Source organism: Balaenoptera ricei, chromosome 10 (genome assembly GCF_028023285.1).
Source record: "Balaenoptera ricei isolate mBalRic1 chromosome 10, mBalRic1.hap2, whole genome shotgun sequence".
Classification (NCBI taxonomy): Eukaryota; Metazoa; Chordata; class Mammalia; order Artiodactyla; family Balaenopteridae; genus Balaenoptera; species Balaenoptera ricei.
The window spans coordinates 48,158,136-48,269,599 of NC_082648.1; the positions used below are offsets into that span (position 1 = coordinate 48,158,136).

At 51.4% G+C, this 111,464-nt stretch overlaps 10 protein-coding genes across 28 annotated transcripts; 4 read left to right on the forward strand and 6 right to left on the reverse strand.

Annotated features, from left to right (window-relative positions):
* Positions 1 to 7,199: 7,199 nt before the first annotated feature.
* AGAP2 (ArfGAP with GTPase domain, ankyrin repeat and PH domain 2) lies at positions 7,200 to 19,231 on the reverse strand. The gene is made up of 18 exons (XM_059934669.1): positions 17,999 to 19,231; positions 16,269 to 16,327; positions 15,550 to 15,637; positions 15,278 to 15,363; positions 14,983 to 15,130; positions 13,878 to 14,012; positions 13,436 to 13,545; positions 12,848 to 13,006; positions 12,600 to 12,686; positions 12,412 to 12,516; positions 11,812 to 11,974; positions 11,509 to 11,628; positions 10,646 to 10,774; positions 9,257 to 9,405; positions 9,065 to 9,155; positions 8,726 to 8,948; positions 8,343 to 8,598; positions 7,200 to 8,163 (listed from the first exon to the last, which is right to left on the reverse strand). Exons 1-18 carry the CDS (start codon positions 19,167 to 19,169, stop codon positions 7,921 to 7,923), a joined length of 3,522 nt encoding a protein of 1,173 aa, XP_059790652.1. The 5' UTR covers positions 19,170 to 19,231; the 3' UTR covers positions 7,200 to 7,920.
* Positions 19,232 to 25,649: 6,418 nt separating this feature from the next.
* TSPAN31 (tetraspanin 31) lies at positions 25,650 to 29,197 on the forward strand. Its single transcript, XM_059936330.1, has 6 exons — positions 25,650 to 25,856; positions 26,408 to 26,575; positions 26,845 to 26,925; positions 27,252 to 27,383; positions 27,703 to 27,816; positions 27,917 to 29,197. Exons 1-6 carry the CDS (start codon positions 25,794 to 25,796, stop codon positions 27,989 to 27,991), a joined length of 633 nt encoding a protein of 210 aa, XP_059792313.1. The 5' UTR covers positions 25,650 to 25,793; the 3' UTR covers positions 27,992 to 29,197.
* CDK4 (cyclin dependent kinase 4) lies at positions 28,636 to 31,590 on the reverse strand. Of its 3 annotated transcripts, none has more exons than XM_059936329.1 (8): positions 31,400 to 31,590; positions 30,719 to 30,973; positions 30,421 to 30,556; positions 30,140 to 30,307; positions 29,866 to 29,975; positions 29,554 to 29,604; positions 29,278 to 29,413; positions 28,636 to 29,044 (listed from the first exon to the last, which is right to left on the reverse strand). In XM_059936329.1, the coding sequence occupies exons 2-8, from the start codon at positions 30,934 to 30,936 to the stop codon at positions 28,952 to 28,954; spliced, it is 912 nt and encodes a 303-aa protein (XP_059792312.1). In that variant the 5' UTR covers positions 30,937 to 30,973; positions 31,400 to 31,590; the 3' UTR covers positions 28,636 to 28,951. The 3 variants fall into 3 exon arrangements, with proteins under 3 accessions (XP_059792312.1, XP_059792311.1, XP_059792310.1); XM_059936328.1 differs by having other exon boundaries at positions 30,719 to 31,013; XM_059936327.1 differs by having other exon boundaries at positions 30,719 to 30,955; positions 31,400 to 31,588.
* Positions 31,591 to 34,550: 2,960 nt separating this feature from the next.
* MARCHF9 (membrane associated ring-CH-type finger 9) lies at positions 34,551 to 38,181 on the forward strand. Its single transcript, XM_059936331.1, has 4 exons — positions 34,551 to 35,026; positions 36,100 to 36,255; positions 36,881 to 37,073; positions 37,325 to 38,181. Exons 1-4 carry the CDS (start codon positions 34,664 to 34,666, stop codon positions 37,657 to 37,659), a joined length of 1,047 nt encoding a protein of 348 aa, XP_059792314.1. The 5' UTR covers positions 34,551 to 34,663; the 3' UTR covers positions 37,660 to 38,181.
* Positions 38,182 to 41,393: 3,212 nt separating this feature from the next.
* On the reverse strand, positions 41,394 to 46,937 carry LOC132373348 (25-hydroxyvitamin D-1 alpha hydroxylase, mitochondrial). 5 transcript variants are annotated; one of them, XM_059936332.1, is made up of 9 exons: positions 45,819 to 46,937; positions 45,010 to 45,200; positions 44,305 to 44,507; positions 44,023 to 44,223; positions 43,771 to 43,943; positions 43,391 to 43,563; positions 43,107 to 43,185; positions 42,633 to 42,830; positions 41,394 to 42,304 (listed from the first exon to the last, which is right to left on the reverse strand). In XM_059936332.1, the coding sequence occupies exons 1-9, from the start codon at positions 46,011 to 46,013 to the stop codon at positions 42,191 to 42,193; spliced, it is 1,527 nt and encodes a 508-aa protein (XP_059792315.1). In that variant the 5' UTR covers positions 46,014 to 46,937; the 3' UTR covers positions 41,394 to 42,190. The 5 variants fall into 5 exon arrangements, with proteins under 5 accessions (XP_059792315.1, XP_059792318.1, XP_059792319.1 ...); XM_059936336.1 differs by having other exon boundaries at positions 42,221 to 42,304; positions 42,633 to 42,684; XM_059936335.1 differs by lacking the exon at positions 42,633 to 42,830.
* An 85-nt stretch (positions 46,938 to 47,022) lies between these two features.
* Positions 47,023 to 50,983, reverse strand: METTL1 (methyltransferase 1, tRNA methylguanosine). Of its 3 annotated transcripts, none has more exons than XM_059936340.1 (6): positions 50,618 to 50,983; positions 49,438 to 49,601; positions 48,316 to 48,500; positions 48,110 to 48,223; positions 47,851 to 47,952; positions 47,023 to 47,698 (listed from the first exon to the last, which is right to left on the reverse strand). In XM_059936340.1, the coding sequence occupies exons 1-6, from the start codon at positions 50,731 to 50,733 to the stop codon at positions 47,579 to 47,581; spliced, it is 801 nt and encodes a 266-aa protein (XP_059792323.1). In that variant the 5' UTR covers positions 50,734 to 50,983; the 3' UTR covers positions 47,023 to 47,578. The 3 variants fall into 3 exon arrangements, with proteins under 3 accessions (XP_059792323.1, XP_059792321.1, XP_059792322.1); XM_059936338.1 differs by having other exon boundaries at positions 48,110 to 48,181; positions 50,618 to 50,812; XM_059936339.1 differs by lacking the exon at positions 47,851 to 47,952 and having other exon boundaries at positions 50,618 to 50,812.
* EEF1AKMT3 (EEF1A lysine methyltransferase 3) lies at positions 49,580 to 58,407 on the forward strand. Its single transcript, XM_059936341.1, has 4 exons — positions 49,580 to 49,634; positions 50,352 to 51,513; positions 51,629 to 51,740; positions 56,567 to 58,407. Exons 2-4 carry the CDS (start codon positions 51,337 to 51,339, stop codon positions 56,956 to 56,958), a joined length of 681 nt encoding a protein of 226 aa, XP_059792324.1. The 5' UTR covers positions 49,580 to 49,634; positions 50,352 to 51,336; the 3' UTR covers positions 56,959 to 58,407.
* Positions 58,408 to 58,651: 244 nt separating this feature from the next.
* On the forward strand, positions 58,652 to 86,465 carry TSFM (Ts translation elongation factor, mitochondrial). 3 transcript variants are annotated; one of them, XM_059936355.1, is made up of 6 exons: positions 58,652 to 58,785; positions 59,009 to 59,182; positions 59,812 to 59,940; positions 60,700 to 60,822; positions 64,680 to 64,767; positions 86,428 to 86,465. In XM_059936355.1, exons 1-6 carry the CDS (start codon positions 58,687 to 58,689, stop codon positions 86,448 to 86,450), a joined length of 636 nt encoding a protein of 211 aa, XP_059792338.1. In that variant the 5' UTR covers positions 58,652 to 58,686; the 3' UTR covers positions 86,451 to 86,465. The 3 variants fall into 3 exon arrangements, with proteins under 3 accessions (XP_059792338.1, XP_059792336.1, XP_059792335.1); XM_059936353.1 differs by lacking the exon at positions 86,428 to 86,465 and adding an exon at positions 73,198 to 73,400; XM_059936352.1 differs by lacking the exon at positions 86,428 to 86,465 and adding an exon at positions 66,866 to 67,456.
* AVIL (advillin) lies at positions 68,125 to 87,352 on the reverse strand. 9 transcript variants are annotated; one of them, XM_059936349.1, is made up of 20 exons: positions 85,195 to 87,352; positions 84,173 to 84,257; positions 82,742 to 82,816; positions 81,828 to 82,024; positions 80,302 to 80,410; positions 80,101 to 80,211; positions 79,633 to 79,835; positions 79,120 to 79,198; positions 78,510 to 78,608; positions 77,669 to 77,822; positions 77,466 to 77,566; positions 76,847 to 76,984; positions 76,584 to 76,742; positions 75,614 to 75,793; positions 73,770 to 73,915; positions 73,515 to 73,659; positions 71,854 to 72,042; positions 71,160 to 71,228; positions 70,118 to 70,234; positions 68,135 to 68,699 (listed from the first exon to the last, which is right to left on the reverse strand). In XM_059936349.1, exons 2-20 carry the CDS (start codon positions 84,236 to 84,238, stop codon positions 68,586 to 68,588), a joined length of 2,451 nt encoding a protein of 816 aa, XP_059792332.1. In that variant the 5' UTR covers positions 84,239 to 84,257; positions 85,195 to 87,352; the 3' UTR covers positions 68,135 to 68,585. The 9 variants fall into 9 exon arrangements, with proteins under 9 accessions (XP_059792331.1, XP_059792330.1, XP_059792327.1 ...); XM_059936348.1 differs by lacking the exon at positions 85,195 to 87,352 and having other exon boundaries at positions 68,125 to 68,699; positions 83,040 to 85,063; XM_059936347.1 differs by lacking the exon at positions 85,195 to 87,352 and having other exon boundaries at positions 68,125 to 68,699; positions 71,854 to 72,057; positions 83,040 to 85,063.
* An 84-nt stretch (positions 87,353 to 87,436) lies between these two features.
* CTDSP2 (CTD small phosphatase 2) lies at positions 87,437 to 110,629 on the reverse strand. Its single transcript, XM_059936356.1, has 8 exons — positions 110,204 to 110,629; positions 96,534 to 96,682; positions 94,911 to 94,949; positions 94,376 to 94,477; positions 93,724 to 93,780; positions 91,679 to 91,771; positions 91,370 to 91,555; positions 87,437 to 91,165 (listed from the first exon to the last, which is right to left on the reverse strand). The coding sequence occupies exons 1-8, from the start codon at positions 110,265 to 110,267 to the stop codon at positions 91,040 to 91,042; spliced, it is 816 nt and encodes a 271-aa protein (XP_059792339.1). The 5' UTR covers positions 110,268 to 110,629; the 3' UTR covers positions 87,437 to 91,039.
* Between the last annotated feature and the right edge of the window lie 835 nt (positions 110,630 to 111,464).

The following is a 111,464-nucleotide window of genomic DNA, read 5'->3' on the forward strand; positions in this document are numbered from 1 at the left end:
TTCCCCGATCCATTTGTGTATCTTGAGGGGAGGGACCTACGACACTGTCTCAAGTGCAGCTACAGTCAGAATGCTGGATTCAAATCCTCACCCCTCCACTTACTATTAGTAGGGCCTTGAACAAGTTGTTTTAACTTTTCCAGTGCTGTATCCTCATGGGTAAACTGGATAACTGTACTGGCCTTGGGTGGTTGTGAGGATTGAATGAGATAGAGGGTGTGTTGTACTCTTAGCACAGTACCTGGCCCACAGGAGGTGTTCAATAACATAATAAACCAGCTGCTGAGTCCTGAAGAGACTAGATGATGGTACTTGGAGGCAAGAGTCATAGAAGGAATACCAAAAGCTGATCAGAAGCTATTTAGAATGGGAGAGTGGGGACAGGCTGGGGCAGGAGGGTTACCTTTGATTTGATAGGGGTAGAATCTTATCATCAGAAAATGGAGTTCTACAGTTAGACTTAATTGATATCTTCAGGCCACTACATCCAAAAAATAAAAATAAAAACAAAAAACAATACACATTCTTTTTAAGTGCACTTGGAACATTCTCTAGGATAGACCACATACTAGAACACAAAATAAGCCTCAGCAAATTTAAGAGGAAAGAAATTATTTCAAGTATCTTTTCTGACTACAATGGCATGAAACTAGAAATCAACCACAGAGAGAGAAACAAGAAAAAAACAATTACATGGAGATTAAACAACATGCTACTAAAAAAACCAATGGGTCAATGATGAAATCAAAGAGGAAATTAAAAAATACCTTGAGACAAATGACAGTGAAGACACAACCATACAAAATCTATGGGGTGCAGCAAAAGCAGTCCTTAGAGGGAAGTTCACAACTATACAGGCCTTCCTCAAAAAATAAGAAAAATCTCAAATAATCAACCTAACCTACCATTAAAAGAATTAGAAAAAGAAAGACAAACAAAACCTAAAGTCAGCAGAAGGAAGGAAATAATAAAGATCAGAGAGTAAATAAAATAGAAATTTAAAAAACAATAGGAAAAGTCAATAAAACCAAGAGCTAGTTCTTTGAAAGGGTAAACAAAATCAACAAACTTCTGGCCAGGCTCACTAAGAAAACAGAGAGGACCCAAACAAAATAAGAAATGAAAGATGAGAAATAACCAATACTGGGCTTCCCTGGTGGCACAGTGGTTGAGAATCTGCCTGCTAATGCAGGGGACACGGGTTCGAGCCCTGGTCTGGGAAGATCTCACATGCCGCGGAGCAACTAAGCCCGTGAGCCACAACTACTGAGCCTGCGCATCTGGAGCCTGTGCTCTGCAACGGGAGAGGCCGAGACAGTGAGAGGCCCGCGCACCGCGATGAAGAGTGGCCCCTGCTCGCCGCAACTGGAGAAAGCCCTCGCACAGAAACGAAGACCCAACACAGCCAAAAATAAATAAATAAATCTATAAAAAAAAAAAAAAGAAAGAAACAAACACCATAAAAGAATACTATAGGGCTTCCCTGGTGGCACAGTGGTTAAGAATCCGCCTGCCAAGGCAGGGGACACGGGTTCAAGCCCTGGTCCGGGAAGATCCCACATGCCACGGAGCAACAAAGCCCGTGTGCCACAACTCCTGAGCCTGCACTCTAGAGTCCGTGAGCCACAGCTACTAAGCCCATGTGGCACAACTACTGAAGCCCACGCGCCTAGAGCCCGTGCTCTGCAGCAAGAGAAGCCACCACAATGAGAAGCCCACGCACTGCAACGAAGAGTAGCCCCCACTCGCCGCAACTAAAGAAAGCCTGCACACAGGAACAAAGACCCAATGCAGCCAAAAATTAAATAAATAAATAAATATTTAAAAAAAAAAAGAATACTATAAACAATTATATACCAACAAATTGGACAACCTAGATGGAAGGACAAATTTCTAGAAACATACATCCACCAAAACTGAATCAAAAAGAAATAGATAATTTGAACAAACCAATCCCTAAGTGAAACAGAATCTGTAATTAAAAAAACAAAACAAACAAAACAAAGCAAAACAAAACCAGCCCCCTTCAAACAAAAGTCCATGACCAGATGGCTTCACTGGGGGAATTCTACACAAGAAGAACTTATACTGATCCTTCTCAAACTCTTCCAAAAGATTGAAGAGGAGGAAACAGTCCCAAAGTCATTCTATGAAGCCTCTACCACCCTGATACCAAAACCAAGGACACTACAAAAAAAGAAAATTACAGGCCAATATCTTTGATGAACATATAAGCTAAAATTCTCAACAAAGTATTAGCAAACCGAATCCAACAACACATAAAAAAGATCACGCACCATAATCAAGTTGGATTCATCCCAGGGTCACAAGGATGGTTCAACATACACAATCAATGTGATACACCACATCAACAAAAGAAAAGACAAAAACCACATGATCATCTCAATAGATGCAGAAAAAGCATCTGATAAAATTCAACATCCATTCATGATAAAAACCCTTACCACAGTAGGTATAGAGGGAACATATCTCAACATAATAAAAGCCATTTATGACAAATCCACAGCCAACATAATACTCAATGGTGAAAAGCTGAAACCCTTCCTGTTAAAATGTGGAAGACGACAAGGATGCCCACGCTCACCACTTCTATAGTATTGGAGGTCCTAGCCACAGCAATCAGACAAGGAAAAGAAATAAAAGGTATCCAAATTAGAAGGAAAGAGGTAAAACTCATTTATGCAGATTACATTATATTATATATAGAAAACTCTAAAGACCCCATACAAAAACTACTAGAACTGATAAACGAATTCAGCAAGGTAGTAGGACACAAGATTAACATACAGAAATCTGTTGCATTTCTTTACACTAACAATGAAATATCAGAAAGGGAAAGTAAAAAACCAATCCCTTTTAAAATCATATCAAAAAAAAAAACAACTTAGGAATAAACCTGACCAAGAAGGTGAAAGACTTACATGCTGAGCACTATAAAACATTGATAAAGGAAAGTGAAGATGATTCAAAGAAATAGAAATATAGCTCAAGCTCTTGGATTGGAAGAATTAATAGTGTTAAAATGGCCATACTACCAAATCAATCTACAGATTTAATGCAATCCCTATCAAATTACCCATGACATTTTTCACAGAACTGAAACAAATAATCCTAAAATGTATATGGAACCATAAGAGAGTTGCCAAAGCAATCCTGAGGAAAAGGAACAAATCTGGAGGCATAAACCTACCAAACTTCAGACAATACTACAAAGCTACAGTAATCAAAACAGCATGGTACTGGCACAAAAATAGACATATGCATCAATGGAACAGAACAGAGAGCCCAGAAATAAACCCATACACCTATGGTCAATTAATCTTTGACAAAGGAGGCAAGAATATACAATGGAGAAAAGACAGTCTCTTCAGAAGTGGTGTTAGGAAAGCTGGACAGCTGCATGTAAATCAATGAAGTTAGAACACTCCCTCATGCCATACACAAAAATAAACTCAAAATGTCTTAAAGACTTAAATATAAGACATTACACCATAAAACTCCTAGAAGAGAACACAGGCAAAACATTCTCTGACATAAACCATAGCAATGTTTTCTTAGGTTATTCTCCCAAGGCAATAGAAATAAAAGCAAAAGTAAAACAAACAGGACCTAATCAAACTTTGCACAGCAAAGGAAACCATAAACAAAACGAAGAGACAACCTATGGACCGGGAGAAAATATTTGCAAATGAGGCGACTGACAAGGGCTTAATTTCCAAAATATACAAACAGCTCATACAGCTCAATAACAACAACAACAAAAAAAAAACCCAAATCAAAAAATGGGCAGAAGACTTAAATAAACATTTCTCCAAAGAAGACATACATATGGCCAATAGGCATATGAAAAGATGCTCAACATTGTTAATTATTAGAGAAATGCAAATCAAAACTACAGTAAGGTATCACCTCACACCGGTCAGAATGGTCATCATTAAAACAAGTCTACAAATAATAAATGCTGGAGAGGGTGTGGAGAAAAGGCAACCATTCTATACTGTTGGTGGGAATGTATCTTGGGGCAGCCAGTATGGAAAACAGTATGGAGGTTCCTTAAAAAACTAAAAATAGAGTTGCCATGTGATACAGCATTCACACTCCTGAGCATATATCCAGAGAAAACTCTAATTCCAAAAGATACATGTACCCCAATGTTCATTGCAGCACTATTTACAATACCCAAGACATGGAAGCAACCTAAATGTCCATCGACAGATAGATGGATAAAGAAGATGTGGGATATATACATATATATATATGTATATATATATCTCAGAAAGAGAAAGAAAAATATTATATGATATCACTTATGTATCTAAAATGTGATACAAATGAACTTATTTACAAAACAGAAACAGACTCATAGACATAGAAAACAAACTTATGGTTAAAGGAGAAAGTGGGTGGGGGAGGGATAAATTAGGAGTTTGGGATTAGCAGACACAAACCACTATAAATAAAATAAACAAGGTCCTACTGTATAGCACAGGGAACTAACTATATTCAATATCCTGTAATAAACTATAATGGAAAAGAATACAAAAAAGAATATATATATATGTAACTGAATCACTTTGCTGTTTACCAGAAACTAACACAACACTGTAAATCAACTGTACTTCAATGGAAAATAAAGATAAATAAATAAAAAAGAAAATAGAGTTCTAGAGACCTCGCTAGATTTAATCATTGTACTTTCAATAATAAATTCCTTTTTACTTTCCTTTGGCTTCTGGTAAAACTCCCAGCTGTGCTAAGGCACACAAGAGGAGGGGAGCAGGGTGTCTGGCAGATGGTAACCAGGAGGGGGTGAGGAAGAGGGGATGGCGAATGGCAGCAGGAATCCAGGTGAGGACACCAAGGGGAGCTGGGAAGATGGCGTGGATGTTAAGGGGCAGCAGCTCCCCTTCAGCTCCCAGGGAGTCCCCTTCTAGAGTCCTATTCTGCTACAGTCTGGAGGGCTCAGTGTTCTGTCACCCCACCCATGACCACCCTTTACATTTCCCACAGGCCAAGATGCAGCCCATGACAAAAAGGAGCCAGTGGAGTACTTAGTGTGGGGATTTGATGTGGGGTGCTGATACCTTGACCAACTTTCTCTGGTAGGAACTGAAAGGAACTTCCCGCTGGCCTGTGGTTCCCTGAGGTCATTTCATTCTCTCCAGGGTCCTTGTTTCCTCCCCATAGTCTCTCACACTCTTGAGCTTCTGAGGAAGGGAGTGAGCTTTTGCCACCAAGAAGGAAAGTGGGGATGGAGTGGGGGAGTCCAGGGTCTCTGATGAAAGAGGGGAAGGGTGGCTGGGTCTTCCAGTTGAGTCTTCTTTGCTCCTTGCCTCTCTTCCTCTTGTTTTGCCTTCCCAGACCACATGCCTGCATCTGCACCTGTTACTGCACCTGCAACCCTGAATCCACCTTTTCCTGGGTCAGGGTGCTGTGCTAGGTGGTCACCCAGCCTAGGGCCTTATAGAACCCGGGCCTCCCATGTGAGTGGGATCTGGGCCTGTTCCTGCAACCAGCTCAGTGGTGCACCTGCAACTGAATGTCCCTCGTGGGGATGAGGGGTGCAGAGGGCCAGAACCAACCCTACTGGAGGACGCTGGGCCACAGACTGGTTTGTCAAGGTAGCTGACAACACGTGTGTGGCTTTGCCCAGCCCGCGCAGGCTGCTGACCCACCGACGCCCGCCACCGCCCTCCCCCGCCGGTCCCTCTACCAGGTCAAACGCTTTCAGCTGCACACAAGGAACAGCAGGACTGGCTATGTGCTGAACCACGAGATGCTGCTGCTCTTGGCGGCTGCGCTGGCCTCAGGCTGCTGTGTCCTTGCAGTCCTGTGCATGACATGGGGGTGAGCAAATGTCTGCCTCAGCTGAACATGGAGTTTGTGACACCAGGGACATCTGTGATTGGGAGACCTTCCATCCCTTCCCTCCCTGCCAGGAGAGGGACCCCTACAATAAAGCTCTACTTCTGGTACCAGGTGCTCAAAGTGGGTAGGCTGGCCTGGGGCAGTCCTCCAGGACTGATGCTGGAGCCCCTACCAGGTGCCCTCTGAACAGATATTGTTCAGATTACAAATAAACAGATGCCACCAAGGTTACCTGCCCAAGATCACCTAACTATGAAGTGGAGGTACTGGTGTCAAATTCAGATCTGACTCCAAAGTTCCTGCTCTTAACCAAAGCTACTCTATTTTCTCACCCCTCCAAGCAGCCCCCCTCCCCTGTCCTCTTCTCTAAGCTCCACACCCCAACTCCTTCCCAAAACAGGAGTCATCTTGGGAGTTAGTGACTCCTCTGCTCCCTGGGTCCCCACTGTTGCCCTGACCTGCCTGTCTCCTTCCACTACATGAACCTGGAACTGTTGTACATGATGGAGCATCTGACCTACTGCCTCCGTGCCCTTGGATACTGCCCTGCCACCAGCCCCAGGAGGAGGCACCCTCCCTGGCCCTCTCCCACCTCCAATTCCCCACCTTGACCAAGGCCATTCCCTGACCCAACTCTTCAAGAACAGACCAGCAGCTCACCCCCTAGACAAAATCACTTCCTCTTTAATTGCTGTTGAAGAAGATTCACACCACCTGCCTTGGAGGAGATGAGGCGGGGGTATTCCCCCCCTGCCCCCGCCCCTCTCCTCTCCCCAGTTACCTGGTCCTTTGCAAAATATTTTAGCCAGGAAAAAAAAATACCGGAAACCACTGACACAGACGGCCCAAGGGCTGGGTTGACTGAGGGAGGCGGGGCTGGGCCAGGTAAATTCACCCCAGCACCCCCTTTCTGGGGATGAGACAGGGGGCCTGGAGACCCTCCCAGCCATCTCACATCCTCTTAACCCTGGCTGGGAGGGATCCTGGGGTTGAGGGCTGGGTCTGGAGCTGCTCCAGTGGAAGGGAGGGGCTGGACAGAAAGAACAGTGGGGGAGGGGTCCCATTGCAGGGGTGCCGCCTACCCCAGATCACCACGGGCGCTGCACAGTCACAGGTACGCAGTCACGGTCACAGACACTCACAACCCGAGAGCACCCCACCCCACCCCACCCTCTGCCCACCCTTGGCTTCCCCTACCCTGAAACGCCCTCCCCAAGCCCTGCCCGCCCCCGCCCCCTTGTTGGGGAACAAAGCAATAAATTACAAGGCCCCTCCCAAGTCCCCCTTAGCCCGCTCCTGCTCCATCCCTTCTCCCTCCCGAGATAGTAGTGAGGAGGGACCCAGGCTTTAGGCTCCCCCGACCCTCTAGCTTCCATCCATGGGTGGATGTGGGGGGAACGTCCTGATTTCCACTCCTCATGGTCCCTTTCACGGAAAGGGTTGCGGACCCCCTACCCCCATGGGCAGCAGGGGTCCTGCCCCTCGCTGCCCTTCCCCCTTCACTGGGCAGTGAGATTAGCATGGAAGGAGTAGGGTCCCCCTTATTGGCCCCAAGTCCCAGGGCTAGCCCCCCCACTTACTAACCCCTCCCTGTGGCGTGGCGTCGCCCCAGGAGCCAGCCTGGGTAAGTGCTCGCGCGCCGTGGGACTGTCGAGCACAGGCAGGACTGGGTCTTTTCCCCCACCCCTAGGGGGCGCGAGTGGGCACATCCAAACGGCCAGGAGCAGGGACCGCGACGGGGGCGTCCCCTCCCGCAAACACCCAGAGGGTAGACCCAGAGCAATCCGAGTGTGCAAACAGTGGAGAGGGGGCGTGTCAAGATGGGGTCTCCATGCCTCGCTGGGGAGAGGGAGGTGAGTTTGTGTCTTCTGGGAGGCGTGGGGGCTGTGCCCTCTTGGGGGGGGTTAAGAAGTGCTCCCATGGGACGGGGTGCGGATTGGAGAGGTGAGTGGGTGCATCTGTCCAGCGGTCCACCCAGTGTGGTCGTGCCCGGCCCGTGGGGGGGTAGGGGGTGTCTCTCCGGCGGCGCAACTATACCAGCGCGACGGGGACGTCGGCTCGGCCCACGCTGGCGGCGCTGCTCCGGCGGCGGGGGCTGGGCGTGGCGGTAATGCTGGGGGTGGTGGCCGCGCTGGGGGTGGTGGCTGTGCTGCCGCCCTCACCCGGGCAGCCGTGCTGGAGAAGGATGTCGGCGCACAGCTGGCTGCCAGCCTGGCGGGCGTAGAACAGCGCCGTGCGGCCCTGCGCGTCGCGGGCGGACACGTCGGCGCCGTACTAAAGGGCGGAGACGGCCGCGTTACGGAGCGTCCCCGGGGCCAATCCCCGCCTGCCGGCTCCCCGGGATCGCCACGCCCACTTCCAGGGTCCCTTTGGGGCCCTCGGGCTCTCCCGCGCCTGGCTGTTTGCCAGACGGAGCCCTCAGAGACCCCTTTACCATCTCCCCGCTCACGTACCCATAGCAGCAGTTGCGTGATGACGACGTGGGCGAGCTCGGCCGCCAGGTGAAGTGGGGAGCGAAGCTGCGGGTCCTCTGGGCTGGTGTCGAGCGGCCCGTGTCGCGCATGGGCCAGAAGCAGGAGAACGGCGGCCACGTCCTGGGCCTGCACCGCGGCCCACAGCTGGCAGCCCAGCGGATCCTCGGAAGTGCCCAGCGGCGCCAGGAACAGCAGCTGCTCGTACTTGGCGCGAATCCATGACTCACGCTCCTCCCTGCAGGACCAGGGATCAACGGGAAGGGCTCTAGGGACCCCGCATCCAGGACCTCTGCTCCCTACCCAGGGGACCCTCTCGGGAGCCGCACACCCTAAGTCTCCCCTACCCCTCTCTGCACGCGTACCGCGAAGAGTCCCGCGTGGGTTTGGCACGGCCCCGCGTGTCACTCTCCCACACGCGATTGGCCATGTCGTTGCCAATGGCTGTCAGCACCAGGGTCAGCTCCCGCGGCCAGTCGTCCAAGTCGAGCGAGCGAACGCGGGACAGGTGTGTGCCCAGGTTCCGGTGAATGCCAGAACACTCGATGCAGATGAGTGCGCCCAAGTTCAAGCTGGCCCACGTGGGGTCTGGGGACGGAATGCAGGGGTCAGCTCCTGGCCGAGCAGCACGGGCACACCAGCATTCATCAATTCCAGCGAACTACACTCCCTCCCAGGTCCCTCCACTGCTCCCTTGCGCTCACTGGGGGCCCCGCAGTCCACGCAGATAGAGTTCCCCTTGGCGTTCCGGATCGCCTGGATGGCCACGGCTTCGCTTTGGCTATCTGTGCGCAACTGCAGGGAGGGTTGGGGTTAGTACTGACTCTCCCTCTGAGCCCTTATCCGGACTCCTCAGACACTCACCTCTCCTCTCCGCCCGACCCCCGACCCATTACCTTGACCTTGCTGCTCTCACAGCATTGCAGACTGGCTAGGATCTGACTTTCGATGGCCTGAACCCAGGCGTCCCGCTCCTCAAAACTGGCTGCCTCAAAGTGCCACGTCTGACCAGTGCTGGACACGATCAGGAACTCGAAGTTTTCCTCTGGGTGGGGGGATGGGATGGGGTCATGAGGGACAGAATTCAAACAGGAGCTGCCTTCCCCAAACCCTTCCTCCCTGATATCCATCCCAAGGCCCTGGGAGTGGGGCAGAGTCGTTGGGGAAGCAGAGGGTGGGGGAGAGCAGGAAGCCCGAGCACATGCAGGGGAAGGCAGGGGCACCCCCGCCCCTCTGCACCCCAGCTGAGCACCCCACCCAGCTCCCCGCTTGTTACCTGCTTTATAAATATTTCTTAAACTACCAAAGGATTTTAGTTTCCACATTTTGCGCTTGGCTGGTTTCCCGAAGCGAAGGAGATAGAGACAGAATGAAGAGCAGAAGAGAGAAAGAGACGAATAAAGGAGAAAAAGAGAGGCAGACGGAGAGATGGAGAGAGAGATAGTGACAGACAGTTCCAGAGACAAAGCAGGACAGACAGATGGGGAGAGAAAGCAGAACTAAAGTCAGTGGCCCCGGAGCAGAGTAGAGCGGAAGCCAAGAGCCATGAGAGTAGGCAGATCTGGAACCCGGGTCTGAGCACCCGGCAGAGAGCAGGGGCTGTGGGGATTGGTTGTCATGACCAGTGAGGAGCCGGGTCTCTGGGAGGAGAAGGGATGGCCAGGATCTGAGTGAACACGGGGAAAGGGGACAGGTGTTCACACGCCTGGGGTTCAGGAGGAGTCTCAAGGATCTGGGGGGAGTCACTAGGGGCAGGAATGGGAATCACTGTAGTCAAAGGCTGTTGGGGGAGCTTGGCAATCACAGGGAAGTTATTGAGAACAGGAGCTGGGTGGTCAGAGCCCAGGAGCTGAGGAGTCGTGGGGGACATAGAGGTCAGGGGCTGAGTCCCTGGGGGTCCGTGGGGGACATAGAGGTCAGGGGCCGAGTCCCTGGGGGTCATGGGGCCTTCTGGGTGCAGGGGCTGGGGTGATAAGCAGAGCTGAGGGCAGGAACAGGAATTAGAGGGTCATTAGGAGAGGGAGCAGGAGCTACAGACTTGGGGGGGGTCACTGAGAACAGGGGCTGGGGACTACTGGGGTAAAAGGCATTGGCTGGGGAATGGGAGGAAGGACAGGGGCTGAGGGGCATCCATCCATTTTTCACTAAATAATTGTGCAGAGTGGTAATGATAGTCAAGCACTCAGCTCAGGCACTTTTCCTCCTTCTGCAGGAGTGAGGTCAGGGATTTGGAGTTTGGGGGTGAGGGTCCAGGGTGGGAGTAGAACTGCCCACCAGGGCCTCACCTTCAGCCTGCCCAGCCGAGCCTTCAGTTTTAGATGGTGTTGTCAACTTTTTCCTCCTCTGCTTCTTCACCATGGGAGAAGGAGGGGGTTCCCGACTCAGGGGGCTCAGGTCTCCAGATGGGGTACAGTCTTGGGGAGGGGGACACAGCTGCCTCAGCTGCCCCCTCCATAGATTTCCTGATTTCTCCATAGCCTGTCTCCCCTGAACTAGATTTGGCATTTTAGGGTCCCCCTCCTCAGCCAACCCTCTCTAGGAGGTCCCCCTTGATCATTCCTGGGGAGGAGGGCAGATGAGTGGTTTAAGAGTCAGACCTGTACTCAGATCCTGGCTCTGCCACTTACTGGCCTTGAGACCTTGAGCAAGTCACTTAATCTTCTGAGCCTCAGTTTCTTCATCCCTAAAATGGGGATAATAATCTTGACCCGACAAAGTTGTTGTGAGGACCATTTGTTACAATGTTACTTGCTATTTTTAAAAAATACATATTTCCAAACATTCCAGACATTGATGGCTGGCTATGTGCTGCACAATGTTCTCAGTATAAGCCTCAAAGCAACCGTCTGAGGTAGAAACTATTATCTCCCTCTTATGGATGAAGAAACTGAGGTGTGGAGAGGTCAAGTAACTTGCCCAAGTGGCAAGCCAGGATTCAAGTTCAAGTTCAGGCAGCTTAGCTCTAGAACCCAGTTGTCTTCGCCATTATGCTAAACACAGTATGACTGAGCTGGGTGCCTGGGCACCCAGTTGATGCTCAAGGTGTCCACTCATGCATTCAGCCTCCAAGCTCCCACCCCAATTTCATTTCCCACTGCATCCCATCTGGATCTGGAAGACAGTGGATGGAGGGTGAGTCCTCACTGACCAGTGCTGAGGGCTCGGGCCAAATTCCGGTCTGGCTTCAGCAGGTGCTTAGATGTCTGGTCTGGTGGTGGCTGCAGGGAACTGGGGCTGGGGCTTGGGCTTGGGGTAGGAGTGGTGGCTTCTGTCAGAAGGGGAAGAAGATAAATCCTCAGTGAGCTACTCAGTCTCTGGGCCCCATTCCTTACATGGTCCCTCTTCATCACCCACCTTCCCGCTTAACCAGTCCCATTCCCCTCTTCCCTACTACCCCTCCTTTCCCTAGCCCTGGCCCCTCTCCTGCCCCTTTGTCATCAGTCCCACTCACCAGGGCCTTCCCCCATCTGGACAGTGCTCATGTCCTTCACCAGCCCATTGATGCTGGCTGAGGGGCCAAAAGCAGAGATGGCCCGTGGCGGCCGCTTGCCGGGGACTTTGACTGTTGTTCGTAGCAAGTCCATCTCCTTGCCATGGGTACTGTGGATGTAATCCTGCAGCAGTATAGGGGTTGGGAGTATAGGGAAGGTTGGGGTCCTCAGTGGTGCTGGGAAGCAGCCAATAGTATCAGCTAGAGAAGGGGTGGAGAGGGGGCTCTAGGAGCGGACTGGGTTGGGATGAGTTCTAGGGGATGAGCCCAACAGACTGGGCCCAGCACTGTCTCCTCCAGAAAGCATCCCCGAATGGCAGGCCAGGTGGAGGTCCTTCCTCCATTTTCTCCCACTAGACTGCAAGTCCTAGGGAGATGTATTTACATTTCCATCTCCTGCATGGGCACATGGTAGGTGCCTAACAGATGTTTGCTAAACTGAAAAGAATAGGACTAGCGCTTCCCAGAACCGATGTTGGTGTTTGTCAGAGGCACAGACTGGGAGAGCTAGAAGTGCATCCAAGGCCAGCCAGTGTGGCCCAGCCAGTCTCTGGCACTCACATTAATGCTGGGATGGTAGAGCAGGAAGCCATTACTGGACAGGGTCACATATTTCTTCTTCCATTCTTTGTTCAAGGAGTTGCCACTTCGCTTTAGTAGGAAGCTCTGGAGAACGGAAAGAGGCATATGGGAGAAAACCAATTAAGACCACCTACCCCCAGCCTGCCCCCAGTCCCTGGACCACCCACCTGTTTGATGGGGATGGCTCGCCCACTCCCCGTCGTCTCTCCCCGACTGTCCAAGCTCCGCTTCTCAGAGTCACTGCCCCGACGATTCTGGAATGGTTATTGACATCAGTTAGAGGGTGGATAGAGGGATATGCTAACGGAAGGACAGGGAAGACAGATGAAGGAGGGCCCAACAGACAGGTCTAGGGATGAGGGAAGATGGGCAGGTAACAGAGGACAAGATGATAGGAGGTTAGAATGTCCAATACCGCAAAAAGGCTGGTCCTGCGCTTGGCTGCCCGGTGCAGGGACCCTGGGGTGCTCAATCCAGCCACGGCAGCTGCCTCAGCTCGGAGCTCCCGGTGACCAACATTGGGTGAGGATGGGAGGGAAGAAGAGTAATCGCTAGTGTGGCCCCCGTTACTAGCCTGCAGGCAGATGGAGGGGTCAGAACAGCTGAGATGCCCCCACCCCACCAAGCTACAGTTACATCTAGTTCTGAGGAATTTGAGATATTCCTTCATCTCATCACCATTTATTTGTATTGTCATTAATAATAAAACTCCTCACTAGCATTGTCACGGTGCTTTAGATTTTGCAAAGGTTGACTTCACAAGTATTATGCCATACAATTTTCCTGACAACCTTAGGACCTTTAGGTGAGTTGCTCAAGGACACTGCAAATGGTGTTTCAAACCTGGTTGATTTCCAGTCCAATGCACTTTCTACAAATGGTATCACTGCCATTTCCATCTGCCCCCCGCGACCTCCTTGGGTTCTCTGTACCTGTCCTTGGATCACCAGCCCTTCCTCTGATTCCTACCAGCCCCTCTGTGGACCCTGAAACCCCAACTCACCTGCCCAGCTACAGGAGTGGAAGCAGCTGAGTGGCTTGGGGAGCTGGGCAGGGACTTGCAGGCAGCCAGAAGCTGTTGCTGTTTGCGCAAGGTCACCACCTTCTGGGCCACTGAGGGGAGGGGGAGGAGAAGGAGGAATGAGCAGGGCAGATACCCAAGACCATCCTTCGTTGCCCAGCTTTGAGAACTCCCCAGGAGATAACATAGGCCCCAACTTCCTTGTCACTGTGGCCTTCATGCCACCTGTAGCCTAGCCAGCTCCTCCTGCCCAGAAGGACCTGTGGCTATGAAGCAAACCTTCTCTGACCTCCCTGGTCCCTCCTCCCTCCTACGCAGGTAAATTTCCTGTCACTCACAGAGAGAGGCCTGGATGTGTGACCTCTAAGAACATCCTAGTCCCCAGCTCCCTGATTCCCACATATGTGGGGATCACCACACTCACCCTCTTGGAAGACCCGGTCCACATTGAGCCCATAGGTTGCACAAGTCTCATAGTAGCTGCAGCGCTTCATATCGGCACACAGAGCCCTGGCACGAGCATCGCCCACAACCCGAGGGGAGGAAGCACTGATCCGGTCTAAGGGGACAAGAAAGGGGGAGAACTGGATGAGGGGGCCCCATCCCCACTTTGCTGCTTTCCTTTCTCTTGGGCTCTAGTCCTAGACTGGGACCACTAGGACAGGGTATGAGAGAATATCCCTCCTATGACCCAGTGCAATGGGAGCATATAAGCCTTTTGTGAATGCTGGGCCCAGCTCACATGCCCAGCTGCAGCATGAGTAGGGTGGGTTAGCTCTGTGTGAGTGTCTTCAAAGAATACTCCAGAGGTGAATGGAACATCCTGATAAGGTCTGAAATGGCTGAGACTCATGAGTGACAGTCACCCAGCCCTGCAAATTCAGTGAACCCTGAGCTGAGTGGGAGGACACCTGGCATATGAGCTAGGAAGAGGTTGAATGTCCACGGATAACAGGTGGACTGTTCATCTGCAGCAAGAAAGCAGGAGGCAAGCGACAGGTGGAAGCAGCCACCTGCAAGATAGGCATCCAGATAGAAAGTCCTGCCGGCTTTATACAGGTGGGTACTGGAGAAGCTTTCCCTGGCTCTGCTGGAAAAGATGGCCTGGTGGCCCTCTCTGTGTTTTCTCCATCATTTCATGTGTGTCTTCTCTTTGTTTTTAGATAAGTTCCTTTGAAAAGTGTCAGCCTGACCCAGCCGTAGCAAGGGGAAGATGCAGAAGGCTTTCTAGCCACACTAGGGCCTGAGATTTTCTGTATTTACCATGGTGGCGGCATCAGGAAATGGCAGCGTGAGAAACACAAGGTAGGTGACATCTCAGAGGAATGAGGACTGCCACTGTAGCTGTCCCTTCCATCCTGGAGAGTCCTCTTTTCTCTCTCAGACCTTGGTAAGTTTGTGTTTGGTTTAATGACTCTCTTATTTGGAGACCAAGCTTATTTGAAGACACATTACCAAGCTCTCACCTATGTTGGGTGATACCCAGTAGGAATTCCCCTGAAAGCAGCACTTCCCCAGCCCCTCCTTACCTTGTGTCCCCACCAATGCCAGGGCCAGGCCTCCTCGTCCCTCCCCCCGAAGGGAGCTCAGCTGCCCATGAAGACGGCTCACGGCCTGGAAACTGTTCTCATCCTCCAGGCTGAAGACGAAGATCACAGCATCTGCCCAGCCTGAGAACTTGCGGAGCGTGAGGGAGCAAATGGATGGTCAGACAGGTCCAGTCCTCTGGATGCTATTCCCAAGGAGACCTGGGAAACCAGAGCCCTCTCCTTTGGCTAGTGCTGACCCCAGCCCGCCTGCCTACCCCATCATCTCATCCCTCACCTTGGTATCAGGTGCCCCAGCTTCCTCTCGGATCAACACCAGATGAGTCTGTCCATCCACCAACATTTCTTTCTTGTGCTGCTCACCTGTCCAGAAGAGTTGGATGTGGTAGGAGGTCAGAGGTCATAGTCACAAAACCTCCCCATTCTCCTTGTACTTTAGCTATTCTGGCCTCATCCTTCCCTCTGGTCTCCATACCTGCATAGTCATTGATCACACTGCCTGGATCCCTGACCCCAATCCTTAGCTTACTATGGCTCCTGAGAACTCACTCTCTGTCTTCTCCAGCACCTGGTATGAACCGGTCAGGAATCGGTGGATGAGCGATGACTTCCCACTCCGGGCATCACCCAGCACACCCTGAGGACAAGGTTGTAGAACAGAGATTGCAGGAATTAAGAGGAAGGAGGATAATTGAGTCTGGACACTCCAGAGAACTCAGAGGGACTGGCAGTGTTAAATCATCCAAGCAGGGTCCTACAGGGCCTGGCTGACAGTCAGTCAGGAGACAGCATTTGGGAGGATCAGGCCATGCGTGTGGTAAGAAGTGATCTCAAGCTGGAAGTGTACAACAAGCTGAAGAATGTCAACAACTCAGTACCCTTTTTTTTTTTTTTTGGTGTTGTGTTGTTTAGGAAACATACTAGTTGCATGTCTGGTGGGGGGCATGTCACAGCACTAGGCACTAGTTGGAAAATTTTACCCAATTCTAGGCAACAGAACATGAACGGCTAGAGGGGAGATGTCAGAAATGAGAAGCCTGGAAGAGGACCATGGACAAGCAGGAAGAAGGGAGACTATAGAAGAAAAGGTTGTGCGGATGTATCAAGTCCCAGGAAGGTGCCATGAAGGTAGAATCTCTGGAGAACTGTAAAACTGTTCCCCATTCTCACAGAGAGGGAAGGGAAGAGGTGAAGGAGAGAGAGTTGAGAGTTCAGTGGGCGGGGGGGCGGGTCAATCTTCATACAGACAAGGGGACTGGGTTACCTACCAGGCGCAGTTCAGGAATGGAGCGGCTCAAAGTCCATTCCTGGCTATTGACCACAGCTTCTGTAACGGAAAAGGAGTTGTAAGAGGGGATGCTCCAGGCCAAGGAGGGCTCCCAACCCTCAGCTAGCCCTCCTCCTTTTGTAGCTGCCCAGCCTGGGCTGGAGAGCTGTGTGGAAAGGCTAGGTTTGAGAGTGGTCCCCAGTCCTCCCGTCCTAGCCGCTCTCCCCACAGCTGTTGCTGCCGCTCAGTGGTTGCTTAGCAACGGAGCCAGCAAGACAAAAATACTTCAGTTGGCATCTCCCTTAAAGCACATCCCCAAACGTAGGTCCCTGCTCCAGACCGAGGGACCAAGGCTCTGACAGTGGCGGGTTCTTCCCTCTCGAAGGAGAAAAGGTGTCCTCCCTACCGGCCTGACAGATTCTCAGGGCAGATCTCAGGAAGAGGGGCTGGGACATAGAAGGGAGTGGGTCTTCCTCAATCTCCATTTCACAGGACAGAAACTGAGGTGAGGATATTCTTCCCCCTTTTCAAGGTCAACGGCACGGTGGCCCTGACCCCTCCCCACAGCCCAAGGAATGGAGCTTGGATTTTTCTATACCTCCCTCTCCCATACCCTTCCCACAAGCACCCTCCAAAAGAACGGTGGGGAAGGGCTCCACTCCCTGGCCGAGAGAAGCCACAGGCCTGGGGAGGGATGGGGGGCACGGGGGAGGGAAGGATGCTCCTTCCTCCCGCCGGGTCCAGCCCCCGCGCCTGACACTAGCCGGACGTTCCCGGGGCGCCGCAGCTGCGGCGGGAACTCTGGGATCCGGAGCCATCTGCTCCCACCCGCACCAGAGCCAAACCCCGGGGGCCGCCCGCGCTCTCGGACCCGCCTCCTCTCCCGGGAGTGTGAGCTGAACCAAGACTCCCTCGCCTCTCTCTTCCAGAAAATAAATAAATAAAGACACCCCCCTCCCCGCCAAAAGACACTACTTTCTCCGCACCCTCTCCCAAGTCTCCAGGGGGTAAGAATTGCCTTTGCAGCAGTTCCACCCCCCTGAGTCACTCCTGGTCGGTCCCCTGCAGGTTTCAATGCTGCTCGGGGGCCAGGGTGGGCGGTGGGGGAAGTGAGGCTTCCTATCCGCCCCCTCTCCCTTCACACTCAAGTATTCAGCACGTTCCAGCCCCCACGTACTCCCGTACTGCCCAATCGGCCTTCACTGCCTGGAAAGAAACCCACTGCCTCCCTGCTGCCTCACTAGCCTGCTCTCAGCCCAGGAAAAGACCTGTCCCTGGCGAGGAGCTGCCTGCAAGGTCACTCTCATGCCACCTACCCCAAGTGCTCAGGCGAAACTGAGGCTTCCTCATCCCTTTCACCTTCAGTGTTCCTCTGGGCAAAGCAAAGCCCAGTTTCCATCTCCCAGAGTCCAGCTGAGGCTGGAAGTGGGGTCTGGGGCTTCTCTGGGAGCAATTTCCTACAGCCACGCTGACCAAGGGCATTATTTTCCCAGAAAGCTCTGAGGCTTTCTGAGTCCCTCTGAAATCAAGTCCTCTCTCATGTCCCACAATGCCTACTCACCCAGGACCTCTTATCCTTTGCCCCAGTCCTTGGCAGAGAATTGAGCCTGGTTCATCCACCCACCCAAGAAAGAAGCTTCTCTAAGTCAGTCCTGCACACCGCTCCCCCACCCCAAGCTGAGCATTTCAGGTGCCCTCCCCTCCCTGTTCTCAGGCCCTGGTCCTACTCACTAGGGGAAGCGCGGAGCTCTGCACCCAGCAGCTCCCTAGACCCGCTGCCAGAAGACAGGACCGGGGGTCCGGGAGGAGGTCCGGAGCCAGGAGGCCCCCCTGTGCTCTTGGTAAAGATGCCGCTGATAAACTTGAGCATCTTGCGATCTCGAGTGGATGCTCGGCCCCCCTCCCGGCCCCGTTTCAGCCCCGGAGCTGGAGGCTCCAGAGTGATTGGAGGTGCAGGCCCAGTGGGCAGCGCGGAGGCGGCGGTGACAGCAGCGGCTGGAGCCAGGGTTGCTGGGACGGTTAGCGGAGGCGGAGAGCCAGCAGGGGGTCCCGGGTGCAAGTCACTGTTGTCCAAGGTCTTACTCTTGCCTTTCCGAGGGGACAACTTCCCTCGGGCTCCGGGCCCAGCCCCGACCCCACCGGCGGTCGTGGCTGCCGCTCCCCCTCCCCCGGCGGCGGCGACGGTGACAGCAGCAGCAGCGGCAGAAGCTCCAGTCCCGGTGCTGCTCTTTGACCCCTTGACCCTGGGCTTGCCCTCGCTTTCGGGCCATGACAGGCGGCTACCGGCGCCCTTGCCCCCGCCGGCTTTGGCGCCACTGGTGGTCACGGTCTTGCAAGGCTTGGGAGCCGGCGGAGGAGGCGCCACCTTGAGCCTCCGGCTGCCGGTGCCGGGGTGCGGGGAGGAAGAACCGGGGACGCCGCCGCCCGCCCGGCCTTCGGGTTCCGGACCCCCCCAGCTCGGGCTGCTGAGCAGGGGGCGCCGGGAGGAGGTGGGGGCGCCCCCGGGCTTGGGGTCGGGACTCAACCCCCCGGAGAGTGGGGGCCCGGGAGGGGCGGCCCAGAGGGAGAGGCGGCGGCCGGGAGCCGGGGAGACGGGGCGGGCCGGACTGGCCGGAGCCGGGGACAGGGCGGGGGGCTCGGCGCCCCCGGCGCCCGCGCTGCTCGTGCTGATCCACAGCGCATCCTGCCGGTGGAAGAGACGCTCGTGCCGCTTCTTGCCCGGCTCCTCCGCGCCTCGGGGGCTACCAGGATCCCCGGTCTCAGTACCTCTGGTCCCCGGGGCACCAGCTGCGGCCGCAGACGGAGAAGGCGGCGGCGGAGGCACCGACTCGAGCTTGACCAGGGTCAGCGAGATGAGGTAGGTCGTTGTCCGGCGCTGAAGCGCGCCCGCGCCCCGGCTCATGGGGCCCCGAGACCCCCGAGCTGGGGAGGGGAGGGACTCCCCCGGACTGCCTCAGGGGGGCCCGGCCATGGGGCCGCCCTGCTCGCTGCCCCCAGCCCCCGGACCCCGCTGAGCCCCCGGCCCGGCTCCGCTGTCGCCGCCGCCGCCGCCGCCTCCGCTTGCGCCCCCCTCCCATCACACGGGGCGCCCCCTCCCCATGCTCCCCGCCCTGCCCCCCCACCCCTTTGGAGCCCCGGGACCTTGGTGCTGCTCCAGGGAGGCGCGCCGGACCCCGCACCCCGGCCTGGGTGGCGGCGCTGAGATGGGCGGGGGAGGGCGGGGAAGACTGTAGAGGGGCAAAGAGGGGAGAGGGAGGAAAAGGGGGCAGAAAAGAGGAACCCGAGGCTAGGGAGAAGAACCGGTGCGGGGGAGGCGGGGGGGATGGGGACTCAAGGGGCAGGGGCCGCGGATGGGGGGTCGGAGAGGGGGTCTTAAGGAGGGTGGGAAGCTAATGGGGCTGGTCGTGCGGGGGATTCGCAGGGGCGCGGGGAGGATGCTGGGGATGGAGATACAGGCGCCGGCGGGGGAGGAAGGAGGGAAGCCGGAGGGGGTGGGCACCCACGGGTCTGGGGTCTAGGAGAGGAGGGGCGTGAGATCCGGGCGCAGGGTCTGGGGGGCTCGCCGGGGCTCGGCTTGGTCCGGATGCGCGCTGTGTCCGGGCGCTCCCCTCACAGTGAGGAGGAGGCGGCCCCCGGCCCCCCCTCCCCACTCTATCTCCCCCCGCACCTTCTCTCCCCCAGCACGGCTGTCTGCGAAGGCGGTGCAAAATCCAGGACTGGATTTCCCTCCCAAATCCTGGGCTGGATTTCCTGGAACTTGGACTCACCTACTCCAACACTCCAGCACCCTCCCCTAGCACACCCCGGTCAGGGAGCGCTACTGTTGGGTGTGACATTTAGGCGCGAGAGTAAAGATCGGTGTATGGGTGGACGATCCTCGGAGAAAACGGAGCAAATGCGGGTTCACTGCCAACTCTAGGGAAGCTGATGTGGGAAAGTGGGGAGCCCTGAAATCCCTTTCCCAGGACCCCTTGTTTCCCCCAGGTACTTGCACGAGTCCCTTTCCCCATGACCCAGCCCCCTCGCCCCCCCCCCAACCCTCCATACGCGGTGCATTGACTGGGCCGTACTTGAGCCTAACTGTCCCAAAGTGAACTTGGAAAGTGTTCCCTGGGGATGGGGACAAACATGGAACTTAGCAGGGTGGGTGGAAGGAGGGGGTGCCTCAGGAGGGGAAAGATCTGCGGAGTCGAGGAACACAGGCCGAAAAGTGAGTCAAAAGACTCCAGCTCGGGGTGGAAGGAGAAGGAATACGTCTACAGACTGACACCACCCCCCATACCAAAATTCATCTGGTCTCCATAGCAACCGTAGCTCCAAGAGTGCCTCAGAAACAGCGGGGATAAGCAGAGAGGAGGATCGGTGTGTATGGTGGGCGGGGGCACCCGCCAGGGGATTTGGGGTTAATGGAGGCACCACCTTCACACCTGGTTACCCACGTGTGGGGTATTTAGCGCCCTGAATATAAAGACCGCCCTCAGCTGAGGCAGAGGGTACAGGCCTCTTCTGGGTTTCCATTCAATCTCCTGAGGTTTTCGGGGTGGGGCTTTTTTAGAAGGTTAAAGAGGAGACAGACAGAAAGAATGGAAAACGTCTGCTCTGTGTCTTCCACCCCTTTAGGGACCCTGGAGTTGAAGGCTTACTGTCCTCCAGCCCAGGGAGAAGGTTGAAGGGGGTAGGCCGATGGGGGACAGAGGCTGAGACCGGGCGTCGAGGGAGGCCTCCTCTCAGCCTTGGAGACCCCTCCCTGGGACTCGGGGAGTCTCAGCGTTCCCCTAATTTGGCGTCCCACCCTCCTGACGCAGCGGAGACTATAATAAGTGCTGCCGTGGGCGGCTCTCGGAGGCTGAAGCCAGCGGCATGCTCGGCCTGGTAGGGGGTAAGGGTAGGGGGGCAGTACCAGGTTGCTGGGTGCCCCCCAGAACAGAAGACCCTTCAGCAGCCTTTTCTGAAAGAGAAGGTGAAGATTTGCTGATTCTGGCTTAATTCTCCTTCCTTCCTTTGGTGGCCTCAGTTTTCCTTTAAGTTCAATGGGAACAGAATACTGACTCTTAGAGTGGAACAAAAATCACTTATGAAGAGTGGTCTTCTCAGAGAGTTCAGCCTCCACCCCTCCTCACTCCCTCCTCTCCAGAGCTAAACTGAGTTCCTCTACCTGCCTAAACCTCTTTTCTCCCCCACCCTTTTCTTTTCTTACTGGCGTGGAGCTTGGAGTTCCTCCCGAGGAGGCTCCATGGGGCCACTCCCTCCTAGGTCTGCCTTTCCAACAGCTGTAGGGAAGGTATCAGCTGTAGTTCTTGGCAAATGGTGGGGGACAGGAGGTGAGAGGGGCACTACTGGAAGAAAGGCAATGGGAAGGGAATCACTGTTCCCTTAGGAACCTGAACCAAACTGGTTCTTCCCCAAGTTATGCTCTGATGGCCTCTACTAGCAGAGGGGTCTGGCAGGAGGTATCCTTGATGGAAAGAACAGTATCTTGCCCATCCCCCCACCCCAACTCCCAGGTAAGCAGCTAAGAATGGAGAGGCTGGAAGAGACCAGGATATGATGGAGGATGTGCTTCTCCCAGACACCTTTCATGAGCAAAGTAGCCGGCTTTTATTGGCTCTTTGCAGCTTCGGGGCAAATTAGATGACACCGGCCCAGAGGTGACCTCCAGTTCCACCAGTTCCTTAGTGGTGGAGCCTTGTGGAGAAAGAGAAGCTGTTCCTGCCAGGGCCCCACCACAGGATTGAAGGCTGGGGTGGGCAGGAGGATGTGGCGGATGGTGTTGCCATGGCAGCACTTCCTCCCTGTGTTGTCATCACTTGCTCTAATGGCACTGAGGACGTAGGGCGGAAGGTGTGTGTGGGGGGGGCAGACAGGAACGGGAGCATGGGGAGGAGAGGGGACCAAGGAGAGTCCTGGGAACTTCCTTGCACTTCGGCTGTGCAGAGCATGTTGTGTGAGCGTTAGTGTGTGTCTGGGAGCCTGAGATACTCTGCGTGGTGTATTTCAATCTGTTGTGGTGTGTGTGTGTGTGTGTGTGTGTGTGTTCTCTCTACAGCTGGAGAACAAGAGGTCACTGATCCATCATGGGTCCTGGGAATGACCACATTATCCAGTCCCAGAACCTCCTGCCCCAAACTGCTTCCTGCCCCGGACTCCCCAGGCAGGGTCCAAGTCTACCATGGGTCTGTCACGGCCTGTCTTCCCCATGCTCACCCACTTCTCCATTGCCAAGGTCAGCTCAGCAGTGACCTGTATTTTGATCCCCTGGGAGAAGGATCAGAGTTGGGGAAAGAGGAAGAATGATACCTCCCATGTCTTTTTCCATTCTTTCTAAATGTATTCTTCCCCCCAAGTCCCAGCTCCATCTTGGGGACTAGAAAGTGGCTGATTGGGAAATGCTGTATGATCCAGCAAGCCCTTATATGCCCCTGCTCGTCCCCAATACACCCAAGTTGGGAGCTAATCCTTCTCTTACCTCGTACGCGGTCCACTGAGGCCTGAATGCTGTCCCGAAGTTCAGGGTCGCTCACCCTCTCTGCCAGCTTCCTGAGGCGGCTTAGAGCCTGCCTGGCCACCTCATGTCGTCTGACTTCTGCTCTCACTGTAGCTACAGCCAACTGCCTCTGGACATTCATGTTGCCCAGATCTGTCTTGCTGGGCTAACAGCAACCTCTGGCCCTGAAGCCCATAGCCCCGCAGCCCCCAAACCCCAGAAGGCCCCTTCTGCTGTGCCCCAGAACTCCCCTCCCCTGCCTGCCCTTCCGTCTGTCGACTTCACTTCCTGACTGGTGAGTTTCAAACCCACAGCCTGGGTCGGCACTACCTCCTACACCACCCACCCCCTCTAGCGTTGGCCTATCAGCTCTGCCAGCCAGTCCCTGCTACGATTCCCCAGCCGGGTGGATGGAGAGACCTTAACAAGCATCCCAGGGCCTCCTGTGGGAGGTGGCTAATTAAGATGGGTGTTGGTGCTGGGAGAATGTGGCACACCAGGTCCCAGGTGCAATCCCAAACTCTTTTTTTTTTTTTTTTTTAATTATTAGCACCTTTAATTATTATTTATTTTATTTTATTTTGGCTGTGTTGGGTCTTCGTTTCCGTGCGAGGGCTTCCTCTAGTTGCGGCAAGCGGGGGCCACTCTTCATCGCGGTGCGCGGGCCTCTCACTATCATGACCTCTCTTGTTGCGGAGCAAAGGCTCCTTACGCGCAGGCTCAGTAGTTGTGGCTCACGGGCCTAGTTGCTCCGCGGCATGTGGGATCTTCCCAGACCAGGGCTCGAACCCGTGTCCACTGCATTAGCAGGCAGATTCTCAACCACTGCACCACCAGGGAAGCCCAACAATCCCAAACTCTTGATGACCTACAGGTTTGTGTTCAGTCTCAAACTCTCACAGGAATCCATACACACCCGGTCTGGCACCTTTAATGCCCTGCATTCCAGCTCACAGTTGTACTCCCCGCCTACTCCGCACATCCGAAGAGTTCACATACTTACATCTTGCAGTGTACATCTTGCAGACCTTAGTCGGCTACCCCACTGCAACCACCTCCTGCTTTAAAGGGCCAAGTTGGTACAGGGAGAACAGGTTATGGAGGACAGTAACCTATAACCAGACAAAACCACCAGGCTCCATGTTCAATTAGTTTCATAATAATTAACTCATCTATAACACTTAATAGTTTACAACACACTTTCACACATGTAGACTTCACGACAGGCCCAAGGGGTAGGATTTTTATCCCTATTCTACAGAAAAGGAAACTGAAGCTCAGAGAGGCCAGTAAGAGGCGACACAAGGATACCGATCTAGGTCTTCTGATTATAGTTCTGATACCCTTTGCACTACACCACCCAACTAAGATGCTTGCCAACCAGTTCCCCTTATCCCTAATACCACTGTCTTGCCCTTGATTTAGGACCTGAAAGAGAAGAGGCTGGATGAGGAATTGAAGGACAGAATGAGGATGCAGGGGTGGGTGAGGGGGGAAATAGTGGATAGTTTGGTGTAATCATTTTGTTTCAGGACTCAAACCTTTCCGGCCCTGCCAAATGCCTCTTCTCCTGCTTATCTAACTGATACTAATTTGTGAAGGATAGGGGATGTTAATATATTAATGTGTAGCTGGAGATAAGAATTAGGGTTAGGATTACCCACGGGAAACTGTAAAATAGCCTGAACAATAATAACTAACAATGAGTGTTTACTATGTGCCAGGTACTGTTCTAAGCATTCTATATACATATATTAACTCATTCAATTTTCACAACAACCCAAGAGGTAGGTGTTTTGTTATTTATCCCCATTTTACAGATGAGGAAACAGGCACGGGCCAAAGTTTAAGTAACTGGCCAAGGTTACACAGCTAGTAAGTTGCAAAGTTGGAACCCATGCAGTCTGACTCTAGCGGTAAGATGATGCCACTTAACGCAGTCATAGAATCTAAGTACGCACAAATGTAAATCATTCTGTGGGTTTGAAGGGAGGTTTTTCATTTGTGTTCCTACTATGACTGCCTCTTTCTCTTGGGGGAAAGAGGAACTATGCCCTTTCCCATCCCCACGAAGAAGGCCGTGTGTCAAAGCACTTATTTAATAATAAACAAATATTGATCAACCACTATGGCCGCGCCTAGTGAAAATGTGAAGACCCCTCCTTCCCCTCATATTTATGCATATTCCAGACCCCTCCCTTTGTCATTTTTTTTTTTTTTTTTACGCGCCCAGGATCAGGCATGTACTCTGGACTCCAGCACACTCATGTCTGTACCTGTGGCTTTGTCACATACAGGAATGCGCCGGCCCGAGGCTGCTGTTTTTCAAATTGAATTTCTAGCATGTTCACACCCCGTTAGGAGGGGATATGGAAGAGACTATGTGTACCAGTGGACGCACTTGCAAACATGTGAGTATTTGCTAGGTGTCGCTGTGCCCAACCCGGGGCCTCTGTAGCCGGGGTAAATAGCTCAGTATTTTGCTTCTCTGGGTGTTCCAGAGTGTGATGCAATAGCAGCGAACAAGGGCGTCATCATGAGGTCACTGCAAGACAAGGGGAAAGGGGCGGGAGGGCGCTCCCTTGAGGGGAGGAGCCCTTTCACCCGGCCCTCGAAGCGGCACCTTCTCTCTCTTCACCAGAGTTTCTCTAGAGCCTCCTCCCTCGGATAAGACCTCTTCCAGCTGCCACCACAGAAAGCTCTGTTTTCAATCCGGGGTTTTGAAGTTTAGGCTCTGGTCACTATGAGAATCTCTGGAAGCCCTGCCCCCAGTTTTAAGTTTCATCCAATAAAGAACCTAAAGGAGGGGCCGGCAGGCGGTTCAGTGACGCAATGCAGATTGATTGGCATTCAGGCCATCGACGTCCTGGATTAGCCCCGAGTTTCGCCAATCCAAAGGCAGGGGTGGGACGGTGCAGGCGCAGAGGATTGGGTTTGGCTGGACTCGATTTAAAGAGACAGAAGCTGTCGGGGTCCAAGAAGACGGTACCCAAGACCCTCCCCCAAGTCCTTGGGCCCACTTGGGTCCCCAAAGCTGGGGATATGGTTTGCGGAGGCTTTGCCTGCTCCAAGAATGCGCTGTGCGCGCTCAACGTAGTGTACATGGTGAGGTTTTGGAGGTGGGGGAAGCTTCAGGGCGGAAAAGCGAGCAGGGAGAATCTCTAGGGTACTTCCGATGGGGAGAGGGGTGTACTGGGGATTCCGGGAAGATTCCCGGGAACTTCCGGCGAAGAGGGAATTCCTCGGGACTTCCGTGGGATGAGGGGAGACTTCCGGTGATCAGAGGGTTTGTCTGGGGGTGGGGGTAATGAACTGAAGGCTGTGGGCATAAAGGCCCAGCCCTCCCTCTTGTGAACTTAAGTTTCTCCCCAATAGAAGTGATGGATGAAGCTAAATGTTCCATTTTATATTCATAGACTCTACTATCCCTGCCACCTCCCACCCCTGTCCCAGCCATTCTGACCTCTGATGGGAGGAACGCCCAGGGATGCTTCTGGTCCTGATAGTAGCACCTCCTCTCCCTCGTTCACACAAAACTCAGTTCTCCTTTTTTGTCCAACCCCCGGGCCCCGCCCCCCCCACCTCCCCCCGCCATGGCCTTTGGCTGTGGTGCACACTAGAATTCTTTGAGATGTATCCTGCTCTGTTTCCCATAGCTGGTAGGCTTGTTGCTCATTGGAGTGGCTGCTTGGGCTAAGGGCCTGGGTCTGGTGTCCAGCATCCACATCATCGGAGGAGTCATTGCTGTGGGAGTCTTCCTTCTTCTCATCGCGGTGGCTGGACTGGTGGGTGCTGTCAACCACCACCAAGTACTGCTGTTCTTTGTATCCTGACCTGAAGTGATGGGGGCACTGGGGCTCCTGGGAGGGCCGAGTCAGCTAGGATGTTAGTGACAAGGGTAGGAGACCTCAGGGATCTTGGGGATATGTCTCCTTGCCCTCCCTTATACCATACTCTATGAAACAGAAGCTGATGATTTTATTGTTTTCAACTGACATAATTTTATAAGTTCTATGACTAGATCAGATGGTTATTATAGGTGGAACATAAGAGTCTAGGACTTTTTGTTTTTTTCCATAACTCTTCCTCTCAGTACATGATCATCCTTGGTTTGGTCTTCGTTTTCCAGTTTGGAATCTCTTGCTCATGTCTGGCTATTAACCTAAGCAAACAGGTAAGAGGGTGCCCTTTCAAGTACTTGATATTTTCCCCCCTCTAACCTCTAACTAACTCCTTACTCTCAGTCTGGCCCCAAAGGTCATTCTTAGGTCCACTACTTCCAGAATCTTGAGCCATTTGCTTCCTCTGGGATGTCTGGCTAATTGTCCATGAGGATGATCCAGAGAAGTGGATAGTTATCATTGTGTCTGCACCTTTGCTTCTGAAGGATGTTAACTCCCTTCACTCGAACAGGGAAACGGAGGCACTTGAACTGGGATCAGGATGTAGGGGATTCTTAAGGTTAGCAGCAAATAATTTCCTTCTGCCTATACCCTCCAGACAGATGTCATCAATGCTTCTTGGTGGGTGATGAGCAACAAGACCCGGGATGAACTGGAAAGAAGTTTTGATTGCTGTGGCTTGTTCAACCTCACAACCCTGGACCAACAAGATTATGCTTTCTGCACTGCAGTGAGTTGGTGTGGGAAAGGGTGCAGGGTGCCGGGGCGGGAATGGTCGGACACTGGGTAAGGCCAATGCCCCAATTGGCAGATTTGAGTTTGAATGTGATTGCCTTTCTCTAGTAGCTCACTTGTATTGGGGCTGTGTGCTGGTGGGAGTGGCGGGGTGGATACAGAGACTAGAGAATTAGCCAAGTGAGATTCCAGTCTGTAGGGTACTGATGAGGAATTGGAAGATAATTTCTAGGGTCATTCACCATAGATATTAGGATAGAGCACTGTAGCAATTCTGCATCCTCCAAACACACATACGTGTGTTTTATCCTCAGATCTGCAAGAGCCGGAGCCCCACATGCCAGATGTGTGGAGAAAAGCTTCTTAAGCATTCAGATGAAGCCCTGAAAATCCTGGGGGGTGTTGGACTCTTCTTTAGCTTTACAGAGGTAACATTCTCTAGTTCCCTTATGTCCTTTCTCTACACCCCTAAGTCTTAGCCCCAGAGATTCAGAATTGGTGCTTATCTCTTTCCCTTTGCTTCTACAGATCCTTGGTGTTTGGCTAGCAATGAGATTTCGGAATCAGAAGGATCCTCGAGCCAACCCCAGTGCCTTTCTATGAGACTTTGGATCCTTCTGACTTCTCTCCTGCTGTCTGCTCTCTCTAAGCTTTTTCTTCCTTCCTTAGGGAAAACCTGGGGTCTATAACCCTTTTTGTTTGAGAAAAAGGAAAGGCCCTTTGCCATGCTCCCTAAAGATGATTGAATAGCTAGGCTTTATGCCTTGACATGTTTTGTTGGGAGCAAGATTATAAGGAATAAAGAAAAACCTTCCTTCCTCTCTCCCTAAGTGGATATGGGAAGCTCCTGGCAGTGCATGAAATGGGATGGGGGTCAGAGTCATTCCTGGCTGTTTCCCCTCTTCTCCCTCTTCCACATACTAGACCATCTCAACACATCTTTGCTCCAAGAGTAAATCAGGGACAGATCCAGAGAGAAAACCAAGAACTCTTGTAATAAGCCGGACTCGGTTTGGGGAAGTTCAGTGAATACAAAAATAAAAACCATTCAAACTCCATAATCAAAGAAGCAACGTAAGTGCCTTTTCTTCTCTTTAGTTAGTTGAGGGGCTCCACTGACTATGTAGGCCCTGTGACCTAAGGAGAATGTGCAGGGAAGTTCCATCTTCCAAATGGTTTTTTCAAATCCCCAAACGGCAAAGCCAACCAGAGAAAGAAACATTAAAAAAAAAAAAAAAAAGACCAGATTTCTTTGTTTTGTTGTTTTTCCTGTATAAAAAAGGATCCCAATATCAAGGTATAGGGAAGGGGAAGAACAAGGGACATACCCCTTGGTGTAAGGACACAGAGGGGGCAAGAGAAGGATAAGCCTCAAAAGGAGGGGTGGGAGGGGAATGTCATTAAGGCAGCAAAATATTCTCTATAAAAAGTTGGAGTCGTCTCCATAGCCTCAGAGATGAAGGCAGAGATCACCTTCTTAGTGGGGGGCTCTCCACTCAAATGTTCAAAGGAAGGGAAATGTTGGCTTCTCTTCTCCTGGTTCTGTTGCAACCATTCCATGGCTCACTCTGGGTTACCTTCTGCCTTATGTAGATAAGAGTGCTGCAGGGCTCGGAAGGCAGAGATTCGCTTGTGTGGGTTAAAAGTCAGCATCTCCTGAGAAGGGAGGCAAAGGTCAGAAAACCATGAAAGAAGATTTCTGCTCACCCCCAACAATACCTGGGATGGGCCATTTTCTATATCCGTCTTTGTGGACAGCCATTCAAAGCAGCAATAAAAACTAGCCCATCCACCAACAAGTCTCAGTAACCACAATGTGTTTGGGTCCCTTTTATCCTGCTCCATTTTCCACCCCAATCTCACCCCATGCCCACGCCCAAGCCTAGTACCAGCAGCAGCTGTGCTCCAGACTCTTCCATCTCAGGTACCACCGACTGCACGGGGCGGGGCCCTCTGGGGGAAAAGGCTCCTCGGGGTAGAGACACATCTCGGGGCCAGTCATCCTCTGGAGGCAGTCCGATCAGGCTATGGGGAACAGGAGAATTCTGGTCAGGAGGGCCCTTCTCCAGCCCCCATCTCCAGGGGCAGAGCCAGTTGCCATTCAGGGCTCAGCAGAAAGAGAAGGACTCAGAATGGAAAACTCTTCCCCTCTGCAGGTCACTTACTCAAAGATTTTGCCTAACTGGTCAGCTTCAGAGTTTCCACAGAAGAGAGGCCTAAGGTGAAAAGAGACATTCATTTAGGTAGCAGTCATTTTCAAAGATATGGTAGTAGAATGACTACTACTTAGTGGCTCAAAACACAGGGTATGGAGAATGAAGGGCTACGAAATTCCTAATTCCACGACATTTCAGAGCTGCTGGTTACGGACAAGGTGGCCAGTAGAATTCGAGTGGAAGAGCGGGCAGGGTATGGATGTGGTTTATGAATATGAAATTTGGGAAATTCAAGATGTTCAGGATACTTGGGCCCCATACTTTCGACGAAACATCTCTGCGAAGATACAGCCAACACTCCACATGTCCACAGGTGTTGCATATGTAGACTGCAAAAGAACTTCTGGAGCACGGTACCAGAGTGTAACAACCTAACGGGAATAAGAAGAGTGGATGAGGGCCCTACGAATTACCCTGAAGCACAACTGCTTCACTAAAATCAAGGATGTGAAAAACACATGCCTTCTCAACTGCTATGGGCAGTCACTCTCCTCCCCCAGCCAGAACCCATTTTGGCTACCATCATTCTACTGACCACAGGTGTAAGTGCCATCTGGTAGCTGTAGATTCTGGCCAGGCCAAAGTCAGCCAGCTTGACTGTCCCACCACTTGTCACCAGAATGTTCTCTGGCTTCAGGTCTCGATGAACGATGCAGTTGGCATGAAGGAAATCTAGGCCTCTTAGAAACTGGCGCATCAGATCCTGGTTTGGAAGGGGGAGGTACAGAGAAACTGGGAACTAGGCACCATACCTGAAATCACAACAGATGCTACTACAAAGGTCCCAATCTACCTCTCAGTGTCTGCCCACCTTACCTTGATGGTCTCCACTGGCAAGCCTGGCGGGGGTGCCTTGTCCAGATATGTCCTTAGGTCTTGGTCCACATGCTCAAACACCAGGGTCACTTTGGTCTCCCGGTCAGTTCGGGCTGTGGCACAGACGTCCATCAGCCTGGCCGGAACAAATGGTAACTCACTGAGCAATCATCTTTGACCCAACATGGCCTCCTCTATTCCCTCAGGTCCCCACTTCTCTCCTGACCACCACTCCACACCTATAAGTTAGGTTGTCTTTTCCCTTTTACTACCCACTCCCAACCCTCCATCTTCTCACCGCACAACATTGGGATGCTCAAAAGCCTCCAGCCGCCGCAGTAAAGCCACCTCACGAACTGTGCTGATGGGCAGGCCCCCTCCAGCACCTCCTCCATTGGGGACTCTTACGCTCTTGAGGGCCACAAAGTGGCCACTGTGGGGATCACGGGCCTTATACACCGTCCCATAGGCACCAACACCAATCTCAGCCACTGGCTCATATCGAGGGGTAGCCATTCTCAGACCAGAGGAGACCCTACAATCACAGAGACTCCTACCACCGAAATTCCTTCCACAGTTCGGATGGTATGAGCCTGCAGCAACAAAGTGACTCCCACAAAAGACATCACAAAGACAACACCAACAGCATCCCGTCCCTTTCCCAAACTTCCATGATGCCGACTCCCAGGTAACACAATGACCCTAACCCCAACCCCTCCAGCCGCGTGAGCTCCTAGAATAAAAAAATGCATTTTCCTTTGGGGCGATCGAACCCCGCACAAGGGAAATGCCACACGACACACTCCCTACATCGAAGACCCTACACCCAGTCCCTGAAATTGCACCTTCCTAAGGCCACAAAGGAACATATCACACCCTGCCCCACTTCCCGCCCTCGAGCGACCCTTCCATAACCAACCCGCGTAGGAAGCCGTGGAGGGCGAGTATGGTCCCCATTCCTGGAAAGGGCTACACTTACCTCACCCCGTGTCTGGAGCTGCGGGGGCGGCCCGTTATCGGGGCCCCGGAGCCGGTTCCTGCGGCGCCATACACTCGAGCTCGGTCCGGGACAGCTGGACGCTACGGGCCCGACCATAGACACAGGCCGCAGGCTAGAGCGGCCCCCTTTACCCCCACCCTCACCATGTGACCAGCTGCCAAAGAGGCGCGCGGAAATCGAGGGGGCGGGGCGAACGCCGGACGTTCGGAGCACGTGACCACACTACTCAGGCGCAGAGGGGCAGCCGGGAGCGGCTTTGAACGAGAAGGGGGCGGGGAGGGGAAAGGGGCGGAGGGGCGATGGCAACCACGTGATCTGTTGCTATCACACGTGACCGCTTGACATTGCTTGGAGAAGCAGAGGTGTGGTTACGCAGCAGGGCACGTGACTGGCTGCCGTAACTCCGGCTCGGGGGTGGGGCGGGAGAAGAGAGAGGGTGGAGTCCAATGCGATGCCATGGCAACCGGGGCCACCCAGGATTCCCAACACTGGGCTGGAAGCCGAGCCTGAGTGCATCTCCAGTCTCACTACCCGTCTCTCACTCTCTCTCCTTGCGGGGAGGTGGATCGGGGGACGGGAGGTGGTACGGTCGTCTTTCTGCTCCACCGCTATCGGAAAAATATATTCTCATTTGTGTCTTTGTTTCACTTATTCAACAAATTTTTACTGAGTGCTTGCTTCCTGTATTTATGTGGGGGTTTTGTTTGTGTCCTTTAAACTAGTGATAAGGCCATCTGTGAAGATATAGCCACATATTTTATATGTGGTCATATAAAATAGGGAGTAGACAGTACCCATATGAGGGCAAAACTAGGATTAAAGGACTGATGGAAGGCAGATTAATACAATAATCCAACAGGAAGAGTGGCAAGGTAATGCCCTTCCCTCTTCCCAACTTTCACCTCTTCCTGGGAGTGTTAAGGCAGAGACCAGATACCTTCTGGCAGAGAAGTTATTGATGAGCCAGAAACAGGAATACTTGAACTTTAAGGTTCTTTTCTGCAGTAAGATGCTATGACATATGTGTGTATGTGTATATATATGTGTATGATACTATATACAGCACATATAGATGGGTAGATATAGGAGTGAGCATGTGCAAGGAAGTTACCACCACGCTGCATGAAAATGACTGTGCCCTTCTGCAAAACCTTGTGACTCCTTATATGGGGTCATTGTGTTTCCCTTTTTTCCCCTATTGCAAGCTTTCTTAGCCCTTGCCCCTCCTCAGAACAGACTTTTCCTAAATAGACTCTGTTCACAGACATCTAGGTAGACAACAGGCAAGCTTCTCTGACTTCCCTTGTCTTACTGGCTCCAACTTCTTTATCTCCCAACCCTTTGGGGGAATGGGAATAAGGGAAGGAAGGAATCAGCGTCTCATTTATGATAAACTGTCTAAAATCTGAAACCATTCTATTACTCTATTTGCTCTCCTTGTGCCCTAACTTCTATTCTCCTTAACCATCTGCCTGAGGATGTAAGCGTTCAGGCTTGAGATTAATATAAACCATGCTCCAGGGCAAAATGGAAGACATGTCAGTATAGATTCCCCCTCTTTGCATTCTGCTTGTTGTAGTTCTGGGCCCTTGCTGGCAAAGGCAACTGGGACACCAGTAAGAAAAATCTCAAGGTCCTAACTGGCTAAGGGGCTTGTGAGGAGTATGTTTCATTGGCTGTTTTGCTAGGATTGGTTGGTCTGTAAACCTTCTGGAAGGCTAAGTGTCTCTGAGTGTGTCAAACTTCCATCCTACACCAGCAGGGTCCACTTTAGCCTCACCCTCCACTCACTGTTTTTAAAATAGAAGTCATCCTCTATGTTGGCTTGGGTTCCAGCCCCTTTTTCGGATTCATTCATCCACCATCCAAAATATTTGAATGCTTCATAAGAGCATTACTCTCCTCAATCACTTTCTATTGAGGATCCTTAGTTTGACAGTCTGTTCCTGATTACATACCCTCCCTTCTCCTGTTAATTACTCTTTTACTAATTAGTTTTTTCCATTGTGTTTGACCCATTGAGCTCCCCTGGAATTCCTTTTCTCTAAGCACTGAAAAGGAGAGGAGAGGGAGGATGTAAGTGTAAGGCAGAAATAATGTGATGAGGGGGTACAACTGGTTCTCAGGGTCAAGACCCCCATAAGAGCAAAGAGCTAAGCATGTGCGTGTGTTACGTATTGTTCACTTCAGTTGCAGTGGTGGTGGGTCAGGAGAATACCAGGAAAGACACTCATCCCTTTAGCACTCCAGTCTCCCTTGCTCACTCACCTCCCTCACACATTACAATTACACACTTCTGTTTCTCATACAATCCAATTCGATCCCTTACACACTCATCTCTTTTCCATAGTCACACACCGTGCACACGTTTCAGTCTTTTGTGTAAAAGTGTTTATTGCTTGAGTCCATCTCTTGCTCACTCACCTCGGACAGTTGCATAGCTTGCTTTCTTTGCACACTCCCATTTTGCACAAGCCTCTCCCTCCCTGGTGCACCTGCGTCTTTGACCACTCACCTTCCATCCTCACCCGCTCACCCCCCCAACACACACACTCCCATTCACACACCTATTCTACCCGTGCGCACACCCCCTTTCCTTGGCCACTCCCCTCCCTCCACCCTCCCCCGGGCTCGCACACTCGCCCCCGCCTCTGGGGACACCTGCTCGTGCCGGGCAGGGCGGGGATGCGCAGCCGCGGCCACTTCTCCTCCTCTCCCCTTCCCCGCCCCGCCCCTCCCTCCATCCCTCACCGGCTCCCCGGCTCCCGCCCCGCCCGCCCGCCGCTCCGGGGGGGTCTCCGCCGCCGCCGCCGCCGGAAGGAGCCGCCATTTGCCACCGCCGAGCGCACGGGCCGAGCCGGAGCCGCGAGCCGGAGCGGGACTGGGGCCAGGAGGACGGCGATGGGGGGCGGCCCCGCCGCAGGAGGACCGGGGCGCGTAACCCCGGGAGCCCGGCCCGCCCCGGACCCGGACCCGCGGGGCGCGACACCCTGAGCCCCCCTCCCCGCCCACTGCCCTGGCCATGGCTGCCCGCCCCGCCGCCCCCGGGCCGCCAGCCCTCTCGGCCCCGCAAGCCCCGCAACCCCGGCTGTGGCAGCAGTGAACGGCTCTCGCAGGCCCCGAAGACCCCAGCCGGGCTCGGCTCTCCAGCGCGCGCCCCCTTCCCGGCCTTGTCCTCTCCCTTCCCCCAGCCGCCCGAGAGCCCCCCTTGCACGCCGCCCCCCGCCCCCCGGCGCCCGGACGATGCTCAAGTCTCGGCTCCGCATGTTCCTGAACGAGCTGAAGCTGCTGGTGCTGACGGGCGGGGGGCGGCCCCGGGCCGAGCCGCAGCCCCGGGGGGGCGGGGGAGGCGGCTGCGGCTGGGCGCCCTTCGCCGGCTGCTCGACCCGGGACGGCGACGGAGACGAAGAGGAGTACTACGGGTCCCAGCCGAGGGCCCGGGGCCTGGCCGGCGACAAGGAGCCGCGGGCCGGACTCCCGCCGCCGCCCGCGCCGCCGCCGCCGCCGCCGCCCCCGGGCGCGCTGGACGCCCTGTCGCTCAGCAGCAGCCTGGACAGCGGGCTCCGAACCCCCCAGTGCCGAATCTGCTTCCAGGGCCCGGAGCAGGTAAGGCCCGGTCATCCGGCGGGGCGGGGAGGGGTGGGGCGCGCACCTGGGGCGCCCGGGGAGACCGGGAACAGGGGGCGGGGCCTGAGGAAGCTGGGCGGGACCCAGCGCCCAGGGTGGAAGTGGAGTGAGGTTGGGGGGCTTGGCTGGAGACTCCGGGAGCGCAGATATGGCGTGGAGGGGGATCAGGGGTCCCCAGGAAGGGGTGGGGCTTTCTCCTGGGAGGGCTCAAAATCTCTCTCTCCCCTTAACCGAGACACCCTTTCTCGCCCACTTCTCTCACCCCAGGGTCTCTGTAGGCCGAGGGGGCCTATCCTCTGGGAGGTAGGCAGAGAGGAGAATGCTTCTTGAAGGGAGGGGCCCAGCCGGTGCCCTTGCCTTCCTCAGTAGTTCTCTACGTGGGGCACTTTTCTTCACTTCCCATTCCACAACTTTCCTTCTCATTCCAAAGAATATCCTCTGTTTAAATGTTATGGACAAAGTTGTCCCGGAATAGTATGGGGGGGGGGTGTCTCTATGTCGTGAGAAATTGCTCTTTGATTAAAGGGGAACACCCTCCACTCACACCCTTAGGATTTCCCCCTTTTTGATACGTGGAAACTGAGGACTGTAACCTATCCCAGTCTGCACCACATCTGTGAAATACTTTACAGTGATGGGGAGTGGGTTAGGAAGGCATGGCTCAGAAGCTCTGACCCTCCCTTCCTGTCTCTCCAGATCCTAAGTGGCAGCCTTCCATTTGGGAACCCTTAAAGAGCACCCTCCTCAAACTCTGGAAACAGAGAAGACCCAATATTCACCGGCCAACCCTCCCCCGGCCCCCCAGTCCCTTTCCATGTCTCTTCTATTGGGCCAGGGAAGTTTACCTTGAGCTCTAATTTTTTTTCTTTTAGGCTGCAGCCTTAGCTTCTTGCCCTGTTTTGGGTGAAAAGCCTGATTTATTTTTTTTATTTTTTATTTTTTTTAAGGTGGGAGACTGACTGACCTGGAGAGGAGGTTTTCCTCTCCTGTAGTGGAGAGGACTGGGGTCGGGTGGCGATAGCTGACAGGAACCCTCCTCACTCTTCCTCCAGGGGGAGCTCCTGAGCCCCTGCCGCTGCGACGGCTCCGTGCGCTGCACGCACCAGCCCTGCCTCATCCGCTGGATCAGCGAGCGGGGCTCCTGGAGCTGTGAGCTCTGCTACTTCAAGTACCAGGTCCTGGCGATCAGCACCAAGAATCCCTTGCAGGTGAGGTGCAAGGGGAGAACTCTGAGACTGGGGCAAGGGCCTTTCAGCAATTAGAATCAGGGACCCTCCAGGGAGCCTATTTAAGCATTTACTCTTGCTTTCAAAGTCACCCTCCTTACCATTGCCATAATTTAGTGTCTGTCTGTAAATCCTCCCTTCCTTCATTTACTCACAAAGACATTTATTGGGTGCCACCTGTGTTCCAGGCCCTGGGACAACAAAAGAGGAAAAGATGGTAGTGCTGCTGCTACTGCTGGTAGCAAACATGTAGAGTTTTCTATGTATCAAGTTCTTGGTGTGTATTAACTCTTTTAATCTTCATAATAATCCTAATAGTTATGTTACTTAGCCAGTAAGTAATGGACTAAGGATTTGGAATTCAAACCTAGATGGTCTGGCTTCAGAGCATCTGCCTGATCATGCCTTTCTAAAATAAGACAGAAAATGATCTCAAACAATGTGAGAGATGCCACATTCTAGATGTGATCAAGGCACAGAGAAGCAGATTGTTAATCCTGCCTGAAGGGTTTCGGGAAGGCTCCTGGTGCATCCTCCTATTCAGGGCCACCCTAATCTGGTCCTCTGTCTCTTTCTGTGACTTTTTGGAGCCTTTTCTCCCACACAGTGGCAGGCCATCTCCCTGACGGTCATTGAGAAGGTCCAGATTGCAGCCATAGTTCTGGGCTCACTCTTCCTTGTCGCCAGCATCTCCTGGCTCATCTGGTCCTCACTCAGCCCTTCAGCCAAGTGGCAACGGCAAGATCTGCTCTTTCAGATCTGCTACGGCATGTACGGCTTCATGGATGTCGTCTGCATAGGTGAGGATACCTCTCTCTCTCTCACCTGCTCAGCATCTTCCTCCAACTCACACACTTAATTTTCCCTGCCCATTCCCTCAGTTTCATGGCCACATTTTCTACCATTGGGGGCCTTTAGGGCTATCTCCCTTCCCTGCTTCTCCAGGCCCTTTGCAAACCCTATCTCCTCCCCCTGGAGAAATGCTTGCTTAAGTACCTCTGGCCTAGGTCTGGGCAGCAGTTCACCCTGGATTTCTTATCCTCTTGCTCAGGCCTCATCGTCCATGAAGGCTCCTCTGTCTACCGTATCTTCAAGCGCTGGCAGGCAGTAAACCAGCAGTGGAAGGTCCTGAATTACGACAAGACCAAGGACATAGGAGGAGATGCAGGGGGAGGGACGGCAGGGAAGCCGGGCCCCAGGACCTCACGGACGGGCCCCCCGACCGGGGCCACCAGCCGCCCCCTGGCCGCCCAGCGCATGCGGACGCTCTTGCCTCAGCGCTGTGGTTACACAATCCTGCATCTACTTGGACAGCTGCGGCCACCAGATCCCCGTTCCAGTTCCCATTCTGGCCGCGAGGTTGTCATGAGGGTCACCACAGTCTGAACTAAACTCCAGGAGTGGGGATCTTGAATCAGTGCATCAGCCAGAGATAAGCTGTCATGGCTGCTGGAGGTACCACCTGGACAAGGTGTTTGGGGCACACTGCCCCACCACTGAGGATCTCTGTGGGCAGCCTCAAGCTGGAGACATTGTCTGGCCTCTACTGCCCACTGGGTAGAGATGCCTGGATGACATTCCAGCCCCCACTGACAGCTCCTCACACTCATCTTGCGGCAGCCAGTGGGCAGGTGGGGAGAGCATCTTTTCTTCCCTAGAGAACCGTCCTTACCTCAGCTCCTAGGGCCTCCAGCCCCCCAGCTCCACTATGGTGACTTGGTGAAGGGGGACCAATGCCAGAAGAAAGGGGCTGTAGACGCCCCCCAATCCCCACCCCATGGCCACAGGGCAGCTGGCAATAAGACTAGTATACATTGACCTCCCATTCCCTGCATGAGGGTGGGGGTACTTCCCCCTGCTCCTCCCCCCATTGCATGGGGGGAGGGCATAAAGAATCATTTATATGCACGTGGAGACTCCTTTCTCATCTGGGGCTTTTCTGGAGGGTTGGGAGGTGTGGGCAGGTTTCTCTGCAGAGGCTGCAAATCCCAAATGCAGCAGTGGATTCTGAGTTGGAGGTGTAACTCCCACTTGGTGGTGAATAATTCACATTGGCTGCTAGGTGGCAGTGCTCAGAAGTATCTAAGGGGTGGACCTGACACCTGCGTGTTGTGTGATTTAGAAAAAAATCTCTCCACGTGGTTTTCCTGTCTACCTCATAGGGTTGGATTGAGGATAAATGAGGGATAGGTTGAATGCCATTGCAAAGAAAATCAGTGATGGCATAAAAAGATCTCTAGACTAGTTGATGGTCCATTTATTTCAAACAATAGCTGGTTAACAAATTCCAAAATGTTTTTCATCTGGAGTTGCACAGAGCCTTGGAAATTTGTGTTAAGTGTTATAATAGATATGGAAAATATGAGGGGAAATAGACACTGCACATGTGAAGGATAGTGGTTATTTGCAAGAATGAGAGCTCCTCCAGCTCCCTAAACATTGGGGAATGGGGAAGCCTGGAGCAATCCTTCTAGTTCTGGGGATCTTGTGGGTTCTATTAATCCCTACCAGGTAATGTGCTCACCCAGAGAAGTGGTATGAAGTGAATTTGGACTCGTTTGGAGTGAGACAGACAGAATTTCTCAGAGTTATGAGTCTCCAACCCCAGTTTAAGCTACTGCTATGGCAATTCAGGGTCACAGGTCTGATCCTGCTGTGCCCCAGCTAGTGATATTAACTGGAAGATCTTGTGCTTGGAGCCAGCAGCATAGAGGGCTGTTGTTTATAGAGAAGAGGTTTGGGACGGACTGGTTAAATGTCAGCCTAAAGCCTGGTCCCTTTCTCTTGAGGCCTTGGGGCTGTGTATTATATGAATGATGTTGTCTTTTACGTGAACTATTCATCAGCAATTAAAATAATTACTTCATAACATTGCTTAAGTCAGATCCAGAGGCCTTTCCTATTATTGGTCCTTCTCTCAGGGAAGATTCTGCTCTGCCTTCTCCCTGGAAATGTTTTGGGGACAGTGCTTCTCTATTAAAGGTCACATATCCTTGCCCAGGAAATAGTCTTCCCCATCCCTCTCCAAAGGGGGTCTTGGTCGCTGTCCGCGGTGCTGGCACCCAGACTCGCCTGGGAATATAGGAACCAAAGCTGTACTTGGGTTTGAGTTACCTGGAAGTGTTGAAGTGCATCACCTCCAAACTTGGAAGGGATCAAAGTGGAGAGAGGACTGAGGCTGAGCCTCCCATTTTTCCAGTGGGAAATCGTTTCCCAGAGAGATAACCTTCCACATTCCCCACCTGGGGAGACAGAAGGGCCAGACTTCACTGATTTGCCTTTCACAGAATAGCTGGTGGAGACCAAAAGGGAGACAGTAAATCCAAGTGACTCTTAGTTCTTATCCTGGCAGACAGGGCTCAGGTAGCTATGACACAGATGAGGCTTGTGCCAAGCCTGGGCTGTCCCCCACAATGGCCGCACATGGAGGCTCAGACATACCCAAGAGCACAGGCACACTTACAAACACACCGCCTCTGTTTCCACCCTGCGTCCTAAAATGAGGCCCGGTGAGACAGTATGTTCCCCTCCCCTTCAGGACCATTGGAGGTCTTGGTATGGAAGTTGGGACCAGCGATCTGTAGGGTCCTCTTTCTTTCCCTTATTCCACCTTTAAGAGATTCTTGTCCAGGAGAGGGGTCATAAGAACTGCTGCCCTCCTCAAGTGAGCCGTCCTATTTTCCCATGAGGAGTGTGGGTGTGCAAAATCTTCCCCAGTGATTCCAGAGGAAAGGGTCTGAGAGGAAGCTGGGCGTTACTTCCCCTCCAAGCTCAAAACTGCTAAAAATCAGGTCACTTAGGTTCAAGTTGAGCTTAGTGATAGGGAATGGGGGAGGAGACTGAGAACCCAGTAGAGAAGGAGCTGAGAGGAGGGGCAATAAGAGCACACAAACCTTGGTCTCTGCACAGGGCCTTGGGTATACACTGCCCCTCTGTAGGTCTTACATAAATAGATAGCTCCCAGAAGGCCAGTGGCTGACGGAGTTTCTGCAGTCAGGGAGCCATGTCTAGGGCAGGGGCTGAGGTGGTGAGAGGAGGGGGAAGTGTGAAGTGAAATCTCTGTCTCCATCTGCTAATTGGAATGGAGGGGAGCAGGAGGAAGGGGAACAAGTCCTGACATGGGGAGGGTAAGCTAGGCTACAGAAGGAGCTGCAGGGAATGTGCTGAGAGATGTATTTGGATGGAAGCTAATCTATATACGTTACAAGGGGAGAACGGAGCCCAGCCACTGGGGGGCCAGAGAATGCTGACTCAGGGAAACGGGCTCCTGCTGCCCACCCCTCTTCTCTTGCCTTGGTGCCCTAGGGCTTCTGGCCACCTCCACACTTGGCTTTCATCCTGTCTGTCTGACTTCACTTCTCTGTCTGTATCCCTGTCTTTCTCTGAAGGAAATTGCCTTGGAGCACCTTCTCCAGGCAGGACAGAGTGTCCATGCTAGGGTGTCCTTTGGTCCTGGCACTCCAGGTTCCAAAAGCACTCTTCTACCAAAGAGTCAGCCGTCTCTGGCCATCTCGGCAAGTCCCTATCCACCCTTTTAACAGCCTAGCCCTTGAAGCTACTTTTCACCACCACCCCCTTAATCTCTTACAGGGAGCCAGACTTGGCTGTTCCCACTACAGATAGAAATGTGTCTGGCAAAACTGACCAAACATAAAGAATAATTTAATAATTAGTCCTCTTTATGTACCTGTGATAGTCCCCCAAATTTTTATAAAATCTTGTCCTCAATGATCTTCTCTATATTTTGGAGATAATTAAATGTAGAATCACAAGTGAATAGTAAGTTCTGTGGTTTGTCTTTAAGTTAAGAAAATAAAAAATTAAAGAAAATTGCTAAATTACTTAGACCACAGTTCTGTAATTTAAATCACTGCCTCTATCTGTGATGGCCGTAATTATTAAAAGTATCTTCATTAATTAAAAAAAAAGAAAAAAGAAAAGAAATGTGTCTGGGTTTGTGATGCAAACCATTCTCCCAGGTGTCTAGACCTCCCACCTAGGTCCTGTTATGGGGTCACTCCCAGGACCTGAGAAACCAAAGTGGAGGGTTTGTGTGATGGTCTTGCCTCCAGGTCTTATAGGAAGTGAGAGTGGAAAATAAGTCAGTCAAAAGTCAAGGATGGAACATTGAAAAATTTTTTTAATTTAAAAACTGAATATTTAAAAACTTCAATATATAAAAGGAAGGGTTGGGCAGGGACAGGTCCAAAGATATCTCTGCCTGTGACCTAAGTGGTGGGACAAGCCAAACCTAATAGTGACCAGAGAGCCAAGGAGAGTTTTTTAAAAATCATACACCAGGTGAGGATAGACTCACCTTCCTAGGGGCAAAATGAGGAAGGAGCAGGGTAGACAGAGCCTGGTAAGCTGCTTATCCCTTCTGCCACATTGTCCAAATACAATCTGAGAATCGATATGGTGTCACCCAGTCAGGGATAGGCCCTGGCAGGGTGTTTAAAGACAGAATAAGACCTCATCCTTCCTCTCAAAGAGCTCACATGCAAGGAGAGAGGATCAACCAGGTGCAGACCAGATGCACAGTTACTTAGCTCATGCCATGATAAGTGCTTAGCCAGCAGCAAGAGTGAATACTGTGAAGCCCCAAAAGGCCAGTGGTCGAATTCTTCCTCAGGCCATCCAGCATTATTAGTTAAAATCAGAGTTGGCCCTTGAAGGATGCATATGATTTGACCAGAAGGGCTAAGCAGGCAAATGGACCATGGTTTTCTCAGGGCTTGCTGGGTCAGGCCAAGTGCATATTTCACACCTCGATCAGGGCTGCTTCAAGCACTTTGCTATGGTCTTTGTAACCCGTTTGGTCAGATAGGCCACAGGGGAATACACATATCTTGGTCTTATGCCTGATAAACCCCTATGATGAGAGAAACGGTGATGGTGACAGTGTGCTTCCACAGGACTATCTGTCCACAAACTGTAGGTTGATGCTTCTCTCAGGTACCAGGACAGTCCGGGTCATGGGTCTGACTGGGGCAGCACCTGGCTCAGGCTGCACCTCAAAGTGGATCAAGATCTGGAAAGGGAGGAGGAAGGCTATCACTATGGGAGGGGTCTACAACGGTGGGCTTGATTGGTAATGGGCATTATTAGTGTTAGGATGGTCAGTGTTGGAATGGCACCTGTGTCGGGTAGGGGATGTCTTAGTTAATGACGGTAAGAGATTATCGTAGGGAAAAAGATAGTCCAAATACCCTCGCTCACCCTCCAGGCCTATGATGGGATTGACATATTTCAGAGGATTAGGTCTCCCAAGTCTTATATATTTTCCTATGCCTATCAGGAGAAGAGCTCATGGCTTTAGAGCTCCGGTCTGGGGAAGGTAGAAGATCTAGATCACTCACCTGGGCCAAAGCCATTTGCAGCTCAAGCTCTGCCAGGCGTCTCCCCATGCAGCTGCGCTTGCCAAAGCCAAAGGGGAGAGATGCAAATGGGTGGGTGGCTGGACCATCCCCTAGCCATCGAGCTGGACGAAAAGAATTTGGCTCTGGGAACTGGGCGGGATCCCTTGAAGTGGCATAGTGACACAGAGTGACCAGAGTCTGGTGAGGGAGGCACACAAACTTGTCAATTTGGGCCCAGGAACGCCAGGAGGGAAGTAGAGAACAGGATCTATGGACTGGGACGAAGGCAGGCTCTGGTTGGTTGCGATGTGGAAGTTTTCTGGGGCTACTTTTCTCTACTGCCCCATTATATCCTAGAGAGGCATTGAGGCCAAGGAGAGGGTTTGAAGGGCTTATTGGGAGTATCTGAGAACAGGAACAGTCCCAAGGTAGTAAGGGATGGCTTAGCAAAAGGGGCCCATAGGCTCTACTCACATTTTTGGGGATAATATAGTCACCCACACAAATGTCTTTGTCTGGGACACGGGAATTTCCAGGTACCACAGGGTACAGTCTGGATTGCAGGGCACAAAAGGGAGACAACAAGATGAAGCTGGGGGCTGTAGCCTCCCTCTCATGCCCCCCCCAACTTCCAAACCCATTCTTGGCCAGGCGTAAAGTACCATTTTCCTCTGATCTCTCTCCCTGCTCCCGTCCGCTAGCTGCTTCCCCAGCCCTTCCCCAGCATCTTCTCTAGCTCTCCTCTTCTGCCCCCTCACCTTAACACTTCCCTGATCACAGCCTTCAGCAGGGGCACCTGCGACAGAGCAGTGGCTGAGGGGTGGGCACTGGAGCCGGGGCCCAAGGCAGCTGTGATCTCAGAACGGAGTGCCGTCTGGACTTCGGGGTGCCGGGAGAGTTCATACAGAGCCCAGGAGAGCGTGTTGGACACCTGAGGGGACAGGTGAGAGCGTCAGAGGGGTTGAGAGTGGGGACCCAGCATAAGGGGCAGAATATGAGGCAGTCAGGAACCCAGGAGGTGCTAAGCCAAACTGGCCTAGGGGACCATAATGGATCCCCTGCAGCAGGAAAATGGCCCCTGAGATTGAGGAGGTTAAGCTGCGGAAGTGGGACTCCCAACATGGAGGGAGAACCTCACCGTGTCCACTCCAGCCAGTAGCAGCTCCGTCACATTCCCTAGGATGGACGGGGCAGGCAACTCTTCCCGGAACAGGAAGTAGGTCAGGTGCGCCCCAAATCCCGTGTCCTCCTCAGAGTTTCCCTGGCTCCTCATGGCTACCTCGGCCTCTCGCCGCTCCACGTGCTGCTGGGCTGCGGGCACAGGGGACAGGGACGCCTCACTACCGCTGAACACCTCTGTGCTCCCCCGCTCCGACTTCATTTGCCTTACCAAATGCAAACATCTGGTCCCAGTCTCGGCAGAGGCGGCCCCAGGGTCCGGGCACTAGGCGGTGCAGCCAACTGGGCATCGCCATGGTCAACAGTGTGGACACAAACACCGATCTCACCGCGCGGATGAAGGTCTCTGTGTCTGGTGGCACTTCGGCCTCCAGGCAGCCGAGGCGGGAACCCAGCAGCACCGCAGCGATGCCTGGCCGGGAGGGGGCGCTGTCAGGGCACCGGGAGACCCGGACCAGGTGCCTCCTACACTTGCCCCTGTCTAGGGACTCACCTTCTAGTCCAAACTTGTAAAACTCTCCTGCCACGTCTCGAACCAGGGCGGGCGGCCCAGCGCCCAGTCCCCGCTGGCGCCGCAGTCGCCGCACAAGGTCACCGACCACGTCGTGCAGGGTCCCGGCATAGCGGGCGGCCGCTTGAGGCCGGAGGAGGAGCGGGGCCAGGAGGCTCCGGAGCCTCTGCCATTCTTCGCCTTCCCTGCGGGGGTGTGGAGAAGGGGCGCATCAGGGCAGACGGTGGTGTGTAGAGGCGGCCCGACGGGGCTGGTTGCGCTGGAGAAGGAGTGTGTTGGGCTGGGGTGGCCAGGAGAGGGATTGCGTCTGTTCCCTTGGGGGTACAGAAACCTGCCCCTGCCTGCACCCGCTTTCCATCCCCCCTCCTCGTTACTCATTTCCTGCCCCGGAGGGGCCTGGGTTCCTGGGTAAGCTGAGTCACAGAATCTTACTTTACATCTAGATCCTGGTGCCTCAGCCCCTTCCGTGAGTTCCCAGGATTCTGGCTTCAAAAGAAAAAGAGCGGAAAGGGAGGCGAGAGCCGGGCTCTACCTGAGCTTGGGCGAAACAGACTGGGGTGGAAACCTCGATTTGCCAGAAGGTTCGGGGAAACGACCGACCTCCCTCCACATCCCCATACTGCCTCCAGACCGGCCACAAAAGAGGAACGCAGCTGGGCGTCGGGGCTTTGGGGCCAGAGGACTCACGCCGTGAGCAGTCCGCAAGCCCGCTGGCGGCGGCGACGGTGCTCCGCCCAGGGTGAGAAGCTGCAGCGTTCGGGCCGGGGTCCCTCCTGTCGTAGCAGCTGCTCGACGAGTGTAGGGGTCGCCACGTACACAGTGCGCACCGTCCCGAAGCTGGCCAACCACACCGGCCCAAAGCGCGCGGCGCCCTGCACCTGGGAGAACAGGAGCAGCGGACACTGGAGACCCGGGCCGGCAACTGCCACCTCGGCTCGTGCCAAAGCCAAGGGCGTTGTTTGGGGTTTGAAAGAGGGAGCTTCTGCTCCCAAGCAGTGTAAGGCTCTGATGCTGCAAACCCCTCCTCCTCTTTCCCTCACTTCCCATCCCTAGGAAGTTTGAGTGTGATTGACAAAGCCGGGGGGGGGGGGCGGGGACGGGGGACTTGGTGCAAAGCTGACATTCAGGACTTCTCTTTGGTCACCTGGGCGGAGAAACCCCTAAAGGTTCCTCACGTGGACTGTCCATCTCAGGACGAGCCTCCACTGAATGTACAGGAGCGCACTAACTTTAAGCCAAACGTGCCTCCCGCGCACTTGTCCTGGATCTACCGAGTCTCCAGAATTCTGCGCGGCGAGAAGGCGCTTTCTGAACGCGCTCCTCTGCTGGTGTTGGGACAGACTCCGCCCCTGGCGAACCACCGACCCCAGTCCCAACTTGTCTTTTCCATAATTCATGGGCATCTGTTCTCACTGGCCCTCCCTCCTACGTTCTGCACTAGGGTGTTGTTAAAGCCAACCTCCCCAGCTTCCAGTCCCGAGAACGGTTCCCTCTACCTGAAGCTCGTGTAGCCGTGACAGTCCCCCCTTGCAGAAAAGTTCAGCAAGGAAGCCGGGCGTGGAGGGGCCTGGGATGTCCGCCAAGCCCCGGGGCGCTGAGTCCGAGCCTCTGGAGCCCAGTGAGGCGCCCAGGTCAGGAGGGCAGCGGACGCGATGGAACACTCTGGAAGCGAGCTTGAGGGTCTGGGTCATGGTCTGGCTGGGGAACCCGCGAAAGCGTGCTTCTCCGGAGCATCTTGCCCCAGCCCCTATTTAACTCTTGGGCGCGATAGTGGCAACGCCCCCTCTTCAAGCTCCTCAGCCAATCCCCTCTCAGGAATGGTCTGTGCTGGGGATTAGCACCCAGGAAGAGTAGGCGGGGCCGGAGCTGCCACAGAGGCTCCCTTGGATCTCATGCTGCAATGACCCTCTTGGGAGGGGAGGCTTCTCCTTCTGGGCTGGTGCCCTAGTCCAGCAGCCTAAAGATCTCTTCCTCGGAAAGGCTATTTGGTGAGGCTTAGGTGACCAAGATACAGACTGGGTCCCTGGTATTCCCATCACTTCCTCAGGGAGCTAGGCCCACTGGGGCCCATCCTCAGGAATTCCCCATCCTCCAGCTCCTCCGGGAAGGGAAGCAGGGAAGAGGCACAGCTGTAGCTGTCCTCAGATTCCAGGCTCATCGGGATGCACCTTTTTGGTATGTGAGCACAATTTTCCTGCATTACTACATCTCCCACTCCCCCTGTACCTGACACTGGGCAGATAGCAGGTGGGTTAATGGGTTAAGATGGTTCCAGGAGCCTTCATCTTTATTCCTTGGGAAGGGGGGTTGGTCTTTTCCGTCAACAAGCCCTGTCCTTCCAGCCATGGTAATTTGGGGCTTGAGGAGCAGAAATGAAGGAACTTTTTGCAAATTATAAAAGTTGAGAGATTTATCTGGGCTCCTGGACAGAGCAAGGGCTAAGCGAGTGCTCTGAATCTCCAGCTGACTCAATCCCCTTTGTGGGGCTTTCTAGTCAGCAGCCCCTTTCCACTTTTAGCCTCAGAATCCTCCCCAGTTCACCTGTCTGCTCCTCACTCCCGCGCCCCCGGCCCTGGCATGCTCTGTGTCAGCAAGTCAGCTCTGAAGTTCTGGAATCAAAGCAAAGGTCAACATGAAGGAGAGGGTCTCCACCACCACACCCTCCCAGGATCTCCAGAGACAGCAACAATAAACGGAACACAGATTCCACAGGTCAAGTCTTAGGCAGGGAGAGGACAGGAGTGATACACACTCTAGCCTTTCCTGAGAAACAGCAGCATGGGATGTGCACACAAACACATGTTACCCCCTGAACTGCAAAGTAAACACGAGTGGGCAGGTGATTTGAGCTTAGCAGGCAGTTTAGATGGACAGTGGAGAACTGCGTTCCTCACTCCAGCTGAGGAGAAATCCCAGGAGAAGGGACTGCTAAGGGAGAGCAAGACTCCACTCCCTTCCAAAGATCCCTTCTGGTCCAAGGCCTTTTGACCTTCCCAGTCAGCTGCTTTTGCTTTCTGCTGCCACTGGAAGGGTAAGAAGGTGAGAGGAGTCAGGGATGGTCATGAACTCCAGGGTTCTGCCCTGGGCAGTTCCTCAACTTCTTTGAGAGTCTGTTGCTGCTCAGCCCTAGCAGGCTCAGCTGGGAAGGTCCAAGGGCCCAGTCTTCTTTCCAGTCCCTGGAAGATGGGGTCCAACTAGGGCAAAGTCAGCAAAGGCAAAGTCAGTGATCAGGAAGGGTAGGATTGGGGGTCACGGCCTAGAGGGTGGGATCCTGTATTCTTCGGAAGATGGCTGGGAAATTCTTTCCTCCATTGCGTAGAACTTTCTTTCCCTCCTCGGTCGAGGTGCCCAGATGTCCCACAATGGGATCTTCACTCTGGGAGAAGGAAGGGTTCAATAAGTCCTTGCCCTGGTCCCAAGACACCCATCCCATCCTCCTGGCATTAAGCTAGATTCAAAGAATACAGAACCACTCTGGAAAGGACCTTTCCAGAAATCTTTGCAATTTCCCTTAGGCCCCCTACTTACCAGCTCCTCCAGAGGCACACGCTCAAACAGGGGGTGCCCTTCAAAATGGGTGCACATCCAGTCATGTAGCTCCAGCACATCAGTTATGGTATATACCAGCCCCTGCGCAGGCGAAGTCACCTTAGATAGGGGGCTGCATGCAACTGAGCAGCAGGATCACGGGGGTGGTGGTGAGTCCTAAATGCACCCCCACTGAATTCTTAGTGGAAGGTCCCTTATTAGGCCCCTGACCCCATCCTCCCTCCCACTCTCGACTCACCCCAACTCTCAGCACGTAGGCATATTCTGCCAGCAGTGTGGGACTGATGATTCGCCACTTGTGCTTTGTCCGCTTGAAATGTGGGTCAGGGAAGAGGAAGAACATCTTTGTCAGCTGTGAGACAGACGTGTACCAACAGGGTTGTGAGAGCCTGGCCTCCATGCCCCACCTGCTTACCAGCCTAACCCATGGGTGCCCCTCCCCACCTGGCCCTTGCGGAAGAAGTTAGGAAGGTGTTTCATGGCATTGCTACGGAGACAGGCGATGTTCTGGAAACCACCTCCAGGAGCCGCTCGTAGGGCCCGAATCCGGTCTTGCACATAATCTGAGACTTTCACCCGGATCTCCAGACCCAGAATCAGCGTGTCTGGGAACAGCGGTGACAGTTCCACTGGACACAGAAATAGGAATGGAATCATCAACCTCATACTTGCAGGATATACAAAGGAGTCAACACAGGAAAGGAAGCCTCAATCTGCAATTACCAAAATCAGTAATGACAAGTGTGGCAAGAGAGCTACCTGTATGGATGGCTCTGTGCTGGAGGAGTGGGCTGGGGGAGACCCAAAAAAAGTCACCAGGACTGGAAGTGGGAGGGCCTGGGAATACATGTATCTTTGCATGTGCTTTAAAGTCTTCACAGTGTTTTCACACATTGTCTCATTTAATCCTCATTACATTCTGTGGTAAACTGCAAAGATGAGAAAACTGAGGGTCAGAAACGCCCGAAGTCACAGAGCTAAGAAGAGGTAGAATCAGAACTTGAACCATGGTTTTCCGCCACCAAGTACCATGCGCTTCCTCTCTGTCATGCTGCTATTTCTATGGAAGATCTAAAAACAGAGAAGTTGGTCCAGCATGTATGGCTGGGACAATACAGACAACACAAGAGAAATTCGAAAATATGAGCATGGAGAAGGAATGAGTTCTGGTGAGGAAGGGGGGAGGGGGAGGGGTGGTGGTGGAATCCCTGAGAAAGACAGTTCAGGATCACTAGCCACAGCGACTAATCTCTGACGCTTGTGCTGACCAGCTCACTGACCCGGCACCTGGCAGGTGAAATAGCTCACGTAGGGACTGGGGCCAGGGGCAGGGCCAGACAAGACAATCCAATTTCTAAGAGGCTTTGAGGCAGCCCCCTCCCTTCTCCAGGGCAAAGGCCACAGACCCAGAGTGGAGGGAAAGTGGAGGTTCTCCACACTGATGTCACAGCACCAATGTCTGGTCCGAAGGGGAAAGGCCAACTATGCCCCCGCCCCCAAACCTGCTGAGTTGGCAGAACCTAGCCGTTGCCTCTCCTTGCCCCAGAGAAAGGGCCAGGGTGTTACCTAACAGGCCGCCATAGCCACAGCCTATGTCGGCAAACTCCACTTGGGCTTCAGCTCTCTTTTCTTTCTTATCCTTTGGGTCATCGTGGCTCTGATTTTGAGTCAGTGGAGCAAAGAACTCTGGGTATAGCTCAGACCAATCCATGTCCTCTGGCTTCACAGGGCTATTGGAGAGAAGACGTGAGAAACATGAGAAGGTTGGTCATACCATTGCAGAAGCAGTACTGTGTGTGTGGGTGGATGGGTGAGGGTGGGAGATGGATGAGAGGAGGGTTTCTCAAAAATTCTGTAAGAGCGGGCCCTTTGGCCTCTAGGAAGCACAGTGGAAACCACCCTTAACCCCCCAGTGTGAATCATAGGCCTATCATGAGGCCCATGATTGCTGATGTGCCTGTCTCCATTTCCAGGGTTGATGTGACCCTGGCTGGGCAGCTCTCCTTTCTGGGGCTCAAGTTTCCCTTGTCCCAGAGATTGGCTGCCTAAGGCATAGGGACTTTGCTTTGTTGAAGTTCCTTGCGGGAAGAGGATGGAGTAAGGTGTGGGCAGGATTGTGTATAAGTTTGTCTTCTTTTAAAATTAATTTTTATTGGAGTATAGTTGATTTACAATGTTGTGTTAGTTTCTGCTGTACAGCAAAGTGAATCAGTTATACATATACATATATCCACTGTTTTTTAGATTCTTTCCCCATATAGGTCATTACAGAGTATTGAGTAGAGTTCCCTGTGCTATACAGTAGGTTTTTATTAGTTACCTACTTTATATATATAGTAGTGTATATGTCAATCCTAATCTCCCAATTAATCCCTCCCCCCAAATGTCTTTTTTTAAATCCCACAGATGAAACTGAAAGATGGAAACGACATTCGGCCTCCATTACTCTAGTCTCAGTAACAATTTCTTTCTCTTCCCAGACTTGCAACCCTACCCAGCCTTCGGCCAGAACGCCACGCCCCCTCCCAACCCGCCAACTCCGCCCTCTGCCCAATCTCCCCAACCCGCCAACTCCGCCCTCTGCCCAATCTCCCCGACCCACCCTCCGCAAACTGACGTCACCCAGCTGATCCTCCCGAGCCTACTCTAAACCCTCCAACCGTCCCAGCACAATCGCTTTTCCGGGCTACTCTGAGAATTCTGTCCTCCCCTCCCTCCCCCGCTCGCCCCTGCCCTGCTCACTCACTAGCGCAGCGTATGGTCCGCCATGGGGTTGGAGTGAGCCCGCTGCCGATAGTAGCGCTTCTGAGGCTGAGGGGCCTCGGCTCCTGCTGCGGCGTCCCCAGTCTCCGTTCCCGCCATGATCCCCAGCCCGGGTTTAACCACCGAACCCACGTGGAGACCGAGGCTCAAGGCGCACGAGAATGACGCACGAAGGCACGTAGTGAGCAGAGCCCACCCCTTAAAGCCCCAGGAGTGAATTCTGCCGGGCTGGGCAGGGAGGACCGCAGAGGGGCCGCGCGGGAGGGCGCCTCCGCGCCGCTGGTCTTTAACTGGGCTGGCAAGGCCAGACCCGCACCCAGCCTCTTTCCTTAGCCTGCTTCTGTTTGGTCTGGGTTACCACCCCGGTTGCAGGCCCCCGTGCACCCCGCAGGTGAGAGGGGTCCAGGGACCCCGCTTCCTACGGTGAATTAATCCTCCCTCCTCTCCCCTTCTCCCGCTCTCCGAGCAGTCGACCGGGTCTGACCCCCGTGGTCCGGCGTGAGTCCCATCGTGTGTGCGCTGGGGACCGGAGCTACGGAGGCAGCTCCTCATTCCACCTCCAGGAAGTCAAACTGGAGGAAGGAGGGCAAACTCGGGGAGGCGGGGCTCGGTGCCACTGGGCAGCCGAGACGGCCCGCGGTCCTCAACCCCCACGATCCGGGATCCGAGCACTGGCCGGCGTCCGGGCACTCTCGCGGCCAGATGGCGGACCCCCGCCCAGATCCTGAATCAGAGCCTGAATCCGTGTTCCCACGGGAGGTCGGACTCTTCGCCGACTCTTACTCGGAGAAGAGCCGGTTCTACTTCTGTGGGCACGTGCTGAGCATCACGGAGAACTTCGGGTCCCGCCTCGGGGTGGCAGCGCACGTGTGGGACGCGGTGAGGAGTGAGCGGCTTTGGGCTAGGGTCCGCGGAAGGTCAGACCCCGGACTCTCGCTTTCCCATATGGAGCATCCCTGCTACAGTCTTATCTTTTCTCTCTTTTCTCCCATAGGCTCTAAGCCTGTGCAACTATTTCGAGAGTCAGAATGTGGATTTCCGAGGCAAGAAAGTGATCGAACTGGGCGCTGGGACGGGCATCGTGGGTATCTTGGCAGCGCTGCAGGGTGCGTGAGCTTTGCGGTGGGAGGGAGTTGGGGGGAGGACGAGGATATGGAGAAGTTGTCACTTCCTGGGTTCTTGGGAGAGGGGAGTGGTTTGGAACCAGCCTAGTCCCTTCTTTCTAACAAACTTTTGTGTGTGTGTGTGCCCCTACTTGCTCCTGTGTGCCAGACAGCGCTGATTGGCTGTCAGAGCACCCAAGGTGGTTGATTTGGGGGCAAGGAATAAAAATCGGGCAGGCCTTAGTAGAAGGAGTTTTTCCTACCTTTTTGCTCTTTGTGATTTCATGGAGATTTACAAGGAAAAATCTCCTTTGCTTTATATATGGTCTTCTGTCAAAATGCATAAAAGGGTGTATCCTGTAGGGGGAGCAATCTGCAGGTATTAAACCTCATGAGTAATTTATGACTTCATTGTGAATATATTTTTGATTCTTTAGGTTTTCATTGCTTGGGAGGAACAAGCTTATGAGTTTCTGAGGGTCAGGGTGTGCTTTGTGGGAAGTGGGGTAGGAATTAGGCACTGCAGACTTGGGAAAGGAAAAGGTAAGGAAAATATTCCTCCATTTTTGTCAAGAACCAAAAACTACAAAGGAAACGGTTTCTTAGTTTATAATCTAATGGGCAGGCAAAACTTCACACCAAAAACATTCCTTTAAAAACATTTATGATGTCATCTCCCTAGGAATGCAAATTAACATGTCCTTGTTCATAGGGACATAACAGAAAACACATTCAGGGAAGTCTTCCCAGAGGCAGGCATTCTTCTTTTCATCCAACCAACAGGTATTTGGAGTCCTCTATGTGCCAAGAATCGTGCTAGGTATTGGGATACAACAATGAGTAAGACAGATTTCCTCTCCCCAAGGAGTTTATGGTCTAGCGGTGAAGATGGGGGAAGATGTTACTAGATGAGAACTATGGCAAGGTATGTGCAGAGCAGTGGACATGCTCTGGCCATGTCTCCCTTGACTCTCTGGGAACCCATCAGGGAGAAGCTCTGTCAGATGAGGAGTATGAACATAGCAGGCTCAGAAAGAACCGAGGGAGTGTCAACAGCAGCTTTCCATGAAGGAATGGGTGGATGAGAAGTGGGCAGCTATGCTAAAATGGGAGAAAAATGGGTGTAATATGGATGGAAACATCTTTCACTTGCTCCCAGACTGGCTTCTCCTTCTTTTGCTCCCTATTCTGCTTCCGAGTCGGAAATCTGGGTGTCATTCTCATCTGTTGCCCTCTCCCCTCTCATCCTGGCAATCAGTGAGTCCTTTGGGTCATATGAACTTAATACTTCCCCAGTTGTCTATTCCTCTTCCCTCCATCTCTAGCTCAGGCCACTGCCATCTTTTCCCTGGATTTTCACAAGTGTCTTCGAGCTTCCCTATGGGGAAGTTTGGCTTGCCCAAACTAGATCTTGTGCTCTTCCGCCACCAAACCTGTTTCTCCCTCAGCCTTCCCCATCTCAGTGAATCAAATTACCATCCACCCAGTGGGAAATCTAGACCCACAATTGACACGTCCCTTTTTCTCACCCCCAACTCCATTATCCAAGTCCGACGGATTTATCTCCTAAAACTCTCTTGAATCTCCTGTTTCTCCATCCACACTGATGGCTCCCCAGTCCTTGTCACCATCACTTGCCTAGAAGGCTACAATTAGTCAAAATGGTCTTCCTGCTTCTACCCCTTGCCCACACCTAGACCTCTGCCCATTCCACCCGGCTGGCAGAGTGATCTTTCAGCATCTCTTCCCCATCTTTCAGTGGCTTCTTGTTGCTTTCAGGATAGAACTAACCCCTTTGGCATGGCCTCCAAGGCCCTGCGTCTCCCTCTAGCCTCTTTCTGTGCCTCTCCCTCTCCCTCTTGTATTCCTTGTGCTACCTAGTGCCCTCCTATCAGTTCCTCAAGCCTATCTCGATGTCCCCTTCCTTGGAGCCTTCCCACTGGCTGTACTCTTATGTCTGGAACCCTTGTACCACCTGGTTAATGCATATGCCTTCTTCAGCGCTCAGCTCAAACGTCACTACCAAGGGAAAACCTCCTGGACACTCCCACCCCTAGGCCCTCCTAGTATAATACACACAACTGTGCTGACTGGTTTTATTTTATTTATTTATTTTGGCTGCTCCTCGCAGCATGCAAGATCTTAGTTCCCCAATCCGTGCCCCCTGCGGTGGAAGCACAGAGTCCTAACCACTGGACCGCCAGGGAAGTCCCTGGTTTCATTTTAAATTTGTTGTCACTATCCTCAGATGCATCCTTAAGCGCTGCCCAGCTAGCCTCTTACCCTTCCCTCACCCACTTATTCTTCTGCTCTCCTAAACATCTTGTTTCTTATCTTTTTGCCCTTCAAACTTCCAAATGTCTCCTCAGCTGATGACTTTGTTTCCTAGCTCTTCTGATCGCTTCTGTTTTCTCATAGAAAATATCCACATTTTCTTATCACAGCATCTCTTCCCCCAGCTGTGTCTGTGTCTGTCTGCACTGCCTTCTCTCCTGTTACCATGGCAGACGTGCTGTGCTCCTAGTTAAGGTCAAGTGTGTGTCATGAGACCCCAAACCTTCTCATCTACCTAAAGACACTGTTCCTGCAAACACCCTGCTCCCCCACCTCTCCTGCATTATCCGTTTTCCCTTCTCTCTGGATCATTCCATATGTGTGTTTGTGTGTATTATGCACATAAATATGCTGTAATTTCTCCTATCAGAAAAAAACTCTTGGTTCTACACATCCCTCCAGTTACCACTGCATTTCTCTGCTCTGCTTTATGACAAAACTCAAAAAAGTTAATGCTCATTGTCGTTCCTCTCTTCCTATTGTTTCCTCAATTCCATTCTAGATTCTACCCCCCTCCCCAGCCCATCCTGCCCCCTCCACTCCAGTTGCTCCAGAAAGGTTGTGAGCTTCACTTCTGACTCCATGTTGTTAAGTACAAGAGTCAGTTATGAGCCCACCTTACTGGACTTGGCAGTGTTTGTCTCTCCCTCCTCCTTGGAAGACACTTCCTTTGGCTTCCAGGGCACCACACTTCTGGGTTCTACCCACCTCACTGGCATTTGTTCCATTCTCCTTTGTTGGTTCCTGTTCTTCTTCACAACTGAAAGTCTGAGCACGCCAGGGTTCAGGAGCAGTCCTTTGACCCCTCCCCTTTTCTGTCTACACTCACTCCCAAGCAGTTCCATCACCTCGTGGCTTTAAATGCCCTTTCCATGCTGATGACTCTATGACCCTCCCATTTATATCTCCAGATTTGTTTGTATAATCAGCTACCTACTCGATATCTTCCTGTGGTTGTCTGATGTACATCTCAAGCTCAATGTGCCCAGAAATGCACTCATGATCTTCCTGTCCATACCTGCTCCTTCTGCAGCCTTCCTCACCTAAATAAATGACAACTTAGTCTTCTAGTTGGTCAGGCCAAATATCTTGGAGCCATCCTCAACCCCCCGCTCCCAATATTTCGTATCTAATCTGTCAGCAAACCCTATTGAGTCTACCTTCAAAATATATTCAGGATCTGACCACTTTCCTAGACATTGCTGCCCTGCCTAGAATCTGGCCCCTACTATTATTTCTCTCACTTACTCTGCTCCAGCTACTGGCCTTCCTGCTGGTCCTTAGACTTGCCAGGCACACTCCTGCCTCACGGTCTTTACACTTGCTAGTCCCTCATTTGGTACATCTTAACCTGAGAGACCCACAGAGTTTGCTCCATCACTTCCTTCAGGTCTTTACTCAAACATAATCTGCTCCATGAGGCTTTCCCTAACTACCCAATTTAAAATGACATTCCTGCCCTGTCCCTCAAGCATTTCTTATCCTCCTTCCCTGCTTAATGCTTCAGCATAGCATTTATTACCATCTGACTTACAGTGTGTTTTGTTTGTTTCATTTTGTTTGTTGTTGTAGGTCTCTTGCCACTAGACTATAAGCCCCAGGAGCAGAGGGATTTTGTCTGATTGGTTCACTGCTGTATTCTCAGCACCTGGCATATAGGCACATAATGAATATTAATGAATGAATTCTGAGTATTTTCTCTTTCTGTAATAATCACCATGATCGTGATTAAATAGTTTTGCATTACCTCATTTGTCTCTACCTCTATAACAAAACTCAAGAAAGGCCAAGGTTTTGTTTTACTCACTCCTGTACCCCCAGAACTTAGTAGATGCTCAATAAATATTTTTACTGCATGAACGAAGCTTTCTGAAGTCCTAATCTAATCATCTTCACCCTCTGCTTCTGCCCTTAAAACCTGTTGCTCTCAGGATCAAGCCTGAATCTCCTTAGCATGTCATAATCATTTTCCTCTGTACTCTCATGTCTTGACACTTTTCTCTTCCCTTCCACATCCTCTGAGATCCAGCCTTCCTTGAATACACTGTGCTCTCTCGCAACCAGGCCTTTGTACTCTCTGATCTCTGCTTGGGAAGCTCCACTTGACCAATTCCTCCTTGTCCTTTAAGGCTTGCTGAGCTCATGTCTTCTGGGAAGCTTTCCAGATCCATCAGGGCTGGTTTGTGTCAGTAGGGGGTGGGTGCGCAGCCCACCTCCAGCTTAGTCCTGCCCAGGCTTCTGCTGACATCTAATTGTTGTGTGTTGGGCAGAGAGGTTGAAGATTAGCTTAGAGAGAATGTTAATGTTGTAGAATGTAGAGTAATGAGATGGCTGTGGATGAGGTTGAGGTTAGGATAACTAAAACTCAAAGTGTGGACTTTGGGCTGTCCAAACATTATCCTCTAAGCCCTGAGGTCTCTGGACCTTCTGGGCAGGAGCCGAAACCCCTTGGTTGGTCCCTCTGACTTGCATTTCTCCTCCTTCCTCTCTCTCAGGGGGTGATGTTACCATCACTGACCTGCCCCTGGTCCTAGAACAGATCCAGGGCAACGTCCAGGCCAATGTGCCGGCTGGAGGCCGGGCCCAGGTCCGCGCCTTGTCCTGGGGGATTGACCAGCATGTCTTCCCTGGAGACTATGACCTGGTGCTGGGGGCTGATATCGTGTATCTGGAGCCCACCTTCCCACTGCTGCTGGGGACCCTCCAACACCTGTGCGGGCCCCATGGCACCATCTATCTGGCTTCCAAGATGAGAGAGGAGCACGGGACAGAGAGCTTCTTTCAGCACCTCCTGCCCCAGCATTTCCAACTGGAGCTGGCCCAGCGGGATGAGAATGAGAATGTTAACATCTATAGGGCCAGGCACAGGGGACCAAGACCTGCTTGATGTCACCCATCTGCTCCTCTGAACACCTTGTTCTAATGAAGGAACTGCCATATGTCCAGAGCTATAAACATAAGGACCAAAAACGATGGATTTCCCTTGCCGCTGTCTTTCCTCCTTCGCTTTTTGTTTCCTGAGATACACTTGGGCAGGTGCAGGGAGGTGCTACGTGCTAGGCATACTAGAGCCCTAGCTGTACTGGGCTAGAGTGCAAAGGAAATTCCCAGTTCCTGTTCTCAGCAGAGGAAGATGGGAGGGTATCCAGGATTTTAGGGGAAGGGGAGGTAAGTGGGATGTGTGAACAGTGGCTGCAGAGAGACAGTCATGATCCTGTCTAGTCCTGCTGTTGTCTTTTTATACAGAATGGATGATTTTTTTTCCAGATTCTACTGGAATTTTTTAAAAAGGAAAATAAATAAGCATTGAAGATCTCTTCTGCATCCAGAGAACTCGGGCTTTTACTGGGGGGCTGGGAAGCAAGAAACCTCTGACCACCCACTTCTTGCTTCTAGAGATAGTCTGGTGGAACCATGGCTCTAACTGGGTCAAGTCCTCCCAGCCCTGAAGTTGGGGATAGGCAGCAGAGCTGTCCTTTGGACCTTAGCTCCTTCACTCTTTTTGGAGTTGCAGCCCTGATCACTAAGTACCAGGTTCTCTTTGATTTTTCTTTAGGTTTCCAGTCCCTGTCAGTCCTTCCTTCCTAATGTGTTTTGCCTTCACCTCTTTTCTCCTCCCACTGTGGGGCCTCTGACGGGGGCTCTCCTGCCTTACTCCTTGGGCCACGCATCACCTCCTGGGGCCTCCTGGCCTCCATTCACTCCCCTTCAAACCATTTTGTAAACTCTGGTGATCTTCCAAAATCAGCTCTGATTAGCTTCTGCTGCTGCCCAACAGAAGCAAGAATAAGCTCTTCTGCTTGGTACTCAGTGTGTCCCGTGTGATCCCAAATTATCCTTCTACTTCATTTCCTACTGGCTTCCTACATGTATTGCAACCTCTGGCCAAATTACAAAAGGTCTACTCTTTGTTCCCTAAATCCACACCAAGATTCCCTGCCTTCTTCCTTCATTCTTTTTGATGATTCCCTGCCTAGAAGGACTATTTCTACCTCTCAAAATCTTCATTACCCTTAGCTTCTCTCCTGAAAAAAGCTTTTCCTGAGCCTCCTGTTTGAATATGATTTCTTTCTCCCTTGAGACGCTTTAACTAACTGTTCGTCTTGTGAGGCTTACCTTGTCTTGTGTGATCATTTGTCTGCTCCCTGTTTTCTCACCATTAGATTACCTTGGAGGGCAGGGCTATGGTTCCTGGCACACAGTTGGTGTTCATCAAATATTTTTGTTCATTCAACAAATATTTACTCCTCCTCCCTATGTGACCTTGGCCAAACTTCTGAACCCACCCAACTACCTCACAAGTTTGTCATAAGTCATAAATGGATAATGAATATGAAAGTACATTGGAAATAAACATGAAGTGTTACCACGTGTCTTGTATTGTTATTTTGTGACAATTCTGTCTCATGCTTTCCGTTATTTTACCTGCGGGGGGTAGGTAATTCCCTTGTGAAATGTAGTCTCAATACGCCTAGTAGGGGAGGCGAATGCGCCCCCCGGACAGCAGGTGGCGCCATCTCCGCTTGGCGCGTTCCGGTGGAGAGTTTTGGCCCCGCCGCTACGCCGTAGGCCCGTGGCCTCACCGGTGCGGCAACAGTGTACGGCCCTCGTAAAGATGTCGCTGCTGCGGTCCCTGCGCCTCTGTCTGGTCGCGCGGGCCGGGAGCTGCCCAGTGCGGGCTCTTGGCCCCGGCCCCGTTCTGCCTTCCTTGCAGGTCTCCCGTGCGCCGGGCACGCTCCCTCCCCTTCCCCCGGCTGCGTTCGGCTCCATCTCCCCCTTCCCCGCACCTCGGTCCCTCTTCGCGGTGCAGCGTCCGGGCGCTGCCTGTCCCCCACCCCCTGGGTCTGTCTCTCCTAAGGGCGCCTCCCGGCCGACGTGCTCCCACCCCACGAGCTCCTCGCTGCTTCCTGCTTCTCATGCTTTCTTACTCCCTCCAGGCGGGACCCCTTCTGCTTCAGTCGCCCCAACCGTGGCATACATTTCACGCTGGGCCCTGGCTGTCCTCCTCGGCTTCCAGCAAGGAGCTCCTCATGAAGCTGCGGCGGAGAACGGGCTACTCCTTTGTAAACTGCAAGAAGGCTCTGGAGATTTGTGGCGGGGATCTCAAACAGGTGTGGGGGAGGAAGTAGAGGGGAGCTGGCGCGGGGGTGGGAGTGGGGTACTGGGGCCCGACGCCAGTGCGTTTGGGAGGTCGCGTAGAAGTCAGATCTGCTGCCCAGTGACCCATAACGACAGAGTCCTAGATAGGATTCTGACTTGAGTGACAATCTCATCCTTTGACTCTTAACCTGTGTCGAAGCAATTGATTCAGGGTCGCACGGCTAACAAACTATTCCATGCAAGGCTGCTCTGAGGTTTCCTGCTGCTTGGGGCTGAAAGGGCTCGTGGGAGCTTTGGAGTCAGAGCGACGACCAAGACCCAGGTCGTGGTATCGTCACACTAATCCTATGACCTTGGACACCTTACTTAATATTTCAGAGTTGCAGTGTTCTTTTTTATATAAAGAAAATAGTAGTATATGCCCCATAGAGTTGTTGTGAAGATTAGACTTATCCAAAACGCCAGGCACGATGCCCACTGTTTGTCATTTAGTGGTAGGCTGCCAATAAATGATAGATTAGTTTCTCTTGTAGGGCTGAGGGGAAGGAGAAAGAATTGGGGAACCTGAGGTATTTTAGAGCCCCATTCTGTTCTAAATTCTGTGCCTTTGTCATCTGCCCTTTCTCTTTTTTATTTATAGGCAGAGAGCTGGCTCCACAAACAGGCCCAGAAGGAGGGCTGGAGTAAAGCTGCCAGACTCCATGGAAGGAAGACCAAAGAAGGTCTGATTGGGCTGCTGCAGGAAGGAAACACGACTGTGTTAGTAGAGGTGAGTTGTCAGAGTTCCAGATGCCAGGAACAGCTGTCCGTTGGGTGTAGGCTTTGTGGTAGACCCTTTGCATTCTTAAAGAAGAGGTGTTCGAGAACCATAACAGCTAGTTAGAATTAAGCCCGTGAGACCCCAGTTACCAGCTATGGATTCATTTAAGTATAGAAATGCACAGGTTGTGGGTGAGAAAAGGCCTAGTAGTGTAGACTGTTATTCCTAAATGTGAGTCCATTGTGGCCTTACACCTCGTCACTGATTGTTTCCTGGAATAGTTAGATTTTAAAGCTAGGAATTATACTAATTAGATGATGCACAGCGAGCAGCTGTTTTAGAGGAGCTTTAGGGGCCCAGTTGGTGAAGAATCAGATGTGGATTAGTCTAGAGCGAGAGAAGAGATAAACAGGCTGATAAACAAAAGTGGTTTGGTGTCGGAGGAGCCTAGGGAATGAGGCGATTATGGCATGTGCCACAGGCAGGTGGTGAACTTGTAGTGAATCCTTTGGGGGACGTTATGGAACCGTCCTGTGAATGCGCAGGTTATTGCTAACTCATTGGCACAGCAGGAATCACTTCATTCAGTTTCTGGCCTCAAGCTAGTAGAGGAACTGTGGATTTAATCCTAGAGACATTTATTTCTGTTTTGTTGCATCTGCTGCCTGTTTTATCAATACCTTGCTTTAAGGCACTTTTAGTAAACAGCTATTAGTAAACAGACTATTAGTAAACAGCTTATACAGCAACATCAATTTGTTCCCACAGGTGAACTGTGAGACAGATTTTGTTTCCAGAAACTTAAAATTTCAACAGTTGGTCCAGCAAGTAGCCCTGGGAACCCTGTTGCATTGTCAGAGCCTAAAGGATCAACTGTCCACATATAGTAAAGTGAGTTTTGGGGTTGTCTCCAACATGCTGGATTTGTTCCTCCCCTCTTAAGGTCTTTGCTATTCCATTTTTTCAGACATTCTCATGTCTCACTTCCTTATTTCATGTCTCTGCTTAAATGTTATCTCTCTGGAGAGGAGTACCTTCCTCCTATTGCTCTATCCCCTTATTTTGCTTCACTTAAAATCTGTTGTTATAGTTCTTATATATTACATTTTAATTTATTTATTTCTCGTTTGCCTTCCGCAATAGAACGTAAGCTTCATAAGGCAGGAGATTTGTCTTTTCACTAGTGTGTCTCTGGTGCATGAGGAGTGGGCCCAGCACTTGCTTGGGGCTCTGTTGAATGAATGAATGAATGCCAGTGGAAGACAGTCCATCAAATCAGGTGAAGCTTTGTGTTCAGAAATCTAGAATGGCCTGAGGAAAGGATTTCTAAATGTAGATACTGGAGAAGGCACAATTTAGGAGACTAAGCATATTCTTATCTATAGGATCAAGGAAGGAATTGTATCAGTATGCCTTTGATCCATCCTTATTGCCAAGGCAAAAATGAACCAACTACTCACAACAATTTTTTTGTTTAGTACCACCCTTTTCCTTCTGTTTATCTTTCTTTTGAGATCTTATGGTAAATGTTAATTATTACTGGCATTAAATAGTCATATTACATGGAAAACTATGTTGAGATTATTTTTTAGAATTGTACTGAATAGATGAGTCACTTGAAGTAGAAATTCTAATCTTGAGTTTGCCAGTAGCTGTTTGTAACCCTGAGCTATTCACTTACTTTACTGTGCCTCTGTTTCATTATCTGTAACAAGGGACTTTGGTCCCTTTTAGCTTTATTAATTTTTTTTTAAAATTAATTAATTAATTTATTTTTGCTGTGTTGGGTCTTTGTTTCTGTGCGAGGGCTTTCTCTAGTTGCAGCAAGCGGGGGCCACTCTTCATCGCGGTGCGCGGGCCTCTCACTATCGCAGCCTCTGTTGTTGTGGAGCACAGGCTCCAGACGTGCAGGCTCAGTAGTTGTGGCTCACGGGCCCAGTTGCTCCACGGCATGTGGGATCTTCCCAGACCAGGGCTCGAACCCGTGTCCCCTGCATTGGCAGGCAGATTCTCAACCACTGTGCCACCAGGGAAGCCCTAGGTTTATTAATTTTTTCCTTTTGGTCTTTATCTTTTTAAAACTTTTATTTTGAAAAAAATTCAAATTTGCAGAAAAGTTGCCAGTATTCTACAGTAAACTACCGAATAATTTTATCTAGGTTCACCATTTGTTAACATTTTGCCTTATTTACTTTATCATTTTTTATATTCATATTATTGTCATCACTATTGTTTTTTTTATCCTTTTGGGAGTATGTTGCGGACATTAGAACCCTTTATCCCTTCAGCATGTATCTCCTAAAAACAAGGACATTTTCCTATATAACCACAGTACAATGATCACATTCAGGAATTTTAACATTGATACAATATTTTTATTTAGATAATATACAATATACATTCAGTTTTTGGCAACTAGCAGTTTTTCTTGTGATCCAGGATCCAGTCCAGTAGCATGTGTTGCAATTAGTTGCCATGTCTGTTTGGTTTCCTTTCTTTGTTCCTCAGCCTTTCTTTGTCTTTCATTACATTGACATTTTTGAATGGTACAGGACAGTTTTGTAGAATGTCCTTCAATTTGGGTTCAACTGATGTTTCTTCATACTTAAAATATGGATTTTTGTAAGAATCTTAAATAAGTTACCCTCTGTTTTTCTCAGAACATCACATCAGGAGGCACGGGGGGGTGGGACTGTGGTCTTGTTATTGATGGTGCTAATTTTGATCTCTTGGTTAAGGTAGTATCTGCCAGGTTTCTCCACTCTAAACTTACCATGTTCCTTTTTTGTAACTAGTAAGTAATCTGTATGGGAGATTTTTTTGAGACTGTGTAGACATCCAGTTCTTCAAAAAACTTTTGCCTAAAAGTTTTAGCATCCCTTGATGATTCTTGTCAGGATCAGTTGTTACTGTGATAGTTGCATAATGGTTATTTTTCTAACCCTTACAGTTTCTTTCACATGTGTTAGTTTTATTAGGTGGCATTCTATTGTAATAAGGAGACTTCTCCTCTCTTTATTTAGGGATTTACTCAGTAGCAACATTGACTCATAGATTCTTCTTTTATACAATTCATTATACAATCCATTGGTCTTTTTTTTTTTTTAATGAATTTATTTATTTATTTATTTTTGGCTGTGTTGGGTCTTTGTTGCTGCACGCGGGTCCATTAGTCATTTTAATGCTCAAATTATCCCCGGATTTGGCAAGTTTAAGCCAAGGCTATGCAAGCCGGCTCCATTGTCTTTTTGGTATGGCCTTATTATTTTCTGACTATTTCCGTACTTTTTGGCATAACAGAGTATTCTGGGTATATGTCATACTTTCCTTGCCCCAGCCATGGGATTGGCAACTTCTCCAAGGGGTCCTGATCCTTTCTGGTGGGGGAATGGTTTTTAGAAACCAAGATCTGGGCAGCATTAGGTATGCTTAATTCTACTGAGATGTCATTGCTGCTCTGCTCTTTCAGCAGAGCTAGGAAATGAGTGTGTGTGTGTGTGTGTGTGTGTTTCGGTTCTAATCCTGCACCACAGGCTTCTTTTCTTCCCCCTTTCTATATTTGTACCTTCCTTCTCTCATAGTGAATACACTGGCTTCTAGCAACTTCAGTATGTTTGCTTATTTACTCTCTGTAGGGTACACACTTTGTTTCAGAGTTACTATCCCTGACCACTGCAAATAACAAACCTACTAAGGAGTTCAAGATTTCTTTGATGTTCTTTTTGTCCTTACTTTGAAGTTATGTGGCCAAAGGACTGTATCAAAAGTAACTTGGATTAGTTTTTTTCCCCCTTTTGAGATTGTGTTATTCCTTTGAAATACAGTTACAATCTCTGTTTCTGTTTAGTCAGTGTTTGTTTTCACCCCCAATCCTTGTTAATTTAATTTTATTTTTGAATATGTAAAACATTAACAAGGTTCTGGAAGTTAAAACTCTCCTCCCTCCTCCCCCAACCACATAAACAAGTCTTCCCTCCTCTCCCTTCCACCCCATTCCTGTCCACTCCTGTAGATAACCATCTCCACTAATCTCTGGTTATCCTTTTTGCAAAAATAAGCATATTTATACAAATATTTATTACACAAATGTTGGTATAATATGTATGTATTCTTTTAATTTGCTTTTTTCACTTAATATATCCTGGAAATATTCCATAGCAGCTCATGGAGACCATCTTTTTTCTTCTCTCTTTTTTCCCAACTGCATAGTATTCCATATTGTGACTGTACTGTGGTTTATTCAGCCAGACTCGGCCTGTTTGGACATTTAGACTTCCCAGTATTTTATAATTAGAAATAATTGCTCAATGAATAACTTTGTGCCTATGTACTTTTGTATTGTTGGAAGTGTATTAGAGTAAATTTCTAGAAAAAGGATTGCAGGGTCAAAGGATAAAAGTGTATGTAGTTTTGTTAGCTATTGTCCAATTCCCTGCCATTGGATTTGCACCATTTTTCATTCCTACCAACAATCTACAAACCTTTTAGTTTCAACATTTTATGATTGTATGAAAATATTGTTTCTGATTTCTAGGAAACTACATTCTAAGAAGTTAGGCCACAGATTGGGATGGAATTGGGGGTGGAGTGCTTAGCAATTTTTAACGTTCTTGGCTTAATGAAAACATTATCTATTTATACTTAGTTGTCTTAAATCATTTTCTGAGAAATAGACTATATTTTTGCTTAGTCTCTTGGTAATTTTAATTATACAGACTGACTCGTGTTCATTTTCTTTGTGCACTTAGGGCTTCTTGAATTCCTCTGAGCTCTCTGAACTTCCAGCTGGGCGTGAGAGAGAAGGCTCTCTCAAGGATCAGCTGGCCTTAGCAATTGGTGAGTATTTGTAAGGATCTGGAAACTGGAGGTTAATAACTGGATCTCCTGGTATCTTTGTTATTCCTCCAAATCTAGATCAAGAATTACAAGGTCAAGTTCCTTCAAGGGTCTGATAATCTGAATGTGAGAGGTGGGTTGTGTGTTAGATATTTAGTGAGCAGTGGACACCCTGAAAAGCTCACACTCTGCTGAAGAAAACCATTACCAAGCCACCTGTTATTACTTTGAGGGAAATGGGATCCCAGTGTCATCAGAATTTTTAAATTCCTTTAAAAGAATTTAGATCTGTATGAAAAAAATTTTAGTTTTTAGCTGTTTGCAACTAATTAAAATTAGTAGGCATCACTGTGCTGACCAAACAAAGCATGTCTTTAGGCAGAGATGGCCTTTTGACCTCTGGTTGACTACCTCTCTATACACTAGGAAGGAAATAGTCCGTCAGAGGTCATTTCATCTTCTTTATGAAGGGATCCAGGAGTATTTCAGGGCATCATGTTTAGGAATTTGTCCTCTCTTCAAAAAAAAATCTGATCCTGAATTTGTGAAGTTACATTCTTTCAGAACCACTGGATATAGGAGCCGTATCTGGATCATTGGCGGTGGGAGTAGTAGGGATTTTGCCTTCTTCGTACATGTCCTCGATGGAAGGAGGGAGGTACGGCTGGGGTTGGAGCTTGCTGGGAATTTACTGCTCATCTGATGTTTCCAGTCAGGACATCAATTCTGTTTTTATCAGGTCATCTTGAAGTATGTATGATGTTTCAGTGAGTCATGTTTGAAAAACCAGATAGACAGCCGTGTATGGAACTTATTAAGAAATTCTGGAAGAATTGGGTGTTTCAGCCTTGCCAGTTTCTGGGAATTAACTATTGGGTAGATGCTTTGAGCTGTTTTAAGATTCCTTTTGGTTTCTGGTTACTTCCCTTTTATGACTTTTAGTTATAACTATGGCTAATTCAGGAATATTTACCCAGACCCCTTTGTTTATTCTCCTACCCCTACCTACCTTTTGGCTTCTTTGGACTTCTGTTAGAGGGGATAGCATCCTGAGAGAAAGGAGGAAACTAGAATCTGTTTTTGGTTCTTATAAATAACTCTGAAAATATTATCTTTTAATTTTTGATGAGGGGAAGCTGAAACCACCAGATGACATGGGGCTTTGGATTTTCTGGGGCTTTTAGTTTTGGACTTTTTCCTGATACAATGGATGATCAGGAGTTGTCTGTGTCAGTTATAGTGGTTTTTGGGAGGGATGGTGATTTGGTGGGAAAAAACACAAATGGTTTGGAGTCAGATCTGAGGGGGGTTTTTTTGTTTTTTTTAAGATTTTTTTTTTTTTATGTGGATCATTTCTAAAGTCTTTCTTGAATTTGTTACAATATTTCTTCTGTTTGACATTTTTGTTTTTTGGCCACGAGGCATGTGGAATCTTAGCTCCCCGACCAGGGATTGAACCTGCACCCCCTGCATTGGAAGGCGAAGTCTTAACCACTGGACCTCCAGGGAAGTCCCTAGATCTGAGTTTTAATTCCAGCTCTGCCATACATTAGCTCTGTAGCCTTAGGCAGGTTCCTTAAGCTCTCTAAGCCTGAGTTTAAGGTAGTGATGATAGCCAGATTGGAGCACTCACTATGTGCCAGATACTGTAATAAGTTCTTTTACGCATTTTTTTCTCCCAATAACCCTGTTCTCTGGTTATTTTAAGTGGCATCATCTCCATTTTACAGAAGAGAAAATGAAGGCTTGATGAATTAGTAAATGGGGTTATATCATTAAGTTACTTGCCTAAGGTCGTAGCCAGTGAGAGGCAGAACTGAGACCTGCGCCCAGGGTTTGTGTGACACCAGAGCCTGTGTTTCTAAATACCAGCATGGCGCCTAGTTGGTGTTCTGTAAAGTACACTCCATTTCTCCCACCCTCTCCCCCCACACCTCTTTTCCTATTTACACTGAAAATGGTATCTCTCCCTCTGTGGCACATCCACGGTGTAAATGCGGAGGACTGTCTCCCAAACTTGGCTGCTTCTGTGCGTATTTTAGTACTACCATGGGCATCATATTCTGGAAGTGTGTTTTTTGTTTTTGCTCTCTCACAGGGAAACTGGGAGAAAACATGACTCTTAAACGAGCTGCATGGGTGAAGGTGCCAGCTGGGTTCTATGTTGGCTCTTATGTCCATGGGGCAATGCGCAGTCCCTCGCTCCACAACCTGGTGCTGGGGAAGTATGGGGCCCTGGTCATCTGCGAGACATCTGAGCGGAAAGCAAACCTTGAAGACCTTGGCCGCCGCCTTGGGCAGCATGTGGTGGGCATGGCTCCTCTCTCTGTTGGCTCCCTGGACGATGAGCCTGGGGGAGAGGCAGAAACCAAGATGCTGTCCCAGCCGTACTTGCTGGATCCCTCCATCACACTGGGACAGTATGTGCAGCCCCAAGGGGTGTCTGTAGTAGACTTCGTGCGGTTTGAATGTGGAGAAGGCGAAGAGGCAGCAGAGGCTGAATAGGTTCCAGAGACTTTTGGCCCAGGAGAAAATGTTTATTCTTAACTCTGGACATTATTACAAAAAGGAGTTATTTCCTAAGCCTCTTCAAACCCAGCATTTGTTTTTCATTTGAGTTTATAATGAAATTATATACTTCATGGGTTAAGCTATTAAATAAAATTGTTACATAATAAAGAGAATAGAATCTTTTCTTTGTTTGCGTAGTGCTGGGTCTAGCTTTTTTTGTGCCTGACTTGTGACAGGTTTTAGAGAACAACAGGTGGGTCTCATTGAAGTGACTGACAGTGTCTGGGAGAACAGGTGTCACCAACTGTGCTGCTGCTGCCTTCAACGCGGATTTATTATGGTGTCCCTAAAATGTCTACCTTGTTCCATCCTACTCCTGTGACATAGAACTCTCTTGTTCGGTTTCGCTTTGTGCCGCTTTGGACTATGCTTCTATCCTGGAACTTCCCCAGTTACATTACTTGTGCCACATGGATTCTTTTGGAATTGTTGACTCAAACTTGGAGTTGTCTGGAAAATGTGGTTCATTTGTTGATGTCTGTAGCGTGCTTTGAAGGCTCTCTGCAGTGGTATACACACTGATTCTGGCCTCATTACTGAAATTAATAACACATGGCCCTGTTTCTTCTCTGGATAGTGGGGTGTGGATGGGTGGGGACTGAGGTTTCCTGGACAGCTGTAAGGCAGATTTTGGCATTCTTAGGTCAACAGGGATTCCAGTTATCCAGAGAGCTCACTCAACAGTGCCTCTTTACTTGCCCAGGACTGAGACATTTCTCCCAGTAGAACAAAATAGTTACCATAATGGGCAGACCCAAAATACTGAAAAGAACTCCCATTTGCTCTTACAGGTATCTTTATTTGAAAATTTAAAAATCTCTGGCACATACAGTTCTGAGCATTTAGATTTTGACTTCAGGGTGTATATGTGAATAACTTCAATGTTTTGTGGGTTAAATAGGAAATACCGATCTTAAGATTTAAAACAAACTTAGGCCCTTGCCCCAATATTAACCACTCTAAACTTAGTTTTTTTGTTCTCTTACTTTTGACTTCTCCAGATTCCTGCAGTTTTAGTGCTTTCTGCTGAGGCCACAAAAATTAAAAAGTGGGCAGCTAACATTTTAGGTATATAACAACTAAGGAACGCAGGGATGAGAAAAATGGAGAACATGCTGTGATTTGCAGAGCCTACTGTATCAACATTAAGTAGCTGGATGTTAGACAGAAATTAGTAGAGAAATTCCTTCCTGGTACTGGCACTATCTGCTTTCTTCTGGGGTCTTGCAGTAGGCAGATGCCTTGCCTCAGAAAAGCCCCTTTTCTTTCTTCATCTGGAGCTGTTTCCAGCCAGGCAGAGCAGCAAATTGCCCTCTTGTGATGCCAAACACAGAAACAAAGTCCTGTTCAGAGAGGTAATTCTAAGAGAGAAGACAAAGTTCTTAGTTAGAAGGAAGACCTAGTACCTGTCAGTGCTAACGGGGTCGGGGAAATGGGGCCAAGAGAGAGTCCCAGGTAGTTCCTTGAAAGGGGAAGTAGAATGAATTCTTCAGAAAGTTTTTAATAGACTTAAATTATTCATTGGAGAGTTCTTTGGCTTGTGGAGTCCCACCTTGGCCTCTGAAAGCCCTGGCTGGATTCGCTCACAGCCCTACCTGGCACCAGTGTCTTGCCAGAAGGACAAGAAATGGGTTATATATTATGTACAAGTTCTGAACATCAGGCTTTGGCTGAATGGAGAACTAAATCGAGTGATGGTTTTCCTTGCTTTCTGCCCTTATGTGCCATTTTTTATCCAGACATTTTCAAATGCAAGATCAGGTGGACCTTAGTGAGAGCATAAAATTCTCCTAACATTTATTTATTAATGATTAATGAATATTTTCTGTCCAAGTAAAATTATTAAGATATGGTCTCTGTTTTCAAGAAAGTTGCAGCCCAGATACTTAAGAGTTGGTTAGATAAGACACTGTGGAAAATCCAGAGGCCCTTCCCCTTCAAGGGGGAAATAAATTAGTTCATTCAACATGACTGTTAATTCAATCAGCTGAAACTTAAGGTGTGCCTGTGATCTGCTGGGCACCATTCTAGATGCTGAAAAGCTGAGAATGTGGGCGTGAACAAAACAGACAAGGTCCTTGCTCTTGAGGGTATCACTGGAGCGGGGCAGATAGACGGTGACCCAGTATAAAGGGACTATAGGCGGTGAGGGAGGCAGTGTCGGGGTGGTCAGGGGAGGCCTTCCTGGGGAGGTGGCGTTGCAGCTGAGACCTAAATAGTGAGGAGGAGCTGGTTGTCTGATGATCTGGGAGAAAAATGTTTTCAGGCAGGAGCAATAGCAAGCATAAAGGCTCATGTTCGAGGAACAGAAAAACAGCCACTGGCTGAAGGGCGGTAAGTGAAAAGGGTAGTGGTCTGTGAGATGAAATCAGAGGTGGGCAGGGGCCGGATTGTTTGGGGCCTTCGGGGCCATCAGAAGAACTTTGGATTCTAAGTGCAGTGGGAAGCCATTCAAGGTGTTTTAAATAGAAAAGTATCATCTGTTGTAGAAGCCCATTGGTTGTTATGTGGGGAACAGATTGTAGGGCAGGGGTGGAAACCAGTTGGGGGCCATACTGGCAGCAGAGAGATGGAGAGCAGTAGATGGAAGCTAGCTGATGGATTGATGTGGGAGGTGAGAAAAAAGAAGCAAGAAGGAGCCCTGGGTTTTCGGCTTGAGCTCCTGGGTGATTCAGATGTCTATTGAGTGCTTACAGCGCTCCAGATCTGTCCTAGGCTGTATACTGAGATGGTGCTTTACTCATGGAGAGCTCCACTTACATCGGATGCAGCCACTCACCTCCTTTTTGGCAGGGTTCACATCCTCAGGCAACTCCTGACTCTGATTTTTCAACAGAACTTCTACAGGGTAATATTTTGGCTCCGAATTCAGGGAGAGGGTTGTGTCCCTCATATCCTAGGGAGAATAAGAATGTAGACACTGGATAAAAGACTCTTCAGGTCTGTGCAGTTGAAGTTCTGTGTTTATAATATTTAAATTTTGGTTTTTACCACTTGATACTTTATAATCATCCTTTAGAACAATGGTCCCCAAAACTGGCTGCATGTCAGAATCGTCTGGGAATCTAAAATATTAAGATTTTAGGGTCCTTCTTGGGAAGGTGATTCAGTAAGTCTAAGGTAAATCCTGTATAGCCAGTTTGGCCTAGATGTTTTGCTTAAACATCATTTAAATACTGTGATCACATTCCTTCTATTGGTACTTTTACTTGGGCTCTACATTTCCAGCCTTCAAATGACTTCAAGTTGAAGTCATACTTCTTTTAAATATTTTTAAAGGATGCTACATTGCCATTAGCTTTGAAATCCTGAGTTTGTACAGCACAAAGGACAAAACTGCCAGATCGTTTGGACAGTGGTGCCATGTACTTGTCCTGATGTTAAAGAGCTGTTGGATTCCTGGCCAGAAGCTCCACTTCTTTTGGCCATTAAAATAGGGGTAATGGCCTGAGTTTCTGTGGACGCCCCTGTCAGAAACTGATAAACATTATCATTTGGGTTAGAAGCTTATTATTTCTGAAAAATACTACCAGTAAATTTAATTTGTCCTGAATGACGGAGAGAGTTGAATAATAAAATTTGGTTTTGTTTTCGTTGTTTTTTTAAACAGCAAGTCTGTTCTAAATTCTGGAAGGCAGTAAAATAAGGAACTTGGCTCTGAGACCTGCATTTCTACCGATTAAAACAATCTTCATATCAAAATAGACCACCAGAGTGATACTAAGAAGGACATGATAGGGTTTTGGCCATGTTGCATCTGTAGCATTTGCTGTTTCTCTCTGGCTCTGGTTGCCTGTGAACAGCTCCTCCAAGAAACTCACAGCAGTGATTCTCGTGATAGCAGCAGCGTCTCCCAGCTCTTCTTTTAACTGTTCATATGATTTCCCTGCCTGAAAAGAAGAGATAGAAAATACAGCATGAGATGCTGCTTATAGGGGAGGGACATGTCAGGCCTGGTCTGTACCCTCAAGAGAAGCAAAAAAGCCAGGGGACAGAAGACATTTCAGGGATAAGCAAAAATGAAAATCCCCCCTTCTGGGTCTATGCAGGGTTGGAAGGTACTTAAACATGGTCTGCATTCTTTGCTGGTGGCCCCTCAATGCTTCATACTAAGAGCAGTTGACTAGGAGTCAGTAAACCTGGCTTCTTCCTACTGGTTAATTGTGACTTCAGACAAATAACTTCTCTGAGATTCCTCATCTGTTAACACAGGAAACAATGTTCCCTAGCTATCAGGATGTAGAGCTCAAAAAGTAATGTGTGTGGATATACTTTATAAACTTTATTACTTTTTCACACACTGCTTGTTCCTGAGGCAAGCTGTGAATTCTCTAACTGGACTTAGTGCCCTGGTGGGCGCGAAAGAGAAGGAAAGTAAAAAGCGGGAGAGGAGAGGGAGTGGGGGAGATGCGGTCCTGGGTTTACTCAGCCCTTGAGTACCCCGCCATCCCACTGAACTCTCAGTGCCGAGCGCCCTGGCAGTAAGAACATCTTCCCGGTTCTCTCTGTTCTTACGCTCCAAATGTGAGGGTCCCAGGCCAAGAACCAGCCTGTGAATATGGGAGGCTCGAACCCCTGTTTAATGATCAGGATTGGTGTGCCGGTGTCTCGGCCACTGGGGTGAGTGCGCAGGTACTCCTGGGCGGTAGCAAGAGCGCTCTCCTTCTCTGTGGCGTTGGCCTCAGCCCCAATCCACAAGAACACCTGTTGTGGTAGAGACTGAGTATTTGTTATTGCACTCATACCAAGGGCTAAGTATCAATACTAGATCATACATGCTGCCCTGTCTTTCCCTGTCAGCAGTTCACAGCCTCATCAGAGTAAAGCTTTTCTCAGATTCATTTTGATTTATGTATCTCCCAAATCTACATCTCCGGTCCTGAACTCTCTCTCTCTGAACTTTAGCTTCCTGAATCCAGCTTCCTGCAAAACACCTCCTCTTGGCTGACTCCAAGCACGTCAAATATAACACCCCCAAAATGTAGCTCTTTTCTAAACTTGTATCTGTGTCTTCATTCTTGGTGAGTGGTGTCCATTCAGTCACCCAAGGCAATAACCTGGGAGTCATCCTAAATGCCTTCCATAACACCAGGACTTAGCTAATTTACCTCCTATGCTTTTGTCCAATCTGTCACCATCCCTCTGTCTCTACTCCAGAGCTCCTGTGTGGGCCAGCAGCTGCTCTTACTGGACTAGGACGGTAGTCTGCTGATTGGTCTCCCAACATACAGTCTTCTTTTTCCTCACAAGCCATCCCTCCTCTCCTACACTCGCCAGAGTGATCTATCTAAAGCACAGTCTGACCATGTCACTCGCCTGCTTAAATTTCAGTAGCTTTCCCCAATGAATTTCAAATTTCTTGACATGGTAGGTAAGGCCCACCCCTACTTCTTTAGCTCCACCTCTAGGGTGCTTTTTAACTCTGTCTTATGCTCTGATGATACTATTTGTAGTTCCCTGTATACTAGACTATTCATGCCTTGGTTTTCCTTTGCCTGAATGCCCTCTTTACCTGATTAATGCCTGTTTATCCTCTGAGTCTGAGAGCCATCTCCTCCAGAAAGTCTTCACTGAATCCCTAAACTGTGTTGAGTGCCCCTTATTTGTGCTCCCATGGCACCTCATACGTACCTCCATCATACTAAAATGATGTTTCTATGTCCGGTCTCCTCCACCCCGCCTCAGCCTGTAAACTCTGAGAGTAGGATGAGGCCCTTGGCCTTGGTGACACCACACCCAGCACAGTGATTAGAACGGACAAGGTGTTGAGTATGTTTGCTGAGCCGAATTGAAGAAAATGGGATGTGGCGGAGGGGCTGCCTTGAAGGTACGCTTTCGTATCCCTTTGTTCCCTAAAAGGCCCGTATCCCTGGGTGTGGAGCCTGCTGCGCTTGGTCCTGAGAGAATGGAGTGCATGATGATAGGATGGCGTGATTTTCCTAAAGCAAAGTGGGAAAATTCCCAGGATGGTGAGTTTTAAACAACATTCTATTCTCTCCAGCCCTGGCAAAAAGCAGGTTCTTCCTTTGGTCACCACTGACAAATGTTTGATTGACTTGGGGATGGTCCAGGGCTACCCTGGCTTTATCTGGGGGGTTGGGGAGAGGTACTACACAAAAAATAGCCTAAAGCTTGAGGATCTTTGTCATTTGTTCCAAGCTCTCTGGCTGTCTTACCTGGTCCCAGGTATCCAGGAGCATCACATCATCTGGGTTCAGGTCATCCTGGGTGAAGTCTGTGATCTCAGTGACAATGAACCGGCCAGTCTTATTGGAACATTCAAAGAGACGGGACTGGGCATCTAGGATTTCCTGCTGTAGTCTGCAATACAGTCCAGTTAGTAGAGGAACTGAGCTGCTTAGAAATCATGTGCAGTTCACAAGTCTGGTAGGCAGGGGGAGCCAAGAGGAGGGGATGCTGTGGTCCTTTACCTTTTGTCATTGGCATAGGGAGTTTTTCCTCCCAGCAGGTCCCAGAACTCAGCTGGCTCCTGGCCCTCAGCCACTGTGTTCTCGGTGCCATCACAGAGAAGTCCGGCCAGCTCCTTAGCCATTGCCCGCTCATCCCCACTAGACCCCTGAGAGTGGGGTGGGGAGAACACAGATGTTAGTTGCACACAGGCACGTTGATGTGGGAAAAAAGTGTCTGAGACTAATAGCTCAGTGCAGCCAGGATCATCTACCAAGCCACAGTACCTCAGCACGGGGAGATAGATAGGTTTGTTCTGGTGCTGGGAGGGGCAGGGGGCAAGGGGCGGGGGGGCACGGAGGAAAACAGTGGTGGCAAAGGACAAGACTAAACTCTGAAACCCACAGTGGATATTGACAAGTCACCTTTGTTTTGCTTTCAGTTGGAATTTTAGCACCTACTTTTGACTATTTTTTAAGAGGAAATTTAAGTTTATTTATTTTTTATTTATTTATTTTTTTTGATGCGGACCATTTTTTCTTTTGTCTTTACTGAATTTGTTCCAATAGTGCTTCTGCTTTATGTTTTGGTCCTTTGGCCCCAAGGCATGTGGGATCTCAGCTCCCCGACCAGGGATCGAACCCGCACCCCCTGCACTGGAAGGCGAAGTCCCAACCACTGGACCGCCAGGGAAGTCCCTTAAGTTTATTTTTTAAATTATATATAGGAAAATTCACTCTTTTTGCCGTAGAGTTCTATGACTCCTGACGAATGCATAGAATCATGCTGCCACCACCACAACAAAAACAGAGCAGTCGTGTCACCACTGCCAAAAATTCCCTCGGGCTACCTACCCCTTTGTAGTCAAACCCTCCCTGAATCCTTAACCTCTGGCAACCACTGATCTGTTCTCCATCATGATAGTTTTGCCTTTTCCAGCACGTCATAAATGGAATCATACACTATGTAGCCTTTGTGCTAGTGCACTGTGCACTTAGCATAATGCATTTGAGATTCATCTTTGCAGTTGCGGGTATCAACAGCTTGTTCCTTTCCATAGCTGAGTAGTATCCCATTGTGTGGATGCACCGCTGTTTGTTTATCCATCCTCCAGCTGGTTTGCTTCCAGTTTTTGGTGATTACAAATAAAGGTGCTATAAACATCTGTGTACAGGTTTTTGTGTGAAGATAGTTTTTTATTTCGCATGGGTACATACCCAGGAATGGGGTTGCTGGGTCGTATGGTAAGTGTATGTTTTATAAGAAACTGTCAAATTGTTCTCCGAAGGCCGTATTTGCTTTCCCACCAGCAGTGTGTGAGAATTCCTATTGCTCTGCGTCCTCACCAGCACTTGATATTATCTTTATTTTTTTCAGTCATTCTAATAGGTGTGTAGTGGTATCTCATTGGGGTTTTCATTTGCATTTCCCTAATGACTAACGATGTTGAGCATCTTTTCCTGTTCAATTCTCTTTTGCAAAACAATTTTAGTGCTTTTTAATGCAGATGCAATCTAAATTGACAAAAATCACATTTTTAGTGTTTTTGTTCAGTGTTCATGGCTGTCCTGTTACAGTTCACCAAACTGGTGTGGAAAGATTGACTTATCCAGCCTGCATCCAGCCTCCATGTGTTTAGAGGTTTATGGATGGTCTCCTGGATATAAGCAGTGTGTTAGTGAGTTTCTAATTGGAGGCCTAACTGTGGGGAACATTGTCAGTCCCTTTGAAGATCCTTTAGGAAAAGGTTCCTTTTTTTGAGGATTGCTCCAGCCTACTCTTTAGTTCCTTTGCCCTTGCTGACAGGAGGGTTGGTGCAGGGCTGGGCTCTGAGGGGCTGGTACGACCACTGGGCCAGCCATCCTACCTTGCCATACCACAGGTAGTGCTCTGTCTGGGTCCGCAGCAGAAAGACATCATTGGAGTTTAGGGAGGAGGTGAAGGCTGGAACCTCCACCGCTTTGGTGTTAGATTTGTCGTTTCCTTGAATCTGGAAGAGCCTTACCGGAGGATCGGGCTCGGCATTTCCCTTCCTGGAAGTCCCACCCTAGACAGAGAGAAAAGCAGAGTCCGGAACTAAGGTGCACCATGTGCGCCGGGCACTGGGCTAGCATTGTGGAGAACATGGATGTGTTTGTTTGACACCGTCTTTGCCCTCAAGGAGCGTCTAGGCTAACGGGGAGAGGCTGAGGTGAGCTGGAGTTATGGTACCAATAGTATTAGCTTTCATTCTGAGACCTTGGTTATATGCCAGGCTCTTTGCTGGTGCCTTATCTACATCATTTTATAGATCCTCATAATAACTTTGTGAAGTAGGTATTATTATCCCACAGTGCAGATGGGGAAACAGGCTTAGAAACTTGGCTAATAAATGACAAGACTAGGACTTGACCACAGTCTTGTGTATATCAAACATGTGACATTATACATTCCTGGTAGTGCTTCAGCCAGGGCTTCATGGAAGAAACGGAACTTGAATCTGAAGGGGCACATTCTCTGGGGGAGGTGGACAGGTAATGATATGGCACATGTGAGGTCTAATGAGGACACCCACCTGACGGGAGTGGAGTGTGTAGGCTAGGGAGCTGAGGGTGATGCGCCTGCACAGGTAATATGGGTCAGATTATAAAAGACCTTGAACATGAATTAGGAAGTGGTTTGGACCTGAAGCCCTAGGCAGTCGGGATTCACTTCAGTGTCTTAGAGAGATTCACCCCCTTGTCTATGTCTTCCCCAAGCCCTGCTCTCCACCCCTCCTCTCCTCTACTGTAGTCTCCTGCTGACCTGCTGGTTCTGAGCATTCTGCTTATGGTGTAATTTTATCTGAGGGCTCTCACCTCGAAGATAACCAGCTTTCCTTTGAAGATGGCCATGAAGTGGCGTGGCTCCTTCCCCATGGTAACCCGAACCTGCACAGGGGCCCCATCAAACTGCCGGTCCACCTCCACCGCCTGGTATGCCGAGGCTGCCAGCTCATCCTGTGAGGCGTGGCGGCCCTGCAGTGGTGAGCGGGTGCGATGGGTCCCTGCTACCCCCGGCCCTAGCTCAGTGGCCAGAGGAGGCGCCAGGATCCAAAGCTGAGAGCCTGCCCCAGGCCTACCTGCCAGATGTACAAGATGTAGTGCGGCTTCCCGTGCATCTCGTACGTATAGAGAACCAGATAGCAGTCTCCCCCATAAAAGAAGCCATACCACTGATGCTCCACGGGGACCAGCTCCAGGTTTTCAATTCTCCAGACCTAGGCATAGAAGGAGACACAGTTCCCCAGAGATGGGAGTCCTGTGAAGAAACAGCTACCTGGAGGGAACTGGGCCATGCTTAGCAGAGAATCCAGGTGGGGGAGGCACTAACGTCCATTCAAAGTACACCTTCCCCCTCTGGTGCTTCTTTCCAGTGGTGAGGGCTTATCACATTTGCATGATTTGAATCCCAAGAACTGGATCGTCCCTGGTCAGATGCATCCCCATCATGGCTCAGAGATGATTTGAATATGTCTGCCAGGTGAGTTATTGATAGCACACTGGAGTATCTACCTTTCACTTCCGTGAAGAATTGTGGGAAAACCCTGCAGACTCAGACACCCCTTTGAATAGTCCTGAGGTGCCAGAGGTGGAAAGGAAAGCAAAGCAGACACGGAATCACGTGCCCCTTCTGTACAGCAGAGCAACCAGGAGGGCCAGTGCTGCCGCCTGCCCTGGGATGTGGCTCACTGGGCTTACCTCAACGTTGCCGTTGCCGTCGTCGACCATTCTTTCCTGGGCTGCCACCTCTGGTTTGGTGTGCAGCAGAGTCACATCAAATTTATCCTGGAAAACGTTAGCTGCACGGAAGGGGTTGGGAGAAGCCAAGTGAGCAAAAAGCACCTGTGCCTGCCTTTCTAAAGAGTCCCGGCAGTGAGAACACGATCTGGGGGCAATCTTACCGATTTTACCAATGCTGAACGTTTTCCCCAGACCCACGGTCTGTTCCTTCACTGACCACTTCTGGAACAGCTGCTTGAACATGGCTGACTCGGTACCATCACTGACGGTCTCCACGTTGGTACTGCTGGGGTAGCCCTTCATCTTGATGAAGTTCTGCAGGTGCCCCCCCCCCCAACCCCCGAAGGACAGGTCAGTCAGGGACTGCACTGGGCTCTTGACTTGGCTGGTGATTCACCCCTGTGAAGCCAGTTGGTAGGATTGTTCCCTTCTGGGAGTCAGAGTCAAATTCTAACTTCTGTCTAGGGACCAAGTTACCTGCCCTCAAGGAAAGGACTGAGCGGAACATTTTGGCATCTCTTCATTGGCCTGTCCTGATTATTACTGATTTTTTTTTTTTTTTGTAAGATCCTCTATTCTGTGTTCCTTCAGCACTCCTGTACTCTACTGACTTTGTATCACCTTCATTGCCCCTTTCTTGCTTTGTAAGTGCATCCTGCCTGGTTCATCTGCATGGGTCTGCACAATGTCATAAGCTCCTTGAGGACAGGGCCATTGACCTTGATATGTGATATCTCCTTCAATAATAACCGCCACCTTTTACTGAGCAGCTGTGTGTGCCAGGTATTGTTCTGAGTGCTTTATAAATGTTACTTAATCCTCACAACAACCCCAGGAGATGGCATTAAACCTGGATTTGAATCCCAGTTTGTCTGTCTGACTTTGAAGTCATGTATGTAACTGCGATGTTCTATGCTCTGGTGCCTCATATGGCTCTCTGAGCACATCTGATGTGTTATGGACAGAATTTTTTGGACACTATTGCACATCCATAGCTCCTACCAGAGCTTTAGACATGGCCATCTGTTTCTCAACCTTTGTGGCTCCTCTTCCTTTCCACACATAGATCTTGGTTCCACTTTGGTCCAGGATGTAGCAGTCCTGAAGCAGATGGTCAGGGATAAAAGTGGTTACTCCTGGGCTTCCCTGCTGGCGCAGTGGTTAAGAATCCGCCTGCCAATGCAGGGGACAAGGGTTCAAGCCCTGGTCCGGGAAGTTCCCACATGCCGCGGAGCAATGAAGCCCGTGCGCCACAACTACTGAGCCTGCGCTCTAGAGCCCAAAAGCCACAACTACTGAGTCCTCGTGCCCCAACTACTGAAGCCCGCGTGCCTAGAGCCCGTGCTCCGCAACAAGAGAAGCCACCGCAATGAGAAGCCCACGCACCGCAACGAAGAGTAGCCCCCGCTGACCGCAACTGGAGAAAGCACACACGCAGCAAGGAAGACCCAACGCAGCCAAAAATAAATAAAATAAATAAATAAATAAATTAAAAAAAAAAAAAAAAAAGTGGTTACTCCTGCCCAAGACCATGAGGAAGGCCTTTCCCTAGGGTCTGCCTCTGAAGCCAGGTCTGGCTACCCCAAGCCAAGCCCACCCAAGCTCTACTTACATCATGGTTCAGTAAGCCCTGGACCAGAGGCCTCGTTGCTACCTCTGTGACCGCCAGCTGCCCAGCTGAGTCTGAGACACTAGAGAAGGGGAGAAGTTAGCCTGTACCTTCTCTTCTACAAAGCATCGTGTAGTCAATCTGATATTTCATGGCTTTGTCTTAGAATGGAGTTTCTGGGTAGAGTTCGACTTCTTGCGACAGGCATGGCTTGAATGCAGACAGGAATGTGATGCACTCTGTTCTCCCGAACGTTATCCTGTCCACATCCCTAGGCACGTATAGATCTGAGCAAAGGAATGGTCTCCCCCAGAGACCAGGAAGAGTTGCTAACAAGAGCAGATGGTAGCTGCTCAGGGAACACCGAGCTCCTTATAGAAGCTGCATTTGAAAAAGACTGAAAGAAAGCCAGTCACCTGCACCCCAAACGAGGAGCCAAGCAGAAGTGCTGGTTTTCCGGGGGGACACCTTCCCCCTACCCCAGCTTCCAGCCAGCAGCCAGGCTTAACTACTCACTGATACAGCGTGATATTTGCTTTCTGCTGCTGATCTATGATCTCATCGGGGACCGCAGGCTTGATAATGGAGTGCCGGCCGAGGGTGTCCTGAAGGACCTTCATCAGCTCTGGACTGGCCGCCTCCTTGTCTCCCTCTATTACTCCTATTTCAGCACGGCCCCCTCGCTCCCTGTCCCGAATATCCTTTGCCAGAAGCATAGCCTGTAAAGAAGCCCGAGGAAGCACTCAGCTCCCGGAGGAGCAGCCTGGATCCCAGACACAGGAGTTCCCCTGATGCTGAGGAGCCCAGGCTGAGTCGCGGGCTCGCACATGTGGCCTGTCTCTGAAACAGATGCTGCTCAAAGGCAGGGGTCTGGCTTGAAGGGCAGGAAAGAGCCAGCGAGGAAAGAAGAAGGAAAGGGCAGCTGAGGGAGTGCAAGCCCCTGAGGCCCTGGGGGAGAGGAGGGAGCAACAGAACAGGCCACACCTTCAGACGCTCCCTGCTGCTGCTCTCTGGGCCATTCCACTGGATGATGACCTTCCCAAGGTCCAGCAGGAAGACATCACCTCGGTTAAAACTGTCCCAGCTCATTTCCACCTGCAGGGGAGGTAGACATTATGTAGGAGGAGTTCTTAGGTGCTAGGCGGAGAGGCCCTGGGCCCAGGACAGACAAGGGGCAGGACTTACCTCGGTGGCCCTGATGTTTCTCTTCCCCTTCACGTGCAGCAGCCGCTTCACGTCGTAGGTATTGGTCTCCACGTGCTTCATCCCAGAGGCCACACCCCCCTTCTTGTAGCTGAGGGAACATCCGTTATTTATTGAGCACCTGCTATGTGCTAGGTACTGGGGAGACAGTTGTGGGTCACACAGATGCAACCTCTGCCCACGCGGGTGACGACAGTAAACGAGCCGGGTAAACATAGATGCTGGTCACCACTGCCACAGAGGTGCACTCAGCGGTGGGCTTTTGGACAGCGTGTTCAGGGCAGTCTTCTCCGAAGGACTGACATTTGAGCTGGGATATTAAGAGTAGGAACCAACCACCAGAGGACTAGTTCTCCAGACAGAGGGTGCATCACTGATGAAGTCCCCAGAGCACAGAAGAACTTGTTTTGTTTCGTTCTAGAAACTGTGTGAATGTCGCGTGTGATGGGGAGAGGGGCACAGGTCAGGCGGGAGCAGAAACGTTAATGACACCGTGGCCTTAAAACCAACTCACTCCAGGAATCCGCTCTCCCGCCCCTGGCCCTCACCCCAGCCCAGCCTCCCCCCGGCGTCCCACACGTGAAGGGCACGCAGAAAGCCACGGGGAGCAGAGGGTTCCCTGGTGACTCACTGTGGTGCTCTGTGCCCAGTAGGTCCTCAGTGGGGACTGCTGACCTGCAAGAAGCTGGCCTTGGACCAGCCTCAGAACTCTTAAGCCCACTGGAATTCCTTTTTCTTTTCAATCTCAAGTGCAAAGTTTTGAGGTAATCAAGCTCCTCAGTTCGTGGAAGGTTTTCACCATTGGCCTTTATGAGACCCCTCTCTTGTAGTAAGTATTTGTGTGTTCCCTTTTATCTGCATACCCTACCCCCCTTTCTCTCCCCTCCATAGGCATCCATTCTAACAGTTTAACATCTGTCTTTTTATTTTCTTTCTGGTAAAATGTGGCCTGTTGTTATGAGTTTATGTATTTTTTTAAAAACAGACACTGGCATTCTGTTCTATATTTCAAGCCTGTTTCTACCTGTGCTCCCTAAGCCCCGTGTTTTTAAGGTCTGTCCACATGTCCGATGTGCCTCTAATCTGTTGCTTCCAGCTGTGGTATGGTACTCCGCCGTGTCGCGGAGTGTTTTTCCTGTCCACATTGCCTGCAGCTTCCCACCACCACTAACGTGAACGTTCTGGTTCATGTGCCCTTGTGGACCTGGGAACGTGAGCGCTCCTTTGGGTCACACCCCGGGGGGTGAGATCTGCCCCAGTGGCAGCAGACTACTCTCCGGAATGCTGGGCCAGTCCTCACTTGCACCAGCAGGGCACCTGTCTCCCCAGAGCTTCGAGGACACTTGGCGCCTCTCAGCTCTCTAATTTACGCTGCTCTAGTAGGTGGAAATGATGGCTTTGTTTGGATTTGCATTTCTCTGATGACTTTCTTCATATACGTTTTGGCCCTTTTGGTTTCCTCTTTGGTAAACTGCGGTTACGTCCTTGCTCTGTGCATAGCTACTCACATGATGCCCTGCTTGAAGTAGCCGCGGAAGGTGTCGGACTCGTGGCACTGGACCTCCCGGTGCTGCACGGGGCTGCCCCCCAGGTAGTCGTCCAGCTGCGTAGTGTAGATGGCTGCGCAGCTCTTCTCATCCTGCGAGGAGTCCTTCCCAATCCAGAAGTGGATGTCCTGGGAGAGGATGCTGCCCACTCTCCGGGTCTGGGATGTAGTCAGAGAGATGAGGTCAGGCGCCAGCTCGCCTCCCCTTCGCTGCTGGCCCTTCTGGCGTGGGAAGAACGTGGCCTACGGTGACTTGTGTCCTGCCCTTGGCAGGCTTGGGGCCCCTCCCTCCCTGCAGTGGCCCGGGTGCAGACCTCCTCTGTGGCTCAAGCCCTGGCAGCCCAAATCCCTCCCCACATCTGGGGAATGTTGACAGCTTATTGTTCTCAAAATAAACAGAGACCAACGGGGATCTTTTCCGGGTTGGACTGCAGGCTTTTCTTGCTGCTCCTTCGCACCCCTGCGCTTGCACATCTGGCACAGTGCTGCTGTCCATCTGCATGGCTCTGTCAGTACTGTCCACGCGGGAGATTGTTTCCTCCGCTAGATGAGTACTTTGAGGCCAGAGATGGCCTTGTATCCACCTGGCCTTCCTTCACAGCACTGTCATCTGGGGTCTGGGTCCCGGAGGGAGAAGTGCTGCTGTAGGCTACTCGCTGAGGTTCAGACTGAGGGCCACACCCATACCCTCTGATGCAAAATTTAAAACCCTGGCCTAAGAAACCCTTTGATAGTCAAAGTGGAGGCCTGTTCTATATAACAGCAAGGAAGAATCAAAATGGATACCAGATTAACCTCATGGGCAGATCTCCCAGTGGGGCCCCAGAGCTGGCTCTCAGGGGAGCAGCTCATGGGAATGGGGGGTATGGTGCTCACCGAGAGGATGAGGTAGCAGTCCCCCTCATAGAAGGTGCCGTGGGCATTCAGGGGCACCAGCGCCAGCTCCATTTTCTGGAAGGACAAGGGGTGTGTATAGGCTGCATTCTCTCCCTCCTCCCCCGACCCCCCCAGGCCTCCCCCTGCACGCCATCATTGACACAGGCAGCAGGGGAGAGAAGGGAGATGTCCCCACGGGGCGTGGCGGTCAGCCACAGGATTAGCGCGGCCACCCCTCTGGCTTCTGCTGAACTCCACCTGCCCGGCCCTGGCTCTGGATCCGGGTGCCTGTCCTCACCCCATCCTCCTCGCGCCGCCTGCTTGGCCTCATCTTGCTACAGCCTGTGAGCCGCCTCAGTCCTTTGTAGAGTTGGGTGTAAGCCCTCAAGTAAAAGCCCATCTCTGAGCCGCTGCACCAGAGTGCCTCCAGCGCTGACTCTGACCGCCCAGAGCTGGCCAAGTTCTGAGAGAACGGGGGGAGCCAGGATTCTGTGAGGCTCTGGGGCGGGGAGTGCCGGCCGTGTGCAGGCTTCCTGCCCAGGGCTCTGTATTTGGAGTCTGGGTTGGAGCCCTGATGCACCTGTCACCTGCATGTCTGGCTCGTCCCAGGAGAGCCATTGCAATGGCCTCAGACGTGGACTTTCATCACTATCTCCAAGTAGGTAAACCTGCAGTCATGTTTGAGTGTATTCTGTGTAAAATATGTGTGTTAAATGTAAAAATGTTAAATATCCCACAATTTGCTTAACTCTTTTAGTACTTATTAGTTTTTAAATAAACCGGGAGCCTTAAAACAGTGGGAGTGACCTGGGCCCTCACAAGCTCTGAGCTGCTTGCTGGGGGGCTGTGACTCCCCTCGTGGTGGAGGATGGTGAGGTGGGGCACATCACCTCTGCGTTTTCTGCAGCAGAGCCACTCACTGGGCTCAGAGCAGGGAGGTGGGGTGAGGCTGCCAGGCCAGGGCGGTTCCCAACTATAGACCGCTAGAGCTTGAGGTCAGCCAGAGGGGCTCAAGCCCGAGTGGGAGAAGGGATGAGCAGGGCACCGATCTGTGCTGTACCCGCCAAATCTTCCTACCACCCTGCAGGAGCCAGAGTGCCCCGTGGAAGACAGGTTCCATTGTCCTGACAGAAGCGGCCAGGTGTCTGTCTCGGGGCTTGGGCCCCACCCATCTCGCCAGGGCATTTACTAGAAATGCAGATGGCTGGATAAAAGGCAAGCCTATTTTTGCTTGGAGCCCTGCTCTCCAAGGCCAAGAACGTTTCCTCCACCTGTCACCCGCCTGCTCTGAGCACCCAGGAGGGGTCAAGGATCGGAAAACGTGCCCTTTGGAGCTGCCTCTCACTGTTGTTGAACCACAGACAGGAGACCAAGGCATGTGGAGGGCCTTCAGCAGACCAGAGTCTTCTGCCCCCATCCAGCCCAGCTCACCTCTATTCTCCAGGTGATGATCCCAGGGTCGTTGCCCACAGCCTGAAAGGCGCTGCTCAGAGACATGGCACTTGTCTTCCTGGGACTGAAACATCACAGAGCAAGCACGGAGATGACGCCTCTCACAGCAGTCATCCAGCCAGCTTTCCTCCTAAGTCACTTCCCAATCTCTTGTCAGCCATCCTGCCATGTCCTTGTGGTGCATCCCTGCACTATCTCACAGTGATGCGGAAAATGACTTGTCCAAGTTCATGTCATAAGGCTGGCTGGCCCAGGGGTCCCCACCGGAAATTCTGCTTCCCACTTGCCACTTTCCTTGTTAAGAGCTCTGATAACACAGCCATGATTATTTACTGAAGGGGTGACAAATATGCTAAGCCCTGTGTTGGTTGACTTTATGTTCTCTCATTTAATTCTCATAAGCTGAGTATATTTTCTTTGTCTTACATTGTGGGAAAATTGAGGTTCAGGGAGGTTAAATAATTTACTCAATATCACTAGAATGAAATCCATACCTGATCTTAAAATCTGTGCTCTTTTCTAGTTTCTGTGATGTACTGCAGCCCTTCGTAACTTACCTAAATTCAGTGGCATATGGGATTGAAAAGCCCATGTCGGAATAAGTATTTCCGAACTGGGTTTCCTTCTTTCATTCCCAATCCCTCTAACTCTCCCAGACTCCCTGCTTGCCAGGTCCTCTCCACAGTCAACAATTTGATCTTTTACTTCCCAGACTTTTTTAAGTAAACTATCCTAAAACTCAGACAACCCATTCTGCTTCTGTCACATGACTAATATATTCCCTGTGTCTCACAGAAGAAAAGGGAAAGTAAAATGGCAGGGCTGGGCCTGGGACAAAGAGTTCAGGGTGCCAGCAGGGGTAGGTAGGCGTGGCCTGTGGGCAGACCCTCCCCCCACCCCCCCCGCCCCCTCCCACACAGACCCAGACAGTGGTTCTGTGGCCGCCCACAGACAGGGTGGGGAGAGGGAGGAAGAGGTAAAGAGAAGTGTGGACTGCGTACCATCTCTGTTCGAAGTGTGTCTAGGGTTATCAAGCACCTACACGTCCATGGCCACGCAGGCTTTAAATAATGAAAATTCCTGCCTGGTTCTTGCTCTCAAGGGGCTTGCAATCTGATTGATACACATCACTGATGAACGCTCTCAAGAGGCAAAGGAAAAAGGAAGGGCCTGATGAAGTTACATAGGATAAAGAAAAAGAAACAAAAGAAAAAACAACCCCACCCAGAAAGGACTATCTGGGGTTTTGCTATTTGGAGGCATATTGTGCTTGTTAAGAGGAGCATGTCTGGCCATTCTTTTCTTAAGCCTTGGCGGATGAACCCAGGTTTGGAGAGTATGTGCCATTATCTAGTATGGACATTGGCAAAAAAACAAAACAAAAGACAAACAAAAAACTCTCTTTGTCTACTGCTACAGCAGGACTAAAGCAGAGCAGTGATGCGGAGCTGCCAGTGTTTAAGGATTTAATTTGATAATTGGCACTGCCCCACCCTGTGCTGCTTAGAATTGCCAGGAAATATTTGTTCAGGTTTTCTTCAGACCCTAGATTTCAGTCATTAAAGGCAAATGCTGTGACCCAATTAGGGGAAGGGGACAAGGAATTCATTCCTTGGAGAGAGGTTAAGAGTAAACCTGGTAAAAGTCAAACCAGCTGGCACTAATTAGAACTGTGAGTCCAGAGGCCAAAAACAGTCCCATTTTCCAGCAGGGACTTAGCAATCAAAATGCTCACTGGGCCAGGGTCCCTGAAATGCAGGAGAGGACATGCTCAAAGCAGGGACTTTGCCATACTGGAACACCCAGAAAATGTGACTGGGGGACTGAGCAAAGTCCCCCAAAGCTCAGTCTCTCCCTCCCTCCTCCTCAAGTCCTGATTTATCAATTCAGCACCCTTTGAGACCACTGCACAAACCGCTGGGCGGGGTGCAGTTTTGAAATCCCAGTTTAAAAGCTGGTGGCCCTTAATTCTTACCAATACTCCTAGGAACGGACCCCAGAGGAAGCTGGTTTAAATTTCTGCCTTGCCCCATACCATCTCTTTGAGATGGGTGAATCTTTCCAAGCTTTTGAAAGTGTGCCCTATGTTCTGTGGTCTCTAAAAAGCACCTCGACTTCTCAGCAGGAAGTTTGCAAAACTGGTCACAAACTCCTGGTTCAACCCTTTAAAAGCCTCATCTGAGAACACAAAGCCAAGGAAATTTTAATCTCCTCTCTCTTTTGTTTCTTTCTAGTTCAAGTAAAATTGCTCTATTGACGTGCATCCATAAACCAAATAGAACTTACCTTGCCTTCTCTCTCAGCGGTCTTCCCAGTTTTCTGGCGGGTAAGCACTGTTGAGGAACCACCCAATGCTGGAGGTTCCAGGTCCTGCTGCCTTACCTTAGTAATGGCTGCGCATACACTGGGTTATATTTGCTTGCGTTTGCATCCTAACCGCATTTTCCTAGTCCTGGCCAATCACAGCCAACCTAGCCCTGGGCTTGACTTATTCAAACCAGAGAGAAAGCTGTATCTGTTCCTATTCAAAACAGCAAAAACAAGAGCAGACTTTTAAAGGCTTCTTTTAACTCCAGCTCCACGCCCTGATCTAATTGATTTTTTAAAAGTGCACAGCCCATCAATAATGCAGGAAAGAGGGTGGGAGGATATGAAATTTGCCATATTGTAGATATGAATGCATTACACTGATGACAGGAAGCAGGGGCTGGGGCTGCCCACCCCCGCCCCTCCAAGCGCTTGGGATGTCCAGGCTGGCAAGTGCCTCCCGAGAAGCTCCTGGGCATTTCTCAGAGGGGAAGTCTGGGAGAAGGGCCTGGAGTGAGTTATTAGGTCATCCTGTTTTGCCCCTTGGGGTCATATATCAGTCCAGTCAATATCTGAGTGCCTACTATGTGCCAAGAACCACGCTGGGCTCTGCGTTTCAAGGCTCCTAGTTTGGGGAAATCGGTAAGGGGCACAGAAGGAAGACTCTAAATCCCTTGGGGCTTCTGGTTCCTCCCCAGAAGTCAACAGGACACCAAGCATATGCTTATTAAGCACCTGGATGGCAATGCGGTTGATTCCACATAGGGGCCAGGGAAGAGCTAATGTAGCCCGACTTCTGTAACCTTGAGCAAAATCCCTGTGCTGAGTGAGTGCGCGGCTGGTCCCCCAGCTTGGGCGCCCCAGCCTCGTCATGACAGAGGCGTTTTAAGGGAAGAAGGGGGCTAAGTGCCCGAATGAACAACAGGAGGGTCAGGAGGCAGTGCCCATTCACGGATGGGTTTTTTAAACCCACTTTTATTCATTAATTGTAAGTAGTACAAATATTCCAAAAATATAAACAGACACTTAATGGCATCCTACATTTCAAGTTTTTGAATACAACGTTTATCAAACCATGAACCTGTAAGCAAGGTAGTCAGAACCCCACAGCCCAGTCACAGTGGGAAGCATGTCTCCCCCACCCTCCAAACGGTATCTTGAAGAGGGTTACGTGGCACGACATGGAACATGTAAAATCTGAGATACTACAAGCAAAGAAGCTCACGGGGCGCAAAGAGGAGGGTCTGCTCCAGGGGCAAGCCCCACAGCAGTAAAGGAATGGGGCAGGGGGCCAGACCCCTGCCTTCCCTCCCCTGCTTGAGTGCAAGTATTTACCAGTATTAAAATAAAAGGACAAAACTAAAACCCCATTTTACCAAAAAGGCGACTGAGGGACAGTAGTGGCAAGTAACCGACTGAAGACCTGAAGGGGAAAACAGGCTTACCTTCCGGAGATGCTTGACCTGTCTGGGACATGGGATATAGGACAGCCTTACGGGGGGGGGGGGGGGGGGGGTTGCCTTACTGAATGAGGCCTCATGAACAGAGTAGGGGTAGCAAAATAGAACGGAATCCATTTCCCAGGGAATGACTGCCTTTAGACTTCCTATGCTTTTAGCACAGAGAAGTTTGTGGGCCACTGTTAACAGAGGTGAATTTATAAAATGGTCAAACTCTTTGGGAGGCAGGAGGGAATTAAACAGAAGGTCCCAGGTTAACTGAAGGCAAATTTACTCAACCTCGCTATAGTAAGGGACCCATGGACCTACAGAGTGTCCCCTCTACAATGTGCAGAGTGGAAACTCTTACCTGACCCTTTCCAAACCGGTCCTGTGTCCAAAGCTCCCCCTATGAGAGGGACACGAACATCAGGCTTTTGATTTAGAAGCCCAATCAGAGAGACACACTGTGTCCCTGAAGAGGCACCTTAAAGAACTGAACCTGGCAGGTGGGCAGATTCCTGGCACTGCGTGAACTGGGGTCGACCAGGCCTGGTGGCCTATTGCTTCCCGAAGACCAGCCTCAAACAGGAAGGGCTGGTAGGAAACCCCGGAACAGATCCTGGGGTGAACTGGCTCCCTCTCAATCTTGCCCTCCTCCAAAACTGAGTCTGGCCTGATTCCTCTAAGGAGCAAGTCTTGCCCCTAACACACTGTGAAACTGGAGACCAGAGGGTGCATAATGACTCCAGGCTGGCTCTGGTCCACACCGATGGACCCTGCTTAGACTTATTTGGCTGAGCTGCCTCTCCAGGGAAGGGAGGAGAGGGTGAGCGGGGCGTGGCATTTCCGGTGAGGAACTGCATGGGGGCAGGGCAGGGTTCTGGCGAGAACGAGGCCTATGGAGGCGGGCTTCATGCAGAAGCAGCGGGGACACTCCCACCAAGCCATCCTGGGCTCTAGTCACGAGTCCCTTGGAACACTTGGACAAGCCTGATAGGAAAGAGGGTGGCACCAGCTCTTCCTTCACCTGGAGGCAAGGAGACCCAAAGCAGGGCAGAAAGGGTCCTTGGAACTGGATCAGCTTAGAGCCTCTTATTGCTTATTTAGTCAGAAAAGCATAGCTGGACCCCATGGCAGATTTGGCCCAAGGGCTAACCCTTAGGATGGGGCTCGGGAGAGAGGCCCCTCCTGCAATATTAGGATAGAGGCCTAGGCCAGGGCCTTAGAATCAGAAGCTCCCATTTTCCTTCAGGAGATGTCGTTCCTGGCCAGCCCTGGAACCCTCTTCCCCTACCTGCATGAAGCAGGATCCCACAGGCACCAGGGAATGATGCCTGGGAAATGATCACATGGGCTTTGGGGACCCTGTTCTACTCATGTGACACCGAAGGGAAAGACAAAGCCTCACAACCTTGGGACAAGGAGGGGAGGTGGCATCACAATGCTAGAGAAGGATGCTAGGCGGTCAGAACGCCAAGCTGCTGCTCCACCACCTGGTCCCGGCTAGCTCCTCAGACTGGCCTAGTGTGTGGCCAGTCTGGAAAGGATAATGGGGGTAAGTCCTGAGTGGGCGGTGTTCTTGCACCTGAAGCAACTTACAAATGCTTTGTGACATCTGCCTCCAGGGAAAACAGAGAGGGGGATAGGCCATGGTTAAGGCAGTGATGCTGAAGTGGGGCTCCCTCTGGGGGACCCCTTGTGCTCCCAATTACAGCAGCACTTCCCCTTTTGTTTTCCATTCTGGGGAAACTTCCTTTTTGTGACTTATTTTTTAAAGCATTCACTATTAAGAAACTTTGAAAGCGAAGAGACACGCAAAGCGCAGGTGTGTGAAGAGCTCACTCACACCTGTTACCACTGGCAGGAGGCACGTGCGTGACGTTGGGAAACTGAACGGTGAGACACCCAGCCCCTCAGCCCAGGAAATGCAGGAGTGCCTGAGACCCTGGAGAGAAAAAGCAACGGCCAGGAAGGACGAAGACACTTGGCCCTGCGGGAAGACACGAGAGAAAAGAGCCCTGCCCAAGACACAGGCGGGTGGGACCCAGAGCGCCCTTCCCGGACTTGGGGACAAAGTCCTTGCGGCAGCACCAGCAGAGAATGCCCGAAGGGCAGACTGAGGGACACATCCCGAGCCCATCTGACCTACAAGCCAAGGGGACACACACACTCACGCCCTTGGGATTTTCCTCTTCCCTGCACCTCCAGGGCCTCCCACGTTCACCTCAGGCCCAGGACTGCAGCTCTGTCAGAAACAAAACAGCCCAACACTCCATATTTCCAAAGAAAATTTTAAAACAGAGTCAAAAGAACGGAAATCAGTTATCTGTCCTCTTCCAGGGCAGGGAGAAGACCTCCTTCCCCACAGGTTCAAGACTATGGCTAGGTGGTGAGGAAGGCAGGCCCGGCACCCAAGCCTTGGGGAGACACAGAAAGGGCCCGAGCCAGGCACTCGGCCAGAGGCTAGTGCAGCCCTTGGGCCACAGGACCTGATGGCCACTGGGGCTACCAGTTCTGGATACAAGCTTTCATCTTCCCAGAAATGTCGTCTTTCTGTCTGCAGCAGTCGGCTAGAGAAAGGCTTCGGGAAGATGTGTGCCTGGGGCACCCGAAGGCAGCCTCTGACCCTACCTTTCTCCGTGGCATAAGCCTTACAACGCTGAGGAAAGGCCATAGGTTTGGCAACGGAGCCTTCAATGGTCTTCATCCCTATAGAGCTCGCTGGCTCTCAGGGTGACAGGAGAGGAGACAAACTAACTTGGGGAGAGTCTTGATCATTCACTTTCTCCCCCAACCTGACACGCTTATATCCCGGGGCCACAGTTCAAGGCAAGACACACTCATACACACACACACACAAATACACACACTTACTCACATCTCGGGAACCCAACTCAGGGAGCAGGCAGCTCTGGGTATCGCTGGTCTGATATCTGCCCACTCAGCATCTAACCCGTCCTAAAGCTCTTTCCAATCACTTCTATTTCCAGGTCTCATTTAGTGAGATGCTCCAGATTCCGCTCTGTCAGGCTGATCATAAAGGCACAGTGTAGGAAAGTCCCCTACTGGGATGGCCATTGCTCGGCAGCAGGGAAGGTTAAGGGGCCCGCAGCTGCCCAAGGCTGGTGTAGACATCCTCCGCTGCGCTCAGCTCCTCAAAGATTGGGATCAGGTTCAGCAACTCCGTGTCTGCCATGTCATCAAACCAAGACTGCACAGGCACCTGGAGAGGGAAAAGGCAGCGTAAGTCTCCCGACCGCCAGTGCTTCCCTCCCTTGCCCCAGACCCCCGGAGGCTGGCTGGTCCACCTGGGGTGGTGCCCTCCTCTGGTAAAGCCCATGGTTCCACCACCGTCCCCTTCTCCCTCCTCCTTCCAGGGCAGGGACTCTCCCAATCCCTGCAGTGTGGGTGTATCTGGACCACTCACTGCATTCTCTGGGTGGAAGATGTAAGAAGCAGGCGAGTTGTCCAGAATGAGGGTTTTCCTCAGGTCCCTTCCCAGGCGGCTGAGGTCCTTGACATAGCAGCCCTGGTGAAACACACAGGACTCACGGAACAGGCGGGCCCGGAATACCCCACACCTGTCCAGCAGATCCGTCACAGGGTCAGCATACTGAGGAAAGAGAAGATGCTTTTTGTTTGGATGCAGTCCTGGTTTCCCCGTGGTATCCCGTGGACCAGCAAGGAGCTGCCACACCTGCTCCTGGCTCTTTACTCCCCTCCTGCCCCCAGGTACCTTGGCTAGGCTGGCAGTGAAGAGAACACATTCAAAGAGTTCCCCCATTCGTCTCAGGAACTCATCCACGTAAGGCCTCTTGAGCACATACACCTGAGGAAAAGCACAAAGGCTTGTTGGAGGCATCCCTGTGAGGGTGAAGCATCACAGCATCGGTCACGGTCACCACCTACACAGAGAGCAGTAAGTAGGTTCAGACCTTACTCTGTCTGGACTCCCACACCCCAGCCTCTGGGACCACCTGGCTGGAAGCCTTCTGCCCCACAGACCAGGGCACTAGCGTCACCTCCTCACCAGGCTTCTGCTGGCTCAGTGGTCCCAACCTTGACCCAGCTCAGGAAGAAACAAAAACACCTAATGTCCCGGGAGCCATCTTTGTTTCCGGCGGCGAACCATCAGCTGCCTCCAGAAACAAGTAATCAAGAATAGGCCTCACAGATGGAAACAGCCTATCCTGGATTACTTGAATCCAGCCACAGCCTCTGTGGGAGTTTCCTGTCCTTGGCTCTGACAGGACAGTTAGTCCAGGTCCCCATCAGGCAGGGTCGCAGATACTTCCTGAAACCTTATGCCCTCGCAGAGCTTCTCTGAAATGCACCAGGGGAAAGTGACTTTTTCCCCTCAGTGACCGCAGATCTGACACCCTGCAGCATCTTGCTCTAGTGACCCCCCCATTTTGTGCTTGCCCCTGACAGCCACCCCTAACCCTGGTGTCCACCTTTCATAACCTTGCACATTACGGCCTAAAAGCTTCACTGGCTGCATGTCCCTCATGGGCCTGCTGTCTGTTGCTTCCCTGTCTCCACCCAGGTGTTCTCCTCTCATCCAGCCTACACAGGTGCTACTGGAACCACTCCTTCAAAGTTCTTTTCATCCAGCTCACTCCCTGCTCAAGAGTATGTGCCTGCCATGACTCTCCCTCCTGGAGATGGCCTGGACTGGCCATCGACTCACCAGACCCCTCCCAGCTCTGCAGCAGAAACCCTCTGCTCCAGGTAGCCACAACCGGGCCTCCTTTCATTTACCATTTCTTTAACCTTCAACAAGTCCCTCCCTCCTCCTGGCTATTCATCAAGCTTGGCATCCTCTCAACACTCTTTGCTGAAAATGCACCTTCTGCAGGTAGACACCTCACCCCCACCTCCGCTCATTTAAATGTCATCCCTTTTCCATTATTCACACCTCTCCTTGTTAGCCAGGAGTTCACAGTGTTTGAAGATACGCCTTTGTCTTTTATCTGTGGGTTCTGTGTATCTCTGTACCCTCAACTGGACTGTAAAGAGCTGCTGTGCAGAGTCCAGTACTGGGACTGGGAGAGCACCTCAGCGGGGAGGACGGTGGTGGGGTGAAGAAAGCTTCTAATGGACACAGGGTAGTGCTGACCACCCATGGAAGCCTCAAACCCCATTTCCCTACAAGTAACTCTTCTATTTGACTATCAACACCACAGGATCCTTAACCCTGGACTGAGCAGGCTGTGTAGGGCCAGAGCCTCACCTTATTTAGATTCAAGCGCTTTTTGATAGATGGATACTGAGTATTTATTGTGGCAGAATCCAGTGTAGGGACCCCAAGGGGAGGGGAATTGGAGAAGGCTTTACAGAGGAGGAGATGCCTGTTCTGGGGAGAAAGAAATTCACCAGCTAGATGGAATGGGTGGGCAGGGGAGGAGAGAAAACAGCTAGTACTGACTTCCTTGTCTGTAATAGGCAGATACACCAACTCTTCAGCTTTAGAGAAAATGTATTAAGTCATATAACAGCGCTGGTCACATTCAGTAGGGGCAGGGGAGATAAGTAAATGATAGCTATTACTACTATTAAATAATTTAATTTTAAACAGCTTGGCTGCAAAGAGAAAAAAGGTGACAGCTAGAGGGGGATGAAGGGCTGCATTTTTTAAGATGCGAAAGCCTAGAATGTGAAAGGTTACCAATAAAAACAGAGAGGCTGAAGTTACAGGAAAGGATCAACTGATGGAACACAAGCCCCGAGGAGCAGAAGACCCCGAGTTCCTAGGCTGGGCGTGGCCTGGCAGCAGCTCACCTGGTGAGTGGTCCCTTCGATCTCTACAGGCACTATGAAGTCAGCGTTGTTGATTGGCTGGAAGGCAGAGGAGTTAATGAGTCAGCTCGTGGGAAGGGACAAGAGCCCAGCCACACCCCAGTCCCCGCCACAGCCAGTGCTCCGCCCCCTGGGCGGGGTGGGGAGGGACAGATAATCAGAGGCCCTAGGAAGCTCCTGCTGCCCCAACTAAGTGGCTCTCACCCAAGTACAGGCTGCGATACCCCTTCTGGTTTTCCCTACTTACCACCACCTGCAAATTCTACCTGAGCTGAGACAGTCTCTGGGCCTTCTTGAGTTAACAAACATCCTGATAAAATGGATAGGGGCATGGCCCAAGGCTGACTTAACCCCTCTTTTGTACCCCTGTACAGAGCCCTGGTGGCTGTGCTGTGACAGGGGGGGCAGCTGTAGCCTGTTGTCAGTGACTGCGGAGAGCAGGAGGTCCCACTCAACATCATTCTCTGGTGGGGCCTCCAGGTATCTGTGACGCGACTGTGGCTAAATGCCAGAGGCCGGCCCTACTTCTGATCACTCTTCCATCATCAACTTTAGGCCACTTCACTGGCACCTGCAGTCAGGCTTCCAAGACAGCCCAGGATGAGTGTAAGAGGAGCTCCAGATGTCCAGTTACCTTAAAGGAGCTATGCACAAGGGTTTCATCCAAGTCAATGACCACGCAGATTCTTCCTTGATCTTCCTCTGTCACCTCCGGGAGCAGACAGGTCCCTGGAATCTAAAACCAGAGCCAGGCTACTGAATCTGCCACCGAGAAAGACTAATTTCCCCCAACAGAACTCTGGGAAGAGCTGGGCCCATTGAGGAGATGGAAGCCCCCTACTTCAGCCCAAGAGAGGCGACACTTAAAGGCCAAGAGGTAGAGAAAGAAGAGACTGAGCTGGCTCCTTCCTTCAGCCTGGGACTGTGAAGTGATCCGGATACTGGAGATGGAGGCCAGAGCTGGTGATGGATACCAGCTGTCCCCCGCACAATCTAATGCCTTGCACAGGGTGGGCCCTCAGCAAATATCTGGGACAAATAGCTTCCGGGGGCAGGGAGTTAGCCAGCCAGACACAGAGGGATGAGGGCATCACCGCATGGGGCATGGGGTTAGCAGGTATCACTGGGTGTTGGGGCTTCTGAGGACATACCCTGTGAGATTCACGTACCTGATAAAACTGGTACTGGAGACACTGGAGCAGATCCGACTACGGGAGAAAAGAAGGTGGTCAGTGCCAGCCCACTAATGCCTTTCCTGGCTGTCTAAAGCCCACTCAGGCCTGGAGGGGAATTTTCTCCCCAAGACCCCAGCCCCCTGGAAAGCTCTGACATGACAAAAGTGACTTTCCTTAAGAGCTGGGCAGGAAAGGGGCCAAAATCTTCTTTCCACACTAGGCCTGATGAAGGATGGAGAAGGAAGTGTCCCTGTTCTCAGCTGCCATTGGCTCTCCAAGGAACAGGGAACTCAAGCAGCTGATGCAGGGACACAGAGTCAGAGGCAGAATCAAAATCGGAACTCCTCACTGTGGAGGTTTAGCCTCTTGCTTAGTCCTGGAACCCAGGCTTCTCTTTGAGAACATGTGTTTTCTCCATCCTCCTTGGGGGCCTAGATTAGGGGGAGGTGCGCTGAGCCCCTACAAAACACAAGTAAGCCAATGTGAGCCCACACTGTGGGTCCTGAAATGGGAGGTAGAGTGCAGAGAGCTCAGAAAGCCTCTTCCCGCCTTTGGCTAATAAGTAAAACGTTATGATGTAACAACTAAGTGATCTTAATGGAAACCCTGAAGAAAAATTAAAATCCTAGCACTTAGAAAAACTTAATGTTGGCATTTTAGTGCATTTCCTTCAAGCTTGCTTTAGCAAGCAGTCTTTTCTCTTCATGATATATAATTTTGCATTCTGCTTTTTGACTTAATGTTGCAACTCAATACTCTTCCACATTGTTGTGAACTCTTAGTAAAAATTAACAGTTCAGTTAATACCGTCATGTTGTACTTCATTTAGCCATTTTCCCCTTTTGGATAATGAGGTGATTTTTCACTGATGTACGTATCTTTAGCCTGGTTTTGAAAGAGAGGAAGGACAGCTAAACCTTGGTGTTTCAGAAAGAAGTACAAATGGCACTGGAGAAAGGAGGATTTCTGTTCCCCCGCCTCTGAAATGCCAGACATATCTTCTGGTAATTATAAGAATCAAAGACACCCACACATTTCCAAATGTCTCTCACAGGTACAAGGTGAGAGTGCTGCAAGGGGTTATCAAGAATGTGATAGAATTTCAATTCCTTGGTTCCCTGAAAGCCTAGAAACTTGGAAGGTATTTTTGCTTAGTTAGAAATAAGAAACAACGATCACAGGACTTACAACCAGAGCGATCTGAGTTCAAACCCTGATACTACCATTTATTAACCATTAACTCTTCAGAGGCTACATACACCCTCTGAGTCTGTGTCCACGTCTGTGAGTGGGAATCCTGTGGCTCTCCTTGCAGGGCTGCTATGGGTCACATGAGACAATCTACGCAAAGCACCTTGCATGGTTCCTGGAACCTGGAAGGATCTGTGCCGTGGGGCCCCTCAGAAACCACAGGGACATCCGGATGGCCCACACCACAAATGGGAATCAACAGGAAGATGGACCGCTATGGGAAGGACGGAGGAAGGGCCTCCTCTGGGCCAGAGATCTTCCAACTCAGGCAAGGCTGCCCTGCCTCCCTGCCGTGGTTGCAGGGACCCCCACTCGCTCACAGCAGTCCCGTCCTTGCCGGCATCACGCCACCCTGGATCCAGCTACCTTAGCAATGGTGTTGGCTTCCTCCTTGTATGCGGAGAGCTCAGTGGAGGAGCTTGACTGGCCAACATGCTGGGCGCGAAAACAGCAGAAAAGGGCCTTGAAGATGTTACGTCCACGAGGCTTCTTAGGAGAGGACTTGGAGACCAGGCCTAGAGTGGAGGGAACGACAGAGGCATTAGCTACAGGGCGTCTGTCCACAAATACCCACCCCCGTGCTGTATCCCCTCTAGTTTATAAGCTCCACTGGGGCACAAGGCACGTGCTTGGCGAACAACCAAATACAGTCAACGGTGAAATGTACATGTTTATTCCAACATCATCTCTGTAAAGTAGAAACAGCAGGAATCCCCAGTCCCTGGTTTGGGAAATAAACTGCAGAAAACTTGCTCTTCATTCCATGGGGGGTGAAGGGGCACTCAGAGATGGGGCCAGCTATAGAATCCACTTTGGTAGCAGCACACTGAGGGAACCCTCCAAGGTAATTCACAAAAATCCTCCCTAACACCAGTTCCCAGAATACCACCCAGTCTAGAGAAGGGAGTAAGCTAGACCTCTTCAAGTCGGTGCAGCTACAGCCCTGTTCTGGGTCAGCTTCCTTCAATCAGTTAAGTTGGCAGCACTGAGCCCAGACTAGAAAACAGAACAGCTTCAGCCCCAAGAAGCTACAAGCTTCGTTCACACCCTTGTGTCCATCCCACACTCCAGTCACTTTCCTTAACACTCCCTCCCCTCAAAGACCACAGGCATATCACTCTCTTGGGACACATACACCCAGCGCTGGGTTCTGGGTTGACGTCCCTGCTTCTAGGCTACAGCTGCTAAGTCCTGCCTTGACAATTTGAGCTTTGGAAATACAAAGCCATTTTAATAGGAGGCTCGGCAAGGCAGCCCCAGAAAGGCCAAGCCGATAGAAAAAGCTACAGGCATTTACAGGATCAACCAGAAATGGACTTCGGAAAGTCTTTTTCAAGTTCCTTTTATTATTATTATTTTTTTAATTGGAGTATAACTGCTTTACAATGTTGTTAGTTTCTGCTGTACAGTGAAGTGAATCAGCTATATGTGTATATACATCCCCTCCCTCTTGGACCTCCTTCCTCCCCTCCCCCCACCAAGTTCCTTTTATTTTAGAGGAACTGTTGCAGCAACTGTTGAGCAAGAGCAGGGAGCCAGGATGGGTACTGTGGCCAGGAGGTGGCGCCGCCCAACCGCTGCCAGAATGGTCCTCAGCCACAGGTCTCCTCTCCAGGGGCCAGGGCGGGGACAGGCCTTGGGATGAAGTCCACCCCACTCCGCTTTAAAGCACAGGGCAAACTCCTGCGCAGGGAAGTAAGTGCCAGACATGTCTCTGCCTTTATGTAGGTGCGGGGGAGAGACAGAACGTGGCACTGAGGATAACCTTCCCCGTGCTGTTGGGTTTAAGAAGGGAAAGGGGGGGGGCAATGTGGTGAGCCCCCCACCCCAGCAAGGCCAAGCTCCCTGGCTCAGTCCTCAGAGTACAGGCTGCACCTGCACGGAGGTGGCTCCGGCAGAAGAGGTGATGGGAGAGCCATTTAACACCCAGTTACTGGGCTGCCTGAGCCCCTGGAGAGGAGAGAAAACCAAACTCTGTTCCTGGGACCAAAGGTGAGGCCGCTGACCCTCAGTCAAGGGGCAGTCAGCACCGCCCCAGGACAACCGACTCAGCTCTGGCTCAACAGGAAGGCTGAGGGCTTCCTGCAGGTGCAGGCTGGGCACCCCAGTCCGTCTGGTCCAGCGCTCTCTCCTTCCCCTCCCTGGGTCGGGCAGATCCCTTGACACTGGTATGACCATTAGAAACCTTTTAGAAAATGTTCAGGCTTCCCCAGCAATTAGCCTAAAAACCTGGATATCACTCTCAAGCTCCTGGCCCTGCTGGAAAAAATCAAGATTTCCAGGGACTGGGGATTTTGCCCTGAAGGAAAAAGTTGCGTTGGAGGCCTCGCCCAAGGCCCCTGAGTCCAGGAGACAAACTTGAGAGCAGAGCTCAGTACTTAAAGACAGCAAGACGAGAGGTTCCTCGGACTCTTTCCTACTCTGAATAATCTACCCAGAAATCGGAAGGAAAGGACAGCTTCTCCACCTGCCTGTACGGCCCACATTCAATTCCGAGCCCAGGGACGCAAGCAGACGCTGACACAAAGCTCCAAGACCAAAGCTGAACCATCTCTTTTCCTTTGGTTTATGGTTTCTTCACGCAGAACCACAATCAGAGGCTTAACCCGGGCACTGAGCCTTTCTTAAAAGGCCACACAGCCCAAGCCTTTCCTGAAGAGAGGCCATCAAGAACGCACTCAGCATCTTAGTGACAGACGCCGTGAAGGCTGAGTAATCCTGAGAGGCAGGGGGTGAAAGGGGCAGCTGGCTGGGGCCGTGGAGAGGCCTCGCCCGGTGCCCACTGCGGGAGGCCCAACAGGCAGGAGCGCTTCAGCCTCAGACAGGGAGCTTGGGAGGGGGCGGGGGCGCTCCTCAGCTCGGTTCGGACTCTGCAGGGGATGAGGTCTTCTTAAAACACAATGCGGCCAGGCAGCCCCTGGGCCTCAGAGACCACAGATGCCTTGACCCCGGGGGCAGGCGCTCGGAGCAGAGCAAAGAGCTGGGGCGCCTGGGGAGGGGACCGCAGACCCACAACAGCAAGGTCAGTACCCCAGATGTTCCTCACTACCCCCTCCCCCATTGGGGCCCCACTTCCCTCTGTCCTCCTCCAGGCTGTGTGTCCTCCTCACCTTTACAAACACTGCCACTGACAATCAGTGGCTGTCAGGGCCTCTTCGGCCTCCCGCTAACATGGCGGCCTCCTGACGGGGCCTGCCATGGCCTCAGCCGGGTACATTCACTGGCCTCTGGCTTCTGAGCAGCAGGTGCCCGTGACTCTGGCTGAGCGAATAACTCCGGGGCCTCCAGGGCCTTTGTCGCTTCTACAGAGCCAGGACCTGTGGAAGCCTTCGCTGGTTTGCAACCGCCCAGAAGAGTTAGAAACAGAAAGGCTCCCTCCCTTCCGAGGACAGGGAAGCGGGCTATGAGGAGCCGAGCACCTGAGGCAAGCTGCTCGGCCTCTCTGGGCCTTGCTCATGTCTACTGAGCACCAGCGATGGGCCAGGCCTGTGTCAAGACACTTGACATCATTACTTCATTTAATCCTCACTACAAACCCATTTCTAAGCACTAATCCCCCATTTCACAGAGGGGAAACGGAAGCACAGAGAGCTTAAGTAACCTGCTTGAGGTTACACAGGTAGTAGGACAGCAGAGCCAGGATCTGAACCCAGAGCCAGGGCTCTTAACAACTACTCTGTAGGGTCCCCTACAGCTCGGGCATCGTGTCCGATTACTCCTGCAACAAGTGGGAAGTGGTGGTGCACTCTTAAGATCTCTCAAGAGTGTGTGCCCTACTCCTCTCTAGGCTGGGCTGGTGAAGGATCAGTTTGGGGTCCAGCCCCCCTCCTTTGCTGTCCCCTTGGGCAGTCCATGAAAGGTGTAAGGGGTGAAATAGTACAAGGCTCCCTTCACCGCCACCCCGGCCCTGCACCTGCTCTGACTGGCAGATACCTCTGGGAGATCAAGAGGACAATGGGGTGGGGGGGAGCTGGAGCCAGGAGCTTTGGTCCAAGATCCACTTTGTTGAGTGGGTTTAAGGATGAGGGGGTACACCCAGAGAGGGATCTAAGACTCGTATCAAAGAGCCTTTCAAAGGACTCCTTTCAACCAGCGCTCAGCACTGTGTCCGTGACAGCCAGGTGCAGGTCACCCCCATCCCTCCGTGTGTGATGGGAAGGGGCAGTGGCCCCCTCCCCGGAAGAGGAACACTGGCACAAGAGGATTTACAGGCCGGTGAGGATTTCATTGCACAGGTTTCCCCAGTGAGGAAGGGCAGGATTCCAGTGGGTACCAAATAGCTCCATTACTGATGTGCACCTGTTCTCCCTGCTCCGAACATCTGGTTTGGAGCTGAATGTCGGAAAGGACCAGCACAGACCTAACGGGGCGGGGGCCGGGGGGGGGAGCTCTGGCTCAAGAAGGAGGTGCGCAGGTTGCTGAGAACAGGGAAGCCAAGCCACCCCTTCAGCTCACTGCTGCGAGGCTTCCTACTGAGGCAGGATGTGAAGAGAAGGGGGGATGTGGGAGGTATTCCCCCTCCCCCTCCCCCCAGGATCACCTGGGCTGGGGTCCAGGCTCTGCCAGTTACTACTCAGCCACACAGCCTCTTTGAGCCTTAGTTTCCTCATCCGTTAACTGGGATAACAGCAAGACCACTCTCCTGATAAACAAGACTGAACACAGTCATGCACTGTGCAGACTAAACTTAAATGCCATGCTCATTTTAATATTATCTAAGGGGAGATGACCACTCCTTGGCAACACTGTGGCCACCCACCCAGCATGTGGCTGAAGCTCAAGAACAGAAGATGAGAAAGGTGCCAGAGGAACTCTGATCGTGAGCAGGTTTCAAAAAGTCAAAACCACCCCTATACCTTCTCCCACATCCACTACAAAACTTGTTTTCCAGTTGCAAACTCCTTGGCTGGTCTCTGCGAGTAACAGGAAAGCAGGTGAGGCTGTTCCACCTGAGACAAAGAATGCCCTCTCCCCTTGCGTCCACCATCACTGGCCCCCAAGAAGCACCACGTGGGGATGCTATTTGCCTCTGCCTCTTAAGAAGCTTGTGCACCTACATGTATGCGTGTACACACACACGCGCGCACACACAGATGAAGACTGGCTTTGCCTGGACAACACTATTTTTAACCTTCTTCTGAAGGTCAGGTTGAGATATCACCGTTGCCAACAACACAGCTTTGTGTCCCAGCAAAGGAACTCCTCACACATCCGCCTGGGATTCGGCAGAAGGCAAGCTCTCAGGCTGTCGGATTTTAACAAGCCCATTCATGTAGAAGGATGCCTTCTTGGTTCATCTCTCAGAGTACTTCTTTCTCCACCATCTCTCATTCCCCCCACAGCAAAGGATTTAGTCTGGCTATCACTATAAAATGGCCTCCCGGAGGGGCCTCCCTCCCCTTAGCTTTTGGAGGAAGGAGAGTATTTGGAGCATTTCTGGCCTTTCTTGGCCAGCTGCCTGGGCCTTGCAGCCAAGATGCATCTGATTGGGGCTCCCCGTGGAGAGGAGTCCTCCCAGGTCCTCAGCAAGGGGCATCTGTGCCTTGGCTAAGGACAGGCCCTAAAGCGCCAGGTGGACAGAAGGGCTCTTGGACCATCAGGTGAGTCAGCAGGGGAACAAGGAGGTGAGAGATGCCTAGACATCCCCCACACAGGAAAGACTGGAAACCAGAGGCAGGGTGTACCAGCTTCCACAGTGCTCAACTGCTGACTCTGCTCTCCTCAGGTGACAAGGCAGGGGGGGGCCTCACCCAGCTCGGCACCAGTTCCCGAAGTTCCAGAGAGCAGCTGTGAAGCTGACAGCGTGGACTTTCAAAAAGTAGTTTCAGCCACGTTGTTTGGCTCACACCAGCATGTTCTACACTAGCGCCCTCCCCGCGACCAGCAGCCAGGCCGTCCCACCTACGCACACGTCTCCGTTAGTTCCCCTTCCCTGGACAGGACAGCTCCCTGCCTCTACCTCTCTTCTAAGAGAGGAGGACTTCTTTCAGTCCTGGGTCCTTAACGCCACTTGTGGGGTGACGGTGGGGGACCCGGTCACTCGCTGCCTTGCCTGCCTTTTCCCTGCCCCTCCAGCAGTCGTCACTGATCTCAACATAGGGCCTCGACTTCAGGACCTTCCCTCAAGAAGCACTCAAGTTTGGGAAGCAGGGGATCCCTGGCAACTTCTAAAAGAGGATCAAGATACTCTGTCAATTTCCAAATCAGCCTTTAAAAGAGTTATTGGCAGAACACCCTCCTGGGCAGCTGTAACATATTTCAGAAACATGCTGGGGCTGGGGGGGGGTTCCCAGAAGCAGCAACAGGCCCTGGACCAGAGCAGTTTCCTCACGGATACGTCAGCAGCAGGCTCAGCCCCCAGCCCCACACCAGAGTGCTCTTGGTGGATGTCAGGAAGTGATCTGATGGCTCACAGCAGCAGCAGGGATAGAGCTGAGATGCCATCCAGGAAAACCCAAAGGGCTGGACCCTGCCCTTGTTTTACTGTATGCAATGCCTGCTAGAGCAGAGATGTCATCGTGGGGGACTGGAAGCCATACTTGCCCACCTTGAGCCTCCCTCTTGCCCTAAGGAGGTGCGGAGCAAGCTCCTATGGGAGGCCGGGAGGCTAAAAGGAACCTGCCAGCAGGACACGAACACCCTCTTAGTGGCTGTTTCAGCCCCTCTCTTGGCTCTCTGCCCGATTCCTGAAATGCCTGGGTCTGGTGAAAGACCTGAAGAATCTAGTGCCTCTTTCCTCTCCAGCTAAGAAGCCTGCTTTAGGTGACATATGCATGAGAGTGCGATGGAGAAAGAAGAATGAAAGCTCAGGACAAAGCAAGGGACCTCAACAGTCTCTCCTCTGACCAGTGAACGACAGAGTGGTTACACAGGTGCCATGGACTTAGGCTTAAATCCTGGCTCTGCCACATGTAAAGTGTGTGGCCTTGGGCCTCAGTTTCTTCATCTGTAAAATGGAAAGACTAACATTACCTATTACATAGAGCTGTGAGAATTAGAAGGCGGTCTGAGTGTGTCCTGACCCTAGTAAAACGCTCAGTAAATCTCAGCTGCTAGTCATTCAGTACAAAGCACTTTCATACCTTTATCTCAGTCTCAATCTCAAAATGTTCACATTGAAAGAGACCACAGAGATTTCTTCTCATTCCAGAGGTCACACAGAAGTAGTGGCAGGGCCAATCCTGGGAAATGGCCTTTTCCAGGACTCCACAAAAACCAATCACAGTCACACACACTCACACACTCGTTGAGGGTGGCCAACCAGTTCCTTCCTTCCTTCCTCTCGTGGCTGGTCCCCCCCCCCCCCCCCCCCCCCGCAGAAGGACCGGAAGCAGCCTGGCAGGGAGTCTGTCCCACCTACAGGGTCACTCACCTACTCCTCCCACACCCCAGCTGCACCTGGGACCAGCCCACCAGGATAGGTGTGTCCACTGAGAGAGCACTGAGCTGGTCGTCAGGAAGCCTGGCTCTTGCCCCACTTCAGCCTCTCAAGCAGCCTTGTGGTCTCACCTAAGGCACCACCACCCTGGGTTGTTTCCTCACAGGCCAATCAGGAAAGGTCTACACTGCATGGTCCCTCCCAAGGTGGCTTCAGATCCCCTGAAGTTTGAACAGGCACTCTAAAAAGTGGAATGCACAATGCAAATGAGAGGCAGTGCGGGCCAGCGTTAGGTTTGACTCTGAGCCAGTCCTAGCTGACACGAACCAGCCACGTTCCTGTGGACAAGGTGCTTGGGGTTTCTCAGCGGAAGTTGCCCTCACTTGTCAAGTGGGGATCATTCCTATCTCACAAGGTCATTGTGAGGCTCAAGTGAGACACTATCAATAGATATAAAAGGCTAGGGCAGTGCCTGCCCCACAGTGAGTGCTCTATAAATATCACGTGATCATTACTGGTAAGCGGGGATCACTACTCTGTCCATTCACACTCAGAAAACTTTTGGACTCCCCTTTAGGAGCCACAGGATCTTTAACAAACAGGAAAACTGGATCCCTCCAGGGACTCCTCCTGCTCAGGGCTGAACAGGCAGCTGGGGCCACTGCTGCGCTCACCTGGCTCTTCTCCAGGGACACCTGTCAGAATCACAGGGAGCATTTGGAACACACGGATGCCCGGCTCACCTGCTCATGCTCTGATTCAGTAAGACCCAGGTGGGGTCTGTATTTTTAGTAAGTGTCACAGGAGTTTCTGATGTGTGTCCCTGGCTGAGAGCCAATGTCTAAAGGTTGCCAGTGGTCCCTGTGGCCCCTTTCCCCACCCCATCTCACTGGCTCAGTGTCTCTGCAGGTCTCAGGGGACTTGCACCCCAGAGCCTGATTTTCCTTTCTAGGGGCACTTGCTCTAATCTATCACAATGCAAAAGACCCAAGCCTCCTGTCTCTTCCTGCAGGTCCCTGTTCCTGGGAGGAGGGGCCCTAGCCCCATTCTGCCATGGAGGCAGAAGAGCTAGGACCCACGTCCTGGGAAGGCACTTCCACACACCTGCAGTATGCACTCTGAGCCTTCCCATGAATCTGCTTAGCTCTCATTGGGGTTCGGGCCACATTTGTTCCCTGAGAACTGTGTGGGTGGGAAAGAGCAAGTTCTACAGGATGCAAAAACTATTCATGTGTCACGAGAGAAGAAGAAGGTATTGAATAAAAAGAGGATAAGAGCAAAGCCTGATTTGGGGTGGGGGGTAGGGTGGGAGGGGGGGACTAGGAGCACCTGGGAAAGGAAAGGAAATGCCAGCAGGTCCACTGAGAGATCAGGTTTAAAGCTAACCCTTAGAACAGCTGACGAATATAAAACAGGACATCCTTGCACCTCCTGCCCAGAGGCCGTGTGCTCGCTGGAGTACCCATTCTGTAATAACAGACCTGGTGCAGGCACACTCAGACCTGAAGGGCTGGGCACTCTGCCAGACAAAGAAACTCTGTTCTATTTGGCCTCTGGTCCAGAGAGGCTTCAAGTTCTAAGTTCAACCTCTCCACTTTGATTTCTACTAGTTCCTTCAGAAGATTTGCACGTTAATAAGCTCATCTGCATCCCAGTTGGGAACTATTCCTCCATTTCAGAAGAGGGAGGGAATCATGACAGAGCCACACCCAACCCCGTGTCCGCAGGACAAGTGAGTTAATTCTGTGCTTCCCGGGCTGGCTGGCCTGAGACAGGGTGAAAAGCAATTTAATGCTGAGTTTGTGCTTTCTCAAGGTTATACCCCAAAACCACAGCAGCAAAGACATAGCTTAACATCTATTTCTCTTCAAAACCCCAGTTTCTTTTTCTTTCCTTGTTACTAGCATTCCTTAAAGAAATCTGAATCTCACTGGGTTCTTTAACTCTCAAAACAAATGCAGACGGTAAGAGAAACGCAGCACACAGTTGTCTCAAGTCTTCATTACATCCACTTCTGAGGGGCCGAGCAACTGCTCACAAGGTTTAGACTTCAGAGACTCTTCACAGGAGGTGCATGGCTCCCTGGCCTCCTCCCGTCCCAGATGCCCAGGCGCCAGGCAGGATGGCAATAAGCCCCAAGGCACACGCTACTCACATAAAATCCCATCCTATGTAACAGCGGCACAAAGAAGGGGTCTGTGCAGCAAGGCTGTTTGCAAGTCTCAGAGGGTGATTCTTCCAGAAGGCCTAAGCCCTCACATCAGTGTCCCCTCTGACCCCCGGCCACCTGTCTTTAACAATAAAACCCACATGACCGTGTGCTATTTGCACTATGTCCTTGGGGGAATGGAGGAGAACCGGAGTGGTGGTCTAGCTGTCTAAAAAGGAAGGACGTTAACATTTATCAATTATCTGCTAAGTACAAGGCATTGGAGAAGTGTAGAGACCGATACCCCTATTTTATAGATAACTCACTCAGAACAGTAAAGTGATTTGTCAAGTCTCACTGCAAATAGGGAAAGCAGGGATTTGCATCCAGGCCTGAGGCAACCAATTTTGCTCCTGGAGCAATTCTTCTGAACACTTCTAACTGCTGCACCTGCCCCCCAATCCCCTCTTCACTCTGAGAGACAAACTTCCCAAGACGGTAATAAAAGACAATAACCCAACTTACCCAAAAGCTAGGAGGAAGAAAGTTGAGGAGAAGGGGAAGAGATATATACTTACATATAAATACGTATTGTCTTTCTCTTGCTTAGTTATGAGCACATGTATTAATTTGCCACAGAAAGGCTGGGAGCATCAACTCACCTTGGCTAGAAACGTGACTTCTATCGTATTTACCATTTTAACAAAGTCCTTGATCATGAGGGATTTGGAAGGTCCCACCGAGAGCACGAAACGGGACCTCTCTTCCACCCAGTTTCTTTAAGACCCCTATAGTTGAGAAGGAGGAGACAGGATTCAGGGACACTACCACCCCTTGCCGTCTCTCAAGGGGTTTTCACAGCAATTCCTGAGTCCTGGTCCGTTGCAAGCTCTGCAAGTCAAACTCAGCAGCAGAACTGCAAACTCCCAGTCCCGGGATGGTGGGCATTTACAAACGTTGTTGCTGAGTTAGCAGGGCTCCCTTGGGTTGCTTCGGGAGAGAGCAAACACAAGCTTAAGTCACCACACAAGCCCCTACCTCACTCCAAGATGGGGGAACAACTCCAAAGGAGACAGAGGAGCGAGCCACAGTGGCCACAGAGGCCAAGGCCGAGACTGCGCAAGGAGGGGAGAGGAACCAGTGGGGCGGGAGGAGCCAGCTATAAACACACACCCTGGATGCTCACAGAACAAGCTGAGGAAGAAAGCCCCAGGGAGACTGAGACTTGGTCTAAACTTTTCAAGTTAAGGGCCTAGCTACAACCACAGTGAAAGGTGTTTAAGCTTTTACATGGGAGCGTAAGGCAGAATTTCTCCCTTATGGGGAGAAAGCAAGAGTTAGAAAAACCTGCCACCAGCCTAATTCTTAGGGATGATCAGCTACCAGAACCTGCTGTTCTGTTCTACATGTGAAAAGACAACCCAAGGCATCATCATCCACTCCCTGAAAGGAAGGGGCGTCAGGCCTCACAAAACAAAACAAAAAAGGTCCCAACTCCCCCAGAGGGGCTGTGGGTCACTCAAGCTCTGGAGGAGCTTGCCTCCACCCTCTCGTTTCACACTGGGAGGTTATAAGGTGGGCCCATTTCCCTGGCTTCTCCCCATCTAAACTCAAAGCCCGAGGCACAATCTCCCAGCAATGGGGCGACACCGTGACACCCTCGTATGGGGCTGCAATAAATGGCCTTTTTCTGGCCAAACTGATGTTAACTTTTCTTTTTTACGTTGGTATTGTACACAACCCTATCCTTGCTGTACCAGGAAGCCATTTCACCCATCTGTTTGGGAAGATGATCCAATTTTGGTCCTTTTATCATCAATGCTTTCAGCAACTTTGTTTGTTCTACTTCCCCTACTGTAATTACTTTTGAATCATCAACACACCCAGCCAGCCTTAAAGCTCCCAGAACAGAATGCTAAAAAAGAAAAAAAAAAACTGCAATGGCAAACAACTTCACTAAAAAACCGCCCATGATAGGAGCAATTTGTATTTTTCTAGAAATTTACTGATTAATAAACTGCCTCAGTACTCCTTCCCCTTTTTCCAAAGGGAGGCAGAGCCTAGAAATGGGACACTGTGAGGAGGGGAGAGGGCACGGAACTTCAAAGGAGCTAAATAAAACATCTGCTCCCCACCCCTACTTTTATTTTATTTTATTTTATTTTTTTAAAGATGCAGGATTTGTTTGTAAGTGATGAGGGATTCAGAAAGTTGGTTTGCTTGTTGCTGGGTACCCAAGCAGCCTGGGAAGAAAGTATGTCTTCTCTGGAATGCAGTCAAATTACACGGGGGGAGAGAGACCCCCAAGCTGTCGGCCTGAGAATTCAGATTCCTCCAGGGATAAGTCTGAAGGACAAACCACACAAAAAACGAAAAACGTAACTCTAAGAAAAATCCAACCAACATCAGCAGCTGAACACTGTCAAGAAGCCAGCTGCTTGCTTTCTGCTGTCATCTATTCTGTTCCCTACCACTTGCCCTGGTGGAGGAAACTTCCAACTCTGATTTGTAAGCTGTACCTTCAGAAGTCCAGCTTCTGAAAAAAAAAAAAAAAAAGAAGTCCAGCTTTCCCTCATTCCTGGTGTGGTCCCCTCACTGGGAATGCACCCTCCTGAGCCCCTGCAGGAGGAGAGGACCAGAGTAGGGAAGCTCAGGACTCTTCTTCCCCTTCTCATCAACACTGCCCCCTCTGGAATCCTTCCACATCCACATTTCTTCATTTCTGGCTAGCACTTGGAGTCCCTTCCTGGGATGAGGTTAGGAAGAGAGCGGGAAGAATCAGGAGTTAAGTCATAAACACAGAAAAGCCTCCCCTCTTCAGCCCTCAGCACAGCTGAGCAGCCAGTAGAGGGGTGAAGTTGCAGCCCGGTTAGTGATGCAGTCAGGAGAGCAGGGGGTCAGGGTCTTTTGCGGGGGTTGGGATCTGAGCAGGCAAGGCTTATTGAAAGTAGGGCCAGCGATGCAGGAAACACACACTACACCCCGCCGCCCCCCTCCCCCCCCCCCGATTGCACCGGGGAATTAGGGAATGGCTGAAACCACCAGGCCAGCCCGTTTGCCCCTAGGCAAGTTGGGGGAGCTCCTTGGGACCGGGAACCCCTGAAATAAGTGATCTGCTGACTAATGTTGCCAAATACGGGGATGTGGGGCTATACCCAGGCTCCACAGCTGGCCCCCCCGCCAGGCTCTAGGCCTCAATATGTTCAAGTGCAGCACTGGCCCTTCTTGCCCTGTTCTGGGGGGGTTGAGGGGAAGGGCAGAGACGCTCCGAATTTGGGCCCAAGAGCGTGATCTCCCCAGCCTCAGGCCAGGTGGCCCCAGTCTGGGAAGTTCTCCAGAAAAAAACAACGCTAGTCCTTACTCCCCGCGGAAATTCTGTCCACTATTTTAGACACATTCCTCAAGGCCCGAAGAAGAACGTGGGGGAGGGGAAAAGAGTTTCGGGGCCTCCACCGTGACCAAACTCAAAGATCCCACCCTCAGGCCCCAACCTTTCCCCCGCCCCCAGGAGAGGTCTCGGCCTAATCACCCTCCGGTCCCCAAACCCGCCCCAGAAAGGGCCCGCGACCCCCCTTGTGTCTCCACCCGACCCGCAAGAAGGCATGGGCCGCGGGCCGCGAGCCGCTGCCCACGGAGAACTCGCACTTTTTCGCGGCGCGATTCAGAAACACGCCGGGTCTGATGCCATCCGACGAATTATGTAACCAGGGACACCAATCTCGGGCTAAACAAACGCGGCTCTGTGTGTGCGGCGGCGGCCCCGGGGAAGCGCACCGGGGCAGGGAGGGGCTCCGGCCGGGCCTCGGGGTCGCGCTTGTTTGCTCAGCAAAAGCAGCAGGAGACGGCCGGGCGAGAGTCCCGCGCGCCGAGGTCCCAGGCCGAGCGCAGGGCCGCAGGCGGACCAGATCGGTCAGCCAGAGCTCGGCCCCTCCCCCACCGCGGCCGCCCCCGCCTCCGGGCGGTGAACTTGGTCCCAAGTCCCGCCGGACACCGTCACCGACCGCTGCCTGAGCGGCCTCGGGCTTGGGGGCGGGAGGGGGGGGCTGGGAAGTGCTGGACTCCAGTCCCGGCTCCATTCTAGCTCGGGATCGCCCGGGACCCCCTCGTTCCCCTCCCCTCCCCACCTCTCTCCCCGCGGTCCTGGGGCAGCCGCGCGCTCTGGTGCGGGAAAGTGACGACCCCACCCCCCAACTCTGGAGAGGATGGGCGCCTCGCTCTGCGAGCGCTTACCCCTCTGTCTCTCTGCCCGGGGGGAGGGAGTGCAGGACAGAGTGACAGCTGCGCGGATGACGCCCCTCCCCCTCGGGCGCTGGGAGCCCGGGGCCCCGCGCAGCCCTCCCCGGGGCCTGAGTGCGCACCAGGTCGCAGGGGCGGATGGAGTAGGGGGTCGGGTCGGAATCGCCCACTCTGAGCCCCGGGAGATCTGGCGCCGAGACTCGGGTTCTGGGCTGTGCTAGCCCCCTCCCCGCCCAGGGGCGACGCAAAGTTTTGGGAAGTTGCTGCCCCTACCTTGCTTGGTGAGCACCAGGGCGTCTTCCCTCCGCGCCTGGGTGATGATGGAGCCGTGTTCCATCTAACAATCCCGCGGGCCCGGGCTGGCTGGGCGGGAGGACGCGCGGGCGCACAGGCTGGGCTGGGCTGGGCTGGGGGGCCTGGGCGGGGGCCCGCTCCGGCTCAGGCTCCGGCTCCCGAGACTCCGACTCCCACTGCTGTTCACATCCCTGCTCTTGTTCCTCCCCTGGGCCAGGAAGGGAGGCGGCCTGTACGGAGAGCGGGAGGCCCGGGCAACGGCTCCCCCGGTTGCCCCCGGCCCCGATCCCCCGGCGGCAGCTCCGGGCTCCTCAGTTTGGGTCCAACATGGAGAATCCGGAGCGAAAACAAGAGGAGGAAATGGGACACGGGGCGGTTTCCAGGCTCCCCCCCTCCCCTCCGTACTCCAGATAAACAACCCGCGGCTGCAGCGCCCACCCCCGCGCGCCTCCAGGATCTCAACCCGGCCTCTCTACAGCCAGCTGGCGCCTCCCGCTCCGGAGCACCGTCCTAGGCCCCGGGATCCTCCACCTGTGAGCGGCCCGGGTTGCGGAACATCCAGAGCTTTGCAATTTTGTTACGGAAAAAGCGAATCCCCGAGGGGGGTGGGGTAGCGGGCGGGCAGGCTGGCAGGGGAGACTTGAAACCGCTCCGGCGTTCCGATTGGCCCTCTCCGAGAAAAGGGGCGTGACCGCTCCTTACTATGCGGTGCGAGGACCCAACAACATTCCAGACGCTACGGCCACGCCCCCGGGCCACTCCCCCCTCGCCGGGCTGCGGCCTCCCAGCCTCCTCGGCCACACCCCCTTCCCAACTACTTAAAAGGACACTCCAAAGCTCACGTTTCCCTACTCTGTGCTGGGGTGTTCCCGTCTGTGCAGTTCTACGTGCGTAAGGTAGAATGGTTCCGCCCTTCCGGTAATCGAGCAAGCCGCGAAGCCTCACTCAGGTCGGGCCAGGATGAGAGAGAGGGTTCGGGCAGTTGTTTTACTTCCTACTCGGCGCTCGAATTGTGGACCCACTGTTTCACATAAGAGTACAACCATCGAACCCTGAAAGGGATGCGTGTGTGTGTGTGTGTGTGTGTAGGTGGACTCAGGACCTCAGAGAATGAGAGCTGGAACTGACCTCGGGATGGTCTGACCTCCCGCCCCCCCACTTCAAATGAGACATAAGGAGCCAGGCTTTGCTCAAAGCCACTCACTTATTCCCATTCAAGACTTCCCCTCTTTCTTCCCCT

Coding starts and splice junctions, on each gene's coding strand:
- AVIL (XM_059936342.1), bottom strand. CDS start 83,141: ATGGGCTTTTACTTGAGGGCTTACACCCAACTCTACAAAGGACTGAGG. Junction 79,836..80,100: donor GCAGCAGGGAGCGTCTGAAG/GTGTGGCCTGTT, acceptor GCTTCTTTACAG/GCTATGCTTCTGGCAAAGGA. Junction 75,794..76,583: donor GAAAGCTGGTTATCTTCGAG/GTGAGAGCCCTC, acceptor CTCTCTGTCTAG/GGTGGGACTTCCAGGAAGGG.
- AGAP2 (XM_059934669.1), bottom strand. CDS start 19,169: ATGAGCCGGGGCGCGGGCGCGCTTCAGCGCCGGACAACGACCTACCTC. Junction 14,013..14,982: donor GGCATTGGTGGGGACACAAG/GTAAGGAGGGGC, acceptor TTGTCCCCTTAG/ACCGGATCAGTGCTTCCTCC. Junction 12,517..12,599: donor GAGCCATCCCCATCAAACAG/GTGGGTGGTCCA, acceptor TCCGTTCTCCAG/AGCTTCCTACTAAAGCGAAG.
- CTDSP2 (XM_059936356.1), bottom strand. CDS start 110,267: ATGGAACACGGCTCCATCATCACCCAGGCGCGGAGGGAAGACGCCCTG. Junction 93,781..94,375: donor TTGTGCATAGCTCCTTTAAG/GTAACTGGACAT, acceptor TCTGCCTTCCAG/CCAATCAACAACGCTGACTT. Junction 91,772..93,723: donor TCGAAGGGACCACTCACCAG/GTGAGCTGCTGC, acceptor GCTTTTCCTCAG/GTGTATGTGCTCAAGAGGCC.
- TSPAN31 (XM_059936330.1), top strand. CDS start 25,794: ATGGTTTGCGGAGGCTTTGCCTGCTCCAAGAATGCGCTGTGCGCGCTC. Junction 27,384..27,702: donor ATTATGCTTTCTGCACTGCA/GTGAGTTGGTGT, acceptor TTTTATCCTCAG/ATCTGCAAGAGCCGGAGCCC. Junction 27,817..27,916: donor TCTTCTTTAGCTTTACAGAG/GTAACATTCTCT, acceptor TTGCTTCTACAG/ATCCTTGGTGTTTGGCTAGC.
- TSFM (XM_059936352.1), top strand. CDS start 58,687: ATGTCGCTGCTGCGGTCCCTGCGCCTCTGTCTGGTCGCGCGGGCCGGG. Junction 60,823..64,679: donor AACTGTCCACATATAGTAAA/GTGAGTTTTGGG, acceptor TTGTGCACTTAG/GGCTTCTTGAATTCCTCTGA. Junction 64,768..66,865: donor TCAGCTGGCCTTAGCAATTG/GTGAGTATTTGT, acceptor GCTCTCTCACAG/GGAAACTGGGAGAAAACATG.
- CDK4 (XM_059936329.1), bottom strand. CDS start 30,936: ATGGCTACCCCTCGATATGAGCCAGTGGCTGAGATTGGTGTTGGTGCC. Junction 29,976..30,139: donor AGATGGCACTTACACCTGTG/GTCAGTAGAATG, acceptor TATTCCCGTTAG/GTTGTTACACTCTGGTACCG. Junction 29,045..29,277: donor CTGGAGCACAGCTGCTGCTG/GTACTAGGCTTG, acceptor CTCCCTTCTCAG/GAGATGCTGACTTTTAACCC.
- LOC132373348 (XM_059936332.1), bottom strand. CDS start 46,013: ATGACCCAGACCCTCAAGCTCGCTTCCAGAGTGTTCCATCGCGTCCGC. Junction 43,944..44,022: donor GGACCAGATGTTTGCATTTG/GTAAGGCAAATG, acceptor CTGTGCCCGCAG/CCCAGCAGCACGTGGAGCGG. Junction 43,564..43,770: donor TACTGGCTGGAGTGGACACG/GTGAGGTTCTCC, acceptor CTGTCCCCTCAG/GTGTCCAACACGCTCTCCTG.
- METTL1 (XM_059936340.1), bottom strand. CDS start 50,733: ATGGCGGGAACGGAGACTGGGGACGCCGCAGCAGGAGCCGAGGCCCCT. Junction 48,224..48,315: donor ACTTCTTCCGCAAGGGCCAG/GTGGGGAGGGGC, acceptor TCTGTCTCACAG/CTGACAAAGATGTTCTTCCT. Junction 47,699..47,850: donor GTGTGCCTCTGGAGGAGCTG/GTAAGTAGGGGG, acceptor TCCTTCTCCCAG/AGTGAAGATCCCATTGTGGG.
- EEF1AKMT3 (XM_059936341.1), top strand. CDS start 51,337: ATGGCGGACCCCCGCCCAGATCCTGAATCAGAGCCTGAATCCGTGTTC. Junction 51,514..51,628: donor CAGCGCACGTGTGGGACGCG/GTGAGGAGTGAG, acceptor TTTCTCCCATAG/GCTCTAAGCCTGTGCAACTA. Junction 51,741..56,566: donor TATCTTGGCAGCGCTGCAGG/GTGCGTGAGCTT, acceptor CCTCTCTCTCAG/GGGGTGATGTTACCATCACT.
- MARCHF9 (XM_059936331.1), top strand. CDS start 34,664: ATGCTCAAGTCTCGGCTCCGCATGTTCCTGAACGAGCTGAAGCTGCTG. Junction 35,027..36,099: donor GCTTCCAGGGCCCGGAGCAG/GTAAGGCCCGGT, acceptor CTCTTCCTCCAG/GGGGAGCTCCTGAGCCCCTG. Junction 37,074..37,324: donor CATGGATGTCGTCTGCATAG/GTGAGGATACCT, acceptor CCTCTTGCTCAG/GCCTCATCGTCCATGAAGGC.